This window comes from Nansenia antarctica, assembly GCF_963989245.1.
Source record: "Nansenia antarctica genome assembly, chromosome: 8".
Taxonomy (NCBI): Eukaryota; Metazoa; Chordata; class Actinopteri; order Argentiniformes; family Microstomatidae; genus Nansenia; species Nansenia antarctica.
Genome location: NC_137678.1, coordinates 45,524,816 through 45,668,994, shown reverse-complemented (window position 1 = coordinate 45,668,994; position 144,179 = coordinate 45,524,816). Strand labels below are relative to the sequence as shown.

The window sequence follows — 144,179 nt, the reverse complement described above, 5'->3', positions numbered from 1 at the left end:
AAAAAAAACTATCAAAATTACATAAATAGAGATTAAATTCACTTCTGGACTTGAAAAAGAAATTGCTCCAACTCTGGTTGGTTAGTGCAGTGTTTTTCAACCACTGTGCCGAGATCATCAGATGTGCCGTGGGAAATTATCAAATTCCACTTACCGTATTGACCCGAATATAAGACAGGGTTTTTTCCCCGGAAAAAAGTCTGAAAAAGTTGCATCGTCTTATATTCGCGCCCTAGACTTTTACAAGTCAATATTAATTCACAACAACGTATGGCGCCAAAAGACTGTTCCCCACGCGAACCACCGTGTTTCTCCCTCTCACACACACCCCAGTGACGGGTGCCTGGAGAGATGGAGACACACACACACCCGCGGAGAGACACCGCAGAGACACACTCGGACCAGCTCGAAAAAAGTGGCTCAAGTGGTTGGTCAAGTTAACAAACAACAGAGGTGGAGTTACGATGCCAATTTTAAGACCATGGTGGTCAATGAAGCAGAGGCATCAAACAACTGTCGAGGAGCCAAGAAATATGATATTACAGAGTGTAATGTTAGAAGTTGACGAGCCCAAAAAGATCGGCTTAAGAATGGTAACAGTCAGAGAAAAGCGTATCGCCGACCGCAAAGCGGCCTCTTCCAGGTGATTGACAGGAGGGTGTGTGAATACGTGACTGAAAAACCTAACGATTGTATGCCCATAGCCCAAGATGATAAAAATAACGTACATTGTTTCATTCATTCATTAAGACGTTTGCCAGACGCATTGATGACATGTCTGCAGACATCGAAAATGTTGTTTTGGAGAAGATACGTGGCAGTGGGCAGTTTGCTTTGCAACTTGAGTCTTGGCTCAACTCTTGGCCAATGCACGCTTTGTGGATGGAGACACAATCACAGAAAATGTCTTTTTTGCAAGACATTGCATACAAACAACAGGGTAGGACTTCAGTGGGACAGCTGCGTAAGTGACTGCACTGATGGAGCAGCAGCTATGTTGCCGAGACTTTACCAGCGGAGATAGCTGCTGTTCGTATGGTAAACTTTGTAAAAACAGACCTCTGAAAAGCCGCTTATATGCAGCATTATGTGAAGAGATGGGAGCCCAGCATAAGGATTGTCCCGCGTGTTTGAGTTACGGGAGGAGCTGAAAACCGCTTTAACTGATGAGAAGTGTGATGACGCAAAGCTGCTTGCAAGTGACAAATTGTGCGCAAGGCTCGCATACATGGCCAACATACAGGGCCAGGCTTCGCACTGAGTGAGTATAACGACAAGTTCTTATAATGTTACGTATATGATCTATGTATCATTTTGTAACATTTGGGATGGCGGTGTGCCGTGGGATTTTTTCAAGGTAAGAAATGTGCCGTGGCACAAAAAAGGTTGAAAAACACTGGGTTAGTGAGTATTATTTCAGGGGTGCAAACTGGTGATGGCCCAAAAAGGTGAAATTTTATTTTTTGCGGCTAACCTTAGGGTGGGGAATAGCGCTAGCACTAATGGTGTTAAATAGATACCGCTAGCACTAACGGTGGTCTAACAATGATGGATGTGTAATGGCGCTTTTCCATTATCGGCCCGGCTCGGTTCGGGTCGGCACGCTTCGGCACGCTTTTGAACAGTTCTGGTTTTCCACTATACACAACAGACCAGGAACGAGTAGGAGGAGTAGGAGATAGTAGGCGGAGTTACGCGTCATAACAGCGCGCCATGGTGGTGACGAATATTTTCACGAGACACAACACAGCCACAACAACAGCGACATGGAGGAACTTGAAGCTAACGTATGCCTTTCCCTCGGCATGTGGTATATTATTAACCGTGGTTTTTGGAGAGAAAGAGAAAGAGAGAGAGGAAGCTATGTACACATAATAAAGTCATGTTTTTTGAACCCTTAAAACCACTGCCTTCACTTGTCTGCTTTATGAACTGTAGTATCATTGTGTGCCGTGTTATTCACAGACAAACACGGTGCCCGGAGGCACCCTTTGCGGGTTAATAACTTCGGTTTACCGTGGGTTAGGATAACAATTCAAACGTGTCCGGATAGGGTAGATGACAGGGAATCTGAAACCATTTGAATGGTGTCGATACAACACTGTTATCACGGTTGACACAGCTAGGAGCGAATTCCCTGGTAGAAATTGTCTCTCCCCCCGCTGATATCCTCCATGACGTGCTGCTGCTTAGAGCAGCGGTGAACTCCCGGTTCATTGAGTTTACGGTTAAAAGCATATCTTCTCGGGGTGTCAGCGCGGTGGTTAAGGGCTCAAAATGACCGTATACCGATGATGAAGTTAGCAAAGGAGTATTGTGTTTGTACCACCTCCATAGCCGGTGTTATTCACGGGCAAAGACGGTGCATAATAGCGATTTTTGTGTTATGCTTGTTGTAAATAAAAGTTCTATGATGCATTGAAATGACATTAAACTAAGATAATACGATGGTCAGCATAATTTTTCGAATCTTTATTAATAAGCTATTACAGAAACTGTAGTGACATTTTCCAAGAGCGAATGTGGTATTTAAAGATGGCGGTTAGCGAAGAAATCTATGAACATGGGATGACGATTTCCATTGACCAATCAACGGTGTGCAGCGTCACACGCCACACACAGCCTGGCAAAAAGGTTCCGGGTCTCAAAAAAGGTTCCTGGGCACGATGGGTAGCTAAAGAAGCGACCCGACCCGACCCAGGCCGACAAATGGAAAAGCGCCAAAGAAGCAGGCCAGCCCGGGCTGACCCGGGTCAGCCCTCTAGTGGAAAAGCCCCATTAGTAACGGCAGCCCTGACCTTAACACCTGCAGAATTACTTCGAAAACAGTTTACTGTGACTGTGTTCTCTATGCTGTCTGGAATTGTATCCCCCACCCAAAATATATTTTCTGCAGATCTACACAATTCACATGGATGACATATTTTCAGATTTAAAAAACGGCTAATTTAGCAGAAAGGTGACATGTTTGCACCCCTGTATTTTACCCTGCAGGCACTCTAGCCTGTTGCCATGGAGATGTGGGGCCCACTCACCTGCTGGAGTGACAGGTCGTTGGGGAAGGGGCTCTCCATGTCGTCGTCCTCGCTGGAGGAGTGGAGGTTATGGGTGCTCACCTGGGACACGGAACACACGGGACTGCGTCATTGACTGTGTGACTCTACAAACGTGGGCAAGTGAGACGTTCTGTATAGACGAAATGTGTCACAAGGAGTGTGTGTGTGTGTGTGTGACACTGTACTCACCAGTTCCACGGTGTTTCTCCTGTTGGTCTCTCTCAGGGTCTCGTCTACAAAGCTCTCCCAGCGTCCTCTGCAGTCCTCTGGTAGCTCTGCAACACAACCAGTTCAAACGCCTGCTCTACCTCACACACACCAGGCCAGTTCAGACGCCTGCTCTACCTCACACACACTAGGCCAGTTCAGACGCCTGCTCTACCTCAACACACACCACTAACACTCACTCATTACTTTTGGAACAAACTGTGTCCAAAACATTTGTTGCACTCAATGGCCATGATATGCAATATGGTACAATATTCTGACAGCGTACTTTGATTTGGTTTATGCAATTCACTCATAATAAATAAAAGGAGAAGGTCGAACCCTCTGGTAGCTGATTTAATGTGCAGGCACACACACAGACGTACCTTTGATGAGGTCACTGATTTGGGACTGGACCGGTCCTTTCTCCAGGTTCTGTACCACCATGTTGGCGATTCTAGTCAGGTGACCCATGTTCCCTCTCCTCGGGCCCCCCTCCGTCCTGAGGTTCACAAGCAGGACACAGTTACGACCTGGACACGACAATACTGGGCCGAGACCATCACGGGATGTTCCATAAACCTGAACAGAACCTGACGTGAAGAAGAGACTTACTGTATCTTGTCATTCTCCTCCCAGGCGTCCAAGATCCTCTGTACCAAGCGACACTTCTGGAAGAGCTGGAGGAGGATGGAGAGGAGAGGAGAGAGAGGAGAGTTTTGAGTTTCGTTTTTAGTAGGACCTCTTTTAGCCAATGGCTAATCTTCCAAGAGTCCTTACATTAAAACATTACAAAAATCAGTATTTCATTACTTCATACACTTTCAGTACATGTCAATAAACCTTCTGAAACATGGCATTAAAACACATTGATACACAATACATAACAATAGCAGAAAAGCAATACATTCACTTGGTTTTGCATAAATTAGTCCCCATGACCATCAAAGTGAGTTTTGATGTGTTTCTTGAAGTCTCTCTCAGGAGAAGATGGGTGGAGGACAGAATTCTTAGAAACAAGATTTGGAAAAAGGGGTTTGTTGAGACCAACTCCAAACAGACTGTGTTTTATACACCAGGTCTCTGAAGGACTTTAAAAATAATCTAGATGCAGAGCTGCCAAGCCACGTACATGTGCCACCAGGGCATTGTGGAGGGATGTCTCCGGGTCGCTGGCCTTGGCCGGCTCCCCGCTCTCCCCTGCCTCCTTGTTCTCAGGGCCGGCTGCTGCCGTGGGCTTCTCCTCCTCGTGGTTCTGGAGGCCTGGGATGGGCCGCTCCTCGGGGACCGAGTGGTTCAGGATGGACGCCACACACAGCTCCACTTGGAAGTGCAAGAAGTTATTCCAGGAGTATTTAAAGAACAGATCCTGTGGAGAGAGAGAGAGAGAGAGAGAGAGAGAGAGAGAGAGAGAGATAGAGACAACAAGAGTGAATGAAAGATGGAGCTAACGAAAGAAAGCAAGATTTGTTGGATGAGAGAGAAAGAGAGAGGGGGGGGGGGGGGAGAGAGAGCGAGAGAGAGAGAAAGAAAGAGAGCGAGAGAGAGAGACAGAGAGAGAAAGACAGAGAGAGAGAAACACACACCACGACAGGGTGCGTGCAAATGAGAGACTGAGACAGAGAGGGGCTGTGTGTTGGGGCGCACCAGCAGCAGGTCCATGGTGGTGAGCCTGCAGAGCTCCTGACAGATGCTGGGCGTGCTGGTCTGCAGCAGGGCGGCCACCAGCCGGGCCACGTGGAGGCGGGCGTTCCCCAGCGGCTCCTCCAGCACGCCGACGCTCGTCAGTATTGCACTTTTCTGCACGTGGAGAAACATCAGCAGCATTAGCAACGCTAACAGGTTAGTGGTGGTCTAGGGGGGTAGTGAGTTGGACTGATGATCAGAAAGTCATGAGTTTGAATCCCGCCTGGATCACCACCAGTGTTTCCTCTATATGCATTTATTCGTGGCGGGCCGCCACCAAAGAATTTCCTCCGCCACCATTGCCACAATGTTGCAATTAACCTCGTCGTTTGTGTTCGCACTGCAATCGAGACTGAATCTCTCAACAGGCGCGCGGCGCGAGGCGACGCGCTTTCAAAACTGGATGCGTTCGTAAATTCACTCAGGAAATCCGATCAGCACTCGTGGAATGCCTCTCGTCCAATCAAATGACTCGGGTTCTCTATGACGTCAGGCCCAGTGTGCGCTCCAGCGCTCTCAGAGCGACTTTACGAACTCAACCTTACACTCATCTAGCTAGTTAGCTTAGCAGTCGTAGCTCAATGGAGTGAGAAGCAGAGTTGTTGCCTTGTTGAAAACATATTCAGACTCCCCAGCTGTTCTACACGAGTTTATGACATGCAGCTGTATCATGCGGTGGTAGTACTAAACCCACGTTGTGTATTGTTTGTTTTGCCGTGGAAATGAAACATTTATGTGTCATACAACAACTCATGTGCGTGTAAAAAGCCGGTCGCCGGTGCCTTTAATCCCGTATCCTAATCGAAAATGCATCATCAGCGACGACTGTGGGTTATTGCATTTACTGCTGTTCTCTGGTTCATGTTCTTATACCAGTGCTCAGTATAGAGTATTTTTTCATTTTTTTTTTAAATTTGTTTTTCAGATTTTATCCCTTTTTTCACCCAATTTGGTAGCCAATTGTACCCAACCTAGCATCCAATTATCCCCTGCCTATTGCGAGGGATCCGCCGCACGACCCCGCGGCCGGCAGTCCCAGAGGAGGCCGCCAGGCAGACTAGCTGACTGGCTCCTCGAGCCCAGCACCGTTATTCCAGCACCAGACGGGGGCGCTGTTGCGCGACGGATCCTTGTCCGGAACTACTCCTATACCCCCCTCGGGAGCGGCCGCCCAATATGCCGTTCCCCGTGTGTGCCCTGGCCATATCCGGGTCTGGCGAGCCGGGATACGAACCCCGGCCCCGGTGGGCAGCATGCACTAGTGGCCAGTGCTTAGAGTATAGAGTATTTTAAATGAACATTCGTAATGTAGTCTAGTCTCTGATGTTCATGGTCAACTAAATCAGGCTATTTTGTGAAACAAATAATGTTCCCGAGCAGCCTCGCATCTAACGCTAGCTTCGAACTATTGATAGCATAAACATTGGTAAATGTCACAAACGACACAGTATTGGCAGGGGGAAAGAAGGGGAGTCGAATTTTTATTGACAACGGATTTCCATGCTGGAAAAACATGCAGCTAAAATTCAGGGATTCTAATTACAGGGCAATATGCGCGGTGCAAAAATAATCTATTGCCTCTCAAATCATCACGAACAGAACGGCGGAGGTACGGGTAAGCAGGTCTCATGTTGGTGTCATCAAAGGTAAGAGTTGGTTTTCTTTAACTCAACTGATAGCATTACCTTGCTGTTGGTTGTTTACCGAATGCTCCATCTGACTGTCACACTGTGATTTTACTTGTGTAAACAGTTAATAAGTAACGTTAGCCGGTTTTGTGCGTGTACTCTCATGTAGGCCTACTTCAGTGGTGTAGTCTAGTGTTTTCTAGTGGGTATACTGTGATTTTTCCCTCCCAGCCTCATATCGTTCATAAAAATACATCTGCGCTCCCTGTCTAACGTTATATCTAACATTACATGTTATAAGGTTATAAGGCTGATCTGTGCATGATAGTGCTGCATTTTGACATATTTCATGTCGCATCTCCCCCCTTTTGATGGTATATGACGCTATAGTCAGTCCCAATGGTCCAAAAGTCAAGTGCTTCGTAACACAGACGGGGTGAATGTTATGAATGAAAGTGAAAGTTCTGTCACAAAACGCCGTTACGTATCCTCACACATGTTTAAGTGGGTATTGCGTGGGTAAAGTGAAATTACGTCTTTGTTTTGAGCGCGCGTGCGCGTTTTATGCGCGTGCACGCGAAAAAAAACCCCGCATGAATCGAATGAGGACACCCCCCGCCACCAATGGGAAAAATCCTGGAGGAAACACTGACCACCACTAGTGTGTTACCCTTGAGTAAGGCACTTAGCCCTAAGAGGGAGGGAGAATGTCCCTGTAATCACTAATTGTAAGTCGCTTTTCATTACAAGTGTCTGCTAAAAGTTTTTTTTTGGGGGGGGGGGGGGTTATTTTTCTGTGGCTCTGTGGTTGATCTGCCACTGCCTCCTGGTCTTTACCTTGGGGGGGTTCAGGAGAAGCTGCTGGAAGTCCTTTATATGGGGCTCAATGGCGTGTAAAATACTGCTGTTGACAGTGTAAGACCTTTCATATCCCTGAGAATACAGATCCATCAGCCCCTCCAACCTGGGGGAGAATGAGAAAGCGAGAGAAAGAGAGCGTGAAAATTCATGTCCGACCACAAAAAAAAGGTTTGTTGTATTAAGTAAAGTTGTATACAGAGATGATGGACGGCTGAGTTTCTAGCAGGGTTCCCACGGGTCCTTGAAATCCTTGAACGTTTGTGAATTTGAGAAAAAGAAATCAAGCTCTTAAAAGTTTTTGAAAATAGACATGGGTCATTGAAAGTGCTTAAATTCCCCCCCCCCCCCTCTCTCTCTCTCAAAACGTAGTTTTACTTAGCTCGTCAACTAGTTCTGTCTCAAACTATGCCGTGTTGGGTCCTTGAATTTGAGGGAATTAAGTCTTGAAAGTCCTTGAACGGTGCTTGAAAGGTGCTTGAAAGGTGCTTGAATTTGATGTTTCAGAAGGTGTGGGAACCCTGTTCTGGGATAGTAAGTCTGCTGGACTCACCCCGACCTCCTGGTCTCCAGTAAGGTAAGTAGCACTTGAGTTCCGTTAACGATGGAGGCCTCGCTCCTCTCCCCCTCGAACATGGTCTTCAGGAGCCCCGCCACACTCTCCTGCCTGAAACACAGACAGAGACAGAGACAGAGACACGGACCACGGTTAAATACTTCAGCCTTGGGCGAGTCTCAACCCTGGAACAACTGATTCAGGATAAGCTCTCTATATCCCCCAGCCCTAAACTCAATCATTCAGTTGAGCAGCGAAAAACCTGGACTTGGAGCAGTTGTTAACCGCAGGGAACAACTTACGACTCTAGCACAGTCAATAAGGGGTCGGCCTCCACGTTCTCCTGCATCTGATTGGCCTGGTCTCGACTAAGGCGGATGATGTCACAAAGTGTCTGGGACGCATTTGATTGTCTCTGCGAAAAAGAATAGCCAACGGTCAACCAATCAGAAAGTGGCATTGTAATCCGTATTAATTTCTGTTCATGTCAAAGCATCAAAGGAGAAAGAGACCTCGATGTCAACTGCCATTTGCAGGTGCGTCGTTTTAATGTCAGAACAGGGTCTGACACACTCACCTCCTCGTCTTTGCCAGTATGGATGAGCTCTGTGAGTCTCTGAATCAGCCTCTCCTCGTTTAGCCACTGAGAGAACAACATCAAAAGTACATCAGCGAGTGTTAATACGAGCCTTTCAAATTCATTCTGAGAATGAGAATTTAGAAATGTGAGACCACTAATTGTATCACACTCTCTCTCTCTCTCTCTCTCTCTCTCTCTCTCTCTCTCTCTCTCTCTCTCTCTCTCTCTCTCTCTCTCTCTCTCTCTCTCTCTCTCTCTCTCTCTCTCTCTCTCTCTCTCTCTCACTCTCTCACTCTCTCACTCTCTCTCTCTCTCACTCTCACTCTCACTCTCACTCTCTCTCTCTCACACCCTCTCTCTCACACCCCTCTCTCACACCCTCTCTCTCTCACACCCTCTCTCTCTCACACCTCTCTCTCACACACACCCACACCCACACTCTCTCTCTCTCTCTCTCTCTCTCCCTCTCACACACACACCCCCACACACTCTCTCTCACACACACTCTCTCTCTCTCTCACCCACACCCACACCCACCCACCCACCCACCCACCCACCCACCCACCCACACTCACATTGAGGACCTCCTGCCTCAGGGGGCAGGCTCCACACAGCTGATGAGGCGGAGCAGCAGGTCCATCATAGCAGAAGCGTCGATGTGTTTCAGCACCAGGCCAATGAAGCCCTCCTTTTTCCTCAGAAAGGAGATTACCTGGAAAGAGGAGAGAGAGAGAGACATGCGGTGAGGACAAAACACAACTCTAATAGCCCTAATAGCCACCTGTATCCTTGTTGGGCCGTTAGGTTACCTGCTCTGTTTTCCTAGCGATGAGGTTGCCGATAGTCTTGCTAAAGAAACTGGCCAATAGAGGGTTGAGGAGCGGGTCCTGTTCCAGGAAGTGGTAGAGGGTCTCGAGGAGCGACTCGTCCCCGCCCAGCTTGTCATTGATGAGGGACACGTCTGATGTCAGGAGCTCACAGGCGATGTTAGGGAACCTGTGGGTGGGCAGAGGGGAGGGGACAACACAACGTGAGAGGGAGGAGAAACTGTCATTAACATACAGTGTTTGTGTCTTGGAGTCAAGTGCACCATGAATACAAAAACTCCAACCACTGAATAAATACGTGTCTATTTCCTCAACTCAAGAGCTAAAAGGTCTATTGCATTGAGTGTACCTAACATTAGATGCCTAAGATCTGACAAAGATCAAACCGCAAAACCCTCTGTGCTTATCTGTTTTGTATCTGTTCTATCAAGTTGGAGGGGTCAAACTAAGAACATGGGGAAAGCGATTATAACAAATCCAATATGGCTCAAGTGGCTTTCCTGTTTTGCAGTAGATCAACATTTGTATTTTTAGTTGTTTCGTTTTTTTTTTATCTGCTTTGTCAGCATGCATGCAAAGAATGTGCATTTTACTTTAAAAAGCTCTCAACGTGAAACGCAATGTTCAACCTCAGCATGTCGTTCCAGAGCCTGTGGGTAAAAACAACCTACGCTTGTGGGCTCATATCTAGCCGTCTGTGCTTTTGTTTGCACATGAGCAATTCTCAACCTCAAATATTTGAAGAGAACTCTCTGTAGAGAGGAAATGTCTATGGGTCTGGGGTGAGGAGGACCATGGCCTAAAACACTGATGGTTCTAGGTCATCAGGAAGCAAAAGTCCATTCTTCCAGTTCCAGATATATTTCTCTCCCATTTCTTCACCTCATTTCTCTTTAAAAAATCATGTTCACTCCACCCTGCCGTCTCTCTAAAACCTCTCCCCTTTATAAAAAAAAAAAAAAAAAAAAAAACTCCATCTTCTCTTACTTGAAGCGACTCTTCTCCTCCAGGTCAGCAGGGGGCTCTGTGGTGATGAGGCTGACCAGCTCCTGCATGCAGTGGTCTTGGGAGAGGAAGAGTAGCAGCCTGCGGTTCTGGGCCTTGCACTCCTGCAGGACGTCATCCTCCTCCATCAGCTCCCTCAGCGTCACGTCCTCCCGGTCCAGCAGCTGGTCGATGTGGGAGGTGGTGTGCAGGTCAAACTTCCAGAACATGCTGGCCGCTGGGACGGGGGGCACAGCCCTGGAGCCCAGGAGAGGAGGGGGGAGGAATCAGGGTTAGGAGAGAGGAACGCCAAATGGAAAATGTGTGTGTGGGGGGTGTGTGAGGATGATAACGAAAACCAGGAGTGGAAGGGGGCCAGAAATAGGGGGAGAAGAGATGGGGAGAAGAGATGGGGAGAGCAGGGTTGAGGCACAGGTGCAGGTGGGTAGGTTAGAAGAGGATATAAATAGGACAAACAAACAAATAAATCCCAAAATTAAGAAAATAAATGCCTGAACCAGGGTTTCCGTTAACCGGCAATTACCGGTAAAATTTGTTGAAGTCCGACAAATTGAAAACTCGTCGGACAAAATGTCCGGTGAAAATAATTCCCTCTAAGCACAATTTGAACACAATTCGCTAAAGTTCACATTTTGTATTCAAATTGGCTTCGGGCCACCATCTTCAGCTGAGCACCAAACACACACACACCCACACACACACAACACCGCCTGAGAGAGAAGGACCCGCCCCCTCCAGCCAGCCTATAGGCTAACCAAAGGGGGCGGGTCCCTCCCTCCCGGGCAGTGCCGCCCGTGCACGAGTGTGTGCGTGCCCGGCGCCCAGCCGAAAATGGTGGACCGAAGCGGAGCGCCTTAACTTTATCGCACAATAACAAGGATAACAAACGAAACGGACAACATTTACACTAAGATGGAGACAAACTTCAGCAATATGATCTAACAGCCGGTCTTCAGGACGACATACAGACCCGTATGAGCTTACAGGGCTATCCCCTAAGTATGATTTGACAGGCAGCTAAACGAAATGCCTTCCCAACCAGCGAGACCTGGGGGGTATTCCATCAACGTCGCCAAATGAAAATCCAGGCTCACCCCAACAAGTCTCGCGAGATCTATCAAGGTATGCCTGGATCTTTTTAAGAGTCTCGCGAGACTTAACGAAATAAGCCCAGACCCTCCTCCAGCGACGTCGATGGAACACCCCCCTGGTTATAGAAATGACGTTGTTTTATTGATTAAAAAAAAGGGTAAAACTGGAAAGAGAAAATAGAAAACTCACATTAATCCCAAACAATTTAACAAACTTCAGTTAACGTAATGTGGAGTCCGTTCATTGATCGATGCTGTCTGTTCAGTTCCCAGTGAGGCGCCCGTTCAGCGCTGGACATAATGGCATAGCGCGCATGCGAATCATGTTATATTATTATAGCTCGCATCTAATCGTATCGGATGAGAAATAGACATTAAATGGCATATATAGGCCGCTACACAACAGTAATCACCGCGACAAACAGCTATATTAGATTTGAAAAAAAAATATATGATTTAGAAAAAAATGTTTTTTATTATATTTTAATATGATGACCGGAATATATCGCGTTTGTCCGGTAAATCGAAATCTTCCCGGACACGATGTCCGGCGGCAATTTTTTCTAACGGAAACCCTGGCCTGAACATGTAAAATATCTACAATATCACTTATACCATGTCTACTAATACTAAACTAATACCATTGTCTACTCTACAAGTCCAGACTAGAACAAGGCATTATCAAACATATTACAGACATCATTTGAGACATGTCCCCAGAGTCTGTACCTACCAGTGGATGAAATGTGGGTATCTTTAATCAGACCTCCCTCACGGGCAGGCAGGCATTTGTGTTTGTGCAGACGGCAGAGAGCGTGGGGAGGCCTGGCATTTATCAGCATGGGCTCCTCTTAGAACACGGGCCTCCTTAGTACACAACACACTGAAGGGTTCACCATAACCTGAGAGAGAGAGAGAGAGAGAGAGAGAGAGAGAGAGAGAGAGAGAGAGAGAGAGAGAGAGAGAGAGAGAGAGAGAGAGAGAGAGAGAGAGAGAGAGAGAGAAAGATTATAATAACAATTAGATGAGGTAAAAACCTAAATTCATAGGACCTTACGTCAGATCTCAAAGTCAACATTAGCAGGCAGGCAGTCTGCTGTACTTCTATGCTCATATTCAAACACAACTTGATATGTTAAGATACAACCATTCCTCAGATTAACTGTACTGGAACTACTCTTCTTTAACTCCTGTAAGCCTACATGGTTACCGTAGTAACTGAGCTGAACGAGGCGGTGCCTTGCTGTCATTAATCATAAAGGTCATAACCTGGCCTTCTAGCAGACTGGTAGTGAGAGTTTATAAATGAAGGGTTTGACTTTTGAAATCTTAGCCTCAGGCAGCCTAACCCAACGTCGACCTGCTCGATCGCTTTCAGTTTTATGAATGACGCAAGAATGATGTGCAAGACGTAGCCTGCAGTGACTTGCCTTCTGGTTTCTAAAAAAAGACACAGCAGGTCTACCTCACTATTATCAACTAGCTTTAAGTCGAACAACAATAAAATAGCCGAGCGTTTTTTGGGGGAATGCTCAGTGCTGTCAACAACACTGACGACGGTAGAACTACTGCGAACCTAATTAGGCTTACTTCGAAAACAGCAGCAGTGGCATTCAGGTCTGCACGAGGGAGAGAGTCATTGACAAATGTGCATGCCGTACAAGACATGTTGGCAGGAAGGTCTACACAAACAAAATTCCAGGTGCCTGCTTTAAGTCTTGTGAGGCTCTTAAGAAGTTAGATTCCGTGCATTCAATGACCATATTGAAATGGATTACCCTACAACTAAGGTCTAGACAACATCTAATGTCTAGCCTAATTTATGTTCACTCAATGAGTTAACACAGGACTTAAGCTACTCCTTGGCTTTCTCTCTCTACTAGTGTTAGCAAGCTCTGAGGTAGTTTATATATTCCTTCTCTAACATTACAAGGACAGTTAAACGTTGAGTTGCTTAATCATTTCACTTTAGCGTAACCAATTAATGCAAAGACTTCTGCTGCCTGTAGGCCTATATGTCAAACCACATGCAGTGTTTGCGTCCGGTGCATACGCTCATAGCCTACATATTCGATACACTCACTACTCTTTCCTGGACCCTCATGCAGACACCACTTACATGAATATTGAACAACATGTGGTTAGCTAGCTCTACATCAGCATCGTCACACACACACACACACACACACACACACACACACACACACAGACTTGGCTCCAGGCTAACAGGCACAACACACAAGCCTCATCAGAAAATAAGGAATGTGTTATGATGTTAAGTAGCCTCTGTTACAAATGAGTCTAAAGACCATGGAATATGCCAGAGGTGACACAATCTAATTTGCTCGAATTAAGCAACAAAAGCCAAATGTGCTGGTGTGTGCAACAACACCACTGACTGCCCCATCACACGAGAATCAACTGAAAAAGGAAATCCAAGTGCTTCCTCCTTTTTTCCTTTTTACGACCCTGCCCTGCACATGCAGCGGGGTCCATCTGGCATACATTTACACAGCACACACTGGTACAACAATAACCCTTAGAGTGCTCCCCTGTGGACACTTAACAGGAAAGCAAAAGCTTTGACTTTTCATCTAAAATAGAACTCACCAGGGGCAACCTCGACGACCAGTCCACTGGCGCATATAATAAACGATGAAAAGGGGAACAATGGTTGAAGGGCGAGCAAATGGATGTTATGTGTGGCCCGACAGCAGTCTGTCATTAGGCAAGTCGAGAGCCCTGGGGCAGCACAATCAGGGACGGAGCAATGAGAGGGCAGCGCAGGTTTGTGTGACGTGTTACCAAACCTTAAGAAAGCTTCCCGTTCCTGTCCTCATCTCCTTCATGACCATAGACAGATCCTAGACATATCCAAATTGCCCCCAAGCCCTTGATACCTACATCCTATGCGTGGGTGACTAAACAGGTTGTGGTTGGTTTCTAGAGAATTGATCCCTTGATTTTGTATTAGGCTAAGTAATCATTTCCCACTGGGGTAGGAAACCAATATCAACAATTTCACTGAAGTTTAATATTAGACCATTAGTAGTACCCATTGGGGTCTATTTCCACTCAAGAGTCTGTCAGACAATGCAGGCAAAAAAAAAAGTGTATCTGAGAAACGTAAGCTGATATGTGGTGGCAAGAAATGCTCATCAGCTGGCCAGTAGTGGAAGCTCAGATTTCTGTTTACTTCAGTCACAACTGAAATACTAGTACAAGATATACCTACCAGCACTTATGCTAGGCATCCAGCGGCATGACATCTCTTGGTGAAAATCTATTGACGGCGCAATCAATCCTACCCTGCACTAGGTTGAGTTGGGTCAAACCTACCCTGCACTAGGTTGAGTTGGGTCAATCCTACCCTGCACTAGGTTGAGTTGGGTCAATCCTACCCTGCACTAGGTTGAGTTGGGTCAATCCTACCCTGCACTAGGTTGAGTTGGGTCAATCCTACCCTGCACTAGGTTGAGTTGGGTCAATCCTACCCTGCACTAGGTTGAGTTGGGTCAATCCTACCCTGCACTAGGTTGAGTTGGGTCAATCCTACCCTGCACTAGGTTGAGTTGGGTCAATCCTACCCTGCACTAGGTTGAGTTGGGTCAATCCTACCCTGCACCAGGTTGAGTTGGGTCAATCCTACCCTGCACTAGGTTGAGTTGGGTCAATCCTACCCTGCACTAGGTTGAGTTGGGTCAATCCTACCCTGCACCAGGTTGAGTTGGGTCAATCCTACCCTGCACTAGGTTGAGTTGGGTCAATCCTACCCTGCACTAGGTTGAGTTGGGTCAATCCTACCCTGCACTAGGTTGAGTTGGGTATGTCTATTTGTTCAATGGACAGGAGGAATAACTATTGTGCCATGGAAATTAGTCTATCACCACCAATGTTCATAATGCACATAGATGGATGTAAATCGACCCGATTCATGAAAATTGTCAAGTGCATAAAAGTGTCTTTTGCGATAGCGATGTGCATTGGAGACTTACGAGCATGTGAGACATCTTGAGAACGAACTTCTCTCTTCTCTTCTTGGCAACTTCTCATGGCCGAACAACCCAGTAATGGCCAGTAAGGCATAGGCCATTAGCAAGCTAATTCAGTTAGCCAAGTTCACCCTATCTAAGCTAGATAACCGAATGCGTTGGGGAAAATCAGCTATTTTGGAAAACCTGAATCGCAAATCGTCATAATTCCTGCAAATTTGGCGTAGATACCCACATCTTCTAACCCCAACACTACCACTAACTTGTTTAGATTTTGCTCGGGCTAGCGGGCAAACTTTGTCGCCGCAGACGGACTTAAGCTAACTAACCTTAGCACCAGACCCCAGTTAGATAGATAGACTAGTTGGCTAAATAAAGCGTCTTATTAGCCGTGTTAGCAGAGCTGCCTACAAACAGCTTAAGTTAGCAAGTTTGGTAAACGATTTGCCGAGGCTTCAGAAAACTGAACTTACCTTGTACATTGACGGCTTGAAGTCCACTCTTCTGTAACAACTATGATGTAAGCTAGCTAAACGCCGTCAGCTAACAGCTAACAGCTAGCCCGAACGGGATGTTGTTGTGATGGCTCTGAGTCTGGCTGACGAGTCTCTCTGTCCACCCCGGCGGTGCGGATGTGGGACTATTAGCTAGCTTTAGTTAGCTAAGCGTCTCTTGTCAACGGACAAGCAATGACCTCCTATTTGTACCATGTATTTGTAATAGTGTAGCGACACTCTCTGTTACATTCGCTACCGTAGGAAATGTAATTCCAACGCTCGCCTCTCTCGTGTAGCACGAGAAGCAGGGGTAAAAGTCGACTCGGTCCTGTTTTTCGAATCAAAATGGCGAATGTTGTCTCGGGAGCGCGCGGCGGACTACCGCTCGGGGGCGCGCGTTGACTCGCAGAGTGTTGAGTAGGGTCCATCTGCGCGCATCAAATCCATCACCCGGAAATGTGATATGCAAATATGCAGGCGCGGTATGATGACGTATGGTACATCACATTTCCGGGTGATGGATTTGATGCGCGCAGATGGATACACTAGGGAGTGTTCGCCGGGGGTCGGTGTGGTGTGATCAACATCTCGTGACGTTAGAATTATAAGGTTCTATCTTCCATTTTTGTCAAAATTGAGTTTTTTTTACATAATCTGATCCATTAGGTGTTTATTAATGCCTGTGTGGTGTTATTTTGAAAATGTTGACATTTTTGAGTTAGTCATTCATAAAATACAAAGGTTCCATCTCACAAAACATAATGGAATGTAACAACTTTGACGCTCAATATCTCTGAACTGCCCTAAACGGAGATAGAACCTTATCATTCTAACATCGGGAAAAGGAACAACGTTATATAACGTCGATATCGAAATCAAACGCCATTTGCATGTGATAGGGTGCTTTTTGCTCCATGCATTGTTTACATGCATCTATGCATTTATTTTCGTGATTTTTCATAGTCACTTTCCCCCATCAATGAGTCTATCAAGCTTCTTCCGTGGTCAAATGTTTTGGACTTGACGTCATGTTGCAAATAAACGTATTAAAATTCACCGAATATGAGTTACATTCGCGTGTTTACATTTACTTTAGCAGACGACTTTATCCAAAGCGACTTATAGCAAATAGATTTGCTCCTTATATTTGAAAATTATATTTTTCCCCGCAAGAGTGTGGTAGAACTGCACTGTCGGGAACTTTTGCTGTTAGATATGTATGTATTTACTGATCAATCCAAACTCAACACACACATAATACACAACGCCTGTGGTTTGCAAACGTTGCTTTCAGAGATGGTACAACTTTGCTGCGCAGCCTGCGCTGTTGCTGAACCGACCAAGGCTGCGTTCGTCAATTCGCCCTGAGAGCGCCGGAGCACACACTGGGGGTCAACGTCATTAGGGGGCCACGTAATTTGATTGGACAAGAGGCATTCCATGAGTGCTGAACAAGATTCCAGAGCGAATTGACGAACGCGGCCCCAAATCAAGCACCACCGTCATTTCCCATACGGGATTGCGCTGAACGATGGACCAAAGTGGTAAGCAGCAGAAAAGTAATCTCTCTGTTATGTAGTTTATTAGAAAGCATTTGGCTATTCGTATTAGCGACGCATACATAGCTAGCTACATCTAAATGGTTTTTGCGTACGTACGCCTGGCAAAACAAGCAACGTTACACGGAGAGTTAACAGTTGCGGCCTTGTTTCTTTTGGCGCTCGCTAACTAGCCGTTCTAGCTAGCTGGTTAGCTGAGCAGTCAGCAGCGTTTAGACTCTCTAAGCTACAGAACTCATAAATGCATTATGAGTATTGTGTTGGTTCCGCTAGAAGACATTGAAGTTAATAGTCAGTTGCTTCCAGTTGCTTTGAAAAACTCAATCTTGAGTTTGTCATGTTCTTCATAGTAGCTTAGCTGACTGGAAATGTCTTATTATGCATGTTTGGTACTTGATATGTCAGACTTACTAACGATGTGGGATAGCTCATTGACACGGACACGTTTGATCATTCCTTCCCCACAGACAATGACCTGCAAGGCACGGACGGCTCGGGGAGTTTGGGGGGCCCCGATGTCCGCAGACGGATCCCCATCAAACTCATCTCCAAACAGCCCATCAGGAACAAACCTGTCCCCCGGACACAGAGGCCCATGAGCAGGCTGCCCTCCAAACCCCAGGCTGGGGATGAAGGTACCACCATTCAGTTGCATACTGACTCATGGATGTTGCATTTCTATAATTAATGGGGGAGAAGGGGATCTGCTTAAAGGCAGTCCAGGGGTAGATTTTTTTTAGCAGGTGACATTTCTATATGGTAAGACTGCTTATTCGTTTCCAGAGAACTTTGGCTTCAAGCAAGAGGAGAGGTTTGACTGTGGGGCCAAGGCGGGTGATGTGTTTGCAACTCAGCGGAGGTTCCCCCAGCAACTGTTTTGGGACTTTAAGGTAGGTCCTGCTTTTAAATATCTCCTCATCTTCCCTCTCACTTCCCCATTGCTGATAATCATCTTCAACTCTCTCAGAGTAATACATGTAGTCCTCCATTATTATTGCATTGACCTCTTGGCCCTGTGGTCCACAGTTGAATTTGCTTGGTGAAAAGGACGACATCCCGGCTCACTTCTGTGACAAATGCGGTCTGCCCATAAGGATCTATGGACGCATGGTATGTGTCTTGAGACTGAGATCTAGCCTAATATTGTATAGCAGTATGCTTTGAGTACAAACTTCTAATGTCATTGTATAATATCTGCATTACCTTTCCAGATCCCTTGCAAACATGTGTTCTGCCATGAGTGTGCTCTGCTCCACGAGAAGAAGGGAGATAAGATGTGCCCAGGGTAAGCGTCTTACAATATCGGTTTCAGTCCTCCACATAGCAGCTGTATTGCCTGCAGGTGTGGTCATTCATAACATGGTATCTCCCTTGTTGTACTGTTTACATGTCATTGTTTTTGAACATAATAACGATGATGTCCTACAGTCACTGTATGTGCTGTTGCTGCATGCTGTGCTTTTTGTCTTTTTTTTTTTTACTAAACTCCCATTCTGTGCTCAGTATCACCCTCTTCAGCTGCACAGACCCAGTGCAGCGCATCGAGCAGTGTCTGCGGGGCTCCCTCTACATGTGCAGCATTGTGCAGGGCTGCAAGCGCACCTACCTGTCCCAGCGTGACCTGCAGGCTCACGTCAACCACCGCCACATGAGAGCAGCCAAGGCCTTGGCGGGGCGCTCGGAGCCCCTGCACCTGCCCCCCGCCTCCGAGGTGCCCGACCGCTTCCGCGTGCCCCCGCCTCACCTGCCCAAGAGCCACGTGCACCTCCCACCCCCCCTGCAACACGGAAGTCACGACCCCTACAGTCAACCGCCGCTGGCCTCCCACGACGCCCCTCCCCCCTCCTCCGGAGACATGGGCGCCTCCCGAGCCCTCGCTCAGGAGACATTCCGCATCGCCACGGTAACCACGCGCAAGCACAGCAACCTCATCACCGTGCCCATCCAGGACGACTCAGGCTCCTCTTCCTCCACTTCCTCCCGCGACCCCCCCGGTCCCCCCGGTCCAGGCCCGGCCCCGCCCCCACACCACCACCCTGGGGAGTACCCTGGCCAGCCTGTAGGGTCCCACCCCCACCACATGATGGCGCCACCACAGCAACACTATGGCCCTCCCCCTCCTCCCCCACCACCTATCAACCACCCCATGCAGCACCCACCCCAGGGTTCTGGGACACCTCATATGGTGTACAACCAGGCTCCTCCCCCACCCATGTCCTCCGCCCCCCCTCCTATCACTCCTCCGCCCGGGCACATCATGGGTCAGATGCCCCCCTACATGAACCACCCTCCCCCAGGGCCCCCACCTCAACATGGAGGCCCCCCAGGAGGCGCCCCTCCACCCCACCACTACAACCCCAACTCCATGCAGCAGTTCCCTGAAGACCAGGGAACGCTCAGTCCCCCCTTTAACCAGCCAGGGGGGCTCAGTCCAGGGATGTGGCCTGGCCCCAGAGGGCCCCCTCCCCCAAGGATGCAGGGCCCCCCACCTCAGGGCCAGATGCCTGGTCCCCACCACCCTGATCAGTCACGCTACAGGCCATATTATCAGTAAACTCTTAGCTCAAAATAAGGAGCGATGTATGACGATGATTCCCTCGCCACTGGTTTAACTTAATGTGATTTTTTGAATCTCTGGGTTCAGTATGACTGTCATTTGGATACAAAACTTTAAAAGACTTAATCTGTTGTGAATGTAGGCTATGTATGTTGTTCATGTAAAGAAACTGTACCAAACGGATATTGACTGTCAAATGAGCAGAAGTACCTTTTGTTTTCATAGCTCATGTAATTGTCGCCAATGAACTTCATAAATTATTATTATTATTAAACCCCATAAATGATGAATTATTATTATTATGATATTGTAGTTCATATTGTAGTTCATACAATATTATTTTTAAAATTAATTATTTTTAAAATAGTATTAAAATTGTAGTTCATTCATTCATTCATCTTGACAAATTTTTGTTTGATGACATCTCAATAAAAATATTAGCGAAAGACTTAAATCTCAATTATGCTTGACATTACTTTGGAATATTCTACATGTTTCACCCATGTCAATTGCTTTGAAATGAGTTGTGGCCACAAGTGCATGCTATACACAGTGGGCTGTGTGTACATAGGAAAGCTTACAGAGAAGCTCTCTAAACATTCTCTTTAGGTTGTTTATGTCCAATAACCGAAACTGAAGCTGGTTGAAAACACATTTTATGAGTTGATGTAACTGAAGGACAACTCAACTCCACTTCTTTATGATACATTTTGTGACTCCACTTTTTAAGTACAATAGTTGGCTAGTTGTATTATTTGATAACTGTCACATGTCCAAGCGGTGTATTTAGTCCATCCAGTGTTTTGTTTTGAAGTATTTATGCTTTTGGAAATATGTACTGTACGATTCCTCAAAACTTGAAACAACATTTTATTCAATTAATGTCAGGGTACATATAGAAAAACCAAACATTTATACAGGGTATACAAAGAGCTTTAAGTTTGCGTTTGAAGAAATGCATATATGTATATTATAAGAGTAATTCCAGAGATACCAGTATTATATATTGATCATTTAAGTGACATTGTGTTACAGCTGAGGTTCTTACAGTGGGATATACAGTCAATATTGTGGTATTTGTTCAAATGAATGCTCTCCTTTGTGTGAAGTTGCAGGGTCAGTCATCTACATCCTGGTGTCTGACAGCTAGAGGCAAAGATTCTGTATTAGACTTACATACTACTTGTATTTTATGAATGGCAAGAGTCATATCAAAGTCAAATTGGTTTTGAGTTGACTTCCTCATACTCACTAATATTGGCCTATTTCGCAAGCACAGCCCTCCGTTGTTTGAGTCGTGACCTTCGCTTTGGTATGGTACCTGAATGATAAAAAATGTTCATCCACAGTTTAGAGAATCTGAACACACAGGGTAGATTCAATCTGAAGATACCGTGGCACACGGAACTGTCTAGCATGATCATATTCATGGTGTGTGTTTCATATCACAACTGTTTAGCTACATGTCAGTGTTACCTTACAGCTCCTCAGGTGGTCTGGGTGTTTGTCCAGTATGTGTAGCACCGCGTCATGAAGAGTCGGGAAGAACATAGACGTGGTGATCTCATCATCAAAGAACATGCAGCTGTGTAGTTTATCCATGATGTACACTAAGGATTAGATATTGATACCGTTATGCCCAGTCTGCGTAGTAGGCGTGAGTGTGGTGTGTCATAATATAATGATTAACCATAGCTATCAGTCGTTTATGATTTTCAAAGACAAAGCCTTCTCACCATGACATGACACAATGAACACTTCCACATCGACTCGGATGAACTCTTTCAAGGCCTGTAAGAGAGTAGACAGAATTTTAGATGCCTTAGAGATGATTTTGTGGTCTTGTGTTTGGGAGAGAATTTGGGAATCGAAGCCCCAGGTTTTCCAGTGAGAGACTTACGGCTTTGAGGCCTTTCAGGGCAGAGATATCTAGGAAGGAGACGGCAGCGAAGTCCAGAACCAGGCTGTGGACGTCCACTCTGGGGACACAGATGTTGGCAGGAAGTTCTGAGTTCCAGTTCACCTGGACAGGAAGGTCCTTGAAGTCAGTAGGCTGGTCCAGATCCTCTGTGTTGCTCTCGTCCTCTGGCTCCTCCATGTGGTGGAACATAGTATGTTCTAGACCATTCTTTATTCATGGGGAACAAATAAGTCACAGGGCGAGTGATACATGTGATTTTTTTTGGGGGGGGGGGGGAATTCTGTATTGTTAAATTTCAGTGTTGTATTGATCCCTTCACATTGCGTTGCATTGCTTCCCTGTGTGGAATATGGAACTCTTATCAGTTCAGTTCATTCTATACTTTGGGTAGGTGTGTAACCTCCACTCACCTCTTGTATCTGTAACTCTCCTTTCTTTAGCAGTTTCCTGATCTTCCTCAGGGCTTTGTTCCTCTTCCTCAGCACTCTCAGTGGGTTAAACCCCACCTGAAAACAACAGTACTATTATCGTCATTCTGTTGTGCCACTTGCACTGCACTGCACATCTGTGTTAGAACACTTGGGTATAGAATGGCTATGATGTACGGTACATACGGCCTCCACCAGTTTTTCTCTGAAGAACTCAATGTTGGCAAAGAAGATCGGGGAGGGTATTCTGAAGATCGTCACACCCTCTGGTTCATTTATCTGAGGGAGGTTAGAAGTTAGAACGCAATACAGCATCATTCAGCTCAGCTCGTCTGACACTGGGTCCACATGGGGTGTCCTCTGAGGTGAAAAGTGAAGGCAGTTGAGGTAAAGACTTGAGGTAATCTTACACAGCGGTAATCCTTGCGGTCCCTGTAGAGGTCTGTCCCCGTGATATTAGCCAGGACAGAGCAGCGGGGACTAAAGTGATACAAAATACTCTCTCATAAATTACTATCTCATAAAACCACTCACTGTCAAACATGATTCATGCACACATTTATGCTCTAATACAGTCACTGCAGTGCTACATATAAATACGTATCTATCATTCAAAATATTGAATTTGAGTCAACTTGGAAGGTAAGTACAATTCCCTGTACTCACAACTGAGTCCTGAAGACCACGGTGAGCAGCTCCACCCCCACGCCCACAGCCAGCCCTATATCCAGCCCTAGCAGGATGGTCGCCACGCAGGTCACCAGCCACACCACCTTGGGGAGGGCATGGAGGAGAGGGAGAGCATGGGAAGGTGAAGAGGGGAAGAGAAAGCGGTGGAGGAATGAAGAAGAGTCATCTCCTATATAGAGAATTGGATTTCTTTGAGTGGACTTGTCTTAATGTCTTTTATAAAATAATAATGAGAGAATTGCTCAACTTTGGCTCTTGGGTAAAACCATTAATAGTCATCTGATCGCTTACACAGTCTGGCTGATCATTCCTCCACAGGTATGGGATCTCTCTGACCTGCATCAGCATCCCCTTGAGATTGACTATAACCAGGGCGCCGAATACTGACTAGAAACACAGGGGTCATAAGTCAAGTAATACTCCAGAGCAGTGAAACCCTATGAATGGTATAGATGGTAGAGAGCAACATCTACTCACCCTAGGCAGTGGCTCAAGCAGGAAACCAAGTGCCACTGTTACAATCATAGCTATCATTGCAGAGATAAGACCTGCAACCTACAATTGTAAATTCAGTTAATGTGTCCATCTCAGATTTCACTACACCCGTGATACATTTCTCACAGCAACATACAACAGGAAATTATACAACAGCAAATTATACAACAGGGTGCAATGAATGTCTTGCGAAATAAGAACTTTGCGTAATGTCTTTTGATAAGACACCCGCAGCAAATGAAATGAATGATAAGATAATGTTTGTTTGTTTGTTTGTTTATTGATTTTTACAGTGCAGAATCACACCGAGGTGTCTCAGTGCACTTTATGTGTAATCGTGTCGTGTGAAACGTCTGAGGTAACAAATCATAAAACAAATCCAGTAAAAGAAACTGATAAAAGGCATAGTGTGTTTTGTTTTTGTTACCTGTGTTTTACCTCCTGAACTCTCCTGTATAGCAGTCCTGGATAGAGCGGTGCTGGCAGCAAATGACCTGAACGTCGCACCAAACATGTTACTGACCCCAAAGGCAATGAGCTCCTGGCTCCACAGGAGAAACAAGAAGGAAGAGCTTGATGGAGGACAGCTGTAATATATATATATATATATATATATATATATATATATATATATATATATATATATATATATATATATACAGATATAACTTTTGAAATAATTTCCTTTGTGGTGGGTGATAATGTTCCTTTGTGGTGGGTGATAACGATTTCATATTAGTAATGAATGAATGAATGAATGGTCTTTATTGTCATTGCTATAGTACAGGTACCAAACAACGAAATTTGGGAGGGGTGGCTCCCCTGGTGCTAGGAAAGAAAAAAAAGAAAGAAAAAAAATGCACTTGGGAGGTACCCTAATCAGGCCTCTTTTATCATAATTATGTATGGAATCCCTTGTCTTTTGATCTTATCTATCTATTACAGGAATGTGCACAAGGGGGGAAAGAACGAGGTAAAGAATCCCTTCTCCTTTGCCCTGCCACTCAGAAGCTGCCCTTCTGGATGGTGTTTGTTTTCTTCACATCGCATCGCTATCTTAACGACTTACCTGGTTTCCGTCTATGCTGTAATCATTTTTGATAGAGTAGACCTTGGCCACAGAGAAAGCCACTGCAAATCCCACTATGGCTATGGGGACTGCCTCGACAACGCTCAGCTGGAACACCTCTACATTTGGGGCTATAGGAGATTCATAACTGAGGGGGCAAGGAAATCCAATTAAGTCACCATTGTGTTTGTTGACTACATTTCAGTTCATTGATTCTGCTGGAATAATGAATGTCAAAGCATGTTGCTTAGCTTACCCTTTCACCATCTTCCCAACAATAGCAACTTCAAACCTTTCTTCAAAGTTGAAGGCATAGGACACCCCACAAGCTATGGCAGTCTGTGCATAAATGAATGGATATCATTCTTCATCGTATCATACTTCATTGTTTAATTTGTTCAAACAATTATACTTCTGAATAAAAAGGAATCAGATTAAATATGTGATAGTGCTTGTGTGATATCTAGTCGTCAATCCTAACAATATACTGTATTTGACAACTGATCGTGAGCTTAGAATGATAAGGTTCTATCTCAGTTTAGGGCAGTTCAGAGATATTGAGCCGAGCGTCAAAGTTTTTACATTCCATTATGTTTTGTGAGATGGAACCTTTGTATTTTATGAATTACTAACTCAAAAATGCCAACATTTAAAAAAATAACACCACACAGGCATTAATAAACACCTAATGGATCAGATTATGTAAAAAACTCAATTTTGACAAAAATGGAGATAGAACCTTATAATTCTAACATCACGTGATGGTGAGCCAAAAGTCCCACTTAACAGTCCCACTTACCATGATGATCTCTATGGGGATGGGCACAGGCAGTTTAGCTTTGTATCTGTCGCTGATCTCCTTCACTATGAACACCACCACCATGATAACTATAGAGGTCACAAGGTCACACACGTTTGTCTTTGTGATCTGGACAAAGATCTTCTCCAGAGTCTGAGGAAGAGGAGGATATTATATTAGTCATGTGGATTTGACACAATTTATAATCATACTGTATTAATGATATCAACAGGAAACCACTGGTACAGAGATCATCCGTCATACCGTATATATAAAGTGGGGGAAAGTATTCAACACATTTTTCCATTGCAGTTATACTGTAGATCAGATATTGGTATTAACTCAATAAAACTACTACATCGTAACACTCCAATCCATAAAAAAAAGTTATGTGCAATACAGGGAAATGACACAGGAAAGAAGTATTGAACACACTAACTAAATGTAATTAATGTATTTAATACTTGGCGGAGAAGCCTTTGTTTCCACTGACAGCCTCAAGACGCTTCCTGTACGCAAAACAACAATCTCTCTCTCACAGTGACCAGGTGGGATTTTGAAAGACAGACAGTCTTTAAAGCTTGAAGATTCTTGGGGGCCCGTTGGTGAATCTTGATCTTCAGTTCCTTCCACAAATGTTCTATTGGATTTAAGTCTGGCGATTGTCTAGTCCAGTCTAACACCTTTATTTTCTTCCTCTTGAACCAATCGAGAGTCTCCTTTGTGGTATGTTTTGGATTGTTGTCCTGCTGGAAGATCCACCTGCGTCTCATCCTCATCATCCTGGTGGATGGCAACAGATTCTTCTCAAGAATTTCCCGGTACATGGCTCCATTCATCTTCCCTTCGATAATCTGGATTCCACCAGTACCATGTTAAGAGAGACAGCCCCATACCATGATGCCTCCACTTCTGAGCTTCACTGTAGGTGTGGTATTTTTAAAATCATATACAGAGGCATTTCTTCTCCAAACGTCGTAACGTTGCAGAACGGTTCGATTTTTGTCTGTTTGTTCTGGAGCAAACTTCAAACAAGCTTCAACATGCCTTTTCTTCAGTAATGGAGTCTTCTGGGGGTGACCGCGAATGGAGACTGGCGGTGGAGTGTACTGCCTATTGTTTTCCTTGTGACAACTGGTGCCCGGTCAGAAATCTTGTGAGGAGCTCCTGTGTGTGGCCGTGTGATGGTGGAGTGATGTTCCTTCCACTTGCGGATAATGGCCCCAATGGTGCTTATAGGAACATTTAGGAGTTGAGAAATGTGCCATTACTATGCTGCTCAAAAATCCTGTTGCGAAGGTCTCAGCAGAACTCTATGCCTCTATCCATCATGAGATGTTTCTTGCAGGAAAGCTTGGTGACAAATGATTTAGAAGAAAAAAAAGGTGGGAAACCTTTTTCGAACATGTACTAACCCAGCTGATTCTAATTCTAATTAGCACAGGTGGGAGTAACTCATTAGTAGCATAAGCTGGTTTTGTGCTTTTTCTTACTGTGTTCTTTTTTCCTGTGTCATTCCACTTTATTTCACAACTGTTTTTTTTATGGATTGGAATGTTACAATGTCTTTAGCTGTGTAGTTTTATTGAGTTATAATACCAATGTCTGGTCTAAATGTCATGTGAATAACTGCAATGGAAATATGATGAATTAGAAAAATTGTGGATGTACATGGTATGTATTGTACCACACCAATATGAGCAAAGCATATTAACGAGCATTTCTACATGTTTTTTGCAATACAAAGTCTACTATGTGTGAATCTCAGACCGCTTGGAGAGAATGTTTGGTCAAAATTGAGTTTTTTTACATAATCTGATCCATTAGGTGTTTATTAATGCCTGTGTGGTGTTATTTTTAAAATGTTGACATTTTTGAGTTAGTAATTAATAAAATACAAAGGTTCCATCTCACAAAACATAATGGAATGTAAAAAAACTTTGACGCTCAATATCTCCGAACTGCCCTAAACGGAGATAGAACCTTATAATTCTAAGCTCACAAGTTCTCCCCACCCCTCCTGGACTTACGTATATGACGGAGAGAGGTCCACTCAGACCCGGCACAACCAGACCCAACACAAACTTCAGCTGGGACACCAGGATGTGGACTGCAGCTGCTGTGGTGTACCCAGACACCAGGGTGTCTGACAGGTACCTGACCATGAAGCCCACCTGGAACACCCCCATGGCCAGCTGGGACACATGAAGGGACAGATTAGGGCTACATTCCATTACTATACAGTGTCCTTGTGTCCTTTCCTATGACCCATCTCCTTACCCTGGCCTGATTCTGACCTGAAAGGTCTTCTGGGTTAGTGGAAACAAATGTCATGGCCTTTATATTATATAATTATAGTTGTAGACTATATAAACGTATAAAAGGTTTATTGTTATTGTAAAGGTTTATAGGGGCGGCTGTGGCGCAGGAGGTAGAGCTGCCGTCTACTGATCGCAAGGTTGGCAGATCGGCGGTTTGAGCCCCGGCTGGCCACAAGTCGAAGTGTCCTTGGGCAAGACACTGAACCCCAAAATTGCTCCCAGTGAGCGGGCTGGCGCCTTGCATGGTAGCTTGCCGCCATTGTTGTGTGAATGTAAGTAAGTAAGTAAGTAAGTAAGTAATTAAAACTTTATTTATATAGAGCCCGTCACAGAACGGATGCACAGGGTGCTTAACATAAAAAAAGAGTGCAATCAAAACATCAAGGATTAAAAACAAAAAAGGGGACAACATAAACAGAGCATAAACAGGAACAATAAGAAGGCTAAAGGTGACTACCGGCCTGCCTAAACAAATGCGTCTTTAATTGACGCTTAAAAATGAGTTCTGAAGGAGCGGCTCTCAGGTCAGGGGGGAGGGCGTTCCAGAGTCTTGGGGCCGTCACCTCAAACGCTCTGTCCCCTTTAGTTTTATGTCTAGTCCTGGGTACGACCAGGAGCTCCACAAGAAAAGCGTGAACGTGGTCAAAGTAATGTTCTTCCAAACTAACCTGTTTCCCCTTGGCCCAGGTGCAACTAATTGTCTACCTAAATACACCTGGGCCTATCCTATTACCTCACCACGTGACAATCAATTACGACTAAAACATGAATAATTCTATAACCAAAAACATAAAAACAAAACATTATTCATAACATAAATAACCCAAAACATAAAATAAACATGAATCATGAAATATAAATAGAACTCAAAACATTAAGCTCTGCCAACCTAAGAAGATCACCGGCGCCCCCCTCCCCTCTCTGGAAGAGCTGTACAACACACGCTGCCTCAGGAAGGCCTCCAAGATCTCCAGAGACCCATCCCACCCTGGGTACGAACACTTTGCTCGGCTGACCTCGAACAGGCGGTTCAGGACCATGTTCGCAAGGACAAACAGACTGAAGCTCAGCTTCTACCCCAGGGCCATTCAGGCCCTGAACACAGCAAAGACCTAGGTTCTAGGCCCTGGACAATCTAGACAATTTGATGGCAGCTACTAGATTGAAATCAAGTGCAACACTGAAACACAACTGTGAACATTTCAAACCTGCAAACTGCGACACTTTAAATGAATGTGCAATAACACTATGTGCAATATGACAACCCTCGGGTACATAAGGTTCAGAGATAGGAAATGTTAGAATAGGTATAGCATAGCATAGAGTACAGCACAGTGTTTTATTTGTATAGTATAGTATAGTGGATAGTGTACATAGCCTTTATTTATGTAAACCAGCTCTTTTCCCTTCTTGTTTTTAGTTTTTCGTTGTTTGGTACCTGTACTATATCAATGACAATAAAGACCATTCATTCATTCAAGCACAAATAATAAAAAATAAAAGCCCAAAGTAAAAATGGCCATAACAATAGTTGTCATTCATTGACGTGTGCCCAGACAAAGGCTACGTTCACACGGCAGGCCTTGATGCTCAATTCCGAAATTGTTTTTGTCTGGCAGTTCACATGACTTTTAAAATGTGACCTATATTTGACCTACATTGTAAAAAGTCAGATTTCATGTGACTTGCGCTGTTCCCACGGTCATGCATAAATCAGACCTGAGTCGCGTGTCTGCAAAAAAATCGGATTTGGGTCACATTTCACTGCAGTGAGAACGTAGCCATAGATGGTTGTTTACCTGGAATATCCCCATGAGGAAGGTGACTGAGGAGGCCACTATGACCCTCTTCTCATCCGAGGTCAGCCCCTCAAATCCTGTGATGTTAACCGCAGGTCCCTTATCTGGAACCAGGCGTGTCACCACAGTCCCCACCATCAGACTAAGGACAGGGAAAGAACCTGCCGAGAGAGAGAGAGAGAGAGAGAGAGAGAGAGAGAGAGAGAGAGAGAGAGAGAGAGAGAGAGAGAGAGAGAGAGACAGAGAGAGAGAGAGAGAGAGAGAGACATCTTCAGATTGACACATTAAATAGAATCAGATCATCAGTGCCCTGATAACATCAGTTCAGAGTTCACACACGTTTCATAGGAAAATGCATTGATTAGCCCAAACTGTATGTGTGCAGTAAGTGTACTTCTTACCGACTGATATGTGCCTAGAGGTGCCCAAGAAGAAGTAGGTTAGCATGGGGAAGAATGCTGTGTAAAGCCCATAGCTAGGTGGTAGGGAGGCCAGGAGGGAGAAGGCCAGTCCTGGAACAAATTTGAGCACAGCAACAGAGAATACCGTTTTCAAAAGGGTGCCATTCATTGACTAATTCAAAACTACACACCCTATCTATATTTTGTTTCAATAATGTGCTATAATGTGTGTGTTGTCGGGGTTTGGGAACTTATGGTAGAGTTCTGAACATGAAAACGAGTTACGGTAATGTAAAGCCGATGAACCAGGTGTGATTGAGGCACTGTAAGTTGTTGAAAAAGTGTATAGTGTATAGTGGTTGTGTCCTGGTATCCTGGTTACCTTGCATTACAGCCACCAGCCCAGTACTGACCCCAGATACAATATCACCCAGGAGCCATTGCCGCCGATAGATTCTCATCCAACCAATGATGGGCAGCAAAGACAGTGCAATGTTCTTAGCACGTTTGGAGTCACAGCTAAAAACATATGCAGTACACACATACACACACACACACACACACACACACACACACACACACACACACACACACACACACACACACACACACAGATGTATTTCTGAATTTCTGAATTTCAATTTAATTGTACAGATACAGATTGTACAGATATCAGAACCATGCCACAATCTGTGCCTTCAGTAAGTATTCACTCCCCTGGACTTTTTTGTTGTGTTAAAATCTGACTTCACTTTGACATCATGGGGTGTCATCATCATTTTCTGTAGATCAATTACATCAATTCAATGTATTTTAATGTCATGTTGTAACACCACAACAAAATGTGGAAAACGTCCAGGGGGGTGAATACTTCCTGTACATGGCCACATAGAAGAGATGTTTTAGGCCAAGAAAGGACTGTCATATTAATAATTTAATAAATGGACCACTGCAAACTTCTCCACTCAACCTGCAGTCACAACTTGAGCACTGGCATGGGTCACCTCATATTTTCCCTCTCTCCTTGACTTAAACCTAAATGACTGTGGTACCCCACTGATGACTAAACACTCACTTGAAGTACTGCTTCACATGGTCCAGCTTGGTCTTGTGCTGCCTGTCGATCCTCTCGTGCTCCTGGGCAAAGCTGTCCTCAGAGAAAAGAGGTCTGGCCACCACATAGTGTCTATTTGAAGTTCCCATCCAAACAGCGTGGTCTCACAGATGACTACGTTGTCCAACTCAAAGTAAAAACTTGAATATTGCAGTTTCTTGTTTCTTAACCCTTTTATAGAGATCTTTAGTAGCGGTAATCATTAACGGACATCAATAATATGTTCCCAGACTCCAATTGTTCTGGGCTCCACCTTCCAATTCCAGAGAAGGTGTTTTGCATTGTTCACCCATTGTGAACTTTGTATTCATGTTGCAATAATTACATTCTAGAATGAAACAATACTGTGCATCTCAATTTGATATTTGTTTTAGAAAGGCTGAGTATGTAGTTCGCTTTTTCATAACTCCCAAAATAAAAAGCAGACAACTTGATGCACCTCAACAATGTTGGAGGTTATGTGGGAACATGGAGGCGGGTCATTCTCACATTTTCTGGAACTGTACAAAGATAATGCCATATTGGAATTTGTTTAATGAAGTTGTTAAAAATATTTTGGGATATGAAATCCCAAACACCTGCCATGTGATGTATCTGGGGAACATTGCTGATGTTGTAATGAGGGAAGACGTCTACCTGACTAAAGTTTTACTTGCAGCAAGTAAAAAAGCTATTACCAGAAACTGGCTTAATATTAACCCCCCAAAACAGGAACAGTGGCTGGAAATTGTCCAAGACATTTTTGTTATGGAAAAGATGGCATACCTTTTGAGACTCAAAATCAATATATTTGAAAAATACTGTGAAAAATGTAACATGTATATGAAACGTGACACCTCCTAATTTAATACTCATTCAGAATGTATCACCAGTAACATGTTGATTGAAACACCTCTGGATATTTTTACCCATCTGTTTATGGGTTATGCTATGTTTCTTTACTCTTTGTTTTATCATAAGAGATAATAGATATGATGTTCTGTCCATGTCTATGCTGAAACCCAATAAAAACTCAAGTGATAAAAAAAAAAGAAAGGCTGAGTATGATTTCTCACTGAGAGATTCAATGGCAGAAAGTATTTTGTAAACACAACTGACAATGCACAGAATTGGAAATAGAATGTTTTATTATAAACAAATATGAAAATGTACTATAACAGGGGCGCCCTGTAGTGGCTGACCCTGTGCCTAGAGCAAAAAATACCACATTCCAACAATTGATTGACAAAGTTGATTGCATGGCAAATAAAACATTATATTACATTATTATTATTATTATATTATAAACCTTTTTCAGTCCATGGCCTCATAATTCCTGCTCCATCCTATACTAAATAATAGAGCCACGCTGTGCTAAAAGGTACTTTACATTTATTTAGGTCGTCATGAAATTACAAAGACACATAATTGAAACCAACTTTTCTACAAAATCACTATGTATAGTGTATAAAACAGTAAGTATAAAACAATGCCAAGTAATTATTTCCCCTAAAAATACATCTCTCATTCAGTTTCAAAAAATAAATATTAAAGCTATCGTTTGATTTTCTGTTCCATAACATATCATCATTGCTTTCAAACATCTATTTTACAGGGGAAAATACATTAAAATATATTTTAATTTCTTATATCAACTGTTGACAAAAAAAAGGATCCCAGGAAATGGATGTAATCACAGGAGGTTTTAGAACTAGAACTTGGTCTCTGGCTCCGAAATCTGGGGAGAACAAAGAGACTTAATCTGAATGTAATTTTGGATTTTTCAGTTATTGGAGAATCATGTGAATGATAAGTAACATTATGAGAGTTCCATTTTAAGGGAAACTAGCAATGGTTAAACATTATATTATTGTGAAATAAGTTGAAAAACAAATACTTTGTGATAGAGGCCTTCTACTATACGTACAATTCTGTCTCTGTTACGCAAACTTCCCCCATTGCTTTGATGGAGGGCAGTGACTGTTGTTACCACCTGCAAAACAAGAGGACCCATCACAATGCCATAGTTCCTTTGCTAGAACTGGTGTTGGTGGACGTTGTGTCGACATATTGCAAAAAAACAATATGTCGTTTTATGTAGTTTTACAATTTCAAAAATACTGGGTATCATCTAGTCATATGAGTGTAGGAATTGCAGTATATTCGTATGAGGAAGTCCCCCTCCCTCCTCTCCTCTCTTAAAATGTCTTACCTTTTTACTGTCAGACGTTGTTTCTGAGTGCACTGGATGTTTCTCCAGGATATGCAACATGGCATCATGGAGGGTCAGGTAGAAGATGGATGACTTAACTTCATCATCAAAGAATTGGCAGCTGTGCAGTTTCTCCAGAATGTAAGCTACAGCATGGGGAACAGTCAGTTCCCATCAGGTCAGTTGATCATACAGTCAGTTATCATATAGCTTATAATAAATTATAAATGTTTTTCGAAATGTCTGGGTCAGCCAAGTCTTGCCTAAAACCAATCTGTGGAGTCCACCTACTTACTGTCACATGCCACAATGTAGATCTCAACATCAACCCGAATTAGCTCTTTCAGTGCCTGCAGAGCACAGACAGAAGCTAATCAGCACACAGTGACGTAAAGCTTACATCCTGGTAAGATACGTGGGTCACATTTCCACAAGGATTGGGACAAAATGAGGTTTCGGTGAGAGACTTACGGCTTTGAGGCCTTTCAGGGCAGAGATATCTAGGAAGGAGACGGCAGCGAAGTCCAGGATCAGGCTGTGGACGTCCACTCTGGGGACACAGATGTTGGCAGGAAGTTCTGAGTTCCAGTTCACCTGGACAGGAAGGTCCTTGAAGTCAGTAGGCTGGTCCAGATCCTCCATGTTGCTCTCGTCCTCTGACTCCTCAATGGGCCCAAAGCCAGTGTTCAGGTAGCCTTTCTGCCGAGGAAGAACCACAGCAACAACACAATTAAATACTTGCTACCCCTTTAAAAAGTCTATTGCAGGGCAGGCATCTCAGGACTGACAATGGGTCCTGCAACGTGTGTTTGATGTCTGTGCTTGATGCCTGTTTGGTTTGTTTGTTTATTTTACAGCTTGATTAATAGTAATATTATTGTTTCAATGTGCTAAAAATGTATAGCTTATTGTCCAGGTGAAATTGCTGGTTTGAGCAGGATTGTTATGACATGCTGTTTGAATTAGACTTCATGACATCTTGTTGGAGGAGTTACCAGGGTAACTTTGTGGACGGATTTGATACTTTTATGAGTTTATGAGACCATGGTATTACTTACTGATGTCATCTTCAGTTCTCCATTCTTTAGAAGTTTCCTAATTTTTCTCAGGGCTTTGTTTCTCTTTCTCAACACCCTCAAAGGGTTAAATCCCACCTGAAAACACAAATAAGTCATACATAAAAACAGCTGATAATAGAGACAACATAATAATACAGAGATTGTACAGTATCTTAGATTAGATTAGAATTCCAAAGAAATGATCAGTTTGAACATTATCTGTATGTGAATGATCTGTGAACAATTATCTTCTTCTGAAGAAGATGAATCATTATCTTCTTCTGAATGCCATGGCCTTATTAACCTATTTAATGGAGAGTGTAATACTGCACAGTGAGTGGAAATACACTTTGCAGTTTGGTGTAGTGTTGGAAGTGTTCCATGTTGTTTTTATCATTACTTACAGCTTCCACCAGCTTGTCTCGGAAAAAGTCAATGTTGGCAAAGAAAATAGGTGAAGGAATCCTGAAGATCTTTACACCCTCTGGCTCAAATATCTGTAAGAAGATGAATGTTTTAGAAGGAGAACCTGAACGGTTCTGTTCAGAAGGGACTGTATCCGCAACCAGGCTCAGGTGGACACACTATCTTTATAGTCTGACTTACACTGAGATAGTCTTTGCGGTCTTTGTAGATATCAGTTCCGTTGATATTGGCCAGGACGCTACAACGTGGGCTGGAGGGAAGATGGATGCAGAGAGAGAGAAAAAAAAGGAAAGATAGATGCATTAATTTGTATTTTGTACATTTAGGGTATTTAGCAGATGCCAGTAAAAACAGTAAAAAAAACTTTTATGACCTTTTATGAAATAAAAACGACTAAGTACTCGGTCAAGATAAAACAAGAGTAACATATAAAAACATAGGACCTGACAAAATAAATGGTATTATAAACACAACAGACAGAAGGAAGGAGAAGCTTCAGGAGCGACAGCTAAGGTGAAGCCTGAAGAGGTGGGTCTTCAGTCTATGACGGAAGACAGGGAGTGACTCTGCAGTCGTGACAGTGGTGGGGAGCTCGTTCCACCAGCGAGGTGTCAGGACGGTGAAAAGCCGTGACCGGGGAGCGCGACCGGGAGTGCATTACAGTAGTCATGGCGGGAGATGACCAGTGTCTGGACCAGAATTTGAGCTACTTCTTTGGTGAGGAATGGGCATGTCCTTCTGATGTTGTAGAGAGGATCAATCTGCAGGAGTGGGCTGTCGCTGTGATTTTTCCCCGCACAAGATAAGTCGCTGTCGAGCATCACCCCAAGGTTCTTGGCTGACTGGGAGGAGGTCACTGTAGAGTTCTCTATTTTGATGGAGAAGTCTTGGTATGGGCAGGCTTTCCCAGGGATGAAGAGTAGCTCAGTCTTGTTCAGGTTGAGCTTGAGTTGGTGGGCTGACATCCACGCAGAAATGGCTACAAGACGGGGCGCTTAGGTGGCGTAGTGGATTAAGCGCTGACCATGTACCACAGGGATCCCGGTTCGACTCCAGCCGCGGACATATCCTGCATGTCATCCCTTCTCTCTCTCTCACCCATCCTTCCTGTCATAATCTCTACTGTGTCTGTCATTAAAAGGAAAATATGAGTGGGACTACCCCCCCCCACTCAGAAAAAATAACTTTAAAAAAGAAAAGAAATGGCTACAAGACATACAGAGATCCGTGTTGTCATCTGTGAATCGCATGGGGGGAAAGACAGGAAGAGTTGAGTGTCGTCTGCGTAGCAGTGGTAGGTGAAACCATGTGAGGAGATTACTGGGCCAAGAGATTTGGTGTAGAGAGAGAACAGTAAAGGCCCAAGGATGGAGCCCTGGGGGACGCCGGTGGTGAGGGTTCAGCGATCCTCTCCATGTCACCTGGTAAGAGCGATCTGCCAGGTATGATGCAAACCAGAGGAGAGCATGAGATGCCCAGTTCTGAGAGGGAGGACAGAAGTGTCAGGTGGTTTACTGTGTCGATGGCAGCGGACAGGTCAAAGAGAATGAGAACAGAGGAGAGGGAGGAAGCTTGAGAAGAGTGAAGCGCCTCCGTGACAGCAAGAAGGGCGGTCGCGGTAGAATGCCCAGCCTTGAAGCCGGATTGCTGAGGGTCTGAAGGAGATATTGAGATAGTTGGTTAGATACCGGGCTGTAGTTGTGGACAGAAGACAGGTCAAGAATTGTGTTTTTGAGAAGAGTCTTGACTCCCGCAGCCGGGACAGATCCTGTGGATAGAGAGGAATCGATTACTGTGGTAACGAAGGGAAGGAGGTATCCCTAACCCTTTGGAAATGGATTGGAGCAGAGGGGAAGGTATAGGATCGAGAGACCAGGTGTAGCGCAGTGGGTTTGGGAGGGGTGGTAGCAGCATTGGCATGAGGTGGGGAAAAGGAACTGCTAATGTTAACAACCTTCTTTTCGAAGTAGGTGACAAAGTCATCCACATAAAAAAAGGAAGAGGGGGAGGGGAAGGTTGAGGAGTGTGAAAAATGTGGAGAACAATTTCCTTCGTTTGGTTAGATTAGAGGCAGAGGATTGGATTTTGGAGTGATAGTAGGAAGCTTTAGCAGTTTTTGCAGCAGAGGGGGAGGGGGTATGTAGGTTGCGATGAGAAGTTACAGTGTTGGTAGAGACTGACTGGGAGGGGGTGGATTTGAGGGGAAGGGAAGGGAGAAGGATAGAAAATTATGATCAGAAACAGGAAGAGGGGTAACGGTAAGATTAGAGGTATGGGAGGATCTAGTAAAGACATGGTCTAACTGGGTTGGGGGAGAGTGGGACAGCATGAGATCAAAGAAGAGGAGAAGGTTGAGTACTCCAGATGAAGCAAGCTTCTCTGATTGAAAGATGAAATCACCCAGTAGTGTGAGCGATGAGCCCTCGTCAGGGATGGAGCTGAGGAGGACATCCATCTCTTCTAGGAAGTGGTCAAGTTGACCAGGGGGACCCCCCCCTGACCTGACCCCTATCTATCTACCCTCCCTCCACCCCCACCCAGAGAGCTTTGGACTGTCTGGATATGAACACTTGAACACTTGATCTCTGAGTCTGCACTTTATATTTATATTAATTATGACTCTTGCACTATGATGTTGGTTTGCACTGTCTTGTCCTGTCTTGCACCTGTCCTGCTGTAAACCGTGCTCCACTGTCCCAAACCAAATTCCTAACATGTTTACATGTCATGGCAATAAAGTCTTCGGATTCTGATTCTGATTCTGAGATAACAACAATGAGGAGTTTGACAGGGTGTGACAGGGGAAGGACATTGTGTGACCACTTAGGCGGGATGAGGAGCCCTGTGCCTCCCCCTCGGCCAGAGATTCTAGGGGAATGAGAAAATTAGTAGGCATTAGAGAGGGCTGCCGGAGTAGCTGTGTTTTTCGGTGTGATCCACATCTCTGTGAGAGCCAAGAAATGGAGGGTCATGAAACAGGTATAAGCTGAGATACCTTCAGCTTTGCGAGTGGGGGGGGGGTGACAGCTCTGTGAAAGAAGCTGTTCTGTAGCTGAAGCTGATCCTGAGGATTTTGTACTTCCTGAGTCTCTTATGGTAGGGGATTAAACAGACCATGGCTGGGGTGCGAGGTATCCTTGATGAGAGATGAGAGATGAGATGCGATGTAGACCTCCATTTTTGTTGCAGAGAGTATGATGGCACTTTTTGGTCCACTTCCATATCAACTGTATGTACCGTTTTCTTAGAAAAACTTCTAAAGCTTCAATTTGAGTCGATTGATTGATGCCTGGTTTTGATAGCAGAAATACAGGAGTCACATACGTACGTGTGAATCAGACCAGGATATTGAAGGTGATTGTCCATACTTACAACTGAGTCCTGAAAACGACGGTGACCAGCTCCACCCCCAGGCCCACAGCCAGCCCTATATCCAGCCCCAGCAGGACGGAAGCCAAGAAGGTCACCACCCACACCACCTGGGGGAGGTCATGGAGGAGGAAGAGGAGGAGGAGGAAAGGGGGAGGAGAGGGGAATGAGAGAGGAGGGCGGAAGGATGGCAGATTGAAAAAAGAGGGAAAGAAAGTGTCATTATCAATATTTGTAGATTAAAGCCTGTTCCTATTCAAATCATCACGAGAAATTCGGGAGAAAAATCTAGATAATTCACCAGTAAGTAAGTAAGTAAGTAAAATGTATTTATACAGCACATTTTCCAGACCAAGGGTCACAACGTGCTTTACATAACAAGGAAGAAACACAATAAAACATAATACAAGAGCGAAAGCCACAGCAGGTTAAAACAGGCAAACAAGTGAAAATAAAAACAAGTAACAGACAACAGGTGTACAACAACATCAACAGGACACAGAAAGACAGGCCCTTGGGGCTATCCAAAAGCTTGTCTATACAAGACAGTCTTTAGCTGTTTTTTAAAAGCCTGGGAGCCACAGTTTGGAATGCTCTATCACCCTTGGTCTTCAATCTGGCATGGGGGACAACCAACAAACCCTGGTCAGAGGACCTGAGAGACCTACTGGGGCTGTAAGGACGCAGCAGGTCACAGATGTAAGCAGGTGCCTGACCATGGAGGGCTCTGTAGGTGACCAGAACTGACCAGAACCTTGAAATTAATTCTATATTTGATGGGGAGCCAGTGTAGGGATGCTAAGATGGGGGTGATATGACATGATTTTCTGGACCTAGTCAACAGCCTTGCAGCTGCATGTTGGACCATTTGTAGCCGGCTGTGTCGAGGCAGGTGAAAAGGGAATTACAATAGTCCAATCGGGATGATACAAAGGCGTGAATGATCATTTCCAACTCTGCGTGGGATACCACAGACCGGAGCTTAGCAATATTGCGCAGATGGAATAAACAGGTACGTGTCAGTGATCTGATGTGGTGGTCAAAGTGCATTTGCTGGTCAAAAATAACACCAAGGTTTCTGATCTTAGACCTTACTGTTGTTGAGAGGGTCCCCATGCACGTAGCAATTTTTTGAGTGACTTTATCTGAACCTATAATAAGAACCTCTGTTTTATCTGCGTTTAGTTGGAGGAAATGGTTTGCCATCCAATCCTTCACAGCAGTCAGACAGTCAAATAGAGCAGACAACTTGTCGGTTTGATCTGGCTTAAATTAGGTGTACAGTTGAATATCGTCTGCACAACAGTGGTAAGAGACCTCTTTGAATTTGCTAATGATCATTCCTAGAGGAAGCATGTAAAGTGAAAACAAAATAGGTCCCAGAACAGAACCCTGGGGCACACCACAGGACAAAGCAGCAGATTTGGATGGGAAAGGGCCAACAGACACAGTAAAACTCCTATCCTGCAACAATCTGGAGCTTTCAGTTTCAATATGACTGCATTATTACAATCGGGGCAGCATTCCTTGTTGTACACTAGGAGTGTCTAAACGAGTGTGTTAGGCAGACTTACACAGTCGGGCCGATCCTTCCTCCACAGGTAAGGAATCTCTCTGACCTGCATCAGCATCCCCTTCAGGTTGATTAACACCACGGCCCCGAGCACGGACTGTAGACACAAGGGTTAAGGGTCAGACGATGACATCACTGAAGACCAGTAACCTTCCACCAGAACTGAGATCATTGTACCTTTGGGAGGGGCTCCAGTAAAAACCCAATGGCCAGTGTGACAATCATCACTATGATAGCTGACAGCAGACCAGCGATCTGAAATAGAAAAAAAATCCTGTTTTATTTGTACTTGGTTTTGCTCATATATATATATGTATATGTTACGGTACATGTGGGAACACGGTACATGTGGGAAAACTAGGGTTAGGGTTAGGTGCTAGGGTGCTACGGTTAAGGTTAGGGATAGGATTAGGGTTAGGGTTCGACATGCCAGCATGTACCAAATCGACGTAGCACCTAACCTAACCCTAGTTTTCCCACATGTACCTTATTCCCACATGTACCGTAACATATATATATATGTATACATATATATATATATATATATGTATACATATATATGTATGTATATATATACAGTATATATATATATTCTTTTTTTATTTTTTATTTAATTTTTTACTTTACACACCTAATACCGATTCACATTTAAAGACATTTGTGTTAACTCACTAAATAAAATTACATCATTACCTCGGTCACTAATAAGCCTATATAATCTCCACTCCCACTTGAAGCTAATTTGGTTTTGACCATAATAATATTACTTGTGTTAACTCACTAAATCCATACTTATTACATCATTACCGTGGTCACTAATAAGCCTATCATCTCCTCTCCCGCTTGAAGCTAATTTTGGTTTTCACTATGTGTCACTGCAAAGATACGACTCAAACACTAGAGGTCAATATTTCACCAGGTTTACAGCTACATGTTCTCTAAGCATGCGTGTCTGTAGCCTCTGACAGTGATTTACCTGGGTTTTACCACCTGTGCTCTCTTGTACTGCACTCCTGGAGAGAGCTGTGCTGGCTGCAAACGACTTGAACGCTGCTCCGAAGATGTTACTGGCCCCAAAGGCTATCAGCTCCTAGTGTACAAAACAAGAAATACAAATTACACACTGTTAATGTCAATTTGCTCCCCCTGCCCATGTTATGAAGGATACATATGTTTGCATCCTCTTCGGTTATGCTTTTGTCAATCACCTGATTTCCGTCTATAGTGTAATCGTGTTTGACAGAGTAGACCTTCGCCACAGAGTAAGCCACAGCGAAGCCCACAATGGCCATAGGGAATGCTTCAACTGCTGTCTCCTGGAAGATGTACAGGTTTGGGGCAATTGGCGACTCATACCTGATAGGCAGAATGTAAGTTTATTTATCCATCTGTTCTTCAGTATTTCAACATACAGTATTATTATGTGGTATTAACTGGGATTGATTGTCTTTATTTTGGTCTCTATGTCTATCATATCATCCCCTAAAACAGTGAATCAGTTGCTTACCCAGTAGGAATTGCGCCAACGATATCTACTCCGTAGTTGTAGTTGAAGTCGTACGCATATGAAACGCCACAAGCGATAACAGTCTACAAGATGAAATTCAAAAATCAACATATCAGTGTTGAGCAAGAATGGAATCAGTACAGTGGTCCATCTAAACTCCCTCACATTCAACTCAAACGAGTTTTATTGCCACGGGAAACATTATGTTTTCATTACCAAAGCAAGTGAAATAAACAATAACAAATGAACAGTAAACACTAAACACACACACAGACGTCAAGAAAAAATAAAGACATTTCAAGTGTACTGTAACATTGACATCCCCCCCCCCCCGCCCCCCCAAAAAAACAGCTCCCAGAAATCACCTGGTTGTCTACGTGCCATAGCAGGACAATAAAATTAAAAAAGATCAATAAATGTTGTAAAGCCGGCCCCCCTGATGGAATCATTAACAATGGCTTTTGCACTTTGGATGAAAACTAGGCGAGGAGGAAAAGTCCTTGTGACTTTGAGACCGTGGTCGAGACTGTGCTTTTAAAACACACTGTGATGGTGTTTCACACTCCCACCTACCATGATGACCTCTATGGGGATGGGCACAGGCAGCTTAGCCTTGTATCTGTCGTTGAGCTCCTTCACTAGAAACACCACCACCATGACCACGATGGAGGTCACCAGGGCGCACACGTTTGTCTTCTCGATCTGGACAAAGATCTTCTCCAGGGTCTGAGGAAGAGGAGGATATTCACCATGATAACAAGGGTTATCATACAGTGGTGCTGGAAGAGAGGCAGGCCATTTCAAGCTCGACTCTGTTATGTGATTAAGCACACAGTGAACGACTCGTCGTTTTAGTTAACATTAGTGGAATTCTGGTTTACCAATAAGAGGTTTTCCCCCAAGGGAGTTATTGAATATGTATTTTAGTTGTATCTTATTCATCAACAAATCAACAAAATGGACAAGAAATGTCGTATTGAAACCAACCCCCCCCCCCCCCCCCCCCGCCCTCCTGGACTTACGTATATGATGGCGAGAGGTCCACTTAGACCCGGGACAACCAGACCCAGCACAAACTTCAGCTGAGACACAAAGATGTGGACTGCCGCTGCTGTGGTGAACCCAGACACCAGCGTGTCTGACAGGTACATGACGATGAAGCCCACCTGGAACACCCCCATGGCCAGCTGGAGTGAGAGAAGTGGGGGTGTTCTCAAATTAAGGGGGAGAGTTAGGGAGAGTTGCTTGTTCAGTTCATCCTAGATTCAAACTGTTCACTCACTTGTGTGTGAGTCATCACTGCCAGGTGAATCTTACCTGCATTATCCCCATGAGGAAGGTGACAGAGGCAGCGATCACCACTCTCTGCTGATCCGCGTCCAGACCCTCTAACCCAGTGATGTTGACGGGGGGACCGTTTTCAGGCACCAGCCTGGTCACCACCGCACCCACCATAAGACTCAGGACAGGGAACGCCCCTGCAGAGAGAAAAAGGGGGGAGGGATGGAGGAGGAAAGAGGGATTGGAGAAAGAGAGTGGGATGAGTGAGAGAGATGTTTAGAATCATTTTTTTTATTACCGGCTTGCTTGAGGCTTGCTTTTTAGCTCAGGAGAGAGCTGGTGTGGTGGTGTGGTGTACATTCTTCTCTGTCTTGGACTGGCGGTGTTATTTACATGCAGACCTTAAGCACTACACTGAAGGCACTTGATTCTGTGTATCATGCAGTCCTAAGGTTTATTACTAACAAAAAGCATCTGACACATCATAGTGATCTCTACACTGGTTGGGCTGCATTAGCTTTACATAGACTTAAACATTGGTGTAGTTAATAATACCAGCTTCACTCTCAGTCTCACTTACTTTAAACAGTTTTTAAAAATCCGAACACATCACGGCAAAACGTGATTTTAATTACTCATAGACTAGTCCTAGAGACACCAGGCTCTTGCTTCCTTGGAGGAGTTTAGAGGGTTGGCTGGTGTACATGTTACGGAGGAATGGAATTGTCAATATTCTCTTGTGGTGGTACATTGATTTGATTTCTGACTGTATTGTACGTTTGTGAGTAAAATGCATTGCATGTGTGTCTACACGCACACACACACACACACGCACACACACACACACACACACACACACACACCGATAGTGGTACTTACTTACCCACTGAGATGTGTCTGGAGGTGCCGAGAAAAAAGTACATGACCACAGGGAAGAAGGCAGCGAAGAGTCCGTACCAGGGAGGGAGGGATGCTAGAAGGCTGTATGCCAGCCCTGAGGCAATCAAACAATATCAATGATGTTATTCAAATCAACAGAACTGTTCTTTACCCTGTCAATAACTGTGTTATCAGCACCCACCAGAGACTATAAAGAGGTTCAAATATGAACGCTCCCAGACCAGTGCCCTCAATTTCTACTACTCAGATAACACCTGCTAATAAAGATAGCTACACAATCCCACCCTTCGAAAAAAGGACACAAGTAGTGTTTCAGTCATACCCCTATGTGAGTGAGTTAATCAAACCACCACGTGTAAGGATATATGCCAGGGTGGGTTTTTATTGGCTAGTAGAATATTATTCTGGGTCTTTAGTTTAGTTTAAAATGAATCACAGAATAGACCTTTTCTGATGAGTTAACAGGTACTGCACGTGGGTTTTATGAACAGGCACCTTGCAGTACAGCTACCAGCCCAGTGCTGACTCCAGAGACGATGTCACTGAGCAGCCACTCCTTCCAGCGGTACGTTCTCATCCAACCAATGATGGGCAGGAGAGAGAGCGCTGCGTTCTTAGCACGCGTGGAGCTGCAGCTGGAATAGACAGTAAACACAGTCAAAAGCATGCTGAGCTGGTGCAGTCCCTACCCTGCAAGAAAGGACGGTAAGGGGGCGCTTAGGTGGCGTAGCGGGTTAAGCGTCGACCATGTAACCGCAGGGTCCCCGGTTCGATTCCGGCCGGGGACATATCCTGCATGTCGTCCCTCCTCTCTCTCTCTCTCTCTCTCTCTCTCTCTCTCTCTCTCTCTCTCTCTCTCTCTCTCTCTCACCCATCCTTCCTGTCATAATCTATTCTGTACTGTCAATAAAAATGAAAAATATGAGTGGGACTGCCCCACTCAGAAAAAAATACTTTAAAAGAAAGGACGGTAAAACAGCATCATTTGACTCATTGCAATCCAAAGACATTGCAAAGGCCAAACGTCAACAAGAGAATCCAATTATCTTCGGCTAGTTCTCAACTAACCCAATAGCATATTTGCATGTCTGAGGAAGTTACGACCTTTAGACTTCGATGTCATGCTTTTGAATGACAAGGCAACAGAGAGGACAGGATTCCGTTGGTGAATGGCGTAGGCCCATCCTTCCAGCACAAACAACACAAGATAAAAACGACTAAAGTGTGAGTGTTTTTTTTTCTATCTATCTAGATGAAACTCAATAAGACACAAGAGCAGAAGAATCGGAATTCTTACGTGAAGTACTGTTTGACATGGTCCAGCAGAGTCTTATGGTGCCTGTGGATCTTCACGTATTCCTCGGCGAAGGAGTCCTCGGAGTAGAGTGGCCTGTCCACCACATACTGCTCTGCTGCCTGCCGCTTCATCCTGCCTTCTTCTTCTTCTGGGAGAGTGGCGTGGCCCCTCACACGGCGGCTCTGAGATCCATCAATCACATTTCATTAGGGGGTCTGTTTCTCATTCTGCCTTTGATCTTTACCTCACCAAAGACTATTTCTGCGGGACACAAACAACGGTGCAGCTCCAGCCACAGGCCAACAACGTCAATCAGGTCATTAGTGTCAGAGATCTGAGCTTGTCCAGCGGACCAGGGCAGGGTGGTGAGGTGCTTCTAGGAGCATCAAGGTGTCTGATGCCATTATACAAATGCAGGCGAGCTGCGCGAGGGGGTCTTGATGTAGATCATTTCTGGTGTATAGGTAATGCTCAACCGAAAAGTTCTAAAGAAGTGTTTAAGGCAGGTCAACAGCAAGAAGTGTTTGGTTTGTAAAGAGTGTATGATCATCACTGTGTGTATGATTACTGTCATACAGTAAAAGATGACAGGGAATGTTGAACTGCAAGCACTGTAAGTAGCCTGAAGAGAGGTGTAACGCCGTGAACTGAAGACCCATCTCTTCAGGCTACACCTTAACTGTCCCTCCTAAGACCTTTTCATCTGCACTACCCCCATGTACAGTCTCTCTACTGTAAATAATAATACATCTTCCTTCTTCTAGCATTATGACTGCCAATGGCCCCTGGCCCTAGCATAGATTACTTTTTCTTGCTATGACTGATGGATAGATGATTCACCTACTTTGACAAATGTACTTGTTGTAAGTCGCTTTGGATAAAGGCGTCTGCTAAATGTCAAAAATGTAATGTAATGTAAGTACTAATATTACAGTATGTACTGTACTCTACATGTCCTGTGTACCTACACTGTACATATAACTGCATGGCATGAGACACGTGCCACAAGTGCCACTAAACAAATGATAGATGTGTCTGGGACTTCCTTCCATCAATCCATTTATTTTCAACGAAATGTCCAGTACCGTATCAGTTTCGAATTAACTATCATTTGCATGTCAACATTTACCAAATTCTTACCTTCGTCTCAGTTGATCTCAAACCCTGGCCCCTACTGTATGTCTCCAAATCGTCTCTCCCTCTCTCTCTCTTCTCCCTCTCTTCTCTCTTTTCTCCCTCTCCGCACACAGAGGAATGCTCTGAGACTATCTGGGACAGGTACAGAGAATGTTGCCTTCCTTTAATCCCATCTTTACAGCTTATCAAAACTGTAATTATTAACAGCAATTATGTTGCGGTCTTAACATGCCGACCAAGCCATGCCTTATCCTTGACCATTGTTCTTATAGATAAATGTCTTGGCATCGGGCCAGACCCTCAATGGCTACTTTCCGCCACTGAAGTGGTGTGTCTGAGGACAGGATGGTCGTGGAAGGATGGTCACCACTGTAAACTGGAACTAAGAGATGTTTTAGGGTGGAGCTTGAGGTAAGAGTTTGGTTGAATATGGATGAGTATAATGAACACATACTGTACAGTATTTGTGCACATAATTGGCTTCATTATTCAGAAATGACAACGCATGTTATGCATAGTCTCCCTGTTTTTAGGGGACCCAAAAGAAATGGGACAACTCATGTTTAGTATTTGGTCGACAAACCTTCGCATCCAGTAACAGCCTGGAGTCTGCAATTGACCCCACCACAGACATCACACTACAACTACATTAACCTCATAGAACCTGTTCGATTTCAAATCCAACCTTTGGGAGTGGAGAGCCCAAAAAAGAAAAGTGCTTAATTGTCCCATTACTTGTGAAGGGCCCTGTATATAAGTAGAGACAGCAGTATTTGATTACTGAGTGTTTTTTTATGTATTAAATCAAGATAGAGTCTATAAAAAAGTCTATAAAGATCACAGTATCACCAGATGACAATATGAATGTTCTAAATGGACACATCCTCATCGTGCCATTTTGCTCTGGTTGTGGCGGGCCGGCCTTTGCTCCTAGAGGCTTTGATATATTAGTTGATGGTTGAGGTCAGATTATTAAAGGCCGATAAAAGCTGGATCACTCTGTCAATGACCCCAAGGACAACCAGTTTCCGTTCATTACGTTGGTTCCAACTCATAAAGCCAGATTAAAGAACAGATCAATCTCTCTCAGCTTACCATAAGGTGAGCCACTTGAATGTGGCCTTTTCGACAGTGATTGACAGATGTGAGGAGAAGCATGCTAACTATTTCATTACATTTATTATAACCTATGTGTGTTATGTTTTTGTATCGGAGAGTTCAAACTTCAATCTTTAGTTCCTATAGTTCCTACGCTCACAGGGCAGCCAGTGTGTCTACACCACAGTGCATCAAACTGTTTATTATAATAATAATAATAATAATAATAATAATAATAATAATAGTAATAATAACTTTTTATTTGTATAGCACTTTTCCTGCAAACGTTGCAGCTCAAAGTGCTCCTTATAATATACCAACAGCATGTATCAGCTACTTAATATAATAGGCTACATCAGTTAGTAATTTGAATAGAACAAATCAAGTCAATAAAATGTTACTTGGAAATTGTAAATGATATCAGCTTGGCAATAACATAACAACGTCAATGTTAAATATCAACCTATTGTCATTGAGTTAAACCTTTTAAAGTGGAATCACTTGGATGGGTGATAAAAACCTCATCCATAGAAAGACCCTAACCCATATAGGACAATCCTAGAAATGACAGCTAGAAAGGAAACGTGCTGAAAAACATAACCGTGTTTTTTATGAAGTAGACTTTAAACCCTTTATCTGCATGATATCTACAACCACATGCGCAGATTAGTTGACATAACGCAATTCTCATACAATCTCACACCCAACCCCATCCAGACTCTGTTTACAAATTCCAGCGTGTTAAAAGATTAATCACACTATTACTCATTGAAGTATAGGACCATAAACAGATGATCAGATGCAGTAAAAAAACTGCAGTAGGCCTACAGATAAACTTTCCACAACGACTAAGAACAGGTTGTATTGTTCCTGACAGAAACTTGAGACTTGCTTTTACAGTAAGTAGAACACTTTGATCTGAATAACTAAAAGATCAACTGCAAATACTTAACTTGAGGGTTAGTCATTCCACATGCCTAATTAATGTCATAGTCATAATCTGATGAAGAAAAAAGTGAGTTACACTAAACTACAAGTATAAACTATTGACTCAAATGTCCATGTTCACACTCACCAAGCCACCGTAGTCCGCTGAGATGAAGAACAAAGTGTGTGTGTGTGTGTGTGTGTGAGTGTGAGTGTGTGTGTGTGTGTGTGTGTGTGTGTGTGTGTGTGTGTGTGTGTGTGCGTGCGTGTGTGCGTGCGTGCGTGTGTGTGTGTCAGGGTGTTCACACTCACCAAGCCACCGTAGTCCGCTGAGATGAAGAACAAAGTGTGTGTGTGTGTGTGTGTGTGTGTGTGTGTGTGTGTGTGTGTGTGCGTGTGTGTGTACGTGCGTGTGTGCGTGCGTGTGTGTGTGTCAGGGTGTTCACACTCACCAAGCCACCGTAGTCCGCTGAGATGAAGAACAAAGTGTGTGTGTGTGTGTGTGTGTGAGTGTGTGTGTGTGTGTGTGTGTGTGTGAGTGTGTGTGTGTGTGCTTGCGTGCGTGCGTGTGTGTGTGTGTGTGTGTGTGTGTGTCAGGGTGTTCACACTCACCAAGCCACCGTAGTCCGCTGAGATGAAGAACAAAGTGTGTGTGTGTGTGTGTGTGAGTGTGTGTGTGTGTGTGTGTGAGTGTGTGTGTGTGTGTGTGCTTGCGTGCGTGCGTGCGTGTGTGTGTGTGTGTGTGTGTGTGTCAGGGTGTTCACACTCACCAAGCCACCGTAGTCCGCTGAGATGAAGAACAAAGTGTGTGTGTGTGTGTGTGTGTGTCTGTGAGTATGTCAGGGTGTAAGTGAATGTGTGTGCAGCATATAGTGACAAATACTTAAATACACTGGTCCTGTAGAAGCCGTCAGAGCAAAGTAAACGTCCTCCCACAATTAGTAATACAACCCTATCATCAAGGCCTTCACAGAAGCCCTCACAGGAATGTCAAAGACAGCACTAAGGCCATGTTGTTATATTCTGTTGTTGTTATGCTCAGGTTAAAAAACAGGTGTGAAGGGCCTAATGCAAAGAACACTTACCTATCATAATACTGTATTACATCATACTTTCCACAGAGATACTGTAAAAATATGTTCCACTACATTACTGATTACAGTATGTTGACTACTCACAAACAAACAGTTCAAAACTTGGCCGTGGTTACATTCTTATGATATCTTGGAATGAATACAGTGACATCATACACATGTTGTCAAAGCTTTAATTGTTAAATATAATCCAGTAATCTTAAAAGAAACACACACAAAAAATGTTCAAAGCCATCAGAAATGCTGCCTTCCATGTTTACACATCTCACTATTACTAGAAGCTGTGGATTTTCACAACTGTCTTGCCATTTATTGTTCATCCTGTTCACTGATGAAAATGCAACCTTCATCATTAATCACAACTAAAACACTTTAAAAACATTTCAACCCTTCCTGTATGACATCACAGTAGATATACAGTAGCGTCATTATTATAAGATACTTTTACCAAAGTTTGTTCCAAACTTGAGTTTGTATGGTTAGTCGCAATCTAGCATACTACATATTCCGTAATCAAGAAACCAAAGTTAATTCTGAGCTCATTTTATTACGCCAAGTTTGACATACACTTTTCAATACACCGAAATCATTATGCACATTTCAGAGATCTCCTGTGTCGGCAGCCTTTTTATTCACCTCTTTGTTCCCATCTTTTCACTTCTCAATCAATCTAAGCCAGATGTAACTTTCTGCCTCTCCATATACTCAGAAGACGTAACTTCTCACCTCTCTATACAAATCATAGGCAACCTTTCATCTCTACATATACTAAGGAATGTGTTATTGCAAGTCAAAACTTCACTATAAAGGTCACATTATTAGTATCCAATATATTACATCATTGAAAGTATGAATATAGCATTAATAATCAGTCGATCAATCATCACAACCTTCCACAATGTCCCCTCCTCCTCCTCCTCCTCCTCACCCACCTCCCCCTCCTTACCCATCTGTTTGTATCTGTATCTGTTTACATATGGGATACCCTGAAAACAATGAAGTGTTTCTCAATGATGAATTGAGCTATCTTGTGATCCCAAGGGTAAGGAGAGTTATGTTTTTGTCTCTCCACTTTTCTTTCTGTATTATTTTTCTTTATTTTGTTATTAAGTTGTCTTCAACTAAAAATGTAAATGTAAATAATAGGGCTAATGTATGTATGTATGTATGTATGTATGAATGTTATGGAAGTGTATCGGTATTTAAGTGTTAAGATGAAAAATTGTTTGAAAGTATGGTATGAGGACCCCAGGAAGAATAGCTACTGCATATTTGCTGTATCTCATGGTGGATCCAAATAAACAAATAAATAAACCCACAGGCCTCATGGGAGTGCCCTTGGAAGCAAGGAAATAGAGTGTTTATAAAACAGATCCACTATGCCTGTACGGATGAGCAGACTCACCCAGTGATGAATGGCGTTCTGTATTTATGCTTTTGTTCTTCTGGAAGCCCTCGACACAAACACAAACAAGGGTCTGTACAGACGCGCACAAGGAAATGAACATGGCGCACTCCTGAGACAGTCCGTCTCTCTGACAGCATATTACACTTGTGAAGGAGAGGGGCCTTTATGGTAAGACGTTTTAAATAGTAATAGAAATTCTAATGAGTTTATCTAGTCATTAAAACTATTAACACGTGTTTTAAGGCTATTTTCAAGCTGTTGTTAAAGGAGCCTATCAATAGCTTATCTGTCTATAATCACTATTTTACTCCAATCAACACATTGTCATTGTAGCCTCAATTGGCCAAGATGAAGTTCTCCTGAGTTTGATCTGTGGTCTTGCGGAAAGTCCATGCTCCAAGTCCCCTGAAATGAGCATGGGTGACATGGGTTCCTTATGTAAATGAGCTTGGTTCCTTATGTCAAATAGTGTTTGCTGATAGGTCCTCCGTTCATAGAGAACACACAGAAATCGTCAACATCTCTACTACTCTGGATTAGTTGGAGAGTCCATATATTGCCTATGAAAGAGCAGACAGACTTTGTAAGCAATGGACAACATCATAGTGTGACAGAAAAGAGCAGGGAAGTGTGGAATCATTGAGATACCCACCCTGTGTTGGTTGTCATAAGTCTCAATCAGATCCTCTTCCTCAGTAAAAGGTGGTGGCTCCTTGCTATCTTGCATCAGAGAGAGCTGGATACAGAGAAAAGAGAGAATTTGAAGGTAAAGGGTGAGCTTTCAATCTCCACACTTTCCTCAGTCGTTTGGCCATCTCTTCAAACCACACTGCCCCCCTACCTTCTCAACGATGGGGTCCGGTGGGCTCCCGTTGGCAGTCTCCAGTTTGATGAAGAGGATGGTGTCGTGGACAGAGAGGAAGAGGAGGTCTCTCGTCACTGTCTCATCGAAGAAGACCAAGGCCTCCATTTTCCGGACAATTTCATCTGCAGCATAAGATGGCAGTCAGAGACAGCAACAAGTAGAAGGGCAGAGGGCATAAGATGATGAGAGGTCAGAGGTCAGAGGTCAAGTCATAGAGCTGGCCAGACTGGCAACCAGGCTAACATTATTCAGAATGTGAACAAACCTCAGACACCAAACAGTATATCATAACTATAGTAACAGTGCTAACTGAGCTTAAGGCTACAAGCTAACTAACAGTCATATTTGATCGAACCCAAACAATACCATCACAGGCTGCGATGTAGACGTTGACTCCGATCCGTAGGAACTCTTTAATGACCTTCAGCGGAAAAAAGAGAGGAGATAGACAAAGATAAATGAGATCTATCTAACCCCAGTAATTAATCTCACCGGGTTAAACTCTGACATCGCTAAACACACACACAACCCTCTGATGAATAGCATTCCTGAACTCAACTGTGAGCGATTGTGCCAATAGAGTTACTAGTGTGCGCAAGTCTCGTATAAGTTATTGAACCACTGTACGTGTATTGTAAGTGTATACTCCTGTACTGTGGAGAGGTGTAAATGTACTTTATCCTGTGAAATAGTCAGACCCACCAGTCTAAGAGACTTCACTGCCACCAAGTCCAGGAAGGACACAGCAGAGAAATCCAGTACCAGGCTGTGGATCTGCACCTTGGGTACCGACACCCTGACAGGCAGCTCCAAGGCCCAATCCACACGGACCTCCACCTCTGGAACAGACCAATCTCCGTCCTCCACTTGCCCGCAGTCCCGCCCAACGTCCCTCTCGCTCTCAAAGCCTTCATTGTCCACACCCAGAGAGACCTCGGAAACCACCTCGCCTGTCTAGGGGAACAGAGAATCAGTGACAAACCCTTTAAAGAGCAGAGGCCTTGTTCAATCACAACCAAAGCACAGCAAAGCACAAGAAAGACAGGAATACGTTGAAAGTTGAAGGACGTTCAGAGCAGGGACAAATATAACAGCGGGTCAGTTGTAACACCCTGCTTTTCTCTCTTCAGAAACAAGCTAGAGTACATTTTTATGTGTACTTTTTACCATTTTTACCATTTAGCAGACGCTTTTATCCAAAGTGACTTACAACTAGAGATAACAGGGACAGTCTCCCTGGAACAACTCAGTCAGGGGAACACTAGTGGTGGTGTTCCCAGGTGGGACTTGAACTCATGACCTTCTAATCACCGGTCCAACTCACTACGCACTTTGGCCACCACTACCCCATCCACTAGGCCACCACTACCCACTAGGCCACCACTACAAGCGTGTTGACACCCATTCTGCACACGCTCATTTGTGTTCTCCCCCTCTCCAGCAGAAAGCAAACCTCTCACCCTCCGCAGGATTCATCCAACATAGTTATGAAAGAGGTGTGAAAGTAACCTTTTTGATCAGTCTTCTGCTTCTGCTGTCTCAAAGGTGTAATGTCTATGAATCCTAACTTGCATTGGCTACAACTTGACATGATTCATTGAATTGTTGCCAGCTAGCTAGCTAGCACATGAGGTTTGTCATGGCTGCTAGGATTGCATTATTCCAGGAAGTAAATCTGAGCTCACAACTAAGATATGAGGTTTGTATGCACAAAGCAATTATATTTTCGGAATATATCTATGGTGGGCTGATGAGAAACGATTGACTGCATGGTTCATGATTTAACGTTAATCCATTTCTTATCACATTAGATCACACAGTCCTCAGTTGTTACAGGTGTTACATTTGCCCTCACCTACTGTTACAGTTGCCCCCGCTCACAGGGGCAAAGTAACATCAGACGTTTTGAAATAAAATAGGGGTTTATAATGAATGAATGAATGAATAGTTTAATGACCACACGACCTAGGTCGGTGGAATTTGTTGTCGGTACAGCTCAGAAGCAGTGTCAAAAAACATACACACATTGTACATGACTATTACATGGACATGAACATTAATTTATAGACCCCTATAAATGGTCTGAATGATTAATATACACATGTACGTTTCTAAATGTAAAAGAAAAAGACTTGTCTAAGTAGAGTGGTCTGTTGAGTACGGTAATAGAGTTTAATGCAAAGAATGTTACATTTGACCCCGGTCTCATAGGTCATGAGACGGTGCTCTACCTCCGTTGCTCTCAGTTTCCCCTTCTTTATGAGTTTGTGGATCTTCTTAAGAGCCTTATTCCTCTTCTTAAACACTCTGACAGCGTCAAACCCCACCTGCAGGTTCAACGGTAACAATGGTTTAACTTTAATGTACAGCCTTCTAAAGATAAGGTCTAGCAATGATAAGGTATAGCAATGATAAGGTATAGCAATGATAAGGTCTAGCAATGATAAGGTATAGCAATGATAAGGTATAGCAATGATAAGGCCTAGCAATATAAGGCTTAGCAACTGTACAGTACATTACATTACATCTTCCATTTTTGGCATTTAGCAGACGCCTTATTCCAAAGCGACTTACAACAAAGACATTTGACTAAGTAAGTGAATCATCTATCCACCAGTCTTAATAGGAAAAAGTAATCTAAGCTCAATCCAGACATTGTCAGCCGTCGTGCTAGAAGAAGGACGATTTAAAAATAAATAATAATAATAATGACACAGTACAGGGGGTAGTAGATGTCTTAGGAGAAGCAGCATAGGGGGGTAGTAGAAGTAGAAGTCTCAGGAGAAACAGTACATGGGGGTAGTAGATGTCTCAGGAGGACAGTACAGGGGGGTAGTAGATGTCTCAGGAGAAACAGTACAGGGGGGTAGTAGATATCTCAGGAGGACAGTACAGGGGGGTAGTAGATGTCTCAGGAGAAACAGTACAGGGGGTAGTAGATGTCTCAGGAGGACAGTACAGGGGGGTAGTAGATGTCTCAGGAGAAACAGTACAGGGGGGTAGTAGATGTCTCAGGAGGAACAGTACAGGGGGGTAGTAGATGTCTCAGGAGAAACAGTACAGGGGGGTAGTAGATGTCTCAGGAGAAACAGTACAGGGGGGTAGTAGATGTCTCAGGAGAAACAGTACAGGGGGGTAGTAGATGTCTCAGGAGAAACAGTACAGGGGGGTAGTAGATGTCTCAGGAGAAACAGTACAGGGGGGTAGTAGATGTCTCAGGAGAAACAGTACAGGGGGTAGTAGATGTCTCAGGAGAAACAGTACAGGGGGTAGTAGATGTATCAGGAGAAACAGTACAGGGGGGTAGTAGATGTCTCAGGAGAAACAGTACAGGGGGGTAGTAGATGTCTCAGGAGGTCAGTAGAATTTGACATGAGGAAATTAAGGGCTGAACTCACTGTGGCTCTTAGTCGCTCCTTGAAGTAGTCAATGTTGGCAAAGTAGATGGGAGAGTTGCACTTGAAAATCTTAATTCCTGGAACTTCTGCAATCTGTCAAGTGAAGGTTTTGGTCTTGAATACATCTATCTCTGGTATTTGGTATCATGTATGAATTGTCCTGTTGAACAGACCATGTTGAAAAAGTGTCTTACATTCTTGTAGTCTTTCATGTTCCTGTATATGTTTGTGCCAGGAATATTTCCAAGTGTAGAGCATGCAGGACTGTGGATGAAGAGGAGAAATTATTATTATCTCTTTTAGATCCATATCATTAGTGTGTCATCCTAACATTCCACTATCATGACAAAACGAATAACATGAAACAAAGAGAACCAACAATACTTTATGAGTCACTGAATGTCTTGGGTGCCAATTTCTTCATGATATACTGTCAACGTTGTTTGTTTAGCAGTGTAATCACGAGGTGAGTTATGACGTTAACATAAAGCTGAAGGCTTCAAAGTCATTCTTTTATCTAATGGTGTTTGATGATCCTCCACATAACAAGTGACCGGCACACTGTTATTCTCTATGGTAGTCTAGAATGGAAAGAAATCTCTTTCTAAATTACTTTTATAGACCCTTATCTAGCTAGAGAGTGGCAAAGATCACATAGGGCTGGAGATTATTGACTGATATTGATTAGGTTCAGTGGGTGTACAATACAGTAACAAAATGCATCCGATAATGTAGATGGAATTTAGTATTCGGTTGTTAAGTCTGACGTCACGTGTGACGTTTAGCAATTTCCAGGTCCAAATAAAAACGTCCCCGCACCAGAGTACCAGTGCACTAAAGCGGTAGAATGACAGTTCAATCATTTTTTAGCCTCGGATCTATTCATACAACAAGGGACACAGCCCTTTCCGGTTTTCCCCATATTGTCAGGGTCTTTGAGCCTCGGAAAAGCGCTATATAAATATAATGAATTATTATTATTACTGAGGCATTTCGAAAAACACGTCACGACTTAACAACCGAATAGTGTTATTCTGAAGTGTACAGCCATCGTGATTGGCTGGATTGGAGGTTTTACTCACAACTGCGTCCTGACCACCACGGTTCCCATCTCAAACACCAGGCCAGCCAGCAGGCCTACGTCCAGCCCCAGCATCACAGAGGCCAGGCAAGTTGCCAGCCAGATGAACTGAGAAAAAGAGCTTCCATTAATGCTGAGATCCAGAAGACAGTTGTATGTATTCATATATAATACATAGAGTTGAAATGACGAATATTTGAAATGATTATATGTTGTGAGAGTATCGTTACTGCCTGTGTTGAGATGTAAAAAATTATCATTAACTCATGATGTTAGAATTATACGGTTCTATCTCCATTTTTGTCAAAATTGAGTTTTTTACATAATCTGATCCATTAGGTGTTTATTAATGCCTGTGTGGTGTTATTTTTTAAATGTTGACATTTTTTAAATGTTGACATTTTTAGTAATTCATAAAATACAAAGGTTCCATCTCACAAAACATAATGGAATGTAAAAACTTTGACGCTCAATATCTCTGAACTGCCCTAGACGGAGATAGAACCTTCTCATTCTAAGCTCACAAACTTATAATGTTCTTATTTCAGTTGATTGAATGCGTACTGAATAGTTTCATGTTGTCGATGTTGTCACACTCACGCAGTCTGCCCTGTTCTGTCTCCAGAGGGTGGGCACGTCTGCCACCTGCATGAACATCCCCTTCAGGTTAGCGATGACGATGGCTGCCAGCACTGACTGGAGACCAACAATGAGCAGGATAAATATCGGGCAGTGCATCGTTATGTTGTGTGGTTAATACGTCACCTTTTGCAGTGTCAGTTTGTACATCAAAATGGAAATGCTACTTTGGGATCATGAACATAAATTGTACATACGCACACACACGTGCACACACACACACACACACATACACACACACACACACACACACACACATACACACACACACACACACACACACACACACAAGTTCCTCACCTTCTGCAGAGGCTCCAGGAGGTGTCCCAGTGCCAGGATCACAATCATCACCATGACAGCCGAGATGATACCCGCCACCTGCAGGAAGAATAACACCAGTTGACACAAGCGTGTGTGTGTGTGTGTGTGTGTGTGTGTGTGTGTGTGTGTGTGTGTGTGTGTGTGTGTGCGTGGGTGCGTGGGTGCATGTGTGCGTGTGTGTGTGTGTGTGTGCATGCGCATGTGTGCGTGCGTGTATGTGTGCATGTGTATGTAGATGTAAGTAAGTAAGTAAGTAAAGCTTTATTTATATAGCACCTTTCATACAAGAAATGCAGCTCAAAGTGCTTTACAACAGGATAAAAACATATACAGGCATCAAATGAAGATGATGTGTGTGGTGGGTTTTTGTTTTTCCACCGTATGGTACCTGGCTCTTTCCTCCTGTGCTCTCCTGTACGGCAGTACGAGACAGAGCCGTGCTGGCCACAAAGCTGGAGAAGCAGCCACAGAACACATTACTCACCCCAAACGCTATGAGCTCCTAAAACACACATAGGAACAAAGCCTGGTCATGATACAGCAGAGAAACCAATCGGAAAAAATCTGAAATTAAAACCATTTGTACGGTGCATTTCAGTGATGCTGTCTGTCAAACCCCTAACCACACCACCACATTCGAAGGCTCTCCTGACTGGTTTTAATCTGGAGTGACTCCAAATGAATGTGATGTTGACCACACTGTGACACAATGCTCACATTGTGTCAGAAAGACCTTAGTAGGAAGGTCACATGTCACACTACTACAGGAGCTAATGACGTTAGTGTCTCTCTGTCGTCGTCACAGGTCGACTCCCACTGCCTGAGAGAGTTCCTCCTGCGGGAAAGAACTTGATTGGCAGGAAGTTCAACACACACATACACACACACACACGCACGCGCACACGCACACACACACACGCACACACACACACACACACACACACACACACACACACACACACACACACACACATACACATACACATACACACACACGTACACACACACACACTGTATTTCTCTTCCATTTGCACACACACGATCATCAACATAAAGAAATCGCCATCACCCACACACCTGGTTGCCATCGATGGTGTAGTCGTGTTTTGCAGCGTAGACCTTGGCCACAGACACAGCCACTGCGTAGCCCACCACAGCCGTGGAAAAACTGGAACCTAAAATGTCCCACACCAGTTCTGTGTGTGGAGGCCGAGCTGGTGTAAACCTGTATATCAAACACCTCACAAGTTAGTTACATAGGAAAACGCACGCACGCACGCACACACACACACACACACACACGCGCACACACACACACACACACACACACACACACACACACACACACACACACACACACAGGCAAACCACACATATCCAGCTCTCTACTGCCCCATGTAGTTGACATTGTTATAACTTGTTATAACAAGCAATTATGTTATTTTGCTGGTTCAGTATTGATAGGCCTATTGTATTTGATTTAGCTATTGTAGCTAATTGTAGCTATTGTAGCTAATTGTCTTACTGTTTAGTATTGCTGTAACACTGTCCCCATGCCATTTGTTAATGTTATTGTTGGAACCATTTCTTGATATTGCTGTAGCCTATATGTGTTGTTACCACGGTAACACTACATGGCGTTCTCAGTTTGATACAGTCTGCTAAATTATTCAACAACGATCACAATACGAGTCTGTCAATAAAAACTCTCCAGGAGAACATCCTTCATGGTGGAGACAGGAAGCAGGAAGTGCAACAGGAAGTGCTCTCACCCCCTAGGGATGCTGTGCACAATGCTGGCGCCGTAGCGGGAGTCCAGCTCTGTGGCGTAGGAGATCCCTGCGGCCGCCACGGTCTGGGGGGAGGGGGGTTGTTGAGGGGGGAGGGGGGGGGGGGGGGTTGGTGGGGGGGGGTTGGTGGGGGGGGGACAGAAACAGTATTAGGGCACAGCAGAGACATTATGATATTAAGTACCAAAACTACATTCTCAGTGAGAAGTTTCCGCAAAAGACAGGAAATTCAAAATCAGCGGCACACCAGAGCTTCACCTATCTATCGCTAACAAGGTTTACCAACACACAGCTTTGATACCTGCTATCGTGCTGTGTGTTGGTCTACTGTACTTCAAACAACACGTACTGGGTAGGTTGATTAGGATTTAAAGCTTCTCCACAACCACAAGGGAAAAAATACAGGCCTACATAACATCTAACATAACATAATAATATACTTCAGTATGTTTAGTTCTGGAAGGATAATTTGTCATGGATATAAATGTTATAGTGTTAGTCTTAGACTTCTCTCTAATGTGGGTTTGTTTACTTAGCTTCTGCCACTTATGGCTAGCATTAGCATGGTTGAGTCAATAACACACACACGTGGAAGTGACCGATTCAGCATGCTGTAAATAACTTCCATGTCTTTTAAGATGAAAGATGAATTGGTGTTGCTATAAGGGTGAACTATTCCTCTAATCTGTTGTGAAAACACAGAGGGTCTGTACTCAGGATGTTGAATATGTTTGGAAAGGTAAACAGAGGACACACTTTTACTATAGGATGTATAAGATACAATGATTTGCTTTCTTTCTGTGTTCAAAACAAGTAGTGAATCTATAACATCTAATAGAGTTCTACTGCATGTTATATGTATAATAGGCCATATCCTCAGAATTGTATGTATTACATGTTTAGTTCTGCATATTGAAAAATCTAAAAACATTGACTGCTATCATTTCACAACAGTAAAACATTGACTGTGAGCCATTCCGTTTCCTACCACAATGACTTCGATGGGGATGGGAACTGGAATCTTGTGCTGGAATTTGGTGTTGACCTCCTTTACGGCCATCACAATGACAATGGTGAGCAACCCAGCCACCAGGTCAGCCATGTTGGTTTGTCTGATGTTGGTAAACACGTCGATGAGCGTCTAAACAGAGCAAAGACATCACATGGGGTTATCCTAACCTCAGACTGGTCTTTTGCTGCACATCTGTGTATGAACGCATTTCGGTCATTTTGTCAATGACCATGTTTACTGTACCTGTTCAAAAGAATATTCTGTGTGGGATTCTCTAGACTCAGACTGACAACCTATTGGAAGATCGTGAGCTTAGAATGATAAGGTTCTATCTCCGTTTAGGGTAGTTCAGAGATATTGAGCGTCAAAGTTTTTTACATTCCATTATGTTTTGTGAGATGGAACCTTTGTATTTGATGAATTACTAACCCTAACTCCAAAATTTCAACATTTTAAAAATAACACCACACAGGCATTAATAAACACCTAATGGATCAGATTATGTAAAAAAAAAACTAAATGTTGACAAAAATGGAGATAGAACCTTATAATTCTAACGTCACGAGATGCCTGAAGTGATGTGCTACTTCGTTGCGATAGCGTCGGACGCTCACATAGACGATAGAGACACTCACATAGACGATAGAGACACTCACATAGACGATAGAGACACTCACATAGACGATAGAGACAGTCACATAGACGATAGAGACAGTCACATAGACGATAGAGACAGTCACATAGACGATAGAGACACTCACATAGACGATAGAGACACTCACATAGACGATAGAGACACTCACATAGACGATAGAGACACTCACATAGTCGATAGAGACAGTCACATAGACGATAGAGACAGTCACATAGACGATAGAGACAGTCACATAGACGATAGAGACAGTCACATAGACGATAGAGACACTCACATAGACGATAGAGACACTCACATAGACGATAGAGACAGTCACATAGACGATAGAGACAGTCACATAGACGATAGAGACACTCACATAGACGATAGAGACACTCACATAGACGATAGAGACAGTCACATAGACGATAGAGACAGTCACATAGACGATAGAGACAGTCACATAGACGATAGAGACACTCACATAGACGATAGAGACACTCACATAGACGATAGAGACACTCACATAGACGATAGAGACAGTCACATAGACGATAGAGACAGTCACATAGACGATAGAGACACTCACATAGACGATAGAGACAGTCACATAGACGATAGAGACACTCACATAGACGATAGAGACAGTCACATAGACGATAGAGACAGTCACATAGTCGATAGAGACACTCACATAGACGATAGAGACAGTCACATAGACGATAGAGACAGTCACATAGACGATAGAGACAGTCACATAGACGATAGAGACACTCACATAGACGATAGAGACACTCACATAGACGATAGAGACACTCACATAGACGATAGAGACACTCACATAGACGATAGAGACGCTCACATAGTCGATAGAGACACTCACATAGACGATAGAGACACTCACATAGTCGATAGAGACACTCACATAGACGATAGAGACACTCACATAGACGATAGAGACAGTCACATAGACGATAGAGACACTCACATAGACGATAGAGACACTCACATAGACGATAGAGACACTCACATAGACGATAGAGACACTCACATAGACGATAGAGACACTCACATAGACGATAGAGACACTCACATAGACGATAGAGACACTCACATAGACGATAGAGACACTCACATAGACGATAGAGACGCTCACATAGACGATAGAGACACTCACATAGACGATAGAGACACTCACATAGACGATAGAGAAGCAGCCGCTGTGGTTGTTGGTAGGCACAGACAGGACGATCTTCAGCTGGGAGATGAGGACGTGGAAGGCGGCCGCCGTGGTGAACCCTCCCACCAGGGGGTCCGACAGGTAACGAACCAGGAAGCCCACCTGTAGCAGCCCCATCACCACCTGGGTAGAAAACACACCTGGTCATCATGGAGATAGACAAGAGCTCTATGGAACAGCTGTCAATTCCCCACACACACAGTCCAACTGAAGTATAAGCATGACCAGCATCTGCCTGGGGGCGGCTGTGGCTCAGGAGGTAGAGCTGGCGTCTAACGATCGCAAGGTCGGTAGATCGGCGGGTCGAGCCCCGGCTGGCCACATGTCAAAATGTCCTCGGGCAAGACACTGAACCCCAAATTGCTCCCAATGAGCAGGCCGGCGCCTTGCATGGTAGCTCGCCACCATTGGTGTGTGAATGTGTGTGTGAATGGGTGAATGAGAGGCCGTTGTAAAGCGCTATGTAAGTGCAGTCCATTTACCATCATGGAGATAGACAAGAGCTCTATGGAACAGCTGACACTTCCCACACACAATCCAACTGAAGTATAAGAATGTGACCGAAAATCTTGCGAAACACCGACGTGTCTCTCTCGTCTTATTGAAAGGTGTATCTTTTAAACCTTACCTGAAAAAGCCCGACCAGCACAGTCATGGAAGAAGCCACCATGATCCTGCGGGCCTCCAGGGCCTCCACGTCCACCAGCATCCCACCAGCCCCGGTTCCGTTCACACCGGTGCTGTTCACAGGAAGCAGGAAGTGGTCATCGGGGGCCAGAGTCAACACCACGGAGCCCACCATCAGACAGGTGACAGGGAAGGGCCCTGGGGTCAAACAACGGCAAGATGAGAGTGATACATTTGAAATAATTGAAACAAAGCAACATTTTGCCCAGTCGTCATAGAAATACATTGTGAGGTGATGAACTAATTTGCCCTCTTGTGGTCTCACATTTACATCCAACCACAAGAGATGATGTGGATATATAACGTCACTGGCCATTGGTCAAGTGTCAGTCAGGGGGGAGGGCCCTACCCACAGAGATGTGTCTGGAGGTGCCCAGCAGGAAGTAGGTGAGGATGGGGAAGAAGGCAGAGTAGAGTCCGTACACCGGAGCCACGGACACCAACAACGCATAGGCCAGGCCTGACAAACACAACCACAGGGTAACCATGGTTACTCTACCCAGACTGAAGACTTCCAACAACATCTGATTCACATCCACTTCATTCCGATACTCATTTTATTTGTATTTGCTATTTGATTTCAAAGTGAGCTAAATAATACTGTTCGGATATGAGAGCTCACAAGCAGCCTGCCAAGGGTAACCATAGTGATGGACAAGATACAGTTTGTCCTAACCAAAAGGATACTTCTTATGGAAGATAAGACACTTCGGGGGGACAAGTGGTGACGGACGCACCTTGTAAGCTGCACACCAGACCGGTGCTGACACCAGAGATGAGGTCACTGGGAAGCCACTCTCTGATTGGGTATCTTGAGAGCCAATCGATGACAGGGAAGATTCCCTTCACCATTTTCAGGGCTCTTCTACCAGAGCAGCTGCATGGAACATGTCAATTAATTAGTGAAAAAGGACAATACCAGAGAAGCACGCACACACACACACACACACACACACACACACTCACACACACACATTCACCAAACGTACCCACAGTTACGGCTAAGCCTATCTTTCAAGGTCCTCTCCTCTCTGGCCAGCCTCTCGTTGTCCTCCTCAAACGTGGGGTTGGAGTAGATGGGTCTGGATACAGAGTAGTGCTTCTCTGGAGCCTGGGGGTCCATAGCTGCCCACCTGCTGCAATACGAGGCATACAGAAGGAGATGATGTCCTCCACTCTCTCCACTGGCTCCCCATCAAAGAACGCATCCAATTCAAAATCCTCATCCTCACATACAAAGCCCTCCATAGCCTGGCCCCCCCTTACCTGACTGACCTCCTTCTCCCCCACCGCCCTACCCGTACCCTCCGATCCTCATCCATTGTTCCCCTCACGGTCCCACCCTCAAAACTCAAAGGCTTCGGTCCTACCCCTACCCATCTCCCCTAACCCTGCCACCCCCCTGATATGCATACAACCTCCCCTACCCCTACCCATCTCCCCTAACCCTGCCACCCCCCTGATATGCATACCGCCTCCCCTACCCCTAACCACCTCCCCTGTCCCCCCCCCCCCCCCCCTCCCCGTTCGCTGACTCTGTGTTCCATGTTACTTGTTGTTTTTGTGTTTTCCGTATCCCCTATATTGTCAGCGTCTTTGAGCCTCGGAAAAGCGCTATATAAATTCAATGAATTATTATTATTATTATGATGATGTTTGAAGACGGGGATATATTTACAAGTGACAGTGACCTTAGATGGCTTGGACGATTGTGTTCCGCGGATGAGAAAAAAAACGGTGTTGGTAAACATTTGCGTCATTTTGGCAAAGTGCATGAATCGAGAAGTGCGTTTGTGATAAAGCTATTACGACATATCCTTAAAACCCTATTATGACATATCCTTAAAACCTGGTTACATCGAACGGTTGGATAGAGCTCTGTTCTCATATTTTGAATTTGTAGCCTTATCTTGTCTCGTGTGAATTATTGTGACACATTTTTGTTTTCTGACAGAAGAAAGGAGGGCAGTGAGAGCAATTGAAAACGGTCAAGGCAAAATAAACTGCCACAGAACTAAACTGCCACAGGATTGTGAACTTATCAGCAGCACGAGTGGCCAGTCTGAGGTCAGTGTCCTGCTACCTTATCAGAGCAAATACACAAACAAGAACACTGTTGCTCTCTCCCAAGTCCCAATTTACTAAAAATCAGGACCATGTTCGCAAGGACAAACAGACTGAAGCTCAGCTTCTACCCCAGGGCCATTCAGGCCCTGAACACAGCAAAGACCTAGGTTCTAGGCCCTGGACAATCTAGACAATTTGATGGCAGCTACTAGATTGAAATCAAGTGCAATACTGAAACACAACTGTGAACATTTCAAACCTGCAAACTGCGACACTTTAAATGAATGTGCAATAACACTATGTGCAATATGACAACCCTCGGGTACATAAGGTTCAGAGATAGGAAATGTTAGAATAGGTATAGCATAGCATAGAGTACAGCACAGTGTTTTATTTGTATAGTATAGTATAGTGGATAGTGTACATAGCCTTTATTTATGTAAACCAGCTCTTTTCCCTTCTTGTTTTTCGTTTTTTTTCCTAGCACCAGGGGAGCCCCCCCTCCCAAATTTCGTTGTTTGGTACCTGTACTATATCAATGACAATAAAGACCATTCATTCATTCATTCATTCAAGTCCCAATTTACAGACAGCACCTGTGATTGTACTCTCCCAAAGACTTGAAATGGCAGCACTTTACATTGTCATGTAATTCATGTATTTGACACGGTAAACTAACACAATAAGGGAAAAAAGAAACAACCTCACACGGATTAACTTTGTTTTTTCTCCAATCATTCCTATGGGTGAACAACAAACCAACGTTCCGCTCCTGAGGTCATCATTCTTGGTGTTATTTGGCATTACCAAGAGCCAAGAGCATCCATAGCTTGATCTCACCCCAAAAATGGCCCCGCACTTAGGAACAGGGTTACCAACGACATAGCGCTGCCAGGGTTAGAAATCCATCCAAAACAGGATTGGTTTTGCCCCTAGGATGTTAGCCTAGCCTAGCCTGGCTAGTTTAAGGTGATCTAGGGGGTAGAACTAAGGGGGAGTCTAGCTACCTCAGATTAAGAAAACACAGGGTTTAGAGTTTATAAGTCTGCCAGTGAACAAGCTACACTTTATGACATAGGAAACCCCTCAATGGCAGGGGAGAGGAGGGTCTGATACGGTACACCTAATGACACGGGACTCTTGGAGTGAATGAGGAGGGTTGTCTTTCAGTCAGAACAAACTCTCTCTCTCATTAGCTTTATATTCAAGAGTCACTGGATCAGAACCTGAGTTCGGGACACGTCCCACAATCAGACCCATTGTCTTTAAATGCCACCACAGCAGTGCTTTCGGGAGGTCAACTTCAGACCGGACGATGGAAGATGGAAGTCTCTCTCTGTTACTCTCTCCTTAGGTCATTTTGTTGTGTTTACAATTAAGTATTTCTTGTCACATCTTATTTTTTTTATTTTTATTTTTTATCTAATTACTAATAATTTGACCATGAACTTCGCACAATTCTGCAAATATTTATGCAATTTAGTGTCACTGCATAGATCATTCTACCTCAAAAGAAATTTGCACTTACCTGAACTCTTGGTCAAGTTGTCTTATACTCCAAAATAGCACTTCCTTTCAAAAGTGAGTTGTAAAAGTTTTACATCCCATGATTTGAGCTCTACACATCCTCTCACAGACAGTCTTTTGGAATGATCCCCAATGTCATACTATGTATCTCTCTCTCTCTCTCTCTCACTCTCTCTCTTTCTCTCTCTCTCTCTCTCTCACTCTCTCTCTCTCTCTTTCTCTCACTCTCTCTCTCTCACTCTCATTCTCTCTGTCTGTCTCTCTAGACTAGAGCCCCATCCCTGTGTGTGAGTCTTATATGAGTGAATAGGTGGGGGGAGTTGGGGAGCTTAGCGGAGGGAGGTGTGTGTCCCAGTGTCGCTGATGGAGGAAACAGAAGGGGTTGACCTCTCACAGCCCCAACGCGGTGTGTGTGTGTGTGTGGGTGTGTGTGCATGCCTTTGTGAGTGTGTGTGTGTGTGTGTGTGTGTGGGTGTATGTGTGTATGTGTGTGTGTGTGTGTGTGTGTGTATTGACCTGTGGAAGGGTGACTGATTATTTAAAGTAAAACTGAATTTGGCACTGAACATATTTTGACCCTGCCCTTGGCACAGAATGTCTCGTAATGTCCAGCCACCACAAAAACATCTGAAAATGGAACAAACACAGAGTGTACTACTTTACATAGTGACACAAAAGTCTCCCCTGAGAATGTGATGATGGCTTTTGTTCTTTTGTTCTCTAGTTTTTCATGATGGGCCTTGAGTCAGTTATGAAGTTACCAAACCCTAACCCTAACCCTAACCCAGGTCACAACAGTTTGAGCTCCTGGTTTGCTCTGTGCCCTACTGTGTTAAAGCTAGCTAACGTACCTTTTAACTGAAGCTACGGTATATTTACTGTGAATGGCCTGATATTATTCCGTTTGTGAATGTGCTCCAGTGTGCATCACACGTGTGCATGCGTGTAAGAGGGAGGCAGATGAATTACATGATACGATATCTGGCTGGTTGGGTAGAGCAGGTTGAGAGGCTTATGTATTCAACATCATAACGTATGTCAGAGAGGTGACGACGGTCTAGCCCAGGTCATTTTCATTAACAACAGCTTATCCCTTTCCATCTTCACAGGGGAGCTGTTGTGCGAGAGACTCGCTAAATCATTCCCAACCCACCCACCTTTTACTATGAAAGCTCTATAGGGCAACTCCACCTTGCAGGCCCCTTTGCCCTAATGTTCTTGTACTTGAAAGCCTATGATGACCGCATACTGCTGAGAAGTACACCAGCAATTGCCTTACACCCATGCTTGTTGTTTGACATCTGATCTTCATCGCCCTCTTGTGGTAGCTCTTATTGGTGAGTCTACCGTTATGTGTATTTCATGCTGAAATAATGACTGCACAGAATATGGTGCTGTCATCATCAAGCCTTCATGTTCTGCACAAAGCAACATTTCAATACCATTTGAATTTCAACAGGGAACTTTGTTTACACTGATTATTAAACTGGTGACTTTGATAGTATTACAATCAATAGCTGATTATTTATATATATATATATATATATATATATATATGTACTGTTTGTGTGTGTGTGGGTGGGTGGCTGTGGGTGTGTGAGTGTGTGTGGGTGTGGGTGGGTATGTGTGTGTGTGTGTGTGTGTGTGTGTGTGTGTGTGTGTGTTTTCTTCTTCTTCTTTGAATGTTTATTAGAACAAACAGCACACAAATACAAGGCTCTGATGTTTATGACAACAACATGCAATTGAAGTTGGTAATTGAAAGAAAACATTATACACTTACCTAACACTTTATTAGGAACATGTAAGGGTTGGGGAATCGATCTTATTGTGGAGCGACCCTTTGGCGTCCTCTGGTGTTTCATGTATGCATTTTTGTCTGTCCTAATTACTGATTTGTACCAGGTGTGTTTTGTTTGGCTGTGGCTATTTATATCCCCCTGTTTCCCCTCTGGTTGTCGGTTGTTCACTATATGTTGCGTTCGTTGTGTGTGTACGGGTATTCGTTCCTCGCCTGTATAGGAGAGATAAGTATCGATTGACTTTTCTAAGTACTTTGCTCTGCCTTGATCTATTGACGGCGTTTATGGGAGACTAAAGCCATCTTCCCTTTTGTTTTGTTGTTTTGTCCCTATTATTATTTAAACATTTATCGGAGACTTGATTTCTCCTCTTTTGTTTCTTCGCTTACTGTGCGGTTATTATTTATTCCCGTTTACTCAAAGAGTAGGCCTACCTTTATTATTGAATTATACTCCTGCATCCGTCTACTCTGTTCTACTCTGCACCTGGGTCCAAATACATTATCCCATCGTAACAGGAACACATGTTAACCTTCTCATTCATTCAGGTGGTGGAATGTTTTCTGGAATGTTTTTCATCATCATCCTTTTCTTCCTCCTCCTCTCCGTAGCAGTTCCTCCGGACCGTTAGCAGCAGTCTGAGCAGCGTCTTCTCCACCTCGCTCTGGGAGAACTCTGGCCGTTCAAACTTGTCGTCCAGGCAACATCGGCAGGCCTGACCCAACGGACGCATCAGCACCGTGCCCCGCCCAGAAGAGTTCAACAGTCGGTACCACACCACCATGACCCGCCGCGTTGGTGGCCAGGTGTTAAAGCAAGAACCACACTTGAACTGTCCGTGAGCAAAGTGCCAGAAGATCTTCCAGCCCCTCTTCTCCTCCTCCTCGCATTCACTCGCATTCTTACTCATTCATACTGCATGTTTCATTCATTCATGTGGGAGGAAACCGGAGTGCCCGGAGGAAACCCACGCGGCACGGGGAGAACATGCAAACTCCCACAGTGATTACCAGGAATCGAACCCAGCACCTTCCGAGACCGTGATTCGAACCCAGTACCTTGAGACTGTGAGGCAGTGATCTTAACCACTCTGCCACCGTGCCACCCTATCCTGCAGTTCCTGATTCACCTTCTCCTCAAAGGTCTCTGACCACAGAGTGGGGTCGCTGCTAACTTCCTCTTCCTGTGTGAGGTACTGGCATCCTGCCATGGCCTGGACTGACACTGGACACTGGCCGCAAAAATGTGGGTGTGTCTGGGTGGGTGGCTGTGGGTGTGTGTCTGTGTGTGTGGGTGTCTGGGTGCATGCGCATGTGTTATCTTAAAACTGAGATGTACAGTAAATGCAACATAATAAAAAAGCATCATGAAATACATTGGTCTGGTCTGGGTACTTTGTGAGGGGGTGGGGGTTAGGAGTCTTCTTCCTGGTTGTGTCCCTATGTGGTTGTCAAAGAGGGAGGAGAGAGTAGAGACACTGATATAAACTCTGCTCTGTGAAGACTCTCCTTTCCATTTGCCCATCCAAGAACCAAACCCTAGGAAGGAAGAGGAGACTTACAATAACTGGGTAGGTGTATCTGCCATCAACTCAAACAGCATCGTGTGTATGCATCAACAGTATTATATTCATTATATTTAATTGATTACTTTGCTTTGAAAAGATACAATTTCAGACATGTTTGATAAAGTGACAGGAAAAAAAGGATTGTGTGTTTTACCAGAGTTCTGGCTAGTAACAAGTGGCTGTATTGTATACATACACTATATGGACAAAAGTATGTGGACACAATTATCGTCTGGGGTTGTTTTCATGGTTTGGGCTAGGCCCCTGAGTTCCAGTGAAGGGAAATCTTAATGCTACAGCATAAGAAGAAGTTCAACAAGCACATATGGGTGTGAGGTTTGGGTGTCCAAATACTTTTGTCCATATAGTGTATATTGTGCTCTAAGCAAAACCACACCATTTCCAACCTTCAGAGGACAGCATGAGTTACTGCTGTTGTGTGGACAGGACGTTCCTTTGGTCAGATTATATAGTTGCCTACAGCCTACAGTAAAAGGTAGGAAAAGGCAAGTGCTCATGGTTCAATTCCACTGTTATTCTACGGTCAACGTTCAAGAGGAAAATGTAGCTTTACTAACATTGGCTGAGGTCATCATTGTGAGGCTGTTAGAAGCTAGTGAGGTCATCATAGTGAGGCTGCTAGATGATGTCATCATCATACACTGACATTTACGGCATTGTAGATGATACTGTAACTGTCTTGCCTGTGTCCATGGTCCAGGTATCAGGGTGCACATATCTGACCATGTCACAAATCCCTCTTTATTAATTTGTGGTTGTTTTCGGTTGTGAGAGGGACCTCGTGCAGAGTGTGGATTTTCAGGGAAATTATATTATCCATCCACACAAACTATGATGCAATGGGTGTATGTAGGGAATATTGCACCCAAAACGACAGGTGCCCGTACTTCACCTTCTCTTGGAAGAGAACAGGTACATGCTCTATAAGCTTTACCAAAATGGACAATGATTGAATGATTGAACAAAGCCCTAAATGGGTCTCAATATCAGGTATCAGCGACCTGGCCCTCTCTGACCATTTCTGTATTTTCTTTACCATTGTAACACATAAAGCTGAAAGCAATGCTGAACGTGTTGTTAAAAAACGTTATCTTACCCCTGCAGTGGCTGAACATTTCAAAGCTTTAATGAACAGTAATCACACAACTCCCACGTTATGTGAAAACGACTTAGTAATTACCTTTAACAATAAAGTAAAAATGGCCCTAGACTCCCTGGCACCTACCAAACTAAAAAAGGTTGGAGCCAAGAGGAGAGCACCATGGCGAAACAGTGAAATAAATCTCTTAAAGAGAACATGTAGAAAAGCTGAGCGCAGATGGAGAAAGAGCAAACTACAGATTGATCAGAATACTTTTAAAGAACATCTATCTGCCTTTAACTTGGCAATGCGAAATGCTAGGAAAAATCACTTCTCAAAGATAATATCTACAAACAAGAATAACCCCAGGGTCTTGTTCTCGACAATTGATTGCCTTGTAAACCCTGCTCCTAGGACTCTAGACGGCGCAGCCTCTGTCACCAAATGCGAGGAATTTGCAGCCCACTTCAGGGATAAGATAACAAATATTAGAATGTGTATTACTCAGGAAAGACTAGGTTTGTGTAGCACCACAGATCCGCCACCACAGAACATGACTATGAGCATGTTCACCATGATTAGTACGGAAACACTAGGTAAAATTGTGTCACAGCTTAAACCGTCTACGTGTCCTCTTGACCCTATTCCTACCACCTTTTTTAAGGACATTTTTGAATCTGTGTCTGATGACATACTAGGCATTGTAAATCACTCCCTACTTAAAGGGATATTTCCTGCGGCGCTAAAAACTGCCCTGGTTAGACCCACCCTGAAGAAAAGTAACCTAGATCCTTCTGATCCAAAAAACTGTAGACCAATATCCAATCTTACTTTTCTAAGCAAAATTTTAGAAAAGGCAGCGTATAGACAGCTTCATGAATTCTTAGTCCTAAATAATAGGTATGACCCACTTCAGTCAGGTTTCCGATCATACCACAGCACAGAAACCGCTTTGCTTAAAGTAACTAATGACCTTAGGATAAATGCAGACTCGAAAAAACTCTCGATTCTTGTACTCTTAGACTTAAGTGCAGCCTTTGATACGGTAGACCACTCCATACTTATTGAGAGACTTGAAAACTGGGTTGGCCTCTCAGGTCCGGTCTTAAACTGGTTCAGGACTTACCTGGCTGACCGTGACTACTTTGTAGCCCTTGGTGACCATAAGTCAAAAAATTATAGCACAACCTGTGGAGTTCCCCAGGGGTCCATTTTAGGACCGTTGCTTTTTAGCCTATACATGCTACCCCTCAGTTCTGTTATCAAGAAGCATAGCGTTAACTACCACAGCTATGCTGACGACACTCAGCTTTATATCTCAGTAACTCCCAACGACTACAAGATGATCGACCACCTGATAGACTGTATTGCCGATATTAATATTTGGATGACACAAAACTTTCTCCAACTCAATCAAGAAAAAACAGAGGTATTGATCATTGGCGAGAAAACTGGGAGAGAGAAATTATCTGCACACTTGAAAACACTAGCTCTTAACACTAAGTGTCAGGCCAGGAATCTTGGTGTCATAATTGACCCAGATCTAAATTTTGAAACTCATATAAATAACACTATTAAAACATCCTTCTACCATCTAAGAAACATCACTAAGGTACAATCATTTCTCTCCCAGGCAGACACTGAAAAATTAATGCATGCGTTTGTTACTAGTAGGCTAGATTACTGTAATGCTCTCCTGACAGGTCTCCCCAAAAAAATGATAAATAGACTACAAATGGTTCAAAATGCTGCTGCTCGTGTCCTTACTAGGACCAAACGGAGAGCGCACATCACACCTGTCTTGAGATCACTACACTGGCTCCCTGTCAGTCATAGAATAGACTTCAAGATCCTTTTACTAGTTTATAAATCACTTCACTGTGATGCACCCAATTACATGGTGGACATGCTCATAAGATACACACCAGCTAGACCCTTACGGTCTAGTGGCACGGAACTTTTAATAGTGCCAGAGGCTAGGACAAAGAGATTTGGAGGATCAGCTTTTAGCATATATGCTCCTAGATTGTGGAACACCCTACCTGAGGGCCTGAGGTTGTCTAAAACTCAGGACATTTTTAAGCGTGACCTCAAAACCTACTTATTCAATGTCGCCTTTTGATACTAAGGGAGACATTGGACATTATAGAACTAGGATCACTAGGCCACTACACCATACTCGTGTTTTTGAGATTTGTATTGACAGGAAAATGGACCCGGGTGCTGATGAGGCACTGTCAGCTCCAAATAGCACCTAGAGCAGTACTGGAACCGGTACAAGAGTGTACCAGGACCACCATCAGGTTGTATTGCTGTCATCTTTACTGTCTCTATTGTGTTGTTGCATTATAACTGTGCTTAAGTTTCTCTTTTGGCAGGACCTGTGACCATACTGGATGCAGAACGATGCAAATACAACACAAAATTTATGGACAGTGTGTACGCCGATAATATGCAAGGAATTTTTCCTGGATACATGGTGTACAGGTTTTTGCCCTTGCTTGCTTGCTTTGTGCCGGTGGTCCTGGCCTCCCCTGGGGGACCGCTGGGTACTGGTAAGCAAACTGGCTAGTAGTCGCTCTATTGGTAGAGGGCTGCAAGGGAATTTTTTCCTGGCTACATAGTATACAGGTTTTTTACTTTTGCCTGCTCGCGGCTCTGTCAGTATTGATTGATTGATTGACTGATTGACTGAACATTTTCATTGTGTGAAGCGCATTGAGTTGCATCTTGTAAGAAATGCGCTATACAAATAAAATTTGATTTGATTTGATAAATGAATCTCAAATCCTTATCCCACGACAAAAAGTGTCGCCTAAAGGCCCCTACTGGTAGTATACCCACAATTACAGCAAGTCTCTACAAACACAGAACCTCAGGCTACTCTCTGAGAAACTGCAGAGGGAAAGGTGAGCACAAACATCCATGTGTGAGATTCATGTGTCATTCATGGAACGTATAAACAAAGATAGAGCAGGAATATGCTATTATACACTGTGTTTCTGTTCATCCCATTGTCTCTGTTGAAGGGATTATTTATGGTATAATACTGTACAAATCAAAGCTTTCTCTAAGACTTTAACTTGCAGACAGAAATGCATGAAATTAGTTAGTACTGTACAATATATTCATTGTCTTGTGTCTTGTGTGCTCATGACACACACCCAATACCAAAAACAGCAGTCGTATAGCTATCTACAGTTGTATTACATTGCTATCAAATAGTATTTTTGAGGCCTACATAAAAATGGAAAATGGGAAGTTTGATAAACATTATGTTGGTATATGTATCAGTCAGCCACTCAGTCAAGAAATACAGTCTAAAAACTAAAAAAGTAACAGGAAAAACTGGACCATGGCCCAAAAGTACTGCTGTCAGCACTTCCCAGACCTGGCCATCATACACACAGAGGAGGATTGGAAGGCCATCCAACACACGTTTGAAGACGTCACTGATAATATGTGGATATGTGGATTGGGCTCCACATAAATAGCTGAGATGAAAAGTGGAGGTGGTCTGATGGGAAAGAATGGATGTACTTTGACTGGGAAAAGGGCCCTGATCAGAAAATCCATGACAGTTCGTGACGTTAGAATTACAAGGTTCTATCTCCATTTTTGTCAAAATTGAGTTTTTTACATAATCTGATCCATTAGGTGTTTATTAATGCCTGTGTGGTGTTATTTTTTAAATGTTGACATTTTTGAGTTAGTAATTAATAAAATACAAAGGTTCCATCTCACAAAACATAATGGAATGTAAAAACTTTGACGCTCAATATCTCTGAACTACCCTAAACGGAGATAGAACCTTATAATTCTAAGCTCACGAGTTTTCTCTGCGCCATTTCCATTTCACTTCATTGGCGTCCAGTGAAATGTGAAGCTAAAAAACAGAATGTGTGTCAACATGGTATGGACTCTCTCATCAATCTCCCAAATGAATAATCTTCTCAATTGCTATATTGATCATGGTAAACAGTTAAAATTATGTCATTTTGTTATATCTGTTTGTAATATCTGTTATTTCAATTTATATTTTGCAGTGATTTATACGGACATCCAAACATTAAGAAAAGACTTGGTAAATGCAATCTAATTTTTTATTATTATTTAACTCACAAATCTCCGTCCTTCCACAAGTTCATCATGAGAATGGTTTAACACAGAAGGTGTACGAGCTGATGACTGAAGGTAAGAGCCTGCTGGATGCTCTGGATGACTGCAAGATAAAGATCTGGCCAGTATCTGTAACCAGAGAGAGCAGGAGGCCTTTGATGAGGTGACTAATAGGGAGAGCTGGATTGGACTTCAGCGTAATTCAAGCACACTTCAATGGAAATGGTCCGGTGAGGGAACCGTTTCATCAATGGAAAATGGAGAAATGGAATTCAATCTCTCCAGAATTAGGACACTGTGTCAAGATGAAGTCAGGCAGAACTTGGGAACCAGATAATTGCTCTAGTCCAAAATGATTCTTGTGACATGGAGGTGAGGTCAACATTGTGAGAGTATTATCAAAGTGGTGTTGACTGTCAACCATTGTTAATAACGTTGAATATTTTAGTTTTCGAAAATAAATACATTGAAGATTTTATTGTCTTCTTGGTGATACAGATGAACGTCCAGTAAACAACTCTGAACCTCCGACCATTCAGTCAGCCGCTGATATCACCAACCTTACTTTGACTGAACCAGCAAAGTCTACCAGCCCTTCTCAGTCCACTTCTGCACCAGTCCACCAATGCACAAACTTCCACTGCTACTATTGGGCAGTCATCCTCATCAACCTCCACTGGACAAATAACCTCATCAGCTACCCTACCCTCAGTAGTTCACCAAACCATCCTGGTGATTATTAAGCTGTTATTCAAGCTGTTAAGATGGTCAATAACATTGTCTTGGACGTACTTACTGTATAATCGAGTGTACCTTGGTGCATGTTTGAGTGTGTGTGTGTGTGTGTGTGTGTGTGTGTGTGTGTGTGTGTGTGTGTATGCAATGTGTGTTTGCTCTATGTCCACGCAGATTACCTGCAGTACTTCCATGAGTCCAAGAGCTGGATCAGGGCACTTGAGTTCTGTGAGGGTCACAACTCTATTCTGGTACACATCACCAACCAGACTGTGCAGGATCATGTGACCCAGCTCCTGGCCAATGAGAAGCTCCCGCCTACAGCTGTGTGGATTGGGCTGGGCTTGCTCCCCATGGGTGTGGACCAGTGGACCAGTGGACCAGTGGTGGAGTATAACCAGTGGCACTGCGGCTTCCCCCTCAACCCCCACAAGTACCACTGTGGTAAGCTGGTCCGGGTTAACCTGGCACTGCAGTGGCTGGATGCTTGTTGTCATGACGAATTACCCTTCATCTGTCACGGTATGTATCTGTCTTTGTGGCCCTATCAGCACATATGTATTATATTGTATTGAGCCTTGCAGGGAAAATATTTGATTTCATGTATGAAGTCATGTATTACTTCTCTGGAACAAAGAAAATCCTCTCTCGTACTTATAGAATGACTTATGAACCTCAAGCCAAGAAATTCTTCTGTTTTCGAGTCATGTAATGTAATGGTCTTTAGAGTTGGGCTTTAAGGCAAGACAAAACTCCAAAGCCTGTCATTAATTTGAAGAACTCTCATCCATGTCCTCTGTATCGTGTTTCAACAGATCAGGACCACTAGGGGGCGCTACACGTCTGGACCACTAGAGGGCGGTAAATGACAGTCGAGACCCGGGAACTGCATCTTCATTACATTACACATTACATTACAATCAGCGCTTAGTCATACTGACCTACTGACACATTTACACATTGTCATTTATGTGTAATTAATATATTATATCATTTCATTGTTTAAAAACAGGAAAATATGTAATTTAACTATGTCTTACTGTATACTTTGATATACTTTATACTTAAAAAAAAAAAAAGTATACTGTATACTTCAAATGTAAATCATACGGGTTGAGTGATGTTTAGTTTAAATAGACCTTATAGAAAATACAACCAGGCTGAAGGAGCAGGCGTTAACCAATCACGGTAGAGCAAATGAATACCCTCATGCAGGGACATCTCAGATAACGATTTAAAACAGGCCTATTGTGTAAAACCAATACAAACAAAACTGTGTTGTTATTGAACTGCAGCGTATACTCGTGAGATATATTTAGCAACACTGCCTCCTTCAAACACGCAGCATCATTTTAATGAAAACAGGGAGGATTTATAAATAGATTCACCACGAAATAAATGATACCCCCATCCCCCCGTTCCACCCAGCACCCCCTAACTGAAGTCTGCCATCGTGCTCGGAATCTATAACAAGCTCGCTCTCTATACGTATACTAACCCCGTTCTCAGAAGAAAAGAGAGAGAGAGAGAGAGAGAGAGAGAGAGAGAGAGAGAGGAGAGAGAGAGAGAGAGAGAGAGAGAGAGAGGGGGGGAGAGAGAGAGGGGGAGAGAGAGAGACAGAGAGAGACAGAGAGAGAGAGGGGGAGAGAGAGAGAGGGGGAGGGAGAGAGAGGGAGAGAGAGGGGGAGAGAGAGAGAGGGGGAGAGAGAGAGACAGAGAGAGAGAGGGGGAGAGAGAGAGAGAGAGAGGGAGGGAGAGAGAGGGAGAGAGACAGAGAGAGAGAGGGAGAGAGGGAGAGAGAGAGAGAGAGACAGAGAGAGAGAGGGGGAGAGAGAGAGAGAGAGAGAGAGAGAGAGAGAGAGAGAGAGAGAGAGAGAGAGAGAGACCGGTAGCTTGCCTATGTGCACTCAACCGGAGACAGTTACCGTGGATGGTACAGAACTCGGTCCGATCCCTAAGCTTTTTAATTTAGGGTTAAAAATGTCCGCTAGACCGGGTTATTATCGACAAGAGTTGAACAAGACTGTGTGGGAGGTCCCCGAGCGGTACCAGAACCTGACTCCGGTGGGCTCGGGAGCCTACGGATCGGTATGGTGAGTACGGCTATGGCAAGAGGGAGGGGCGAGGCTGCAACACACACGCCATAAAATGCAAAGCAAAGAACAAACAATAGCCTACAAGTTTTATTTTCTCAATATTGTTTTCATTGATATTAATAATATTGACGATTTGACAGGCTTAAACAAATGACTCTACAAGACAAGTGATGTAAAACAATTCTCATGTTATGATTACTCTTATTATGATGAATCCTGTTTTTGTTTACTGTTATCATTAGCCGTTCTGTCTATTGACATAAACTATTGATCGATGTTATTGTTGACGATAAATCATCAATCAATGTTGATTTGTTTCTGCTTCGTGTGCATAATAACTCTGTTGATCGTTGTCAATATTCTCCGATTGGATGTGTTGATCTGTCGAGTGAGTCTCCATTCTAAATGAAGGGCGTTAATCGTTAGAACGGGAGACAGGCAGCAGCTTGCCTTTGATACGGATGCCTCAGACGCCTCCAGGGGGGTATTCCATCAACGTCGCTAAAGGAAAATCTAGGCTTATTTTGACAAGTCTCGCGAGATCTATCAAGATATGCCTGGATCTTTTTAAGAGTCTCGCGAGACTTAACGAAATAAGCCTAGATTTTCCTTTAGCGACGTTGATGCAACACCCCCCAGGCCTGCCATACAGACAGTAGTCAGTCCGCACCAGGCGCTTCCCATATTGGCCAAGGGGGAAACCAGATTGGTGCATCACGCGTGCAAACCACACGCCACGGGAGATTCCCGGAATCATGACTGTTTCACAATTCGTGACGTTAGAATTATAAGGTTTTGTCAAAATTGAGTTTTTTTTACATAATCTGATCCATTAGGTTTTGTATTAATGCCTGTGTGGTGTTATTTTTAAAATGTTGACATTTTTGAGTTAGTAATTAATAAAAAAACAAAGGTTCCATCTCACAAAACATAATGGAATGTAAAAACTTTGACGCTCAATATCTCTGAACTACCCTAAACGGAGATAGAACCTTATCATTCTAAGCTCACCACATCTCTAAGGCCGGTACAGATACACTACTACAACAACAGCATAAAACACAGAATAGCGGGGACCAAGGCAAGATGCTGATTGATGCTGGCTGCAAAGCTATTTTGACATTTACAATTTACATTTGTTAAAAAAGCTTTATTTAATATGTTATTTTTTTATCGAATCAGAGCTATTTTGATCATTGTCAATAATACACTTTACCCCCACTGTCAACAGCTTCTCGGAAATCGAAGGACTTGAGGAGAATGGGCACTCTCTCTCTCATCTCAATGATCTCTTTCTATCATTTCTCATTTTCTCTATCCACTGTATATTGTCTGTCTCTTGTGTAGGCTTATGTCTATCTCCCTTTCTGTCTTTTTGCACGCATGCACACACACACACACACACACACACACACACACACACACACACACACACACACACACACACACAATAATAATAAGGTCCTCTTTTATCAGAAGGTGTTGTGCAATATTTCATCGTTTTAATTTTGGATCAGTCTTTGTGTGTCGCCAAGAGAGACACCGTTGCCATGGCAAGGTGTCATGGTGATAAACACCTCCGCCTGAGTGGCATACACACTTGGCTATATTGATCCGGTCATGGTGAGGAATTAGAAATAGATGGTCAGGTTTCTGTCTGGTAGACACAGGTCAGATCTGCACTGATGGCCTCCAGACTAATCAGGAACATACAGCTATCGTTGTCAATACAGTAGGTTAGATAGTCAAACATACACACTTTGCCTGGAATACATGAGAAAATACTTGAGAAAGCTTAGGTGATGGTGTTATTGTACAAGGATTGTCCCAATTAATCGACACATATTTGAGCATTTTTAAAGCTGTGTCTCAAATGGTAACCCGGTGTAGCAATATTCCTGTAAGCTTTCCTTCCCCCTCAGCCAATGACCAGACAGCCTTCCACTATCCACAAAAATATAACTCCTGCACGTAAGATCAGTCATTATGTGTCAGAGGCAGACAGGAGTATATGGAGGTATATGAAGGTATATGAAGGTTATCTTCTAGTAGGTTTGTTTTCCTCCATATTGGATACAATTGACCCTTTCATATGTCCCAGACAGAGGGAAGGGAGGGAGTGTGTTATTGTGTGAGGGTCAGGCCAGGGAGGCAGACAACAGTCATATGCGATGCAGCAATGGGGCCACAGAGACACAGATGTTGCCCCAGGCACATTCTATAATGCTTTAATTGCTCGATTAGAGAGGTTTGCTATTCCTCAAGCAGTCGGACTGATTCATGGGGATTTCACTGGTCCACAAGATAGCACTAGTCAGCCATTTGGGAAACACATTGCGAGCCCCAAGTGCGGGGCGGCTGTGGCGCAGGAGGTAGAGCCGCCGTCTAATGATCGCAATGTCGGCAGATCTCGGCGGTTCAAGCCCCGGCTGGCCACATGTCGAAGTGTCCTTGGGCAAGACACTGAATCCCAAATTGCTCCCAGTGGGCGGGTCGGCGCCTTGCATGGTAGCTTGCCGCCATTGGTGTGTGAATGTGTGTGTGAATGGGTGAATGAGAGGCTGTTGTAAAGCGCTTTGGATAAAGGCGCTATGTAAGTGCAGTCCATTTACATTGCAAATACCCTGAAAAATCATTGTGAAATCAGTGAGTGAGCAAAGTGTTCGCTAGTGCTTGTCTGTCTGCTTCCTTTGATGAAGACCTTACAATGGGAGCTGAGTAGACGAGGCTTGATAGGATTGCATTGCTCTGTTGAGGCAATGAGTCCAAACTAATCTTTGTCTGCTTCTTTGGACTATAGATAACTAAAAGCACGATTCCCCTTTATACTTAATTTCTGTTAAAGTAAGATGATATGATGCAGTCTTGTGATCAACACCTACAAGAAGCCACAACTTAGATTACCAGGCTAGCCAACAGAAAAGCTAACTAACCGCATGCACACAAGCTCTCTCTCTTTCTCTCTCTCTCTCTCTCTCTCTCTCTCTCTCTCTCTCTTCCTTTCTCTCTCTTTCTCTCTCTCTTTCTCTCTCTCTCTCTCTCTCTCACACACACACACACACACACACACACACACACACACACACACACACACACACACACACACACACACACACACACACACACCCTGCCCTGCCCTGCCCTGCCCTGCATTGTCCACGCTTAAGTCCAACCATTGTCACTGACTTCTCTATGGCAGGATTGATTGATTAGAAGAGGGGTGGGGTGGGGTGAGGGGAGATTATACTTTGTATAGGGGTGGGGAGAGCCTTGGGGGTCCAGGGACATTCCGTCTGAGGGTACTGAATAGAACTGGAGTCATCCAAGGTTCTCTTCTATCTCCTTGCAAAGCCTTCTGGGATTGTTAGCCTGAGGTCAGGGATTAGACTAATCCATATAATGCATATCACACCAGACAGAGCTGCTATCATACAAACATACATATCACACCAGACAGAGCTGCTATCATACAAACATACGTATCACACCAGACAGAGCTGCTATCATACAAACATACATATCACACCAGACAGAGCTGCTATCATACAAACATACATATCACACCAGACAGAGCTGCTATCATACAAACATACATATCACACCAGACAGAGCTGCTATCATACAAACATACATCCACTGACAAGCATATCACACTTATTATGTCTGCAACTAAACCAAGTCAGAAAACAACACACTCATGTGAATGCATTATGCAAAATATGCAATATTACGTATATATATATAACAATATGCAATATGTTGATAGTTCAGACTATAGACTTTGTTCCAATAATTGGAAACAAAACGCTTTCCCTCCATGACAACGCTTGCCATCCTTGAAACATCATTCTGCCGATCCCCTTTCCTTTCCAATGTCATCTCATTTCTCATTTTCTTCTCAGCTTGCAGGCTGCTAACCCTAATCGAATCAAAACGGTTCTTTCTCCTCCATTCGCCTCCTGAAATGAAGTTGGAACGTCTTGGCCAGTAATATCTAAACTGTTAAGACTGATGGGTGTAAGAGGTTATATTATCCACAACGGAACTGAGATCTTCTTCTTCTTCTTGCACTTACAGTAGCCGATGTGACGCTATGTCATATTTTTGCTAATCTTTTCTCTCAACAATTTCTGCATCTTTAATGTTTCGTTTGGTCAAGAGATATTTCAGATGCAATACCACACAAATGATTGTGTGTGTGTGTGTGTGTGTGTGTGTGTGTGTGTGTGTGTGTGTGTGTGTGTGTGTGTGTGTGTGTGTGTGTGTGTGTGTGTGTGTGGTAGCACATAAACCTTGAGGATCTGATTTCGCAGATCCCATTTCGCAGACACTACTGTGCAGATTTGGATTGCAACATGAGGGGAAAGGCCATGGTAGTAGATTAAATTGGCAGCTGTATTATACAGTCATTGAACCTGGCAAATATGCATACTATGGGGACCATGCTGAAGAATAGTTAACAAGGACTTTTGGAATTCTTTGTGCAAACCCTTTTGACAAAATACTATCTCCAGTGAAAAGCATGCATGCAGCCCTACGAATGCATAATGCTAAAGGTGATAGATAGATAAAGAGAGAGAGAGAGCGATAGAGATAGATAGATAGATAGATAGATATTGTCTGTTCACAAAGAATTGGCCTTGCTTTAAAAGTCTTGCTTTGTTTCTCTATCTCTAATGGTTGGAGCTTTTGGAGATTAATCACTTTACGTCATCAGATATTGACCAAAACCGGAGGTCCAGTAACAGTTGGAAGAAAAGACATCTGAGACGAAAGAAAGAGTCAGTGCAGAAATCGATGCATGGCCTAGCCAGCATTGTGTGGTGGGCCGTGAGGTGCAGACGGACTGAGCCATGTATGGAAGATGGCAGAGGACAGGAATGTGTGTGTGTGTGTGTGTGTGTGTGTGTGTGTGTGTGTGTGTGTGTAGGTCGGGGGGGCTGGCTTGTGTCGTGATGATGGGAAGCAAACCGCCCACATAGTTGAGGTTGGAGCATCTGGGAAGGCAGCAGGTGCCTTTCATGTGAATGAAATGAAAGAATGCACTTGGCCTTGTCTGAAGGGGATCAGAGTATGTCCTTGCATTGAAGGCCACAGGTAATGACAGTCATGGTGTAACACTCCCCATAGAATAGTAAAAGAGGCTAGAGGTTGGTTTGCTAACGAAAATGCTAACGAAATCATCCAAAAGACGACGCCTCTTCTGTTGCCTGAGGGCCAAAACTCAGAGGCTAACCCACAGCTACGTCCCCCAGGCTAACCCACAGCTACGTCCCCCAGGCCATCAGGCTTATAAACAAACTCACTGAGGACAAATTACTATTTACCCCTCAGCACACCCCCCACATATGGACTACCCACCCTTAAGCACACAGTCACTTTACTCAATACCACCTCTCCTTTCCACTGCCACCGAGTGTAATACTCATGCTATAATTTACATTATTTGTATTTGTTTACTACTTGTATTGCTCAGTTTGTCTCTTGTCATATTTGTCTCTTACAACTATGTTTTATAACTGCTGCCACTTTATTTCTCTTGTTGCTGCAATTCAGTTTCAAGTTTCAAGTTTCAAGTTTATTTCTTACGTCACATTACACAAGAGTAACATTCTTAGGCTTCGGATTCTGACATTGCATTGCAGCACAAGACATAGGGCATAATACATCAAGCATACCGGTAATTCAAGATAAAAGTGTCAGTAGTACAGGACATAAGAGACCAAAAATAATAGGCATAGTACAAGATAAGATGGCATTAGTGCAGGTAAGACAAGACAGGTTGCACTAGCGGTACGGCTAGTGATAATAGAGTTCACAGTAGTAAGGTGGCTTGAGCTTAGGGTTGCTGTAGTCCATGCACAAGGGGTGAGCAAGGGAAAGATAGTCAATTGACTACAGTGGGGGGCTTTGCTGACACACCATTTGTCGTATATCCTGGATGGAGGGAAGCTTACATCCGGTGATGCGCTTGGCTGTCCGTACCACCCTCTGTAGTGCTTTGTGGTTGAGGGCAGTGCAGTTGCCATGCCAGGCAGTGATGCACCCAGTCAATATACTCTGGGTAGTGCCTCTGTAGTAGGCCCGTCTTCCACCCCTGACCTGAAGCCTAAGAACTTGACTCTCTTATACTAATATAATGGAATGACCTAATAAACCTACACGTATGTTCTCCTCACTTCTCTTGGCCCACACTTTTTCTCTCTCTCATTTCCTCCGCCCCTCCTTCTTTCACTGCTTCTTTATTTATTTCTCTCCACGATGTCTCTATCACTTCTCTTTCCTGTACATCTGTTACAGACTTCCTCTCTCTATGGTAATGCAAAGGGCAGTATTGCAAGAACAGGATATCTCTTAATAAGCTAGCACAGCAGAAATAACACTTGCAACACCCAAGACCGCAGTGCACGTCCACAATATGCCATTTCTTAAAATTACTTTAGAATTTCAGTGGAGGCAGACACACGTGATCACCTTTTTCAAAAATCAACATGTTTAGAAGCAATGCGTTTCATTTAGCAATTTCATCATTTATTCATTATTGTCTCTCTCTTTGTCTATCTCTGCCCCCCTTTCTCTCCCACCCACCATCTCTCTCTCTCTCTCTCCCTCCCCCCAGCTCAGCGTATGATGTGCGGCTACGGCAGAAGGTGGCGGTGAAGAAGCTGTCCCGTCCCTTCCAGTCCCTCATCCACAGCCGCCGTTCGTACCGAGAGCTCCGGCTGCTGAAGCACATGAAACACGAGAATGTGAGTGAGTGGTACTGTTGTATGAAACCCTATACCATCACATGAAGACGAAAGGGGGTATTATTGATGTTGTGAAATACAGGATTACAAGCCATACTTCCGTGCCTGCGATGTCATCCTCAATATCCAATCCCTCTGGTCGAGTCTGTTGTCCTGACAGGACTGTCGGGCTACAGTCTTTAGGAGTGCCTATGCCGCCATCTGTTGTGTCTAGATAACGTACAGCTTAATAATGCTCTGGCAACCCCCCTCCTCCCCTCCGCAGGTAATAGGACTGCTTGATGTCTTCTCCCCCGCCGCCTCACTGGATGACTTCAATGAAGTGTGAGTGTCTCATACATGTCCAACATGCCACGTGTGTACTGTACTGTTGATACTGACAATGGATCTCACTAGGGTTTCAAAGCACTTTATGGGCAACGACACTTGATCTTGATAACATGAGATCATATTATCAGGATCAAAGTGATCATAGACTTAAGTCTAAGGGGGGGGTTCCAGAACGTGAGGCAACATCGTTCCTAGTGCTGGTACAGGAACGTTACCAAGCGCTGTTCTAACTGTCGTCCCTCCCCCCCCCCCCCCACCCCCAGCTACCTGGTGACCAACCTGATGGGGGCGGACCTGAACAACATTGTCAAATTCCAGCGTCTCTCTGATGAGCACGTGCAGTTCCTTATCTACCAGCTGCTCCGAGGCCTCAAGGTAGTTCAACTCACTCATCGATGTGCAACGAGTAATGGCTCAAACTGTCATAATCCCTATCCTAAACTGAATATGATAGTAGACCTTATAGTACATGTGATTAAAAGGCTATGATATTCTCTGAAAATGTCTACTTTGAATTATTCGGTTGTTAAGTCGTGACGTGTTTCCGGGTCCAAAGTTGGCTGAGGCGCTCTCTTCGAAATGCCTCAGTAATAATAATAATTCATTATATTTATATAGTGCTTTTCCGAGGCTCAAAGACCCTGACAATATGGGGAAAACGGGAAAGTGCTGTGTCCCTTGTTGTATGAATAGATCCGAGTCTAAAAAACGATTGAACTGCCTGAATTCTACCGCTGTAGCACACTGGTACTCTGGTGCGGGGAATTTCTGGTTTGGACCCCGGAAATTGCTAAACGTCACATTTGACGTCAGACTTAACAACCGAATACTGACATAGAGCTAACTTCACAAGCGGTACTGTATAAGGCTTGCTTTACTAAGCAACACAGCAAGCTAGTCTGAGTGGACAGAAGAGTCGCCATCCAGCCCACTTTCCAAGGGAACAGACAAAAAGAGACTCTTCTAGACGGGGGCCAATGCGGGCATGCACTGTTGACCTCTCTCTCCTTTCTCTCCTCTCCCTTCCCCACTCCCTCTCCCCCAATCCTGCCCCGTCGCCCCCCCCGCCCCCCCCAAACAGTACATCCATTCAGCAGGACTAATCCACAGAGTGAGTGGTGACTCTCCTCTTTCTCTCTCTTTTGCACCTCCTCCTCCTTTCATTTTGTGCCTCTCTCTCTCTCTTTTCTTAACGGCTGCAATTGCCTCTCCTGAGTGTTTTGTTGCCTTAAAAGGCTATTCTGGGGTAGTGTAATTAGAATGTGTGTGTGTGTGTGGCGGGGGGGGGATGTGGGGTCGGTATGTTTGTGGAGATAACGGGAGGTAGTTTGTGTCGGACATGTTGCACAAGGCCGAGAGTCTGCGTTGCATTCAGCAAAACAACACGTTTATCTCGTTCTTCCTTTCTCACACTGTGTGTTCATTAGTCTGTGTGCCTGGATGCCTGTGTTGCCTGCCTGTTTGTTTGTCTGTCTGCTCACCTACAGTATCTGTCAATTCCTCTCTCCCACAGGACCTGAAACCCAGTAATGTGGCTGTGAATGAGGACTGTGAGCTGAGGGTAAGACCGACCAGCAACCCAACCAGCCTCACACAATCAAGACACATCCCCCCCCCCCCCCTATCTCCATGACAACCTCTATGTCTATCCATCCCCAGATCCTAGACTTCGGATTGGCCAGACAGACAGATGACGAGATGACCGGGTATGTGGCTACTCGCTGGTACCGAGCGCCAGAGATAATGCTCAACTGGATGCACTACAATCAGACAGGTGAGGATTCACATTGTGACGTTAGAATTATAAGGTTCTATCTCCATTTTTGGTCAAAATTTAGTTTTTTACATAATCTGATCCATTAGGTGTTTATTAATGCCTGTGTGGTGTTATTTTAAAAAATTAAAAACTTTTTTGTTGTTGTTAGTAATTAATAAAATACAAAGGTTCCATCTCACAAAACGTAACGGAATGTAAAAACTTTGACGCTCAATATCTCTGAACTGCCCTAGACGGAGATAGAACCTTATCATTCTAAGCTCAAGACATGTCACTGTCATACAACCCACATGGTCCTGTACCATCATAAGCAACCAACCATTACCAACCATCATTACGCCTGCTTAAATCCTGGTGTTTATGTGTGATTATGTCTCTGTTGCAGTTGATATCTGGTCAGTGGGATGCATCATGGGAGAACTACTAAAGGGGAAGGTCTTGTTCCCTGGCAACGACTGTATCCTTTATTATAAAACCAGAATGACTTGTGAATGCACCTGACTCTTCATCCTCTCCTAGTGGCAAAACTGTGGTGACCAGTGCTTAATGTGCTATTTGGACACAAATCAGGCTTCCCACTGGATTTGCATTACAATCCTTTCCAGAGGTATGGCCTTTCTGTCTGAAGGGGAGGTGCATGGAGGGGGAGTGAATGGAACACTCACAATGGATTGTATTGTATTGGCCGACACATTCTGAATCTAAAAGCAGAACGGATTGGAATGTGATTTACTACTCTGTGTAATTTGGTCTTTAAAGGAGTAGGACGTAAGTCTGTTCGTGACGTTAGAATTATAAGGTTCTATCTCCATTTTTGGTCAAAATTTAGTTTTTTTACATAATCTGATTCATTAGGTGTTTATTAATGCCTGTGTGGTGTTATTTTTAAAATGTAGACATTTTTTAGTTAGTAATGTAAAAACGTTGACGCTCAATATCTCTAAACTACCCTAAACGGAGATAGAACCTTATCATTCTAAGCTCACGTGTTGGAAATCCACCACCTCTGGCCACTGTGGCGAAATTCTGTTCCAAAAAACAACATCCTATTAATAATAATATAACCCCCTTGAACTGGACTTGCAGTGGCTGACATTAGCTCTTGGCAACATTAGCTGTTGTAGTGTTTCTGCGTGTGTGCACGATTCGAAAAAAGCTAGCCACCAGAGACAGAAAGGCGATTTGAGAAAGATCTTTTCGCGGGACCAAAACGACTTTCGTAAACGAAATATATCTTTCAATGGATCTCATTCCCTGCTATTGCTATCGATTAAACATAGTCATTAACAACCATTAGAAAGCTTTTTAGAGAGCTTGAATGTTACATTATTACACCTTTAACTTTTAGCTGTCTTCGTAAAAGCCAGCAACAACAATATTCTTGCTTCTTAAGGAGAGAGTGCCTACCTCAAGATCTCTGGTATTAGTGGATGGTTCGGTCCTGGCAGCCGCGTGGCTAGATTCCAACATGTCATGATGTTCCCTTCACTCCTCGTTCCCTAAGATATCGACCAACTAAAGAGAATCATGGAGGTGGTGGGCACCCCGACCCCTGAACTTCTACAGAAGATCTCCTCTGAGCATGTGAGTGTGGGGGAAAAAGGAGGAAATCCTCAGTATTCCCATTGAAGGAAAAGTGCTCCAATCTAACACTCCAAATGACCTGACGACACACGACGGGCGATTCACATGTTTTCATTGATTGGCTGATTTGTTTACAAAGTAGATGATTGATTGATCGAAAATGGTGGTTGCTGGGTGATTGATTACTCAGTTTGACAATCAATAACCACTTTAATGTCGAAAACTGTCACACGGGTTGTTTATTGATTTCCATTCGCAGGCGCAGAAGTATATCCAATCCCTGCCGTTCATGCCTCAGCAGGACCTGGAGAAGATATTTAGAGGAGCCAACCCACTTGGTAAGAGTCATCCCCAAGATTTAGCCATGCTAATGCAGGAGAAATGGTAACCCAGGGCAACAGTCAGTCCTAGGCTTTGGTAAACCCAAGATAGCTTTATTACACCTGTTTGTTTATCTGTCTGTCTGTCTGTCTGTCTGTCTGTCTGTCTCTCTCTCTCCTTCTCTCTCTGACTGACCCCCCCCCCCCCCCCCCCCACCCCACGCGCGCTTCATTCAGCGGTGGACCTACTAAAACGTATGCTGGTTCTGGACTGTGACGGGCGAACCTCAGCCAGCGAGGCGCTCTCCCACCCCTACTTCTCCCAGTATCACGACCCTGACGACGAACCGGAGGCCCCCCCCTACGACCAGACTCTAGAGAGCAAGGACCGCACGCTGGAGGAGTGGAAGGGTGAGAGACAGGGGTTTAAAGACGGAAGGGTGGACAGAGAGAGAGCTCTTTCATTAAGATTCAGTAGTTTGTTTTCTGTAGGGTTCTTGACCTGTATTTTTTCCCCCTCTCCTCCACCTCATCCTCTTTCTGTCTCTTTTTCCTCATCCCCCTCCACAGAGTTAGTGTTTGAGGAGGTGAATGGTTTCAAAGCGCCCGTCAGCAAGAAGGACAGTCATCAGGTGGAGCCGTGAGAGGCGAGCCCGCGCCCCTGTCTGTCCCTTCACCTGAGGCAGGACCACCCCCTTGTGTCTGTCTGTCTGTCAGTCAGTGTGAGGGGTGGGAGGATCCAAAAGAGACTGCGAGCCAATCAGAGACAACGCTGTCCCCCCCCCCCCCCCCCCAGGCATGATGCCCCTCCCCCTGCTCAGTGTAACCGTTTGTTTGACTGCCTGTCATGAGTTTGCGAAAGGGGCCGGGGAGAAGGGGTGGTCTGGTCGAACCTAAAGGGTTGAGAATACGCACATTATGTTTACAGGGAGCGTGTTTTGGATAGGTATGTTTTTCTAGCCTGTGAAACGGAGGTAATGTAATGTTTGAGTGAGAGAACAAGTAGCATTAGACTTTCAAGCCTACGCAGGCAGGTTGAACAGATGAGCACTGGTGACATATCACTCAAATCCTCACCATGAAGACAGATGTCATCAGCTTCTGTCAAGGATATTCGTTAATAACTGTATTGAACCCTGACATGCCACAGCTTGCAGATGAGCCAGCTATGCCGGCTTACATACTGCTCCATGAAACATATCAGTGTCATACTCATCATTTGATCATTTGACATAAACTGATGTCATCCATTAAGGCTGCTTTATAACATCTGTGTTGTCATGGTAATGACAGCTTTATGACAGAGGGTTTTAGTGAGTTGTTCCTCGGGAATTGTTCACAGGTTTCATTTAATTCTTCTAATTTTCAGTTTTGGTTGTAGCAAAAATGTTGTTCTTCCACAGATAAACTGACTTAAGATTGGTTCCCTGCCTGCATAAAGACCACTGAATGCCATTTGTGCTGTTAAAACACAAGATCATCACCCACTAAAGCTGTTATAGTTTTAGGTGGACAAACATACAGTACCACTTATGACCGCATTGCCTGAGAGGTAACCACAGAACAGCCTTAGTGCATACAGACAGAGTCTATGACCCTACATCAAGTTTAACAATATTGGGTAAATTACTGTGTTTAAGTGTTTACTCCCACAGACAACTTTTACCTGATTTTCCCCCACATTTCTGTGGTTTAAAAAAAATGTGTCCTTTATGGTTTGATTCCCCTCTGAGATAAACTATCCTATGTGTTGTGTCTTTTGCTGCTCTGTCCTGTTTCAAATTCCTCTTGTGGCGCTTTTCCATTGACCAGACCGGTTCGGCTCGGCTTGGTGTCTGTCCAACAGGTTTTGCTAGCCCCTGGCTTGCTGCTGACCAACCCAAACATATATAGCTCCAGCTCATCACTCATTTACTCATGGACATTCAGCACACTACCATGCCGAGCAACTACCAGTTGGTGAAATGGAGCTAAATAACAACAATACCATAAAAATGAGCACCATAAGCAAAAACGTGTCAAGTAGTAATATCATTAACACCTTGATGGGGAAATGTAATCAATGAAGGAGGAAACTATCATTTCCTGTTCTTAAGACACAGTATGTGCTCTGGAATTGCTACACAATTATACCACAACAAGTGGGCCTACTACAACAATCATGCATAGAAAATGTTTCAATTACAGTAAAAAATACTCCAAAACGTCTTTCTAATTTGTGGTCTGTCATGGACCAGTTGATGTTGATTATTTATGGTATGTGTAATGTACAAAAGTCGATATTGTAAACTTGGTGGATTTAAATAGAACTGCAACATGATGAATGTATTCAAAACGATGTTTCAAATACCAGTGTCTTGGTGGCATGAATTCCAATTGTAAAATGGCTGCCATATGAAATTCCAAACCATAACCGAATGTCAATTTCCTGTGTTATAATGCCATGGTAACTCATGACTCATATCAACCCATTTTATGTTTTCTAAGTGTCACAGACGCATTGTATCGACAGGCAGTTGTGTATGTCAGTTGTGAAGAACTGTCAAGGGTTGTGGCATTATGACAGGCTACTACCAAGAGTGTATAGTATAGGCCGACTCAGTTCTCCTCCACATGGCCAAAGATCCGTCAATACCTCCAGCTCACACAGGTACTGTAGCTCTCCAGTGTTTCTGGGTTCTAATTCTGGGCATACATACAGTACCTGGCCTTGTGCATGTGTGTGTGTCTGTTTTAGGGTCTGCCTTCAAGTCTCCTTGCATGTTTCCAACAAACGCATCAGTCATGCCAACTCCCTCACAGATATTATAACAGGTCACCACCCTGACGGTCATGACTTTTCGCATGTGTTCTCTTCCTTCTCTTGTCATCAATAAAAGCAGAGTTCCTGTGAGTTTGTGTTTGTGTGTGTGTGTGTGTGTGTGTGTGTGTGTGTGTGTGTGCGAGTGCATTCGTGCGTGTGTGTGTATGTGTCTGTGTTGCACTCCTAGTCTAAATTGAAGAATGTCTCTTTTTTTTAATTACTGAACCTTTATGGAAACGACAAGGGAAACAGATAGGAGTAACTATAGGAAAGGAAGGAAGAAGACTAAACATAACTTTCATCCCTATCTCGTGAGTTTAGAATGATAAGGTTCTATCTCCGTTTAGGGTAGTTCAGAGATATTGAGCGTCAAAGTTTTTACATTCCATTATGTTTGGTGAGATGGAACCTTTGTATTTTATGAATTACTAACTCAAAAATGTCAACATTTTAAAAATAACACCACACAGGCATTAATAAACACCTAATGGATCAGATTATGTAAAAAACTCAATTTTGACAAAAATGGAGATAGAACCTTATAATTCTAACGTCACGATCTGCTTCTGCTCTATCTCATACCGACAGGACAGGCAACGTTCCTGAGTCAGGAACGGGCCACACCCCGTCAGTTGCTTGGGGCCACTACGTATTTTTTCTTTAGTTTTTTTTGACCAATTCCACGCGAAGTTGAAATGGTTATCTACTCACAGGCAATAAGGAGGGGTCACCAGGTCACTTTTTTTAGTCGCGTCACACAAAACGCCGCCGTGGGGTGACGGAGCGCATTGCGCATTTGTCCAGTGTGGGTGTAGGGGCGTCTGGAGGCGAGCGGACACGATCAGATGGAGCCATAGTCCGTTTCATGACATCTAACGGCCGGGTTATTAGCCTTGGACAATTGTGAGTAAGGGGGGGGGAATATCCCGAATCCCCCATCGGATTATTCGATATGGCGGTGGTCCGTTCGCGGACAGGATTCTACCGTCAGGAGGTAAACAAAACCTCATGGGAGGTTCCGGAGCGATATCGCGAACTAAAGCAGGTGGGGACGGGTGCTTACGGGACAGTGTGGTAAGTTTGAAATACTAGAGTTGTTGTTTTTTCATCGAGAACGCTTTTTTTGGTGTACAATATAGGCCTATAAACTATAATGTTGGAAGGATGAAAAAATACAGACCAGACTGCGATTACACAACTGTGATCTCTTCGAATAGCTATTGGAAGTGTTTGCCTCCGAGCACAGCGGTTAGACTGGTCAGTCGGGAGTGGAGGCTGTGGGGCGATGCGCCGGATTGGGTCCGAATTAAGTCATCAGCGCTACTGTGCTATAGACGAATAGGCCCACTGAAGACATGACCGTGTACGCGAAATAATGTAGGTTTTACACATGCCATTTTTCCAAGCCTTCGGGAGTCGGACTTTTTTTTCTCCTTTTTTTTTTTTTAACCTTTGTAAAGCCCAACAAAGAACCCCCCCCCCCCCATTGGCTTCATTGTTTGGATTCAGCAGACAGAAGACCTCGAATTAAGCGCATACGGGGAGTCGGTGGCCTACAAGCATCTAACACGGAAGCTATTTAGCGACCCACAATATTATTGGTTGTCTTTTTTCCCCCTTCATGTGGCACCAAAATGTTACAACTTTGTCATTCGTTTCACTGCTGAGGGCTCATACGTAAGGCCATAAACAACTACATGCTTGGATATGATTGAGATATGAATGAATGAATGAATGAATGGTCTTTATTGTCATTGATATAGTACAGGTACCAAACAACGAAATTTGGGAGGGGGGGCTCCCCTGGTGCTAGGAAAGACAAAAAAAAACTAAAAAACAAGAAGGGAAAGGAGCTGGTTTACATAAATAAAGGCGATACCCCCCACCCCCCCTCGTTTCACGAGATAGTAAGTAACCACTTAGTGATGATGACACCTAATACTTAACAGTGTCACACAGTACTGATGATCAAATTGATTCCTTTGAGATGTATGTTATTAGTTAAGAGGCTTGCTGGATGGATGGCCACGCGTTGTTTTAAGTGTTCCTTCCTCTCCCTCACCTGTCCCACTGCAGCTCGGCCCTGGACCGGCGGGCGGGAATGAGCGTGGCCATCAAGAAGCTCCACCGACCGTTCCAGTCTAAACTCTTCGCCAAGAGGGCCTACCGAGAACTACGGCTTCTCAAGCACATGAAGCACGAGAACGTAATGGCCCTCCCAATTATTATTATTATTATTATGGGAGATAGCCCACACACACACACACACACACACTGACACACACACACTGACACAGACGCACACGCACACACACACACACACACACACACACACACACACACACACACGGTATCAATACCAAGATTCTATAAATGGCAGCGTTGAGGGAGTGGTTCTTCTAAGTCTTTACTACCTGGGAAATTTAGATGGAGAATCAGGTGTTTTTGTGCTGGACTGAAACGATGGCAGAACCACACACGTGTGTCAAAGCCTATGCATGTCAAAGCGTATGTGTGACTTTGTATGTATCACGTATCTAAGTGAGAAAGATTTGATGATGCATGATTGTGGAAAAATACCTCTAACTGATGAAACTGGTCTATGTTGTGTTCTTTCCTGGTATCCTCTGATTGGCTGGGACTAGGTGATAGGACTGCTGGATGTGTTCACTTCTGAGATCTCATTGGACAGATTCCATGACTTGTAAGTTTTTTTTAATTTAAGGTTTTTCCTCATTTATAAATGAAAAACATTCATGTTAGGTACATGTGAATGATTTCTCTCCTCTCCTCTTCTATTCTCATTCTGCTCTGTCTAGTTACCTGGTTATGCCGTTCATGGGTACGGACCTGGGAAAACTGATGAAGTTAGAGAGATTGTCTCAGGATAGAGTGCAATTCCTCGTCTATCAGATACTGAGGGGACTCAAGGTTTGTTATTTCATCGGCTCACACAAAAGCACAAATACAACTAATAGACAATGCTTAAGACATAATGTTTAACACAGTCCTCAGCAATTGAACGTACAGTTGAATATATAAACCTAATATCCGTACAGATACATCCGTATCTCCAACATGCAAATAAATGGATTTCCAACATGACATGACACAAAATAAAAATGTATCTCATAGAGAACACAAGCAATGTATTTTTATTGGAACATGATTGAAAAACTCTTGTATAACTTACGAGCTCTCTCCCTGCATCTCTTTTATCTTCCCACAGTATATCCACTCTGCAGGGATCATCCACAGGGTACCGTGACCTTCGACCTTTTAACTATGTGCATAGGGGGTGGGGTGCTTGCTCTTTTGCACGCCCACTACTATTCATCCTGTCTCCCGCTGTAGAGACTCATTAATGTGTGTGTGTGTGTGTGTTGTGTGTGTTGTGTGTGCGTGCGTGCGTGCGTGTGTGTGTGTGCGCCTGTGGGCTCTCCCGTGATGGTAACCCATGTGATTTTTCTACAAACCCACAGGACCTTAAACCTGGGAACTTGGCTGTAAATCCAGACTGTGAGCTAAAGGTACTCCGCAACATGATATTACCAGACTTCTGATTAGCACAGAAACATCTATGCTGTTCATATTTCAGCTACTCACACTTCTCTGTCTCTCAGATTCTTGACTTTGGACTGGCGCGCCAGGCGGACACAGAGATGACGGGTTACGTAGTGACTCGCTGGTACAGAGCCCCCGAGGTCATCCTCAACTGGATGCACTACACCCAGACGGGTCAGTCTCACTCTCTCTTTTCTGTCTTGTTGTGGTTTTCTCCTTTGTCCAGATGTGCTACTTTATTTCTCCACAAGATGGCAGTACACGCCAATGTTTAAAAGAAAACAGACACCATACTGAAGGAAACCGATTGACTTAGTAACCGTAATCTTAACGGATCAATAACTCCCATTCATTTGTTCTATTTTTTTTTCTCATTCAGTGGATATCTGGTCGGTTGGCTGCATCATGGCAGAGATGCTGCTGGGAAAGCCACTGTTCAAGGGGAACGACCGTATCCTCAGCTACAATGTCACATTCTGAAACGGCTCTTTGTCTCTTAAGCTCACGGCCTTACCCCATACCCTTACTGTACAAAGATGCAGTAAAGTCTTTGAACTTGGGGTTGGGGGTGTGTAGCTAGGGGTCTACACAGTTAAAAGTTATTGAAAAGTAAAGGGTTGGTTCTGCTTATAATAGGACTCTGTACCAAAAAACGGATCATATATCAGTTGGCAGAAGCAGTCAGCAGTGGTCCGGTTTAGGAATTGCCCTGTGTACAGATCTAGAACCGTCAATGCTCACTTTAACCGTCATGTATACCGATGACCCTTGACCCCTTGGTGAACACAGACCTGGACCAACTGAAAGAGATCATGAAGATCACTGGGACACCTGCCGCTGACTTTGTTGTGAAGCTACAGAGCCAAGATGTAAGTCGCGAGGGCGCTCGAATACATACAATACACTTACGCGTGCACTCACATAAAAAATAAAAAAAACACCTAACACTGGAAAACAATGAGTGATAGAAAACTGAACACAGCATCGCTTTCAGAGACACGAACACAAACTAGCACACTTCCTAATGCGTACACTTTGATATACATTATCTACTTTTCTATCCCAACAGGCCAAAAACTACATCAGGAGCCTACCCAAAATACAGAAGAAAGACTTGCACGCCATTTTCTCTAAAGCCAGCTCAGATGGTAAGCAGACGTTCAAGGCCGTAACGTGGAAGACTTTGTTTGTCTATTTGAAGACACTGTTAGACTGAGTAAGCGGTAACCTAACTGTGTGGTGTTTGTAGCGGTGTGTGTGCTGGAGCGTATGCTGCTGCTGGACCCTGAGCGCAGGGTGAGTGCGTCCGAGGCCCTGGCCATGCCCTTTTTCAGCGAGTTCAGAGAACCGGAGGAGGAGACCGAGGCGCAACCTTACGACCACTCCATGGACAACACAGACCTGCCCCTGGAACAGTGGAAACGTGAGTGGAATGCACTTGTGTAGCGGCCTTATTCCAAAGTGCTTTACAACGGCCTCTCGTTCACCCATTCACACACACATTCACACACCGACGGCGGAAAGCTACCATGCAAGGCGCCGGGCCCGCTCATTCGGAGCAACTTGGGGTTCGGTGTCTTGCCCAAGGACACCTCGACACGTGGCCAGCCGTGGGGATCGAATCGCAGACCTTGCAATTATTAGACGCCGGCTCTACCTCCTGACCCACAGCTGCCCCTGTGGGAGTGGGAGGAGGGGAGGGAAATGGGGAGAGATGGAAGGGTGGTGGTGTTAAGGAAGCACATTTCTCAGTTAAAGCCACTCCATGCCTGGGATGAAGAGGGAAAGATGACAAGGAAGAGAGTCAATTGAGAACATTATTTGTTTGAATATAATGTGTGAAAGTGGATTATAGCTACTTGTTTGTAGCCGTCATTATAAGTGAATATACATTCATTGTAAGCTGCCAAGTGATATAAAAGTAATGTTTGTAATTCTTTCCTTTTTCAGGTCACACGTTTACAGAGATTCTATCCTTCAGGCCCTCGGTAACAGAGACAGTAAAGGACTCCAAAGAGACATCCCTCTGAGAACACACACACACACGCACACACACACACACACACACACACACACACACACACACACACACACACACACACACACACACATACACACACACACACACACACACACACACACACACACACCAAAAATATTTGTCTATACATGTCATGATTAAAGCTTTGTTGTACAGATGCATTGAGATTTACAGAATGTAGTTTGTTGGTTATGTATTTCAGCCAAATAAACACTTTAATTTTAAAAAATTGCAATATTTGTGTCTGATTTGAAGAACTATATATATATATATATGTTACGGTACATGTGGGAATACGGTACATGGGAAAACTAGGGTTAGGGGTAGGGTTAGGGTCGACGTAGCACCTAACCCTAACCCTAGTTTTCCCACATGTACCGTATTCCCACATATACCGTAACATATAAAGCGCAGTTGAAGTTGGGAGACTGTGTGGTTCTAGTAACATTTCTTCTCTCCAGCCATCAGCCATTACATGTTACATACTCTCTATTGGGTACTGTGGCGGCCCCTTTATCACAGGCATAGTTTTGGACTTCATATATCAAATCAAATCCCCCAAAAATATTTGTATAGCGCATTTCTCACAAGATGTGACTCAATGCGCTTTACATGATGGCGGGGAGGTAAAAAACCTGTACTATCCAGGAAAATTCCCTTGCAGCCCTCTCCTCATAAAGCGACTACTACCAGTTTGCCTACCAGCGCACAGCAGCGGCCCCCAAACCCCCCCCCTGGGGGGCCCCAACCGCCCAACACACCCGACCCGCCCAACCACCAGCACACCCGGCCCAGCCAACTAAGCACAGACCAGGCTGCACCAGGCTAGCCAAGCAGGTGCCCCAGCAGCGGAAAAGACAATGCATGCGAGGTACAACATGTATCAGGAAAAATTCCCTGCATCTTATCACGTACACACTGTCCATGAATCATTTATTTATCAAGTTATTTCTACATTGTTGAAACTGCTTTATCTAGCACGGGGCACATATCCTGGTACAGGTCCTGGCGCTGGTACAGCCTGGTACCTCAGCACCCAGGTACTCTTTCCTGTCAATATGTCATATGTGTGTGTGTGTGTGTGTGTGTGTGTGTGTGTGCCATTTAGCTGCTGCCTTTATCCAAAGCAAGTTACATTGCAGTGAGGATTTTTAAGTATATTTGGTCCCAAGAACTGTCAGCCAGAACTGGCACACCTGTTCAAACATAAAGATTCTCGACATTCAAGGTCTTCAGTGTAGTTCACTGATAATGTTGGATTATATAAATGGTGTGGATTAGCCTAACCTTGTTGGTTCTGCTTTGGTGAGACCACACACAATGAACACACCCAGGTTCTTTCTACTGCTTCTTGCTGGCCTCTTGGTCAGTGGACAAGGTACATTTCATTTTCAGAAGACAGATTTTTGGAGAAAATGTATCTGCTTGTTGTAGCATTTTGTCAGGGGCGGGGGCAACACCTGTTTCAAGGGACACGCCATTGGCTTAAAATCAAAGTGCATATTAAGTATCTCAAAATGTGCCAGAAATGTGTGTGTGATTACTTACAAGATGAATAGTTGCGTACTATAGTGTTGTGTCATGCCTCTCTCTAAAGCTTTTACTCTATTACATAACAATCTGTGTTTTTACTGTGCTGTATGAAATGTGTTTTATTTTATTTTAGATTTATTATTTATATCGTTTTTACTACCATGTTGGTGTTTTGCAGAGCTTCGCTGGGAGAACAACTATGATAATCCGTTGCACTTTACCTGCCCCTTTAGACAATCCATTTCTTATGTGACCAGGTGAGGCAAGCTAGCACAGACTCTTAGTTCCTTGTAATGAGGAAAAACGATGAACAATATTTATTGTTTATTATCTACTATTATGTAATGCTCCTCGTCAACATTCACCTACTCACTCAACCAGAATTCCCTCACAGCGATACACCACTTGAAAATCACTGCACATTTAGAAGTGGATTATGAATCTTAAGTAATTGTTACACGCACAAAAAGCTATTGGTTAAAAAAAGATGACTTTCAGTTTTTCACTATTATATAATTGTTATCCTAACTCAGCAAGCATGACAACCACCATGAAGACCGCCTGTGGGACTTTGAGTGCAAACACACTTTTGATTCAGACCCTGACTGCTTCTGGTCTGGCTACACAAATGACTTTGACCAAGAGTTCACCTTCGAATGCCCCAAGAACTATGTCCTCACGGGGATGAGCAGCTTCCATGACAGCCACCATGAGGACAGAAGGTGAGAAGAAGACATGTCTTTCTAGTTGACAATCTTTTTTCTCTCAACAGCAGTAGTGTGTTGTTATAGTATTTTCAGATGAGATTGACGGCTCTCAATTTCCATCTGACATTAAAATGAACAAATGCCAGATGTGTCTGATGTTGTGCTGGCATGGTGCTATATCAGCATTTGAAATGATTATAAAGATGATTTAATTTTCTAACAAGAAAACCTTTTACTCCATGCTCTCTACCACTAATCTGTCACATCTACTGCTGATGCGGCTTGGAACTGGACTCAGTACTACACTTATGTTTTCCCCATTTGACAGTAAAAAGAAGCGTTACACATTCAAACCCTCCTTTCCACGTCTGTATTTCAGGTGGCGTTTCAACTGCTGTCGTGTCGACAATGCCTGTAACGCCGACTGTCAGTGGACCTCTTATGTCAACTACTTTGATGAGGCCATGTCTTGGCAAGTCCCGAGCCAGAACTACATGGTGGGGGCTGGAAGCGTGCATTCAAATCATCATGAGTGAGTGTAATATTTCAATGGCTCTGTATGCAGACGTGGCTAATAATTTCAAGCCTTTTTGAGTGAACAGACTTTATAAGTATGTGTCTGATCAGTTATTTGCATTTAAATAAAACCTAATGCCTCTTCTGCATTTGCAGAGATCGTCGCTGGAGATATCAGTACTGCATTCGAAAACAATACTGCTAATTATTCAAGCCTTTCAAAAACATGATGATATAAATCTATTATCAAAACATTGTGTTGAATTCTTTTTTCCAAGTACTTTTAGCCATTCAAATGGGTATTATCTTGTTTGACACAAAAGTAAAAACTGAAATTGGGTGTCTTCTTATTCTTCAAGGTAAAACATACACCAGAGTTTATGTTGTAAGTCGCTTTGGATAAAGGTGTATGCTAAATGTAAGAAATGTAAATATAACTGGAGATTATTTGCTTTTAATAAATGAGTAGCAGGGTGTGTGGGACAGAGACGGCTGACTAGTATTGCAGCTCCACTTTCCCTGCATGATAACATGCATGATAACATGATAACATGCATGATAAGCATGTTTTTGCACGCGCACACACACAAATATTTGTCTATACATGTCAAATATTTGTCTATACATGTCTATACATGTCATGTAGTATTTTTTTTAATAGGGTGCCATTTGGACTTTGTAACTTGTGAAAAATAAATAGTTGATTGACCTATATTTTAATGTTCTATTATATAAAGGACATATCTAACTTGCTGAAAAACATAGTGGTCGAGCTCAGGCACCTAAATAGTTTTTTAAATTTAGAATACACTCTGTTAGTTGGATAGGGCTAACAGAGTGGACACTAACAGGGTGGACATTTTGAGTTAATGTTAGCATTTAGCCTGCCTGTGTTAGCATAATGCCTAGCATGACCATGAATACTTGATGAGGAATCTAATTTGCACTAAACACGTTTTTGAAATTATTCAATTTGATTGATCTCCTTAATATTTAGGCCTAACAGGGTGGACACGTTATGGTCAACCACATTAAACTCACTTGATAAAAACATCAAAATCAGATGGTAAAAGAGGTAGAAAATCACACAGCTTACCACATTTGAATTTCCCTCCACTGATGTGATGTCACCTCATGAGAGTGATGTGATTAACCCTTGTGTGGTGTTCGGGTCAACCGGACCCGTTTTACATTTTTACTTGGTGAGAAATGGTACAAGAATACATTTGATCAATATGAAACTCCATGGCCTTGGCTTATTTTCTTTTTTTTACATATCCTACAATACCCCAACACATTTATGTCCTTCATAAGATCTTCGGGTCATTTAGGCCCGGATGCACAGAGACACACAGAAACATACACACACTCACACTGACACTCACTCACTCACTCACACACCTCTGCTCTAGCTTTCCCGTGCCAAGAAGCCGTCTGCTCTCGCACTTTTTACCCTTTGAAGTGCAACATTGTAAACATTTTTACATTTTCTTGCACTGTACAGAACGTATGCAGCAACTGCAAAAAGTACATTTGAGGTACACACACTGTCACATTCTGTGCTTCATGTGTTGTGTAGACAGGCATACCCATGCCCTACACAATTGTAGCCAGTGGTATTTCAGAATTATTTGGGATTTTTCAGACATAATACTGTATTTCGACAGTGACAGTGAAAACAGTGTACATTCCGTTCGTGTTTTGTGATTCAGCATTTGCAGACATTTTTGAGAGATGTATTTCATAGCTATTGGCAAAAACAATCTTAGTTTGGTTCTTTCATTTCTATTCTTGTTCATCACCTGTATTTTCTTTACAGCTTTGATTATAATTAGATAAATGTGAAATTCAATTGAGAATATAAATTCAAAATAATAAACAGCAATGAAAACATTGTTTCATTAAACATTTTCCTAGATAAGTATGATTTATGACACCCAGGTCTTTATTATAGTGGATTTTGCATTTTCAAAGTTAGGGGCATCATGTGCGTAAAAACACTTCTACTCATCATGCTGTCGTTCGGCCCCACCTATTCCCAGGGGTCTGACACTTTGTGGGTTGTTACTAAGCATCCTCTGCTATATCCTCTGCGCCCTTTAATATTATGGGCTATTTTGGGGCTTTCTTGCGCCCTGAGTATACCCCCTTGTATGGGTCACCCTTGGGACTAGGAGCACCGTGTCAAGACAAGTGCTTTTAAAACCCCAATGATGTCCCGGGTCAACTGGACCCGAACACTTCGAAAGGGTCCAAAAAGTGAACATCACACAAGGGTTAAGAAATATATATTTTTTAAAGGGACATTAACACAGCTCAACAGGGTGGACAGTGACCGCAGGGACAAACATACAACCTTAATTGCTTTTACCATATTTAAATTATTGTGCAGAGGTTTGGGGCAATACTTATAAATGTAGACTACAATCACTATTCATTTTGCAAAAAAAAGAGCCATAAGGTTAATTCGTAATTCCGGTTATAGAGATCACACAAATTCATTATTCTTAAAATCAAAAGCATTAAAATTCACGGATCTGGTCCACCTTCTAACAGCACAAATAATGTATAAAGCAAATAACAACCTACTCCCTGGGAATATTCAAAATTTGTTTTTTGATAGAGATGGGAGTTATAATTTGAGGGGGGAGTCAAATTTAAAACATCTTTGTGTTCGTACAACGTTAAAAAGTTTTTGTATTTCTATATGTGGAGTGAAGCTGTGGAACGGATTGAGTGTGGAGCTAAAGCGGTGTCCAAGCATGACCCAGTTCAAAAAGCGGTATAAAAACATGGTTTTCACCAGGTACGAGGAGGAAGAAGGGCTTTGACAGTTACCAGGGCCATATTCCACTAACGGTGGCTTAATATAGCGGCGCTATAATTAAATGCGGCGCTCAGGGACCTCGAGATTGGTATTCAAGCCTCAGGTGATTCCTCGAATGAGGATCAGCCTTGTGTCATCAGTGTTCACAGAAGACAGGCGTACAAATCTTCGATATGGGCGCGTGCACGCAGACATACGCAGCCCAGAAGAGTCGATCTGTCGAAATGAAGATACTCCACTCTGCAGGGGTACTACATTTGCGCAGCATTCCGAATTATTGATTTTTATGAAGACGGAAAAATAAGATGTAAAATAGTGCAATACTGCCGCAATTAACAAGGCGATGGAAATGGTTTGGCAAGAAATTGCTGACCCATTAAATGCGTAGGTCATACTAGCCCCAGTTATTGTTATATGTTCATATTTTAATAAATGAATATTACTACTGTGGTGATATCAGCAGCAGGCTACAAACCGTCATATCGCCACAATGGCCTAGTGGTACCGACTGCTGCCACAGGATTTATTCGTCATTTTTAGACGTGGTTCGAATCCCGCTTCGGACGCACTTTTTTACTGCATTTCGTTGTCTGAATCTAATCTAAAATCTCATCTAAAAAAGTATGTAGGCTATAAAATTATGGTGCAGGCTCATTTACAAGAACTGACACGATTACAATGGTGTTTGAAACCTTTGCATGAAATCTTCGGTTAAATGTAAAAAAAAAAAAATGAACGACTTAGTCAAGTCTCGATCTCGCAACCTTTGGAACTCAAGTCCGCAGCCTTAACCATTACGCCAGACAGACCGCTGTGATGCAGCAATGCAAGTTGAGACAATTACTTCTTCTTTTTTTTACACTCTTTTCTTTATTGATTTCTTTATTTATTTCAAAATATCAAGTTATCTATCACACAATCAAACTATCTATCGATCGATCACACTTTCAAAATATCAAATTATCTATCTATCACACAGTCAAACTATCTAATCAAACTATCTAATCTATCTATCTCATGTGAAGTGGGAACTAATATTTCCTAAAAGACACATGAGGAACTTTCGTTCAGGGTTTAGTTTCCGCCTGTGAGCCTTTTTTGACGCACGGATGACTATAGCCTGTGTTTTAGCCTGGTCGGGACCAGGCTAATTATATCTGACTCAGAAGGAGCTCAACCAAGCAGCGAATTATTTGAGCCACATTGATGGCACCGAACGCAAGCTAACATTTTCGAGGCTTAGAACTTTATCGAGGCTTAGAACTTTATCGAGCTTTGTGGAATAGGGCCCAGGTGTTTTCATGGATTATTTGTTTATTTACATTATTTGTTTTCTATTGTTGGTAAATATGTAAATACGTAAATACATTTGATTTAATTTTAAAAATATTATATTAATATTGAAGTTAACTGTAGATTATTAATTATTAATCTCTGAGTATTGGAGAAGGGGTAGGATTAAATAAGCTTATGCTTCTTCCTACTCCTTTTCGGACATGTTAAGTTAATGGTGTTGTTGTTGTTGTTGTTGTTGTTGTTGTTATAACTATTTTCTCTTTGATTTTGTCTTTGCTATTTTAATTTTTCCCACATGTTCGAAATAAAGCTTTCATATCATATATCAATTATTTGTACAAAATTATAGATTTTCTGATAAAAACTATATTTGATTCAATAGATATTGCTCAGGAAAATTAAATAATAATAACATATTTGGAAATGTATATGTTTTTATTAGTAATTTTTTAGATTGAAGTTGAATGAACAACACTGGGGACATGGCAAAATCCCATTTACATCTTTAACCAAAGCTTTTAAAATGTAAAAAACAACAACTTAGATTCAGATTCAGGTTCAGATAACGTTTATTGCCATTATGCATACACATATAGGAATTTGCTTTGGCGTTACAGTAGGTGCGTTTATGCTTTTTTCACATGTATACATGAACAAAAAACAAATGCAAAAAACAGGACAACACAGGACAGACAACAGTGCATTGGTTAGTGCTATATATATATAAAGTGCAGTGCAGTTTTTCAATGGGTCCAGTGCATATTCAGTGCTTAGAAGCCCATATCATTGAATTCATAATAAATAACAATTGACTATACATGACAAAACTAATGGAATTAGTATTTGTCCAAATTTAGACAAAACGATTTGTACTGGGGACGGAAAAGGCACCCTGTTAAAAAAAATGACCCAGTTATGTATTTAAGCCAAATAAACACTTTAATTTTAACAGATTGTGATGTGTGTGTGTGCACCATTTAGCTGCTGCTTTTATCCAAAGCATAACATATACATTTTCTGTATATTTGGTCCCAAGGACTGTCAGACAGAACTAGCACACCTGTTCAAACATAAAGATTCTCGACATTCAAGGTCTTCAGTGTAGTTCACTGATAATGTTGGATTATATAAATGGTGTGGATTAGCCTAACCTTGTTGGTTCTGCTTGGGTGAGACCACACACAATGAACACACCCAGGTTCTTTCTACTGCTTCTTGCTGGCCTCTTGGTCAGTGGACAAGGTACATTTCATTTTCAGAAGATAGATTTGTGGAGAAAATGTATCTGCTTGTTGCAACTTTTTGTCAGGGGGGGCAACAATTTCTCAAGGGACACGCCATTGTCTTAAATTCAAAGTGCATATTAAGTATCTCAAAATGTGCCAAAATGAATAGTTGCTTACTATAGTGTTGTGTCATGCCTCTCTCTAAAGCTTTTACTCTATTACATAACAATCTATTTTTGCTTAAGTGTTTTTACTGTGCTGTATGAAATGTATTTTATTTTATTTGTTATTTATAATTTATATTTTTTTTACTACCATGTTGGTGTTTTGCAGAGCTTCGCTGGGAGAATGACTTTGATCTTCCGTTGCACTTTACCTGCCCCATTAGACAATCCATTTCTTATGTGACCAGGTGAGGCAAGCTAGCACAGACTCTTAGTTCCTTGTAATGAGGAAAAACTCTAAACAATATTTATTGTTTATTATCTACTATTATGTAATGCTCCTCGTCAACATTCACCCACTCACTCACCAGAATTCCCTCACAGTGATACACCACTTCACTTTTCATTCTTAAATACTGAATATCACTGCACATTTAGAAGTGGACTATTGGTTAAAAAAGATGACTTTCAGTTTTTGGTTTTATGTAATTATTATCCTAACTCAGCAAGCATGACAACGACCGTGAAGACCGTTTGTGGGACTTTGAGTGCAAACACACTTTTGATTCAGACCCTGACTGCTTCTGGTCTGGCTACGCAAATGACTTTGACCAAGAGTTCACCTTCGAATGCCCCAAGAACTATGTCCTCACAGGGATGAGCAGCTTCCATGACAACGATCATGAGGACAGAAGGTGAGAAGTAGACATGTCTCTCTAGTTGATCTTCTTTCTCTCTCTATCTCTCTCTATCTTCTTTCTCTCAACAGCAGTAGTGTGTTGTTATAGTATTTTCAGATGAGATTGGCGGCTCTCAATCTCCTTCTGACATTTAAATGAACAAATGCCAGATGTGTCTGATGTTGTGCTGGCATGGTGTTACAGTACAGTATATCAGCATTTGAAACAATTATAAAGATGATTTTATGTTCTTACTTTTTACTCCATGCTCTCTACCACTAATCTGTCACATCTACTGCTGATGCGGCTTGGAACTGGACTCAGTACTACACTTGTGTTTTCCCCATTTGACAGTAAAAAGAAGCGTTACACATTCAAACCCTCCTTTCCACGTCTGTATTTCAGGTGGCGTTTCAACTGCTGTCGTGTCGACAATGCCTGTAACGCCGACTGTCAGTGGACCTCTTATGTCAACTACTTTGATGAGGCCATGTCTTGGCAAGTCCCGAGCCAGAACTACATGGTGGGGGCTGGAAGCGTGCATTCAAATCATCATGAGTGAGTGTAATATTTCAATGGCTCTGTATGCAGACGTGGCTAATTTCAAGCCTTTTTGAGTGAACAGACTTTATAAGTATGTGTCTGATCAGTTATTTGCATTTAAATAAAACCTAAGCCTCTTCTGTATTTGCAGAGATCGTCGCTGGAGATATCAGTACTGCATTCGAAAACAACACTGCTAAGTATTCAAGCCTTTCAAAAACATGATGATATAAATCTATTATCAAAACATTGTGTCGAATTCTTTTTTCAAGTACTTTTAGCCAGTAATATACAGAAATGGTGTGTCTTCTTATTCTTCAAGGTAAAACATTTTATGTTGTAAGACGCTTTTACATAAAGGCGGATGCTAAATCCCAAAAATGTAAATGTCATGTGAGATTATTTTCTTTTAATGAATGAGTAGCAGAGTGTGTGGGACACAGACAGCTGACTAGTATGGCAGCCCCACTCTCGTTGCATGATAACATGCATTATAAGCCTGTTTTTGCCCTCAAAATTCCTCACACACAATGTTTTTCATGTGGGGCCTCTCTCACTCAATGTGGAACACCAAAAGTATTGCAAATGTGTATACAGAGGACTGACAAGGGTGTCTGTCTGGACGTAGTACAATATCTTGATAACTCTTCTTATGAATAACCTCTTCATAATGCATCACTTTGAATTGACTGAATTGAAAAGGAATGGACCCCAATCCTGGTGACTGCTTGTGAATGCCAGTAGGAAAGGCAAGTTGGTGGGAAATCTCAAATGTAACCCAAATGCCAAGACAGGACCATGTCCCAAGGTCAGATCAGTTAACACTAGTCTCCTGTACAGGTAAACAGTACTAGTTACTGGTTTGGCAAACAAACTGTCTCTACCGGCAGTCATGAAATGAACAGTATGTAAGAAAATTCTACTGTATATTGTCTGAAATGGCACACACACACACACACACACACACACACACACACACACACACACACACACACACACACACACGCGCGCACACACACACACACACACACACACACACACACACACACACACACACACACACACACACACACACACACATACACAGTGCCCTGCGTAAGTAATGGGACAGTGAAGAATTATTTTCTTCTTTTGGCACTATACTCCAGAAGTTTGGACATCAATTACTATTGGGTGAAAGCTTTTATTTGATCGTATTTGTGTACATATTATTGGTTTCACCATTCAGAAATTACAAACCTTTTTATGCATATTCGCGAATGGGTATGGGATGCTTGTCTTTGCAGGTGTTTCGGGTTCATTAGGTCACATAATCACATCACATCATTCAATGAATAGAATAGAATAGAATAGGCTTTATTGTCCTTGTACAGTTTCCTATACAATGAAATTGTAGTGGTTCTTCTGAAGGTGCAAAAACAGAAAAACGACAAATGTTGTCAATGAGCTGAAATCAAAAGAACCAAAAGGCATACAGGAACACAATCACACTCTATTTGACTCCCCATAAAAGATTCTGGTAAAAGCCACACCTTCATAGCAGGTGATAAGTTATATAACTCTGAGAGGTGTAGACCGGGAAGACCCCAGCCACCCCGGTCACACCTCATCAGAGACCCCCCCCCCCTCCAATAGTGCACCTTTGCACAACTACTGTAAATGATTGCTCCAACACTTCACATTGTATTACAATTGTTATTATTGCAACGATCTACAACTACTTACAGTACACCCTATGTACTACTATTGTCACTGTTCTATTATTACTATATTATATTGTATTGCCGATTCGTTGATTGTTGTCGACTGTTGTTGATTGAGGGGCAAGGTCCCAAAGCATTTCACTTGTATGCAATGTTTGTGACAAATCAAATTTGATTTTGATTTATTGACTAATAGACTTTAAAAAACAGACAATTGACATCAGCTCAGAATGCTTAATGTAGCCTACATCATAACATGCACTGCATGCGCATGCATCAGTGGATGTGGGCTTCCCTCCATGCGGTACATATACTACAAACAGTGTATCAGATCCTCAAAGCCCGGAGGATCATCAAAGACCCTCGCCACCCCAACCACGGTCTGTTCCAGCTGTGTGGTATTCTGTAGTAAGAAAGTAGTTAGGAAAGAATGAGACCGGGAGACACGCTGCTGCTCTTCACTTCGCACGTTTATTCAACTTCCTCTTCTTCACATCCGTCAGTGCATACATCACTTCCGTTACTGCATACATCACTATCATACTAGCGCCCACTGGCGGTATAAACAGGACACAACATTTCCCCCTTTCTTAAAGGAATTACAGTACTCCGAGAATGCAATATTCTGTAGACTGGTGTCAGTACAATTGGAATAAAATGAAAACTAAGGAAATGAAAATGAATGAATCAGCAGAATGAATAACAACAATAAACAGTTTATGACAGTGAAACATGAAATGAACATTCACTTTTGTCATTGCATTGTAGGACCTTTTTGTACTAAGTTAGAACCGTGATCTATCCTACCCTTTTAGTACGTTCTCTACGGCACAAAGTCTACCAGCCACCTAGGTGGGTTTCTGACTCTAAGGTTCCTTCTTGGACCTGGTTCATTAAACACATTCTCTGTCTCGGGCACCATGAACTCCTCTAGCTCAATCTCCTTTTCACCACTGGTGCCAGACAGAGCATCCTTGGGGAAGCGTGTAAGCTTGGATGCATTCCATTTTCGACCATCACTGAGCAGGTATGTATTCTGTCCTGCTTTACTAACTACTGTCAGCGGTTCTGTGAATCTTGATGATCCCTTTTTTACATGCTCCGGTCTGCGGACGCGTACGGTGTCATTCACTTGGAACATGGGCACTTTCGCTCCCCTCATTCTGTCTGTGTACTCCTTACTCTCCTGTTGCTTGCGTCTCACTGTCTCCTGCACTTTCTCATGTGACTTAATTTGTTGTGAGACAGGGAGGACATTTAGCTTTTGTACGCATCTTTCTGTTCCTCAGCAACTCAAAGGGAGTAGCTCCTGTAGTAGCATGCGGCGTAGCGCGATAGTTCAGTAAGAACTCTGTTACTGCATGTTTCCATGGCTTGTGCATTCTCTCAGCCGTCTGAATACACTCTTTGAGAACTCGATTAAATCTCTCAATAGCCCCGTTGGCTCTTGGATAATAAACACTGGAACGCAGGTGCTTTATCTCTCTCTCTCCCAGAAAGCTTGCAAAAGCATGGGAGGTAAACTGACATCCGTTGTCAGAGACCAGGAAGGAAGGGTTACCTTCACGACTAAACACTGTAGTCAAGAAGCTAATAACAGCCTCTGTAGTTACAGTAGAGACAAACGCCACCTCTGGCCACTTACTGTAATAGTCTGTGAGTGTAATAGCATAACGGCAGTCCCATGTCGCACAGTCAAAGGGACCAACAATGTCAATGGCCACCTTCTCCCATGGTCCACCTGGCAGTTCCACTGGGGTAAGTGGTGCAGGCGCAGTTTTGGCTGTTTTGTCATTGTATTGACAGGGTACCCATGAGCCTACTAATGTCTGGACACATCTGTCCATTTGCGGCCACCAATATAGCTCTCGTAGTCTCTGTTTAGTACGCACTATTCCCTGATGCGCTTCATGAGCTAAATTTACAACTTTAGACCGTAGTGTAGTAGGAACCACCACACGGTCGGGGCCTCTCATGACAAGTAGTTCATCCACAGCCAGTTCATCTCTCACTCTAAAATATGGAGCAAGTTCCTTTGTCACATTCTTACTGCATTTTGGCCAACCTTTCTGTATCTGCTGTCTCAGTTGAGTCAGTTCAGGACAGGCCTCACAGGCAGCAGTGAACTCGGTCACAGATATGGCATGTGAGGAACCTGTGAACACAGTAGCCACCATGTCTGGCTCCTCCTCCACCTCTCCTGTCGAAGGCAGAGGGAGTCTGGACAAGCAGTCAGCAGTCACATTACGTTTCCCTGGATGGTAAGTGACATCATAAGTAAAGCATAGTAGACGTGCAGACCATCTCGCTATTCTCAGACCTGCGCGACCCGTACCCCTGGAAGTGAGTAGGGTTGTCAACGCTTGGTGGTCTGTGCGTAGGACAAAACGATGTCCCCACAGGTAGGTTCTCCACCTTTCCACCGCCCAAACGCATGCCAGCGCCTCACGCTCGACGGTAGAGTACTTTCTCTCTGCAGGAGAAAGTGTCCTGGACGCAAAAGCTATGGTTCTCTCTGTATTGTCTGGGTGAATCTGGCTCATTACAGCCCCCAATCCATAGTTAGAAGCATCGGTAGTGACATAAGTAGGTAACTCAGGATCATACAATGCTAAGGTAGGACTCTCAGTAATCAGTCTCTTAACCTCAGTAAAACTGGACTCTGCATCCGCTGTCCATTCAAACTTAGTGTCAGTAGATTCCCTGAGTGTAGCACGTAGCGGTTCCACCACAGTAGAGAAGTCATGTATGAATTTACTATACCACGATGCAAGTCCTAGGAAGGACCGCAGGGAGGATGTGTCGTGCGGGGCAGGCGCGTTCGCCACAGCACTGACCCCGTCTTGGTCAGGATGAAGACCATCTTTGGACACAGTGTGGCCCAGGAAGCGCAGAGCTTTCTGGTTGAACTTACACTTGTGCATGTTCAGTTTAAGTCCCACTTCATTTAGAGCATGTAGCACTCTCCGTAGGCTGACATCGTGATCCTGCTGTGTGATGCCGTAGCAAATCACATCATCCAGGTAGGCCTGTACGCCTGGCAGGCCTGTCAGTACAGTCGACATCATTTTCTGAAAAGCTGAAGGAGCAGAAGCGAGGCCAAATGGCACTCGGCAGAAACGAAAGAGACCCTCATGCGTGATAAACGCAGTTAACACTAGAACAGCCGTGAGGTGTTAAACAGCACCAGTGAGTACAAAAAAAAATCTACCTTTGCACTCGATCAAATTTCAGGACCCTCCTTTCATGACTTTTCCTAGATATGTGCGTTCTACCACCCAGCATCTTTACATTTTCAAAATCGAGTTAGTATAAAGCGATTTTGCAGTATTTCTGTGTGTGTCTGTGTATTTGCCTTGGGATTCGGCTGCCATCTTTTTCTCCAAGGCTGCAATTCTCTTTTATATCAGCAGAGGTAGCAAGGGGGCACACACTGTGCTCAACCTTCAGGCTTCAGTGCTGAATTAGATACAGTGGATAAGACTGATATTTGTAACATAATGTGTTTATATATAGGCTATATATAGCAATAGTGATACATAAGATATGTATATGTACAGACAGTTATGAAAATGATAAACTGTACAGTATGACTTTTACAATCCCTTCAGATTTGTTGGAGCTGAGGTTTTTTTTTCACCCAAGTTCCATGCAATAGTGATAAGATATTATGATATGTGTAGCCTATGTACAGTTATGAATGATACACTGCACAGTATGTACCTATCAAGCTGTGTGGTATTACATAGGTACCACAGCAAAGTAGTTCATCAACAAATATTATATAACAAACGGATATTTATAATATTGTATATAATGTCTTTTTTGATGATTATGCCTGTACAGCGCTGTCCATTTTCAAATAATGCTATAGGCTATATATATATATATCTACCCTCCCTCCACCCCCACCCAGAGAGCTTTGGACTGTCTGGATATGAACACTTGATCTCTGCACTTTATATTTATATTAATTATGACTCTTGCACTTTGATGTTGGTTTGCACTGTCTTGTCCTGTCTTGCACCTATCCTGCTGTAAACCGTGCTCCATTGTTCCAAACCAAATTCCTAACATGTTTACATGTCATGGCAATAAAAGTCTTCTGATTCTGATTCTGATTCTGATATGAATGTTCAGTTGTGATATGAAGTAGCCAACAATTCTCATGTCGACCATGATAATAATAGGCTACAACAGGGTTGTACATAGATATACGCAGATTCATATTTGGATAGTTGATTTTGGCACCATTGTATAGTAGCCAATTGCAGAGAGTATACATTATTTTGTTTGTTTACTGCACATTATAAATGAAATGAAAATAGCTGTTGTGAAAAGTGAAAATGAAGTGTGTTCATGTTGCAGTGAAATCTATTTACATAGATATATCAGATGTGATATTTCTACTACAAACGAACACAGAGAGACAGATAATTCAAGTAACATTTTTATTTACTTGCAATGTTCACGTCAATTCTTCCAAGTAAAAAGTATGGTAATTAATATGAACACCAATATATATTTTAAAAAAGTAGAAAGTGAATAGGAGGTCGCCGGAGCGCTCAGCGTGGGCGCTGTCAGGTAGACAGGGCAGGAGAGGCATCAGGCCTGGCCATGGGACAGTCAGCATCCCCAGCACACCGTTGCTTTTTTTCACCCAAGTTCCATGCAATAGTGATAAGATATTATGATATGTGTAGCCTATGTACAGTTATGAATGATACACTGCACAGTATGTACCTATCAAGCTGTGTGGTATTACATAGGTACCACAGCAAAGTAGTTCATCAACAAATATTATATAACAAACGGATATTTATAATATTGTATATAATGTCTTTTTTGATGATTATGCCTGTACAGCGCTGTCAATTTTCAAATAATGCTATAGGCTATATATATATATATATATATATATATATATATATATCTACCCTCCCTCCACCCCCACCCAGAGAGCTTTGGACTGTCTGGATATGAACACTTGATCTCTGCACTTTATATTTATATTAATTATGACTCTTGCACTTTGATGTTGGTTTGCACTGTCTTGTCCTGTCTTGCACCTATCCTGCTGTAAACCGTGCTCCATTGTTCCAAACCAAATTCCTAACATGTTTACATGTCATGGCAATAAAAGTCTTCTGATTCTGATTCTGATTCTGATATGAATGTTCAGTTGTGATATGAAGTAGCCAACAATTCTCATGTCGACCATGATAATAATAGGCTACAACAGGGTTGTACATAGATACTGTATACGCAGATTCATATTTGGATAGTTGATTTTGGCACCATTGTATAGTAGCCAATTGCAGAGAGTATACATTATTTTGTTTGTTTACTGCACATTATAAATGAAATGAAAATAGCTGTTGTGAAAAGTGAAAATATAGTGTGTTCATGTTGCAGTGAAATCTATTTACATAGATATGTGATATTTGATATTTCTACTACAAACGAACACAGAGAGACAGATAATTCAAGTAACATTTTTATTTTCTGTAACCATTTTCTCCTCCTTGTTGCATAAAACAAATTTAGACCACTATATAAATATAGACCACTATTTATAAATAATAATCCACAGATCTCTTTTGACATCACAACAATGTCAACACAATCACAACAGAATCTTATTTTATCCAACCAGGTTTTATATTTTGATTATGACATCATGTCTTTCAACATTGTCACACTTTTCATTACACACATTAGCGGCATCAAAAATGATGTGCTGGGCGTGCGAGGGAGCGTGCTTATTCTGGCAGATTGTGAAATATTAAAACCAATAACATTCTGAATGATTTATCATTCTGTACTCTTTCTCTCCTTTCTTTCATGTATTTTCTTTTCTTTTTCTCAATTAGTAGTCTCCTAATCTCGCTACAGTTTGAGCGAGACTGTAACTGTCATTGTTTGAATGAATGAATGAATGGTCTTTATTTGTCATTGATATAGTACAGGTACCAAACAACGAAATTTGGGAGGGGGGGCTCCCCTGGTGCTAGGAAACTAGGTGCTAGGAACTGGTGCTATAACTGTGTTCATGTTATAATGTTTAGTGAACGAACAATTGTTAGGTGTTTGCCACAAATCGGAATTATCTTGCCGTGAAATGTGTACATCAAATAACATGATGTCGGCGATCTACTAGAACTGCGGGACGACTGCAATGTAGGCTACCATATATATCTGCCATATCATACCGTTTTATATTGAAAAATATGATGGTAAATAAATACATGTGGGACCGATGTATGATATGGCAGAGGTGTGGTGTGTATCAGTCTGTCTCGTTCCAGCGAGTCAACTCGTGTTGACTCAATAAGACATGCGCTTGATGGGGGGAGTGTTGATGGCTCTCGATCGTTTCCGATCAATGAACAAAGACATCGGGTTCCCCCCGCTCCACCACGTTTCAACGGTGTGTTTCTGTAACCATTTTCTCCTCCTTGTTGCATAAAACAAATTTAGACCACTATATAAATATAGACCACTATTTATAAATAATAATCCACAGATCTCTTTTGACATCACAACAATGTCAACACAATCACAACAGAATCTTATTTTATCCAACCAGGTTTTATATTTTGATTATGACATCATGTCTTTCAACATTGTCACACTTTTCATTACACACATTAGCGGCATCAAAAATGATGTGCTGGGCGTGCGAGGGAGCGTGCTTATTCTGGCAGATTGTGAAATATTAAAACCAATAACATTCTGAATGATTTATCATTCTGTACTCTTTCTCTCCTTTCTTTCATGTATTTTCTTTTCTTTTTCTCAATTAGTAGTCTCCTAATCTCGCTACAGTTTGAGCGAGACTGTAACTGTCGTTGTTTGAATGAATGAATGAATGGTCTTTATTTGTCATTGATATAGTACAGGTACCAAACAACGAAATTTGGGAGGGGGGGCTCCCCTGGTGCTAGGAAACTAGGTGCTAGGAACTGGTGCTATAACTGTGTTCATGTTATAATGTTTAGTGAACGAACAATTGTTAGGTGTTTGCCACAAATCGGAATTATCTTGCCGTGAAATGTGTACATCAAATAACATGATGTCGGCGATCTACTAGAACTGCGGGACGACTGCAATGTAGGCTACCATATATATCTGCCATATCATACCGTTTTATATTGAAAAATATGATGGTAAATAAATACATGTGGGACCGATGTATGATATGGCAGAGGTGTGGTGTGTATCAGTCTGTCTCGTTCCAGCGAGTCAACTCGTGTTGACTCAATAAGACATGCGCTTGATGGGGGGAGTGTTGATGGCTCTCGATCGTTTCCGATCAATGAACAAAGACATCGGGTTCCCCCGCAGTCACAGTGCTACATGAAAATATCTAGCCACACACCACATAGCATACCTCCGCCCTATATGTATTTATCATCATATTTCTCAATATAAAACGGAGGTACGATATATGGCAGATATATGTATGGTATATTATGGCAGTTTCTGGCGCCTGTCCCGTTCTGTTGTTCAAAGAATATAATATAAAACGCATCACTGCACTGCTGTCTGTCCTGTGTTGTTTTGTTTGCATTGCATTTTAGCACAGTGCGCCGATTAGATAGAAGATGTTCTACAGAGGGTGATGTAACCCCTCCCTCCCCTCCCTTCCCCCACCCCTCCCCTGCTGTTGTGTCTCGATACCTGGTCAACACAGCTTGTACGAATATTATATAACGAACGGATATTTATAATAGACCTACAGTATATAATGTATTATTGTTTTTTCTGAGCAGTCCCACTCAGAATTTTTCATTTTATTCGACAGATCTAGTGAAGTCGCGTTGTGCATTGAATGACACTATTTATAGCGCTGTAAATTTTCAAATAATGCAATAGGATATATATATGAATTTACAGAAACATATCATCATGAATGGAAACACGCAAGAGCGTGTATTTGACAAATAAAGTGTGCGTGTGTTGTGGTCCATCCAGGCAGGAGAGAGAGTTGGGGGCAGCCAAGCGGGTTTCAAAGACGGCTCTCCCGCTTACTAAGCTTACAGCAGTCGCAGGCTTGTGCATCTATGTGAAGCTCATAATTATAATAACACAATATTGCAATATTTATTACTATTATTTGTTTTATTATAATAATCAACCATCATTCATTAGTAGCCTAATGAAAACTCCTGCAGTCCGGATCAATCTCCTCTCCACTTTACCGTGCATGCACGCGCTCCTGTGAGATCATTCAAGTTTAAAGTATTTGTCATTATACCAAATACAATTATATAATGTAATCAAAATAAAAAGAATGAACATATTCAGCCATTCCATATAATAACATATATTATAGCAGTTGCAGGGGCAGACAGGCTGACGTTACCGGCGAATTTCACGACAAATAAACAGACTTTATCACTGTGAAGCTCATAATTATGATAACACAATATTGCAATATTTATTACTTTTCTTTTTTAATAATGATAATCAACTTTCATTCATTAGTAAAGCTCCCGCAGTCACAATCAATCTCCTCTCCATATATATAATTTCCCCACTTCTCTGCTTCTCTGCGCATAGGAACTTTATATGCATTTTTAGAGGTAGCCTAGTGATCTTGTCATTTTCTCTTCTTGTGTGACATCGCCATCCAGCGATCTTTGTGCGTCAGTTCACACTCTCCCATTGTGAAGAGTGGTCGTGTGATTCGACACCTTGTCGCGCTAAAAGTAGGTAAAAAAACGTCTCTGTCCTAGTGTTAAATCACGGCTATCTGGATGCAATGGCAACTGGTGATAAGCAGAGGCTAAGTCTATAGTAGAAAAGACTGTGGCTCCACGGAGCTCAGCGAACAGTTCATCCATGTGCGGTAAGGGATGACAGTCACTGATGATTGCCTTATTAGGTTCTCTGAGGTCAACACACAGGCGAGGCTTTCCTCCCCCCTTTCTCTGGGTCACAACTATAGGGGAAACCCATGGAGATGCGTCTATACGTTCTATAACGCCTTTTTCCTGTAGATCTGCGAGCTCATCGGTCACAGCCTGCCTCACTGAGAACGGAAGCCTCCTCAGTTTCTGCTGTACTGGCACAGCATCTGGTTTAACCTGTATTTTGTGCATAAAACCTTTTGCACACCCTAACTCCTGTACTAGAACCTCTGGTTCGGTCTGTGGAGTGGTACTCTGTACAGTAGGTGCTCGGAGCACAGTAGGAGAGCTAGCAGAGCTAACAGTAATAATTTTGTTACCCTCAATGCACATCTGCAATGCTACAAATAAATCTAGTCCCAGCAATGCATTTCCTGATTCAACCACTATCAATGAACCTGTAACTGAATGTCCATTATGAACAACTGTAGCATGCATGCAACCTTTAACAGGAATTTTCTCTCTGGAGTAAGTAAGCAGATTCACTGTAGGCTCAGCAAGGACACATGTATGGAAAAGTGTCTGGTAAGTACTCTCTGGAATAATAGAAACAGATGAGCCTGTATCCACTATCAGCTCAACATCATGGGAATGATAATTTGCATCAACTCGTACAGTACACATAATTTTATCATTCACGACGGCCCCCTGCATGTAAAGCACAGTAACGTCATTCACCACTACCTCACGCACCTCTTTTTGAGCCGATCTACACACCTTGGAAAAATTAACCGCCGGGCATGTAGGCTTGTTAGCTAAGTGTCCTGTGGATCCGCATCGGAAGCAGGCGCGCTGATTCCCAGTAGTAGCTGGCTGGCTGTAGACCGTGGCAGGTGCAGTCGTCGTCGGAGCTTTCTTCTTGCCCTTGTCGAACCTCCTCCTCGTCGGCTGTTTCTCGATGGCTCTCACCGAAGCTGTAGCTCCAGCGAGAACGTTGGAGTTCTGTAGTCCAGCCTCGATTTGTAAGGCCATTGAAGTAGCTTTGTCCAGAGACAAGTCCGATTCAAGCAAAAGTCTGTCTCGTATGCGTGTATTAGCAACACGCTCAATCAGTTGATCACGAATCATTTGTTCCTCCATGGCACCAAATTCACAAGCTGCAGCTAGCTCGCGTAATGAAGCAAGGAACTGATTAACCGTCTCGTCCGGACCCTGAGCTCTCTGTCGAAATTTGTGACGTTCAGCAATCACATTCACCTTAGGAACAAAGTACTTTTTCAGTCCATCCACGGCAGAAGTGTAGGTAACACCCGTATCCTTTAGAGTGTAGAACAGTCTTTGTCCTTCGGTCCCAAGTGCATGGAGAAGAATCGCGCGCTTTCTTTCCTCCGGCCATTTTTCTCCGGTAGCATCAATTACGAGCATGTAATTTTCAAACATTCTCAACCAAGTAGGAAAAGAAATAGCAGGTTCGCCTGGCACAGGCATGAACGGTGTAGGTAAGGGTACGGAAATAGCCATCCTCGTCGCCAAAAATGTGGTATTCTGTAGTAAGAAAGTAGTTAGGAAAGAATGAGACCGGGAGACACGCTGCTGCTCTTCACTTCGCACGTTTATTCAACTTCCTCTTCTTCACATCCGTCAGTGCATACATCACTTCCGTTACTGCATACATCACTATCATACTAGCGCCCACTGGCGGTATAAACAGGACACAACAAGCTGATGTCGATCAAGAGACGGAGCCTCGTCCGTAGCCAAAACTCAAAACAATCAATCATCGACTTTGGTTAGTCTTGTTGTTCATTATCACTAATAACATCACTAATTCTCAATCTTGGTGTGTATGAAAATATATTTGTTTGATATATTGACATGGCACGTATAGTATTTGTCTCTCATGGATGGAAGTTCATGCTAAGACATATTTATTTGTTGGGAGAACCTTTGTCATTGTATGCAGGTCATTGAGCAGATGCACACACCCTGCCTTATGTACATATCATAGAAATACATCTTCTGTAGTCTCGGGGCTGAAACTCAGAGGCTTACCAACAGCTACTTCCCCCAGGCGATCAGGCTTATAAAGTGAGGGCAAGTGACTATTTATCCCTAAGTACACCTCACGTACAGAAACTACCTACCATTAAGCACACAGTCACTTTATTCAAATACTACCTCCCAACACAACTATTTACGGTGTGAAATTAACAACAGATTCCAAATCAAAAGGCATAACGCCATCACGCACTATTTGACTTTTGATAAGAGATTCTGGTGAAAGCCAGGCTTTGAAACCAGGTGATAAGCTACACTATAGGTACAATATTACTTAAAACACAAGAGACAATTGATGTCAGATCATAATGCTTAATAATGTACATCATAATTAACATGCATTGCATGGTTGAAACTCCAACATGCGTGTATCACATGCAGAAAGGCTTCTTTCAGAGAAGTTCTCTGCCTCTAGTGGTAGGATTAAAAGTAGTGAACTGGATCCACCTCTTCTGGAGCTACCGTAAACTGAATGTACCATGTGTTGTTCGTGTCGTTCAATGAGAAACAGGATCTTTTTATAACTTTTATTAACGTGCTCCGTTTACATCAACTGCATCTACCTAGTACCTATTAGTTCCTGTCCTCTCGCTACTACCACATCATCTCCGGTCATGTAGGGTTAGGGTTAGTCTACATGAATGTACAGTGAATCAGACTTGCTCAATCTCAACCTATTGTGTGACATGCCCATTCAATAACACTCAGAGGGCAGGTCAGCTTGCTGTCAGGTCTCCCTGATAAGGACTGTTTGCCTTCTCTGTCTATGTGAGTCAGCCTACAGCAGTTTATATTCAGCAGTTTATTTACTGATGCCCAGACAACTCAGTCCATTTCTGCGAGACAATGAAGGATACACACACCCTACTCCATCTGTTTCTACTACTCTCGTTCTTTGCAGGTAATATGAGAGGCAAATCGGGAATACGGGTTTGTTGTGGATGTCGGCTGATATGAACTGCAAAATAATGTTGTCTACTTTTTGTACAACTAAATCAGGACAAAACTGAGATACTTGTTATTGGACCAAAACCACAAAAAGACAAATTATCCAATACCATGGGAACCTTGCTTTCAAACATGAAGCTAAGAATCTAGGTGTGATTATAGATTCTGACTTAAGCTTTGAGCCTCACATCAAATCTATCACTAGAAATGCTTTTTATCATCTACGGAATATGGCAAAAGTTTCTCTGGCAAGCTGATGCAGAAGTGTTATCAAATGCATGCTTTTGTTATTACCTGTTTTGACTATTGTAATGGTCTCCTTTCTGGTCTTCCGAAGAAAGCTATTGGCCAGCTGCAATTAGTCCAAAATGCAGCAGCGAGACTTTTAACCAAAACAAGCAGAAGAGCTCATATAACTCCTATTTTAGAGACTCTACACTGGCTCCCTGTTAAGTTCAGAATAGATTTCAAGATCCTTCTGCTTCTTTATAAAGCTCTCACTGGCACAGCACCAGAATATCTGAAAGACCTTTTGCTTATGGCAAGCCGTTATAACATTTATTAGCTAAATTTGACTAGTCGTAATTCGATTTTTACTAGTCTAAATTTGTATTCAAGATATCTATAACGTCATTCTGACTAGTCAAAACGACAGTTAGAGATATCTGTAATTCAGTTTTGACTAGTCAAAATTGAATTACAGATATCTAGTGATGTCACCGAAAACGACACTCAACTCGTCACACATCCTTAAATGACATTGCAGATATCTGTAATTCAGTTTTGACTAGTCAAAATAATAGTTGCAGATATCTCAAACGTCATTATGACTAGTCCGAATTGTATTGCATGACGATGCTCATGATGCGAGGTATCTCATGATATTGGCGGGAGCAGCAAAGCATCTGATGAGTGTTGGCAGAAGCAATGGCGGTTGCTGTGGTGGAGGATAGCGCGAAAATGCCATGAAATAGAGAGAATACTGTATCATCAAGGGATTTGTGGTGAACGTGAGATTCGTTCACTAGATGCTTGTACTAGAAATCTACAGCGCAGTAATTGAAGCTGCTCCAGCGTTTTCTGACAACAACAGACATATCTGAAACGTCATTTCGCCTAGTCTAAACTCTAATTTAAGATATCTGTAATAACATTTCGACTAGGCAGAATGAAAGTTAAAGATATAACCAATTTGAGATATCAATCACTAAAATGAATTTCAAGATATCTATAACTTTATAATAGATATCTACAATTAAATTACGATTATTCCTAATTCCAGTTTGAGATAACTTCATTCAAGATATCTTCAACTTCATTTAAGATATCTTTAAGGACAATGTAGATATCTTGAATTAATGGGAATTAAAGATATCTTGAACTGGAATTCTGACTAGTCAGAATGAAACCGTAGATATCTGAAACTGTAATTACAACTAGGCCTAGTCATAATTCAGTTGCAGATATCGGCAATGTGAATAGCTGATATCTACAACTGAATTGTAGATATCTGTAATGACAAACCCCATACACTTGAATGGCAAAATACATTTGAATCTTACTAGTCAAAATATAATTACAGATATCTAAAATGTGAGTTTTGAATAGTCAAAATATAATTAAAGATATCTTGAATTTGAGTTTTGACTAGGCAAAATGATCTTGCAGATATCAGTAATGAATATCCATTGTAGCTAATAAATGTTAAAACGGCTTGCCATATTTGCTATCGGCATATCAGCCCATATCCTGGCGGTACTTCATGGTTGATTTTGAGGTATGCTTCGGGTCATTGTCTTGCTGGGTAGTTTTTAGGGATGCACGATATGCATTTTTTCCAACCGATACCGATAACCGATGTTTACCAGCTTCTCCGTGGCCGATAACCGATATGAGAACAGATATAATATATAACAAGCATAACCCAAAAAAAATCGCTATTATGAAGATGTACTGTGCCTATGCTGTCCCTCAGTCCAGCGCGCTTCATCATCCCCCTTCTAGAACTGCCATCTCCCCTTTCCATCCCTTATGTCATTTTATCAATGAACATTGTATTACTGTTATTTCAACATTCAAGCCTCTTTCACACATAGTTCCCTGTAACTTCAATGGAATCCCACGCTGTGCCATCCAGCCATTTTCGCCGTTCACTCATGAGTCAAATGCAGGTAGATTCGCGTCTTGCTCCCTTTTATGTCGGCGTTTCCCTGGTTGCGAGATCTAAACTACTAGAACTGAAAGCGGCAGGTAACAGGCACGTAACATCCATATGCTGTATATATAAATAAATATATTTGACTACCAGCAAGACACCGGAGCACTCTTATCTATAACAAACGCGGAGATTGTATGAGCCCCGCGTCAGTCAGCCTTTCCGTAGAAATACATAGCTCCGTTATATATCTAACGTTACATGTTTTAAGGCTGATCTGTGCATGATAGTGCTGCATTATGTTGATCTATTTATATCGATCTATTCTTGCCAATTCCTTATTACCAGTGGAAAGGGGGATGGCTAAAACACTTTGAATGGAATAGATAGGACTTTCCGTTCAATGGAGGAAGCATGATACTCGCGCAGAGTTCATCTCGCTTTCACCCCCGTTGATGTATTAAACAATCTAAGCAATCTAATCAGAGCAGTTGTTATTATGTTATTTTATGTTATATTATTATTATATTAGATTATTATTATTATTATTTAATTATTATTTATTTTAATTATTTAATAATAATAATATTATTGTTTTATTATTTTATGTTATATTATGTTATTATGTTATTGATATATGTGCCATTTTTGATGGAGAGCAGTGAGCGGATGACTGGATGTGAGCATACATGTATTTGACTAATGCCGATAGATTCGCGTCGCAGGCGCAGCATCATGAGCGCGACGACCGAAACCGGAAATATTTCCGGATTCATATTATTGGCTCTATATCGGCTAAAATGTAATAAAACCGATAAATATTTAATAACATTAATTTCCCAATATCGGGCCGATAATATCGTGCATCCCTAGTAGTTTTAAACGTTGCAAGAGTTTTTTGTAGCCTTCTCCTTGATGGTGGAAGTGAACCATCCTTGGACAAGTTTAGAGGAACCCATTGTTTTTAACACCAGACACAACAGCCACCGTAGTCGGATACTTTAGAAGGCATGCAGTTACTTCAGAATAGTTCAACCCTGGAATTATATTCACCTGACTCATTGAAGCCCTAACAAGTAAATCACCTTGGTCTGGGCCTTAGTAATCATCTTCTCAAAAGGTAACAAAGAATAATCCAAAAGGGTTCCCAAACTTTTGCACAGGGCCCAGAAAAATGTAAATAAAGGCCACAGAAAATTTAAAATTAAAAGAAACATTGCTTTAAAATTTGCAGAAAGGTGTCATATTTAACTTTGTAGCATTTAGTGTTCAGATTTGCCTTCAATCACTTGGAGATTAACTGTAACAGACATTTAAACCAAGGGTGCCCAAATATTGATTATATTATAATGGGTTGACTAAAGACTGTTTGGACTTTCAGGACCAGTCTTAACCACAGATGGAGAGAGTGGGGTCGAAGACAGCAGTCCCAGTGAGTTATCAACACACACACACACACACACACACACACACACACACACACACACACACACACACTGTTTCACATGCACTTAAATAATGTATTTTATTGCGTCCGATGGATTAGAATTGCTTTTGTTTGCAGTACGTAACATGCACTGCACACAATACCTATGGGAATGTCACAGTAAGAAAGACACTACAGGTTCTAGGTGGGTTGTTTGTTGGTTTTGGTGACACCTGATAAAGTGATATGCAGCATCTCTATATATGCAGCATGTAGCTGTCCTCGATATTTTCATTAGTAAACGAACTCGGAGTGTCTCTGCTGAGTGCTTTTAAGCACAATCGCAATATGGTTACTTCATAGCTTCACAAATATACATGGAAAGGCACACTTTAGGTTACACCGTACATACAAATACATGGAACACATAAATTACACGAAACACTTAAATACATGAAACACTTCCAACACTTAACATACCTCACTCCGCTTATCGAAGGAGCTAGGAAAATGAAGAACGAAGAATGACATGGTATTATTTAAATGAACAACTCTTTCTAGCTAGCTTGGTCTCTGACACAAAGTTTCTGCTGCTGCTCATCGAATGATGCTCAATAATAACTGAAATAATGTACGTATCATTCTACAGTGTGAACATACTTCTAGCCTTTAACAAATACTACAGCTTCTGTCTTATTTAATCATGGTGACACTGACTCATCTCGAGCTGTCATTAGTAACTGTCGTTTGTAACTGTCATTTTTAAATTCCCTGAATTCCAATAACAAAATAAATTAGTTTACTATCAAAATAAAAGTACCCATGGTATAACTGTCATTATATATTACACAGCATATATGCATATAGGCTATATGCTTTGTGATTATCTGACCACAGCTCTGACAACAATGGTCAAATTCTCAAATGTTGATATTTAGACATTGTTTCGTGCAAAGTTGGTAAAGTCGATATTCTTAACTTGGTACATGTGGATTTGTTTCTCATTTTAGCTGGACCAACGAACATTCGCATCAACAGCACTGAGCAGATTAACTCAGGGTTAACTCAGTTCGAGTGCCACGCTGACTGCCGTCCCTCCTGCAACTACACCTGGGAGATTGGGGGCAAAAAGATTGGATCGGGGAACAGGATTGCCCTAACCCCCATAGAGGTGTCCTTCAATAACCAAGTGACCTGCAAGGCCATCAACATTGTGTCAGGCCGCAGTGACACGATTACCATGATTGTGACATGTAGGTTACTGACTTAGTGACAGAAGCGGGCTTTTTAAATAATTTGATAAATATTTTCATTAATGCTATATGTATTTGACAAAGTTCGCTCCGATGAGTCTATTAATATAATTGCATACTCTCTCCCTCGGTTGTGCTGCTTCCAGTGCAGCTCATATATAAATGAGCTTTTATCCAATCAGATTTTCCTGTCAGATCCTGTGCTGTCTGGGTGAAAAATCAGCCATTGAGGCCTTGAGAATTTCTAGTGAACTCCCTTTGCTGCTGAAGCAAATGAGGTTGATGTTGTTGATTGTTATATTCTTTAACCAATCGTTGCCATGTTGGGCGTATTGTTTGACACGCTGTAGCCTTCTAGCTGGCCTAGCCGTCTACGGGCATGCATTAACATTTTCAGCAACGGGGCTACACTGTTAGCACTGTGCCTTCATGTTTCCCAGCATTCATTGTGTTCAGACATCAAAAGATATGTTATTAAGTTTTAAATGTCCTATGTAAGTGTTGCATGTTTGTTCAATCTCAATGACAGCAACTGTGGTCACCAAGACCCTGTGGGAGGAAGGTAGAGTAGAATCTCCCATGATGGGTTAACACAACACGTCAAGTCTTTAGTTGGCGTTTATTGCCATTATGTATTCATAATGCTGTGGTATATATGGGCCTAATGCCTGTCCTAATGTCTTGTTTCTTGTGTTATTTTGTACTCACAGTCCCTGTGACCGGAGTTCCGCAGGTCAGATCCACAACAGCACATGGTATAGCAATTAGTCTTTAGTTGCCGTTTATTCCCATTATGTATTCATAATGCTGTGGTATATATGGGCCTAATGCCTGTCCTAATGTCTTGTTTCTTGTGTTATTTTGTAGTCACAGTCAATGGCACTACCGCAGTTCCGTTCAATACCACATCAGCAGGATCCATGGCCAAACAGACTTTAGCACTGATTCTGTTTGCAGTCACACTTCCCATCGTATTTTCACCATGAACCAGAAGAGAGCAGCACTGTACAGGGAGGTGAGTCCTGCGTCATGCGATGTAGCAGTCATGATAACTTGAACACACCTCATTCAAAAAGTCAACACACATTATTTGGCTATTATTACCTCATTCAAGTCAACCAGTAGTTCTATGTGTGACTTATAGATAAGGAGCTAGCAGAGCCTCCCATATCATGATGTCCTATCATGATGTCATGATGTTTGCACATACCCCTGGTCACGGTGGACACTCAATTTAGCCGTTGCACATATTTTTGCACATGCCATATTATTACACATATTAGCATATTTTTGTGCACCTAATTTTTCATATTAGTCTCTAATTATACATCTACATATATGGACTATACCTATCGCCCACATACCACAACTGTACTTAGCTTATTGTTATCCACCTGTTGTATATAGCTACTACCTACTGTACATATCATACTATACATATAATTTCATAACTGTACATATCCTATACTTATACTACTTAAACTGTAATATGATACACTATCATGTCTTTGAACGATATCACTATTTGCGCTCCTGGTTAGATGCTAAATCAATTGAACCAATTCAGTAACATGCCCCTGTGATGTGTTTGACCTTTTCAGCACGAAGACTTGAGATGGAGATGGAGATGAAGGATGCAGCTTTCTGTCTCTGTGAAGGGCACAGAGCGACAACAACAACTATTTAGATATTAGATTCACCCTGACTAATTGGTGTTATATGGATTCATTCTTCACTGAATTAATATACCCCCAAAGAGGTGTCTGTTGTCAAATTGCAGAATAAAATATTAAATCATTCAAAAAAACCTTACTGTGTTTGAAACTGTTTCAGTGAATTGTAATTCCAATATTACTTCCTAAACCAATATCATATTGGATTCATCGTTAATTAATAGTTAATACCAATTGTTCCCTTTCATGATTAAAAAGACAGTATTTTGAAGTGTTTGTATTTGAGTAATGTGTTCACATATCTTCTGAGGTATAGCAATTCACAAAAGATGAGGGCCCAGCCCACCCAGAATTTGTATGTATGTATGTATGTATGTACAGTACCGTTCAAAAGTTTGGGGTCACTTAGAAATGTCCTTATTTTTTAAAGAAAAGCACTGTTTCTTTCAATGAAGATAACATAGCTGCAAACATCTGGTTTTTAATGGAATATTTACATAGGTGTATAGAGGCCCATTTCCAGCAACCGTCACTCCAGTGTTCTAATGTTACATTGTGTTTGCTAATCGCGTTAAAAACTAATGGATGATTAGAAAAACCTTGAAAACCCTTGTGCAATTACGTTAGCACAGCTGAAAACGGTTTTGCTGGCTAGAGAAATTGTACAAATGGCCTTCCTTTGAGCTAGTTGAGTATCTGGAGCATCACATTTGTGGGTTCAATTATACTCTCAAAATGGCCAGAAAAAGAGAACTTTCATATGAAACTTGACAGTCTATTCTTGTTCTTAAAAATGAAGGCTATTCCATATGAGAAATTGCCAAGAAACGGAACATTTCCTACAACAGTGTGTACTACTCCCTTCAGAGAACAGCACAAACAGGCTCTAACCAGAGTAGAAAGAGAAGTGGGAGGCCCCGGTGCACAACTGAGCAAGAAGACAAGTACATTAGAGTCTCTAGTTTGAGAAATAGACGCCTCACAGGTCCTGAACTGGCAGCTTCATTAAATGGTACCCGCAAAACGCCAGTGTCAACGTCTACAGCAGGGGTGCTCACACTTTTTAGGCTTGTGAGCTACTTTTCAAATTACCAGCTCAATAAGATCTACCAACCAAATAAAACATATTGCCATTGCTGCGAACACAAACATTTACTGTAATAATAACAAATTAAGGCCACGCTACACTGTTTCAAAATCAAAGAAGAGATTTATTAAACTATATAACAAATATTCACACTGGTAGTCCATTAACATTAACATTAACTCAGGAGCTCTGAGTGGTTTACACCAGACTGGCCAGTGCCAAGCCAGGTGCCATCGACGTCTCTGGGCGGCGGAGTGTGTGTGTGTGTCTGTCTGTCTGTCTGTCTGTGTGTGTCTGTCTGTCTGTGTGTGTGTGTGTGTGTGTGTGTGTGTGTGTGTGTGTGTGTCTGTCTGTCTGTCTGTGTGTGCATGTGTGTGTGCTTGTGTCTGTCTGTCTGTCTGTGTGTGTGTGTGTGTGTGTGTGTGTGTGTGTGTGTGTGTGTGTGCTTGTCTGTGTGTGTGTGTGTGTGTGTGTGTGTGTGTTGTGAGGCGGCGCGGGGCTGAGTGATGCCCTCTCCTGTGTGGTCCAGACGGGAGGCGTCCCGTCTGGACCACACAGGAAAAAAAAAAAAAAAACTTTTTTTTCCCACTTCTTTTTTTTTTTTTTTACAATGCCATGTGATCTACCCACACTACCTTCGCGATCGACCGGTCGATCGCGATCGACGTAATGAGCACCCCTGGTCTACAGTGAAGAGGCGACTCCGGGATGCTGGCCTTCTAGGCAGAGTGGCAAAGAAAAAGCCATATCTGAGACTGGCCAATAAAAGGAAAAGATTAATATGGGCAAAAGAACACAGACATTGGACAGAGGAATTGAAGGAGAAGTGTTATGGACAGACAAATCGAAGTTTGAGGTGTTTGGATCACACAGAAGAACATTTGTGAGAAGACGCAGAACAAGTGAAAAGATGCTGGAAGAGTGCCTGACGCCATCTGTCAAGCATGGTGGAGGTAATGTGATGGTCTGGGGCTGCTTTGGTGCTGGTGACGTGGGAGATTTGTACAAGGTAAAAGGGATTTTGAATAAGGAAGGCTATCACTCAATTTTGCAATGGCATGCCATACCCTGTGGACAGCGCTTGATTGGAGCCAATTTCCTCCTACAACAGGACAATGACCCAAAGCACACCTCCAAATTATGCAAGAACTATTTAGGGAAGAAGCAGGCAGCTAGTATTCTGTCTGTAATGGAGTGGCCAGCGGAGTCACCAGATCTCAACCCCATTGAGCTGTGGTGGGAGCAGCTTGACCGTACGCAAGAAGTGCCCATCAAGCCAATCCAACTTGTGGGAGGTGCTTCAGGAAGCGTGGGGTGACATTTCTTCAGATTACCTCAACAAATTAACAACTAGAATGCCAAAGGTCTGCAATGATGTAATTGCTGCAAAGGGAGCATTATTTGACGAAAGCAAAGTTTGAAGGACAAAATTATTAAAAATCATTATTTCTAACCATGTCAATGTCTTGACTTTCTATTCATTTTGCAACTCATTTGATAAATAAAAGTGTGAGTTTTCATGGAAAACACGGTAGTGTATGTATGTATGTATGTATGTACTATGTATGTATGTATGTATGTATGTATGTATGTATGTATGTATGGAGCATAAATGTAATGAACATGCTCTATGTGTAAACAATAGTCGACTTTGGTTAGTCTTGTTGTTGATTATCACTAATAACATCACTAATTCTCAATCTTGCACCACACACTTTAAGCTGGTGTGTATGAAAAAGTATTTGTTTGATTTATTGACATGGCGTCTATAGTATTTGTCTCTCATGGAGTAAAGTTCATGCTAAGACATATTTATTTTTTGGAAGAACCTTTGTCATTGTATGTAGGTCATTGAGCAGATGCACACACCCTGCCTTATGTACATATCATAGAAATACATCTTCTGTAGCCTCGGGCTGAACCTCCGAGGCTTACCAACAGCTACTTCCCCCAGGCGATCAGGCTTATAAAGTGAAGTAGACCTCACGTACAGGAACTAACCTTTTGTACACAGTCACTTTATTAAAATACTACCTCTACCATCCAGTGCCACCGAGTGCAATAGTTATGCACACACACACACACACACACACACACACACACACACACACACACACACACACACACACACACACACACACACACACACACACACACACACAAACACACTTGAATTCAATACATTGAAAACCCATGGCCCAAATCAAATCCATTTGTGATTAAAATGTAACACAACTTCGGCACAGCAATAATGCAGTCAGGTATACCCGAAGCTTAAGCCAGAGTAAATTCCCAACACAACTGTAAGGTGTGAAATTAACAACAGATACAAAATCAAAAGGCATAACGCCATCACACACTATTTGACTTTTGATAAGAGATTCTGGTGAAAGTCAGGAAGTGAAACCAGGTGATAAGCGACACTATAGGTACAATATTACTTAAAACACAAGAGACAATTGATGTCAGATCATAATGCTTAATGTACATCATAATTAACATGCATTGCATGGTTGAAACTCCAACATGCGTGTATCACATGCAGAAGGGCTTCTTTCAGAGAAGTTCTTTGCCTCTAGTGGTCGGATTAAAAGCAGTGAACTGGATCCACCTCTTCTGTAGCTACCATAGTAAACTGTCGTCTATATGAATGTACAGTGAATCAGACTTGCTCAATCTCAACCTATTGTGTGACATGCCCATTCAATAACACTCAGAGCCGAGGGCAGGTCAGCTTGCTGTCAGGTCTCCCTGATAAGGACTGTTTGCCGTCTCTGTCTATGTGAGTCAACCTACAGCAGTTTATATTCAGCAGTATATTTCCTGGTGCCCAGACAACTCAGTCCATTTCTGAGACAATGAAGGATACACACATCCTACTCCGTCTGTTTCTACTACTCTCGTTCTTTGCAGGTAATATGAGAGGAAAATCGGGAATACAGGTTTGTTGTGGATGTCGGCTGATATGAACTGCAAAATAATGTTGTCTACTCAGAGGTGCTGAACGTCAGTTCGAGGGACTGTGTGTCTTTAACACTTTCTGTTACTTACTAAGTAAGTAAGTAAGTAAGTAACATTTATTTGTACAGCACCTTTCTCAGACCAAGGGTCACAAAGTGCTTTAAATAGTAGAGAACATAATAAAGAAAAAACAACAAAAGAGCGAAAGTCATAGCAGGTTAAAATAGACAAACAAGTGAAAATAATAACAAGTAACAGACAACAGGTGTACAACAATATCAACAGGACACAGGACAGGCTTTTGGGGCTATCCACGGTTTGGAATGCTCTATCACCCGTGGTCTTCAATCTGGCACGGGGGACAACCAACAAACCCTGGTCAGAGGACCTGAGAGACCTACTGGGGCTGTAAGGACGCAGTAGGTCACAGATGTAAGCAGGTGCCTGACCATGGAGGGCTCTGTAGGTGATGACCAGAACCTTGAAATCAATTCTTTATTTGATGAGAGCCAGTGTAGGGATACTAAGATGGGAGTGATATGACATGACTTTCTGGACCTAGTCAACAGCCTTGCAGCTGCATGTTGGACGATGAAAGAATAACCGCGTATTCTTTCAAGGTCTGATGAGATTAATCTTTGGGAGTCACACCGTTTCTGTGTTTTAATGTTATCAACTTACTTAACACAGTGGGGTGCAAACATGTGGGCACCCCTAGTCAAAATGCCTTTTACAATTAATATCTAAGTGAAAAGAAGCAAGCCTAACCTTTAAATGGTACAAAGTTAAATATGACTCATTTCATCACATTATAAAGCAAGATACTCAAAATAATAAAACAAGGAAAAAGGCCTTGTGCAAAAGTTTGGGAACCCTGTCAGCTAGTAGGGTAAACGTCCCTATTAAGCCCATCAAAACCTGTTTGCAGACATTTTTTATATATACTGCCATTCAATTAAACATTAATCTCTCATTTGAAGTTTTGTTAATTCATTTATACCACTTTTTAATGTTTTTATTATTAAATTTAAGGAAATATGTCCAACATCTGGCATGGGCACGGAATGCACCCTTTAAGCCCATGTGTGTTCCAAATAAGCCCACTTCATGATTTATTGATAAATAAATAAAATATATTTTAAATGTAACAATACAAACATGATCCATTCAAATCTGTAATCTCTTACCTCTCAATAGCTATTTTTCGATTTTTGCCTGTACTCTTATCCTGTGGCCTGTAAATGATATTTGAAATAGGTATGACCAGCCTATTTGCTGTGTTGTCAACACAGGAAAAGCTAAACTTACAACACGTCTTCATTGGAATGTAGCCAAAAAAGTATTTACATACAAAATCAAAACTATGGTGGAAATTACTCTTCAATACTTATTCTTTCAATATGTGTTGTCATTTTGTCTGTATCTGTATCCTATGGTGTGCTGCTGCCAATTGAAATTGCCCAATATGTCTGGTCCAGCCAGCTTGTTGAAAGTGCACGTTTTTATAACGATTTCTAAAGACCGACTGACTGAAAGGAAAACTATTTCCAGGTTCGATACGAATTAAGAATCAAAATCCCATAACTAACATAGCATAACACAGTCTAACCTAACTTTTAAGGAACTGCTTACTCATAACTAGGTCTGCTTAACCTCATAATAGGTTATACCTATTGCCCAATGCTTCATGTTATCTTGTTCTTAGTCTATCAGTCACTACTTGAAGACACTCTGAAATCTCCCTCTCTACTGCTGGACTCAGGTAGACTACATGTCCCTGATGTGCTTCGATACTCAGCTTCTCCTTCACTCTCTGCCTCAACCACTTCCTGTCTACTCCGTATCTTTCTGCCAGAGATGAGAGATTGTGTATGGTTCCCTCCCTGTACATACGGCATGCTTCGATCATGCGTGGACATGAACTATAGTTTTGCTGTGTTTAGTCATCTCAAAAGTACTCAAAAGTGTGTTTAGTCATCTCAAAAGTACTCAAAAGGGGGTAGTGGTGGTCTAGTGGATAGTGAGTTGGACTTGGGATCGGAAGGTTGTGAGTTCAAATCCCGCCTGAAGCCACACCACTACTAGTGTGCCCTTGGGTAAGGCACTTAGCCCTCAGTTACTCCAGGGGGAATGTCCCTGTAATTCGTAATTGTAAGTCGCTTTGGATAAAAGCGTCTGCTAAATGGCAAAATTATTAAATTATTAAAAGTATGATCAGAAAAGTAAAGATTTAGAAATGAGGTTATTTCGATAGGATATAGGCCTGTCCAGACTTAATGTACCTATGCACTGATTCACTTATATTTAAATATTGGTATCAACGATTTGAATTATGGAACTGAATTTATCAGGTGAGGTCAAAATTAGAAGGAAAAAGGGCTCCAAGGTCAGAAGGGAGAATATCCCCATAGAATCACAGTCAACTGGGCTTAATTGGAACAGGTGGGCTTGAATGGAACATCAGTGATGTAATGGATAAAAGACAGAATATGTTATTCTACATGTATGAGATAAATCTATATACTGTATGATGCACTAACATAACATAACAAGTTTAAATTGATCATGCAGAGAAGTAATTAACTATACTCATATACATCTACCCCAAACAGTGTGATTGTTTTGCTAGTGTCCCATTTAAGCCCACCTGATCAAAATGATAAACATACACATTTATTGACCATTGAACTGTATAATAATATAAACTACATACAAAAAGATAAACTATGCATGCTTATCATGCTTAATGTCATTGCAATGAACCATACTAGGCAGCTACTGTATGGTAGCACAATGTGGTCGGTTAGCTAGCTTGCTAAAACTCATATTTTGATTTCAAAAGAAACAATATTAATACTTCAAGTAATATTCTAACATTTGTCTTATTCAAAACATTAATCTCTTAATTTTTGATTACAAATGAGTACTTATCAAGTGACTAGAAATATGTTTAAAAAGTGTTCTTCTGAGGGTACCCACAGGACCAACGTTTTTTTGAAACTTCTTCTCAGCTCAGCTGGCACATGTCACACATAACTCACCCTATCTCAAGATCAGAACATCTGATTGGCTTACAAAAAAACTGGCATGTAGGTAAGAAGCAGCTTCATTTGAAGAAACATTGCACAGCACAAAATGATCATGCAGACTCAGAAGTTACATAGGGACATTTACCCTACTTTGTACTTAGAAAAATTGTCTCCAAGACAAAACTTTGGATGTCCAAACATTTCCTACAACTAAATCAGGACAAAACTGAGATACTTGTTATTGGACCAAAACCACAAAAAGACAAATTGTCCAATACCATGGGAACCTTGCTTTCAAACTGCAAACATGAAGCTAAGAATCTAGGTGTGATTATAGATTCTGACTTAAGCTTTGAGCCTCACATGACATCTATCAATAGAAATGCTTTTTATCATCTACAGAATATTGCAAATGTTAGACATTTTCTCTGGCAAGCTGATGCAGAAGTGTTATCAAATGCATGCTTTTGTTATTACCTGTTTGGACTATTGTAATGGTCTCCTTTCTGGTCTTCCGAAGAAAGCTATTGGCCAGCTGCAATTAGTCCAAAATGCAGCAGCGAGACTTTTAACCAAAACAAGCAGAAGAGCTCATATAACTCCTATTTTAGAGACTCTACACTGGCTTCCTGTTAAGTTCAGAATAGATTTCAAGATCCTTCTGCTTCTTTATAAAGCTCTCACTGGCACAGCACCAGAATATCTGAAAGACCTTTTGCTAGCATATCAGCCCATATCCTGGCGGTACTTCATGGTTGATTTTGAGGTATGCTTCGGGTCATTGTCTTGCTGGGTAGTTTTAAACATTGCAAGAGTTTTTTGTAGCCTTCTCCTTGATGGTGGAAGTGAACCATCCTTGGACAACTGTTTAGAGGAACCCATTGTTTTTAACACCAGACACAACAGCCACCGCAGTCGGATACTTTAGAAGGCATGCAGTTACTTCAGAATAGTTCAACCCTGGAATTATATTCACCTGACTCATTGAAGCCCTAACAAGTAAATCACCTTGGTCTGGGCCTCATCTTCTCAAAAGGTAACAAAGAATAATCCAAAAGGGTTCCCAAACGTTTGCACAGGGCCCAGAAAAATGTAAATAAAAAGGCCACAGAAAAATGTAAATAAAAAGAAACATTGCTTTAAAATTTGCAGAAAGGTGTCATGTTTAACTTTGTAGCATTTAGTGTTCAGGTTTGCTTTCAATCACTTGGAGATTAATTGTAACAGACATTTAAACCAAGGGTGCCCAAATATTGATTATATTATAATGGGTTGACTAAAGACTGTTTGGACTTTCAGGACCAGTCTTAACCACAGATGGAGAGAGTGGGGTCGAAGACAGCAATCCCAGTGAGTTATCAACACACACACACACACACACACACACACACACACACACACACACACACACACACACAGTGTTTCACATGCACTTAAATGATGTATTTTATTGCGTCCACTGGATTAGAATTGCTTTGCCTGGGGCGCTTAGGTGGCGTAGCGGGTTAAGCGCTGACCATGTAACCGTAGGGTCCCCGGTTCGATTCCGGACGGGGACATATCCTGCATGCATGGGCGTCAGCAGCTTTTTGAATGTGGGGGGGACACTTATTTTTCGGGGGGTCTGGGGGTCCTCCCCCCGAAATTTTTTAAATAGTAGATTCAATTTCCTGCATTCTGGTGCGTTTTACACCCAAAATAATCTCCCTTTTTCTTTGTTTTTCCTTGGAGCTGGCATGGTCTGCAATTACTGACTACTATTATGTTTTGGTTTAACTCACAGAGGCCTGACACTGACACGTGGCACTTTTTAGGTACTTTATTAAATATGAAGATTCAAAAAGAATCAAAGAGTGAATTAGAAAAGAATGAGGTAACTTTGAGTCAACAAATTGAATAAAAAGTTATGAGGAAACATTAAATATGTACCTAGGCTACTCAGAGCCTATTACAATCAAACTTAGCCCTCTTCAGTGCATTGCAGAACATACAACTATAACAAACAAACAAAATCAAAGAGTGAATTAGAGCTGTCTCCACTGCCCCTGCCTGCTGCCCCTGCCTCTGACTCACTCTCACTCTCAACCACCTATATCAGGAGAAATGGGGATGCATTGAGCACATGTTCATATTGTTTTTCTCTAATAGAACATTTGACATAGAAATACAATCATCAATACAAAAAATACAATCACAAGCATTTTAGAAATAGAAAAATAAATGGAACAGGTGTTTTCTTCTTATTTTTTAACCCTAGCTCAAGCAATCAGATGCAAAATTGATTCTTTGGGTGGGTGCAATGGCCAAATTAAATAGTGCAAATGCTCAGGCCAATGAACACGGGCAGGAGATGCAATAATGACAGGACAGGTAAGCACTGTGAGGTGTTTGTCGCCATTCTGTGCTTTTGATGACATTTCGCCTGTGTCTGTTCTGCATTTAAACATGTCTAACCGCACTAGTAATGCCTAACAAAACTGCTAGTGCCATATAGCTGATCTAGCTCGTATTTGGTTGCTAGTAGGCTATGCTAATTCTATTGCTAATACAGAGAATGTCTCATAAGGTGCTAACATTCTTATCAGAAAAGCTGGCTGTGTTTGACCTTGGGAGAACGCAATGTTGCTGTTTGGCCACTCACAGGAAAACTTGGATGACTTTGACTTACTTTTCTCTTCTTAGAAAAAAATAATCCTTATATCCATCTTGGTGGATGATCTAAATATCGTCTTGCCTCAGTCTGAATGTTTTGAATCTGCGTGCGTGTCTGATGCTGCGTGCCGTTAAAAACAGAAGTAAAACGCGGAGTGGATTTCTGGATATGGGCAATCCCCTACTCATAAAGTGGAACGGATTTGATTGTGAAGCAATGAAAATAACGCTGACCAGTCATGCAACATATTTTTGATGGCAAATGTGGGGGGGTCCAAACGACCTTGTTTCAAAGGTGGGGGGGACACGTCCCCCCCCAAATATATGGTGGTGACGCCCATGCCTGCATGTCATCCCTCCTCTCTGTCTCACCCATCCTTCCTGTCTAAATCTTCACTGTATCTATCCATAAAATGAAAAATATGAGTGGGACTGCCCCACTCAGAAAAACTAACTTTAAAAAATAAATTGCTTTGCCTGTCCTAATGTCTTGTTTCTTGTGTTATTTTGTACTCACAGTCGGTAGCACTACCGCAGATCCGTGGGACAGATCCATATCAGCAGATGGTATAGCAATTAGTCTTTAGTTGGCGTTTATTATGCTTATTTTATTCAATCGTTTTCACAGTTATTTGCTTAAGTACAATAGTTGGTTTGTCCTAAAAGCCTTCTAACATTGGTCCATGGTCTAATTTTTTGCTATGTTCAGATGACCCCTCAGAAGTAACCATCGTCGGACCTGACTATGTGACGGTGGGAGTGCCAGGCAGCGTAGGGTGTACTGCTGTCTGCTCTCCCTCGTGTAACTACACCATGAGCCTGGATGGGCAGAGTGAGCAGGGCAACGAGCTGACATTCTCTGTTCCCCCCTTGGTGGAGTCCTTGACCGTGACATGCACTGCACACAATACCTATGGGAATGTCACAGTAAGAAAGACACTACAGGTTCTAGGTGGGTTGTTTGTTGGTTTTGGTGACACCTGATAAAGTGATATGCAGCATGTAGCTGTCCTCGATATTTTCATTAGTAAACGAACTTTTGCTTTTAAGCACAATCGCAATATGGCTACTTCATAGCTTCACAAATATACATGGAAAGGCACACTTTAGGTTACACCGTACATACAAATACATGGAATTCATAAATTACACGAAACACTTAAATACATGAAACACGTAAATACATGAAACACTTAAATACATGAAACACTTAAATACATTTCCAACACTTAACATACCTCGCTCCGCTTATCGAAGGAGCTAGGAAAATGAAGAACGAAGAATGACATCGTATTATTTAAATGAAAAACTCTTTCTAGCTAGCTTGGTCTCTTACACAAAGTTTCTGCTGCTGCTCAAGGGAATACATTTTTCGAATGATGCTCAATAATAACTGAAATAATGTACGTATCATTCTACAGTGTGAACATACTTCTAGCCTTTAACAAATACTACATCTTCTGTCTTATTTAATCATGGTGACACTGACTCATCTCGAGCTGTCATTTGTAACTGTCATTTTTAAATTCCCTGAATTCCAATAAAAAAAATATATAGTTTACTATCAAAATAAAAGTACCCATGGTAGAGCTGTCAAAATATAGTTGTCAAAAATAAAAGTAATAATACCTTGTGGATAAATACAGCATCACATTTGCGGTCAATTACACAGCATATACTGTATGCATATAGGCTATATGCTTTGTGATTTTCTGACCACAGCTCTGACAAAAATGGTCAAATTCTCAAATGTTGATTTTTAGACATTGTTTCGTGCAAAGTTGGTAAAGTCGATATTCTTAACTTGGTACATGTGGATTTGTTTCTCATTTTAGCTGGACCAACGAACGTAAGCATCACAGGCTCTGAGCTGATGACCCCAGGGGAGCTAAACATCTTAGAGTGCTACGCTGACTGCCGTCCTTCCTGCTACTACACCTGGGAGAGTGGGGGCATATATTTTGGATTGGGGAACGTGATTGCCGTAACCCCCGAAGAGTTCTCCACCTCTAAGATTCTCACCTGCAAAGCCATCAACAGTGTGTCAGGCCTCTATGCCACGGCAACCACGACTGTGACATGTAGGTTACCGACTTAGAGACAGAGGCAGGCTTTTTTATAATTTGATATATTTTTTCATTAATGATATATATTTTACAAAGTTCGTTCCCATGAGTCTATTAATATCATTTCATTGCTACTCTCTTGTGCTGCTTCCAGTACAGCTCATATAAATTAGAGCTTTTATCCAATCAGATTTTCCTGTCAGATCCTGTACTGTCTCTGGTTGAAAAATCTACCCTTGAGGCCTTCAGAATTCAAGTGAATCCGCTTTGCTGTTTCAGTTATCAACTAACAGACAATATACATGCATTTCAATAATGTATTTTATTGTGTCCACTGGATTAGAATTGTTGTAGGGCCTGGATAGTACTGGTGTTGCTAAGTGTAGGTCTTTAAGTCAGTATAGTCTATTTGAAATGCTTATGCTTATTTTATTCAATCGTTTTCACAGTTATTTGCTTAAGTACAATAGTTGGTTTGTCCTTAAAGCTTTCTAACATTGATCTGTGGTCTAATTATGCTTTGCTATGTTCAGACGGCCCCTCAGAAGTAACCTTTGTCGGACCTGACTATGTGACGGTGGGAGTGCCAGGCAGCGTAGGGTGTACTGCTGTCTGCTCTCCCTCGTGTAACTACACCATGAGCCTGGATGGGCAGAGTGAGCAGGGCAACGAACTGGCATTCTCTGTTCCCCCCTTGGTGGAGTCCTTGACCGTGACATGCACTGCACACAATACCTATGGGAATGTCACAGTAAGAAAGACACTACAGGTTCTAGGTGGGTTGTTTGTTGGTTTTGGTGACACCTGATAAAGTGATATGCAGCATCTCTATATATGCAGCATGTAGCTGTCCTCGATATTTTCATTAGTAAACGAACTCGGAGTGTCTCTGCTGAGTGCTTTTAAGCACAATCGCAATATGGTTACTTCATAGCTTCACAAATATACATGGAAAGGCACACTTTAGGTTACACCGTACATACAAATACATGAAACACTTAAATACATGAAACACTTAAATACATGAAACACTTAAATACATTTCCACCACTTAACATACCTCGCTCCGCTTATCGAAGGAGCTAGGAAAATGAAGAAGGAAGAATGACATGGTATTATTTAAATGAACAACTCTTTCTAGCTAGCTTGGTCTCTGACACAGAGTTTCTGCTGCTGCTCATCGAATGATGCTCAATAATAACTGAAATAATGTACGTATCATTCTACAGTGTGAACATACTTCTAGCCTTTAACAAATACTACATCTTCTGTCTTATTTAATCATGGTGACACTGACTCATCTCGAGCTGTCATTAGTAACTGTCGTTTGTAACTGTCATTTTTAAATTCCCTGAATTCCAATAACAACATAAATTGGTTTACTATCAAAATAAAAGTACCCATGGTAGAGCTGTCAAAATATACATGGTACATGTGGATTTGTTTCTCATTTTAGCTGGACCAGCGAACGTAAGCATCACAGGCTCTGAGCTGATGACCCCAATGACCCCAAACAGCTTCGAGTGCTACGCTGACTGCCGTCCCTCCTGTAACTACACCTGGGATGTTGGGGGCTATTTGGTGTTTGGATCGGGGAACAGGATTGCCGTAATCTCCGAACAGTTCTTCTTCAATAACATCCTGACCTGCAAGGCCATCAACAGTGTGTCAGGCCTCTATGCCACGGCAACCATGACTGTGACATGTAGGTTACTGACTTAGTGACAGAAGCGGGCTTTTTGGTTTGTCCTAAAAGCCTTCTAACATTGATCTGTGGTCTAATTATGCTTTGCTATGTTCAGACGGCCCCTCAGAAGTAACCATCGTCGGACCTGACTATGTGACGGTGGGAGGGCCAGGCAGCGTATGGTGTACTGCTGTCTGCTCTCCCTCGTGTAACTACACCATGAGCCTGAATGGGCAGAGTGAGCAGGGCAACGAGCTGGCATTCTCTGTTCCCTCCTTGGTGGAGTCCTTGACCGTGACATGCACTGCACACAATACCTATGGGAATGTCACAGTAAGAAAGACACTACAGGTTCTAGGTGGGTTGTTTGTTGGTTTTGGTGACACCTGATAAAGTGATATGCAGTATCAAGAGGACTCTGGTTTTATATATATATATGTTACGGTACATGTGGGAACACGGTACATGTGGGAAAACTAGGGTTAGGGTTAGGTGCTAGGGTGCTACGGTTAAGGTTAGGGTTAGGGTTAGGGTTAGGATTAGGGTTAGGGTTAGACATGCCAGCATGTACCAAATCGACGTAGCACCTAACCCTAACCCTAATTTTCCCACATGTACCGTATTCCCACATGTACCGTAACATATATATATATAAAACTTTGTGATTTTCTGACCATAGCTCTGACCAAAATTGTCAAATTCTCAAATGTTTTGTATGTTGATATTTAGACTTTGCTTCATGTGAAGTTGGCAAAGTCGGTATTCTTAAGTTGATGATTGTGGACTTGTGTCTCATTTTAGCTGGACCAGCCAACGTAACAATCACAGACCTGATGACCCCAGAGGAGCCATACAGCTTCCAGTGCGACGCTGACTGCCGTCCCTCCTGCAACTACACCTGGTGGAGTGGCTATTTTAGTTTTGGACCGGGGAAAGTGATTTCCGTAGATTCCGAAGATTTCCCCACCTCCAACAAGACCCTGACCTGCAAGGCTACCAACACTGTGTCAGGCCTCTATGCCTCGGCAACCAAGATCCTGACATGTAGGTTACTGACATAGAGACAGAGGCGGGCTTTTTTAATAATTTGATGTATATTTTCATTAATGCTACATGTATATTACAAAGTTCGCTCCCATGAGTCTATTAATATAATTGCATACTCTCTCCCTCGGTTGTGCTGCTTCCAGTGCAGCTCATATAAATGAGCTTTTATCCAATCAGATTTTCCTGTCAGATCCTGTGCTGTCTGGGTGAAAAATCTGCCATTGAGGCCTTGAGAATTTCTAGTGAACTCCCTTTGCTGCTGAAGCAAATGGGGTGGATGTTGTTGATTGTCATATTCTTTAACCAATCGTTGCCATGTTGGGCGTATTGTTTGACACGCTGTAGCCTTCTAGCTGGCCTAGCCGTCTACGGGCATGCATTAACATTTTCAGACGTCAACAGTTAGGTTATTACGCTTTAAATGTCCTACGTAAGTGTTGCATGTTTGTTCAATCTCAATGACAGCAACTGTGGTCACCAAGACCATGTGGGAGGAAGGTAGAGTAGAATCTCCCATGATCTAAAGGGTTAACACAACACAAGTCTTTAGTTGGTGTTTATTGCCATTATGTATTCATAATGCTGTGGTATATATGGGCCTAATGCCTGTCCTAACGTCTTGTTTCTTGTGTTATTTTGTACTCACAGTCGATGGCACTACTGTAAATCCATGGCCATCAGCAGGATCCATGGCCAAACAGACTTCAGCACTGATTCTGTTTGCAGTCACACTTCCCATCGTATTTTCACCATGAACCAGAAGAGAGCAGCACTGTACAGGGAGGTGAGTCCTGCGTCATGCTATGTAGCAGTCATGATAACTTGAACACACCTCATTCAAAAAGTCAACACACATTATTTGGCTATTATTACCTCATTCAAGTCAACCAGTAGTTCTATGTGTGACTTATAGATAAGGAGCAAGCAGAGCCTCCCATATCATGATGTCATATCATGATGTCATGATGTTTGCACATACCCCTGGTCACTGTGGACACTCAATTTAGCCGTTGCACATATTTTTGCACATGCCATATTATTACACATATTAGCATGTTTTTGTATACCTCATTTTTCATAATTATTAGTCTCTAATTATACATCTACATATATGGACTATACCTATCGCCCGCATACCACAACTGTACATAGCTTATTGTTATCCACCTGTTGTATATAGCTACTATCTACTGTACATATCATACTATACTTATCATTTCATAACTGTACATATCCTATACTTATACTACTTGAACTGTAATATTGTGACCTTAGAATTATAAGGTTCTATCTCCGTTTAGGGTAGTTTAGAGATATTGAGCGTCAAAGTTTTTAAATTCCATTATGTTTTGTGAGATGGAACCTTTGTATTTTATTAATTACTAACAAAAAAATGTCAACATTTAAAAAATAACACCACACAGGCATTAATAAACACCTAATGGATCAGATTATGTAAAAAAAACTCTAATTTTGACAAAAATGGAGATAGAACCTTATAATTCTAACGTCACGATATGATACACTATCATGTCTTTGAACAATATCATTATTTGCGCTCCTGGTTAGATGCTAAATCAATTGAACCAATTCAGTAACATGCCCCTGTGATGTGTTTGACCTTTTCAGCACGAAGACTTGAGATGGAGATGAAGGATGCAGCTTTCTGTCTCTGTGAAGGGCACAGAGCGACAACACAAACTATTTAGATATTAGATTCACCCTGACTAATTGGTGTTATATGGATTCATTCTTCACTCAATTAATATACCCCCAAAGAGGTGTCTGTCGTCAAATTGCAGAATAAAATAATAAATCATTAAAAAAACGTTACTGTGTTTGAAACTGTTTCAGTGAATTGTAATTCCAATATTACTTCCTAAACCAATATCATATTGGATTCATAGTTAATACCAATGGTTCCCTTTCATGATCAAAAAGACAGTATTTTGAAGTGTTTGTATTTGAGTAATGTGTTCACATATCTTCTGAGGTATAGCAATCATATACTTCACAAAAGATGAGGGCCCACCCAGAATTTGTATGTATGTATGTATGTATGTTGTGGGATGTGAAACATTTTCCTTTGTTGAATTTTGTCCCACTCAAAATATTTAATATATTTACCAGGAAAGATTTGGAAAAAATGAAAAAACCAAGGAAAGACACAGGTGGCCGTAGTTGAAGTAAAGTTTATTGCACGCTTCACAGAATGCCACAAACAGTGAGCAGAGGAGCTAAGGAATACACCATACGACCGAACAAGAGGATTCCCAGCCCGTACCGTTCTAACATGGTTTGTTTCAGCCCTTTTATAGAGCCTAGATGGTGTCTATTCAGCCCTTTTCCCAATATGTGATCATGAAATGGTATTTAGGATGTCCTTGACACGTTCCTCACCATCCTGGCACCAGCATAAGGCATCTGAATGAAGACCTCCTCATTCAGCTTTCTCTAGGGAAAATGGACTCTACTCTACTCCCGGTCTTACCATTTGTTTACTTTATTGGGGATGCTTTAATCACTCATCATCTTTGGTACATGGATATGAGATGAGTTTTAAGTGAAAACATCAAATTGAACACCCGGTTAGTTTGTCAAATAAAGATCTTGTGTGAAGGGAAACATGTTAAAACACTACTTCTTAACTACTTTGTAAGTGTGCCAGAGCTGGGACGAGAGAGAGATGTTTTTCCTAATGGAGTGAGAGTTGAACCCAGATAAGGCTGCAGCTGCAAGGGCCCAAGCTGCAAGAGCCCCCTCTCCTCCCTGTCTATCAACCGCATGCCCAGCCCCTGTAATAATAATAATAATAATAATAATGGATTTTATTTATAAAGCACTTTACATTTCAAGAATCTCAAAGTGCTACAGTCAATAAAAGAAACAAAAACAGCACAACACAATAAAGATCACTAAAAACATCAAAAGCAGAAAGGTTAAAAAGACACTGTGGCATAAAACTAAAGAAAAAAATAAATAAATACAAATCTGGCTACTGGAACGCTTTGTTAAAAAGATGAGTCTTAAGTCCGCTCTTAAAAGAGTCGACCGACTGTGGTGCTCTCAGGTGGGCAGGGAGGGCGTTCCACAGTTCGGGGGCGATGGAGCAGAAGGCCCGGTCTCCCATGGAGCGGAGGTGGGTTTTGGTGGGTTTGAGGAGGTTTGCATTTGATGAGCGGAGAGTGCGAGTGGAGGGGCTGTGGGATTTGACCAGGTCCTTGAGGTAAGGGGGTGCGTTGCCGTGAATGCATTGATGAGTTAACAGTGAGATTTTGTAAATGATCCGAGAGGAGATGGGAAGCCAGTGTAGTGAGTGGAGGATGGGTGTGATGTGATCGTATTTGCGCACTCTCATCAGGATCCTAGCAGCGCTGTTCTGAATGTACTGGAGCTTCTGAAGGCTCTTGCTAGGGATCCCGATGAGAAGTGCGTTGCAGTAGTCGAGCCTGGAGGAGACAAAGGCATGGACTAACTTCTCGGCATCGGGCAAAGACAGGGTGGGGCGGAGTTTTGCTATATTTCTAAGGTGGAAGAATGACGTTTTGGATATGTGTTTAATGTGGGCCTCGTAGTTGAGGTGGGGGTCCATTCGAACACCAAGGTTGGTGACGACGGATGACAGAGGGATAACCTGTCCAGAGAAAGTGATGCTTGTTATGGGGGATGATTTAACCTGGTGAGGGGTGCCGATGAGGATGGCTTCTGTTTTGCAGCTATTTAATTGAAGGAAGTTAACTCTCATCCACGCCTTTATCTCCTCCAGGCAGATGGTGAGTGCAGATGAGGTTGACTGAGGGGTTGGGTCCAGTTTAATGTAGAGTTGTGTGTCGTC

General features: G+C 42.7%; 9 protein-coding genes across 9 annotated transcripts in view; 5 read left to right on the top strand and 4 right to left on the bottom strand.

Moving 5' to 3' along the window:
• LOC308163237 (serine/threonine-protein phosphatase 6 regulatory subunit 2-like) overlaps positions 1-16,269 on the bottom strand; it is a 22,503-nt gene extending 6,234 nt beyond the window's left edge. The window contains 16 exon segments of the mRNA XM_080537417.1: positions 3,036-3,116; positions 3,246-3,331; positions 3,650-3,765; positions 3,879-3,943; positions 4,396-4,632; positions 4,911-5,063; positions 7,415-7,541; positions 7,989-8,102; positions 8,294-8,406; positions 8,569-8,634; positions 9,147-9,172; positions 9,175-9,283; positions 9,381-9,567; positions 10,386-10,640; positions 12,228-12,396; positions 15,960-16,269. Of these exon segments, the coding sequence (XP_080393543.1) occupies positions 3,036-3,116; positions 3,246-3,331; positions 3,650-3,765; positions 3,879-3,943; positions 4,396-4,632; positions 4,911-5,063; positions 7,415-7,541; positions 7,989-8,102; positions 8,294-8,406; positions 8,569-8,634; positions 9,147-9,172; positions 9,175-9,283; positions 9,381-9,567; positions 10,386-10,612 (1,707 nt within the window). The 5' untranslated portion in view covers positions 10,613-10,640; positions 12,228-12,396; positions 15,960-16,269.
• A 1,219-nt stretch (positions 16,270-17,488) lies between these two features.
• Positions 17,489-20,497, top strand: cbll1 (Cbl proto-oncogene-like 1, E3 ubiquitin protein ligase). The gene is made up of 6 exons (XM_080537571.1): positions 17,489-17,527; positions 18,010-18,177; positions 18,326-18,432; positions 18,569-18,652; positions 18,754-18,827; positions 19,046-20,497. The coding sequence occupies exons 1-6, from the start codon at positions 17,515-17,517 to the stop codon at positions 20,094-20,096; spliced, it is 1,497 nt and encodes a 498-aa protein (XP_080393697.1). The 5' UTR covers positions 17,489-17,514; the 3' UTR covers positions 20,097-20,497.
• Positions 20,498-21,449: 952 nt separating this feature from the next.
• Positions 21,450-31,225, bottom strand: LOC308164271 (chloride anion exchanger-like; the record flags this gene model as incomplete). Its single annotated transcript, XM_080538408.1, has 19 exons — positions 21,450-21,458; positions 21,576-21,709; positions 21,836-21,890; positions 22,000-22,227; positions 22,431-22,526; positions 22,635-22,727; positions 22,859-22,928; positions 23,115-23,221; positions 23,430-23,525; positions 23,616-23,693; positions 24,061-24,174; positions 24,703-24,850; positions 24,959-25,041; positions 25,502-25,654; positions 27,532-27,696; positions 29,622-29,782; positions 30,023-30,133; positions 30,405-30,541; positions 31,098-31,225. 19 exons carry the CDS (start codon positions 31,223-31,225, stop codon positions 21,450-21,452), a joined length of 2,166 nt encoding a protein of 721 aa, XP_080394534.1.
• A 1,601-nt stretch (positions 31,226-32,826) lies between these two features.
• Positions 32,827-44,869, bottom strand: LOC308164270 (chloride anion exchanger-like; the record flags this gene model as incomplete). The annotated part of the gene is made up of 19 exons (XM_080538407.1): positions 32,827-32,853; positions 33,328-33,473; positions 33,623-33,677; positions 33,799-34,026; positions 34,386-34,481; positions 34,790-34,882; positions 34,992-35,061; positions 38,184-38,290; positions 39,755-39,850; positions 39,931-40,008; positions 40,730-40,843; positions 40,962-41,109; positions 41,261-41,343; positions 41,834-41,986; positions 42,283-42,447; positions 42,578-42,738; positions 43,425-43,535; positions 43,937-44,076; positions 44,739-44,869. The coding sequence occupies 19 exons, from the start codon at positions 44,867-44,869 to the stop codon at positions 32,827-32,829; spliced, it is 2,202 nt and encodes a 733-aa protein (XP_080394533.1).
• A 5,868-nt stretch (positions 44,870-50,737) lies between these two features.
• slc26a4 (solute carrier family 26 member 4) lies at positions 50,738-65,850 on the bottom strand (the record flags this gene model as incomplete). Its single annotated transcript, XM_080538406.1, has 21 exons — positions 65,665-65,850; positions 63,059-63,205; positions 62,807-62,946; positions 62,419-62,529; positions 62,011-62,207; positions 61,341-61,505; positions 59,485-59,637; positions 58,479-58,561; positions 57,784-57,931; positions 57,095-57,208; positions 56,686-56,763; positions 56,347-56,442; positions 55,748-55,854; positions 54,860-54,929; positions 54,666-54,758; positions 53,499-53,594; positions 51,970-52,221; positions 51,634-51,688; positions 51,244-51,389; positions 51,002-51,138; positions 50,738-50,807 (listed from the first exon to the last, which is right to left on the bottom strand). The coding sequence occupies exons 2-21, from the start codon at positions 63,190-63,192 to the stop codon at positions 50,738-50,740; spliced, it is 2,445 nt and encodes an 814-aa protein (XP_080394532.1). The 5' UTR covers positions 63,193-63,205; positions 65,665-65,850.
• Positions 65,851-76,968: 11,118 nt separating this feature from the next.
• mapk11 (mitogen-activated protein kinase 11) lies at positions 76,969-88,488 on the top strand (the record flags this gene model as incomplete). Its single annotated transcript, XM_080538403.1, has 12 exons — positions 76,969-77,081; positions 83,704-83,833; positions 84,099-84,157; positions 84,427-84,538; positions 85,245-85,274; positions 85,677-85,724; positions 85,823-85,937; positions 86,326-86,397; positions 87,445-87,524; positions 87,784-87,862; positions 88,082-88,255; positions 88,415-88,488. The coding sequence occupies 12 exons, from the start codon at positions 76,969-76,971 to the stop codon at positions 88,486-88,488; spliced, it is 1,086 nt and encodes a 361-aa protein (XP_080394529.1).
• Positions 88,489-91,599: 3,111 nt separating this feature from the next.
• mapk12b (mitogen-activated protein kinase 12b) lies at positions 91,600-96,298 on the top strand (the record flags this gene model as incomplete). Its single annotated transcript, XM_080537862.1, has 12 exons — positions 91,600-91,721; positions 92,724-92,853; positions 93,293-93,351; positions 93,467-93,578; positions 93,877-93,906; positions 94,130-94,177; positions 94,271-94,385; positions 94,591-94,662; positions 95,001-95,080; positions 95,281-95,359; positions 95,461-95,634; positions 96,162-96,298. The coding sequence occupies 12 exons, from the start codon at positions 91,600-91,602 to the stop codon at positions 96,239-96,241; spliced, it is 1,101 nt and encodes a 366-aa protein (XP_080393988.1). The 3' UTR covers positions 96,242-96,298.
• Positions 96,299-96,867: 569 nt separating this feature from the next.
• Positions 96,868-99,213, top strand: LOC308164265 (hemagglutinin/amebocyte aggregation factor-like; the record flags this gene model as incomplete). The annotated part of the gene is made up of 4 exons (XM_080538402.1): positions 96,868-96,878; positions 98,319-98,507; positions 98,872-99,024; positions 99,165-99,213. The coding sequence occupies 4 exons, from the start codon at positions 96,868-96,870 to the stop codon at positions 99,211-99,213; spliced, it is 402 nt and encodes a 133-aa protein (XP_080394528.1).
• Positions 99,214-104,315: 5,102 nt separating this feature from the next.
• Positions 104,316-105,944, top strand: LOC308164264 (hemagglutinin/amebocyte aggregation factor-like; the record flags this gene model as incomplete). The annotated part of the gene is made up of 5 exons (XM_080538401.1): positions 104,316-104,373; positions 104,691-104,769; positions 105,028-105,216; positions 105,607-105,759; positions 105,896-105,944. The coding sequence occupies 5 exons, from the start codon at positions 104,316-104,318 to the stop codon at positions 105,942-105,944; spliced, it is 528 nt and encodes a 175-aa protein (XP_080394527.1).
• Between the last annotated feature and the right edge of the window lie 38,235 nt (positions 105,945-144,179).

Bases quoted from the DNA above. Each gene is read 5' to 3' on its own strand.
- cbll1 (XM_080537571.1), top strand. The intron at 18,433-18,568 runs GTAGGTCCTGCT...TGTGGTCCACAG, and splicing joins AACTGTTTTGGGACTTTAAG to TTGAATTTGCTTGGTGAAAA. The intron at 18,828-19,045 runs GTAAGCGTCTTA...TTCTGTGCTCAG, and splicing joins GGAGATAAGATGTGCCCAGG to TATCACCCTCTTCAGCTGCA.